Raw genomic sequence first — 106803 nt, 5'->3', positions numbered from 1 at the left:
CCAACCCACCCTTGTTGATTGTGGATAAACTTTCTGGCTTTGGGAAAAAGCCTCCTTCTTTTGTGAGGCCCTTTTAACCTGCAGGATTTCCATTTAGCTTAATTGTTATATTTATGTATTGAGATGGTGCCTAGAGGGCTCGGGCCATAGCATCTTTTGTATAAATCGAAAAAAATGAAATGAGCTGTTCTCACAGTTGTGTGCCCTTCAGTCATGGAGTGCAGTAAGAGGCTCATCGTTTACAGGCTGCAAAAGCTAAGGAAGATCAATAAACATAATTCAACCCGGAGTCATTTAGAAAAGCAAAACATGGATTTTCAAAGCCCAATTATTTCAGGATCTTGGCCATTGCTAATTCCCTGTGAAACCCTTCCTGGGCCTTCATTTCCTCTCTGTGTTAAGGAATGGCCTTCTCCACTTCTGATGAATCACACTCCTAAGGTTAAGCCCGGGAGCCTTCTCCTGAAGGTCGGACAAATTGTAAACTCTGAGGCGCTGTCCCTGGCCAGCCCTCTCTGATCACAAGCCCAGCTGCAGACTGTCACTTTTAGGTCACTTCTGAAGCCTAGCATGCTTTGAAGTCAAGTGTGGAGATTGATTCTTATTGGTTTTATATAGCTATGGTTAATGGCTTATAGATTTTTCTATAGTCTGGTCCTGCTAGGCATGTCTGTTACGTCTCTATTAAGGTTGACAAAGGAGCAAGAAGGTCAAAGGGCCTGGGCCAAATGCATGGTTTTCCTCCAAGTCAGACTGTGAAATGTCTCCTTAACAAGCATTCTTATGATGTCCTGAAGAACTGAGAGAGAAAGAGGGACCTTTTGGTGGATACTGGAGGAATTTAGCCTCTGAGCTGAAGAATCCATTTTTCTCGGGAGGGGCAGGTGATAGCAGAGTCGCACCAATGCCTGCTGGGATGAGCTGATGAGCACAGGTACCGGGGAACCAGCTGCCCTGGGAGTTTTTAGCTCCTGTCAGGGTAGCTGTAGTGGATTGAATGGTGGTCCCACAGAAGATATGTTTATCCAGAAACTGTGAATGTGACCTTATTTGGCAAAAGGATCTTTGGAGATGTCATTAAGTTAAGGATCTCTAGATGAGATCTTCCTGGATTATTTGAGTAGGCCCTAAATCCAATAAATATGAAAGGTATCCAAACCTACTACTAATAAAATGAATGTAAACTAAAGCAGTGAAATATTGTTTTAGTCCAAAATTGGGAAAGATGTAAAGCAACTACAGTTGATTCATCTGGGATGTCTATTTAATGAGTGTTTACATAGAAATACCATCGGAAAAGTTATGAGCTTTGTCATTGACACAGGTTTTGGAGTAATACCTGAAACTGGGGCTTGATAGACAACTGGGAAGAGCGAGCATGAGCACACTTGGTACCTAGAAGGATGAGGCCACACATGGCCAAGGACGGGCAGGGAGGTAGGCACACTCATCGATGGCTGCTCACAGTTCTCTGGAGAACAATTTTAAACCGAGAATCTAGATCCCTTTGACCTACTAGTAATCCAGAGATTGATAAGAGATATGGGCAACAATTTGTGACATCCTTTGACTTGCAGCCCCACTGTGTTAGGAGAAATTTCCTTCACCTCCTCTCCTCTCTTCTTGCCCTCAAAGCAAAGCCTCTCCCTCCTCTCATTCTGGGACTTACAGTGACATCATTCAGGCTTTGCTAAACTACAGGGAGAGTGGTTGCCTTCTGGGAGCCATGTTGGATGTTGAATTACCAACCTTGAGGATACACACTCCGTGACCCAGGGTGGTAAGGCATAAAGAAAGAAGATGCCTGCATTCCTGGAGGTGGTGAGTTGCCATACCAGCCTTGTACTGCCTATATTTGGAATATATATATATATATATATTCTCCTTCATTAGTTTAAGCCACTCAGATCAGGTCTCTGATTACCAGCAGTCAAATGTGATTTAAAGATAAAGGCTGTGAGCTTCGTTAGCTCTATTCACTAGCACACTTGCCATAAATTTCTCCTTGGTTGCAAGCATTTGGGTGAGACTGACATCCACTTCCTGAAACACTATGCAACTTTCATTAATCATTGAGTAGTTTATTTTCTCGTTAAATTTTTCAAACCTAGTTGTTCTGCGGCAGCTTTGGAGCAGGTGGTTGATGATGCATGGAGAGCTCTTGTTCAAGTCATTCACAAGAGTGAGCAGATGTGAAAGGGCTTTAATGCTAAAATGGAAAGCACATCTGTAAAATGTATTTTACAGATACATGAGGCCAAACATTCCAAGGAGGGAGAACGGGTTGGGAGAGAGAAGGAGGTGGTGGGACCGACAGAGGCTGGCACGGTATGGTAAGGGCGAAGGCAGGGTGGCACCTAGCATTCTGCTGCTTTATATCCTCTTGTTTAAAATTACATGAAGTTTAAAGTTAGTGTGAATGATTCATTGGGGTCATTTGTAAATGAGATGTTAAAACATTTAGGAGTGCTCAGCTCTAGTCTCTTTCCCACTCTATTAAATTATGTAGCAAAATTATGTTTTACTGAAAAAAAGTAAAAGACAAGGTAATTCTTTTATAATTCAAATCTGAGCCTAAGAGAAAGTAAGTGTTACATAAGCAGTATGTTGTTATGAAATCTATTTGGATGAAAAGATTTCCTAGGAGCAAACAGTGGAGGGAGGGAGGAAGGAAAGAAATGACACTCAATAGATTCAGTGCAAAGCAAAGGACAAAGATTAGCCAGGATATTCTTGAAGAAGATGGGAGAGCTTGCTCTATATATTATGGTGCTTGGACATTAAGACAGTGAGGTAGTGGTACAAGGATGACAAGTAGATAAGGGTACAAAATAGAAAACCCAGATACAGATTCATACATAAATGATCACTTAATTTACAACTAAAGAACCACTGCAAAGTCAAAGGGGAAGGATGTCTTTTTAATAAATAGTGCTAACAATTGAATATCTTTAAGTGAAGAAGGAGAAAAGGCAGAGAAGGAAGGAGGGAGGGGGGAAAGGAGAGAGGGAGAGAAGGAGGGAGGAAGGGAGGAAGGAAAGAGGGAAGGAAGGGTCTTGATTCCTACTTCAAGCCATGCACAAAAATCAGCTCTAGAGGATTGAAGATCTAAATGTGAAGGGCAAAACACTAAATCTTTTAGAAGGCAATGTAGAATATCTTCATAATTTGAGAGTATAAAAATATTAAACAGAACACAGAGAGCACTATTGACAGAACATATTAATTAATTGGACTATATTAAAATAAAAACTATTTTTATCAAAGGATACCATCAAAGAATGAAAATGCAAACCATAGAATGAAAAAAGATATTTGCAACACATATAACTAACAAAGGGAGTTTATCCCGAATATATGAAGAGTTCCTACATAAAATAAGAAAGCAACAACTCAGTAGAAAACATGAGTGAAAGACATAGGCACTGAACAAATGCAGGAATCCCAGTAAAAACGTGCTCCCCTTCATTAATACAGAGGGGAATAAAAACCAAAGCCACAGTGAGCTGTCACTGCACAGGCTCTAGATCAGCGGTTCTCAACCTGTGGGTCACGACCCCTTTGGGGGTGGAACGACCCTTTCACAGGGGTTGCCTAAGACCATCGGAAAAAACATATATAATTACATATTGGTTTTGTGATTAATCACTATGCTTTAATTATGTTCAGTTTGTAACAATGAAACTACATCCTGCATATCAGATATTTATGTTACGATTCATAACAGTAGCGAACTTACAGTTATGAAGTAGCAACGGAAATCATTGTATGGTTGGGGGTGACCACACCATGAGGAGCTGTATTAAAGGGCCGCGGCATTAGGAAGGTTGAGAACCACTGCTCTGGATGAACTAAATTTAAAAAGTCTACCAATGTCAAATGTTGGGAAGAATGTGGAGCAGCGCCGTCGCCCATGCACTGTTGGTGGGGATATAAATGTGAGGATTTACGTCGGAGGGTAGTTTGGCACTCTCTAGTAAAGCTTTAAATATGTGTTCCTCTTGATCAGCAAACTTCCTCCCAGATATATACCCTGAGAAATGTCTACATGGGCACATCAGGAGACGTGAAACGAGTATCCAGAGTAACATTATTCATAGTAGCAAAAGAGGAGAAAAAGTGGCCATGAAAGTAAAGCCTGTAAATAAACTGTGAAATTCCCATGCAAAGGCATTTCATACAGCAACAGAAACCAATGAAGAACAGCTACAAACAACAATATGCATAAATCTTTTTTAAGAAATATATTTTATTGATTTTTTTTACAAAGAGGAAAGGAGAGGGACAGAGAGTTAGAAACATCCAGGAGAGAAATAGGGATCAGCTGCCTCCTGCATGCCCCCTACTGGGGATAGAGCCCGCAATCAAGGTCCATGCCCTAGACTGGAATAGAACCTGGGACCTTCCCGTCCTTGGCTCAACGCTCTGAGCCAAATCTCTCTTTTTTTTTAATGTTGGGCAAGGGACGGTAGACACAAAATGAGTTTTGTCTTTGTCTATTTGGGCTGCTCTAACAAAATATCGCAGACGAGGTGGCTTATCAACAACAGACATTTATTCCTTCCAGTTCTGGAGGCTGGAAGCCCAAGGGGGCCAGCAGTCAGCTTCTGCTGAGACAGAGCCTTCTTCTGGGTTACTTCCCATATCCTCACGTGGTGGTGGACAGAGCAGAGATGAGACCGCTCTCTCCTGCCTCTTCCAAGGCACTAATCCCATTCATGAGGGCGCCACACTTATGGCCTCATCTAATCACCTCCCGAAGGCCCCACCTCCTTCTACCATAACATTGCAAAGTAGGGTTTCAACATATGAACTTTTAGTCTATTATAGTTCCCTATGACTTCATTTTTATAAAGGTCCAAAATGGCAAAAACTAGGGTAAAATGTTGAAGGATGCACACTTATGTGGTTGACATGAAGAAAAACAAGGAAGCGATTAAGAAGAAAGGGGTGGGGAAGGGCATGTGATCAGGAATTTTAGGGTGCTGGACATGATATATTTCTTGACACAAATGGTAGTTACCCAGATGGTCTACACTAATTCATTAAGCTGCACATTTATGCTTTGTATGTCTTTGTATATGTGTAATTTTTTTTCCAAATGAAGTTTAAAAGACAAAACTGAAGAGACTTAATTCAGGCAGATAGTTGAGTCAGGGCAGAAAATTGGCAAATTGATAAATGACCTTTTCATACAATGTACATGGTACTTTGGGATGTTTGTTTCCTGGTTTGTAAATACGTTGTAAGTCTTGTCATCATGCGTCCCTCCTGGGCAATAATGATTGAGTCAGTGATTGTGCATGGACAGAATGTTTGATTTTCACAAGAGTTGTATTTCATAGAAAATATTCAGCTTACATCAATTTTTCTCTGCATGAGGGAACATGAATAAGAATGTTCAGAATATGACTATTCAAAATAGAAAAAAAAGGAAAAGGTGTCTATCAAAGTGAAATAGGTAAATTGTGCTATATTCAGGCGATATTCAGCCACAAAAGAAAAGCTACAGATAATTCTCTCTCTATCTTTCTCTCCCTCCCTCTCTCATCTTTAATGTTAAGCAAATGAGGACCAATTTTAAAAGGCATGTTTTCTATGAAATTGTTTTCATTAAGTCTAAAGACATGTGAAATCCAAATTATAGTGTTTAGAGGTAGATACTTACATGGTCAAAGACTGAAGAAAAGCCAGGAAATGATGAGTGTACAGGGACAGGCCAAGCAGGGGCGGGAAAGGAGCTGACATGCGCTAACACCGTTCTAGACTCACTGGGGAAATAAGTCTAACAGAGTCTCGTTGTCTGAGGATGCTGAGTAATTCCTTTCTAGAATCATATAGCATCCCAGGATTGGAAGGAACCTTAAAGATCATGAAGATAAGTAGATATTTAATGTATTTATATAGATAAAGTCCTCAGCATCCTTATTGCTCTCTTACAGTCATTCTCCAATTTGTCCATATCTACTTTTAAAAATGTGCTACTCCAAACTGAGTACATCTTTCCAAGTGGTCTGTGTCGCCTAGTGGAGAGTAGAACCATCATCTCTTATTCTAAACATTATACTTCTTCGCTCATTGCAGCCCCAAATTGCCCAGATCAGCGCTCTGGTTCTTATTAACCCGTGTGATGACGACAAGTTCATATTCCGGTGTGACTCTAGAAATCGGTTGGTCATAGAGAGAGAGGGTAGCATAGTTTACAATTCGATAACATATGAAAGTGGCCAATTATTTATTTTTTAAATGCTCCAAGTTCACCTAATTTGTGGTGAGTCCACATATCTCCACATGACAAAAAATATACCACCAGCAAGGTCCCCAGAGGTATTTCGGAGGAGTCTTGGCATGCCAGTCCAGGGAAGAAAATGAAGTTACTAGGCACCATTTGTCCTTGGTGACTGCTCTCTGGCTCCACCTACTGGCATCAGGGTCTCTTACCGCTTCTCCAGTTCTCTGGAACTGAGACACACAGCTCCCCAATATGCGGTTTGCAGAAATCGTTTTCTCTTTCCTTAGAAAATTTAAATGATGTGAATTTCCTGGCTTACAGTTTTCCGTCACCCATGTTATCCATGAGGTCACAAAAGTCCCTCCAGCCGTGGTTCGATGTATCGGTAAACAATACCTTGATTTGTCTGGGCTAAGGTGCACAAACAAAATGATTAAATATCCTTACCCATCTTGTGCATAATGAGAAAGTGAATCAATTTACAAAGAAATTAAATTATTAATAATAAAAGTATCAACGTTAATTTGTACTATTAAAAGATAGTGTGTGTGTATAATTTATCCCAGCCTCTAGTATTTAGCAACATATTGCTAAATACATCCTTATTATATATATTTTACATTATTGAATACATTTATCCTATTTCATGTTTAATAGTCCCTAATGACCCATAACAAGCATTTTGCAGAAAGATAGTATAAAATACAGTGGAGTTTCTTTTTATATAATTTAAAAAGAGAAAATAAAATATTTGTTTTCATTAAGTATTCTCTAGTGTATATGAAAAGTCTAAAGTGTATTTGCATTACATAAAATTAATATATTTATTCATATTAAATTATTTATAATCACCAAAACCAAACCTTATTCTCTATTTACTCTTCCATCTCTTAAGAAGTCTTCTTCTCTCCTTCACTTCCTACTCCATGGAACTCACTCACGGTGTTTTTATATTTGTAGAGTCAATCAAATACCGTGGTTTGTTTTTAAAAAAAAAAAAAAAAAAAAGACGGAAATGTTTGTCATTGAAGAATTATCTGCATTTCCATTCCAGTCTGGTCCATTCCTGTATCTTCCACACACCCAGCCTGTTCCAGGCACTAGGGAGGTTGAGGTGAAAAGACAAGTCATCCTGCCCTCATGTATGGTAGCATTTCAGCTGGGAAACAGACAGTCACAGAGCCAATACATAAATAAATCATTTCAGAAAAGGATGGAAACTATGAAGAAAATAAAGCAGGGTAGGGGATAGAGAGTGATGGGCGGGGAGGAGGGAAGGAGGCATTGTATGTAAAATGATGTCAAGGTTCAAAAGCCGCCCTATTTTCTGTTACTCTAATACTGGACTTTGCTGGCTTCCATCCATTACTACATCCTCCCTCTTCCTCCTCCACCTCTGGAGGCAGAAGAAAGGGAAGGAAGAGCAAAGGACAAATGACTGAGTGGTGTTTGGGACTGAGTGAGACTCATCGTATGACTTCAGATAAAGAAAGAGGAGGAGCAAAGAGGTGCCAGGAACTTGCTTTGGCTTCAGCTCCCAAAGAAGAGAGCAGAGACTCCAGGAAGAGGAGGAGGAGCAGAAACCTTAGTGCTTCAGGGGAGGACAGAGAGGAGGACTAGGGGAGGGAGAGCTGTGGGCCAGGGGGAGGATAACGCCAGGGAAGGCTGGGAAGGGAAAGGGAATGCAAGATCTTCTTTAATATGAGCTTGACTAGTTTGGCTGAGGATTTGCTTCCTTCAGTTGGCAAAATGCACAATAGACTGATTAAAGAGGCACGAACCAAGGATTATTCATCTGGGGTCTTTCAGTCTATAAGAGATTGTCTTTTTTTGTTGTTGTTGTTGTTGTTAATTGTCATCCAAGGATATTTTTTCCATTGATTTTTTTAGAGAGGGGTGGTGGGGGGAGAGAGAGAGAGAAAGAGAGAGAGAGAGAGTAGAAAGGAGAGAGAGAAACATTGATGTGAGAGAGATACACTGATTGGTCGCTTCCTGCACATGCCCCAATCGGGGCTGGGAATTGAACTTGCAACCGAGGTACATGCCCTTAACTAGGAATTGAACCCGAGACCCTTTGGTGCACAGGCTGACGCTCTAACCACTTAGCCATACCAGCCATGGGTAAGAGATCATCTTTGAACAGAATTTAAGAGGTCAAAGAACTTAAATGTTTTTTTTGTTTTTTTTTAAAAAGTGAAGAGGAGGAGAAAGAAAAATAGGCAGGGAGGGAAGAAAAGATATCTATAAAATAGTGAGAACATAAAATACATCTTTATTTTGACTAACTTCTAACTAAAATTAAGCAAAATCAAATATGATTGCAGGCCACATGACAACTGTTGTAGATACCAGATATCTTGAAATATCATTTTGCTCATTACTAGTTCAAATTTATAATGGGTAGGAGGCCTACCTCTGCTTTTCATTTACTGCATTAAAAAGAAACACATCTATTACTATGTCTCACATTTTCTCAAATATTCTAATGACTACATTGCAATGTAATTGGCTCACTTTGTTATCCAATGCATTAGGTTCTATGCATCTAAATATATAATGCTGAGAAGGAGTTCAGAAGCCGACGCAGACTGCTGAGGTGGCTAAGAACCCCTGTGTGAAACTCTGCCGAGAGCTTGATGGGGAGACCAGAATCCTTCCAATCATTGGTGCTGGGGAGCCTGCGAAACTGCCTCGCAACAGACAGGACCACATTCCGCCCTTGCCTCGGGGGCTCCAGGCACTCAACTTAGGGGCGATTAATAATAATAACGATTCTCCTCTCCAGCTGGCTTGGGAGTGTTTCATCCTGTGGGTTTGGGTACTGTCAGGCATTTCAGGGGAAATAGTGCCATCTGGTGGCACGTGCTCCTCCTCTGCTGCGCACGGGTATTTGTCTCGCGGTTAAGCACATTCACAGCAAAAAACACATTGGCGTTTAGACTGGTGAGTGCCTAGCTCGGCCCCGCTTTGTTCCACCGCACGTGTCCAGCCTTGCCAATTCCCCATCTCACAGAGTGGACGCATGATGATACTCAAGCAGGATTCTGCACAGCCACGCCTAGCGCCTCCTTCACAGAAATGCTCAGCGGGGCAGTGACTGGCAGAGTGGGAATTTCAGTCCTCGCAAGGCTTCAAGCATGGCGAAGGTCTCTCTCCCTCAGAAACAAATTTCACTTGTGAGAGTGCTTGGAGCGTTTCAGATGCGAGGTGCACACGGAGATGGGAGGGCTGTGGGCAGAATAGCGGCCATTCCCATCTGTCTGGGGGCTGCAGGTGGCATTGGTCTCAGTGGACTCTCTGGGTTTCTGACACACTGATCCTGGATTTGCTTTCGAGTTTTGGTCAACTTGCCCTGGAAGCACCAGCTGTGATACTGGCAGCTCACGGGGCTCTGAGCCGTCTCCTCCCCTCCCTGACCACTTCTCATGTCTTCCGCTGCTCCCTCCCTGGCCCTTCCTCTAAGATTATAGCAACAGCCTCCTAACTGGTCTCCTGTCTCCACCTTTGTCCCTACGGGTTCATTCACCACCTGCAGAAAGAGTGATCCTGTAATGACACCAGTCAAATCATAGCACTCCTCTGCTCAACATCTTTCTCACTCAGAGTAAAAATAAGTCTCTACAATACCCTATAAGGCCCTGTAATAGGGCCTGTGGGTAACTCTGGTCTCCTTTCCTACTGCCTTTATCCTCACTGACAATCCAGGCATCTTCGCTCCTCAAACAAACTAGGCATGACTCTGCCTCAGAACATTTGCATTTGCTGTTAATCTGCCTAAAACACTGTTCCTTCAGGCACCAACATGGCTCATCATCTCACGTTCACAGAACCAGAGACCTGTACCCGACCCCCACCTTATTTTTTTCCACAGTACTTATCACCATCTCACATTTTATGTACTGTATGGACTGTTTGTCTCCCTCCTCCTGCTAGAATATGATCTCCATGAAAATAGTGATTGTCATCTCTCCAGTTATAGTATCCTTAACGTCTAAAAACGTGCCAGTCACAGAGCAAAAGTCCAGTGTATGGTGTGTGGAACACTGGTATTTCCTGCCATTGGGAGATGACATCCTACCAGCGCATGGACCTTCTTTCTCTACCTGCAGGAGATCTGGCCCCCACCCTCACCACAGACTCCCCTGGCCCCTGAGCTCACTAGTTGACCCTCTCATGTTCTAAACTACGGCAGGTTTCTCTGCTGCTTGTAGCATTAAAGCATGACCCCAGAAAGCAGGGTGACCCCAAATCTACTGTTCATTTGAACCAACCTTGGGACACAGGATCACTGAATTAAATGTGTTGACTGTGATTACTTTGGGGAAGTCATTGCATCCAGATTGACAATGGCAGTGGTTCTCAACCTGTGGGTCGCGACCCCTTTGGGGGTCGAATGACCCTTTCACAGGGGTCGCCTAAGACCACCGGAAAACACATATATAATTACATATTGTTTTTGTGACTAATCACTATGCTTTAATTATGTTCAATTTGTAACAGTGAAATTGGGGGTCACCACAACATGAGGCACTGTATTAAAGGGTCGTGGCATTAGGAAGGTTGAGAACCACTGTTAGGATGGCTCTGCTTTAGTTTCGCCTCTGGAGCTTTTAAAAAATACCATGCTAAGACCTTTCCACTAAGGGCTTCTGGCCCACGTAGTCTGAGCTGGAGGGTCAGGCATCAGTATTTTTTTTAAGCTACCACGTGATCCTAATGTACTTAATGACAGACAAAGCACTTTCATGCACTGTTGCATGTGCTTCTCACAGTACACCCATGTGATAGTTGGGATGGTTGATGTTTTTGTCCCCATTTTTTAGGAGATATCCAAGAGGATAATTTACTTGGCAGCCAGGGAGTCTAAGAGCCAAGATTCAAATCCAGTTCTGGCTCCAAACCCGGGTTTTTTTCCCACCAGAGGATAGCAGAAGTCATCCCTAAATGAGGCTGTGTATCCACACAAAGCAACCTCTACTTTTCCTTAATAACATATTTCTAACTGCACTTTATTGTCTGTTTTCTCCATTAGACAAACTCGAGAACAGAGATCAGGCTGCCTTATTCACTCAGAGGCTAGCGTATTCTAGGCCCTCCACAAACTATTTGTTCAGTGAGTTAGTGGTTGTTGGAGTGAGTGAATGAATGAATGAATGAATAAACAAATGAACGAACAAATGAATGGAGCCATTGTACCCATGATTCATTGCCCTATTTTTCTTGCAAATTCATCGTCAATTTGGTTGCTCCTGTCCTGCCTCAGTGGCTACACTGCCCAGAGAGTTACACTCATATGCTGACTTTACTCCAGGGACATCGGAGCTCATGTTTCACTCAGTTCAGGGGAGCGTCAGGAACCTTCTTTTCTTTCCTTTTCCTCAGAACATTTGTGCAGCTGAAAGATTGACTGGGCTATTGGCATGAAGAAATTAAATGTATCTCTGTTCAGAAACCCCAAACCAGCAGGCTTGTCATAAGTAGGTCTCAGTGGACTAATTCTCTCTCCCAGCAAGTCAAAGGGAAGGGAAGAATGATCTTCATTAAGATGTTTCACCAATCAATTTCTTTCCAGATGAATCGAATGGCTCCCTGCACACTGGAAAAGTCTCATCACCTCCAGTCAAGGATGTTATAGTCACATTACCAAGTCTGTGACTGGAGCCTGTGAACTGGCATTTCCCAACCTTGGCACTATTGACTTTGAGGGCTGGATAATTCTTTGTTAGAGGCCTGTTTTCTGTGCACTGCAGGACTGTAGCAGCAGCCTCTACCGTAGATGCCAGTCTCACACACACACACACACAAACACACACACACACACACACACACACACACACACACAACCCCTCCCACCACAATGATTAATTTTGTGTCCTCTTGTCTGGGCCACAGTGCCCAGCTATGTTGTCAACATTATTCTGGATGTTTCTGTAAGGGTGCTTTTGGATGCAATTGACACTTAAATTGGTGGACTTTGAGTAAAGCAGATTGTCCCTTACAATGTGGGTGAGCCTCGTCTAATCAGTTAAACTCTAAGCAGAACAAAAGACTGACCTCCCGGAGCAAGAGGGAATGCGGCTAGCAGACAGCCTTCGGACTTGCACCTCATCCTCGGCTCTTCCCTAGGTCTCAGCCGATGGCCTTTCAGTCTGAACTACAAATATTGGACTTGCCCGCCTCCACAATCATGTGACTCAGTTCTTTAAAATACATCTCTGTGTATATACAAAGATCTTATTGATTCTGTTTCCCTGGAGAACTGTGACTGATACCACCCCCACTCCCCGTATTAATTACCCAACTTTTGGAATTAATTACCCCCCAAAATGTCCACAAGCATGGCCAAAAGACCCCTGGGAAGCAAAACAGTCTGTTGAGAACCACTGCTGTGGACCGATGAGGCTAGACTTGCCTCAGGACACAGTTCCTAGAGAAGCTGACTGGGTGGGAATGATTTGGAACCCACAGGAAACTAAACTATCTCCTGGGAGGTGTTTTCTCTATGTGATTTGGCTGCAGATTGTGCCAAGCCTGACCTGACAGCAGAGGTCTCAGGAATCACTGGAACAGCTTAAGCTACAAAGGATCAGCCCTTGCCTTCAGCCATAAAACCCTCTTCTAAAAGAGCCATAGTATATGCTTGAATTTTACTTCAAATAAAAATAAAGCTTACCGAGCTCTTTCATTTATAGGGCTCTCTCAATTTATGTTGAAACATAAAGTATTGTTTGGAGAAGATGAGCCATAAAGCAGCTCAATCAATGCAGATTTTGGATGCTTATATAGGGTACAGGAGAGACTCAGTTACAAAAAAAAGAGGCAAAGGAAAATATAGTTATTATTCCTGAGTTGTAAGCTTTAATGTTCTAAGTCCTTCCTTAAAACAATATGGGGTGACTCCAAAAATGCCTGTACTGATGACAAAGATACTTCAATCAGAAATGAAGAAACCCTTTAATAAAGGGTTTATTAAATGAAATGTGAGAGTAAGAACCAGCAATATTTCTAAATTGCATATTATTTTCAATGTAGCTTTAAATATGTGCATGTCATTAAATAAATACGACAAGGAGACATTTGGCTAGTTTACCTGTATCTGTGAAAATTTAAGTAACCAAGTTGGCCCAAAGACACTTTGAGGAATACTCTCTCTGGCAGAGGAAGGAGCGCCTATATTCAAGCATATACGGTGTTTCTTCAGGCAAAAGGATCAGGAGTGCAACAACCCTCTCTTCTCCTCTGCTTTGCTACTTTTAACCTTTTCTTCTCCACTTCCCTTTCCCATTCTTCTCATCCTCTTCTGCTTCATTCTCTCCCTTTGTCTTCTTGTTCTCCTGGCTTTGCTCGCTCTCCTTCCTTCCTTCATATTCCTTTCAAGTATGTGCCTTTCCAACATCTCCATCCCTTTGGTCATCAGCTCCCATTCTTGTTCACATACCAAATTCCGATGGAAGGAAGCGAAGAAATGTGGAGGAAGAGGTAGAAAAAAACAATTCTTGTTTTGTCACTGAACATGTAAGTGTGTAGGAGCCTACAGGATAGACAAGGTGTGGGAAAAGTTGGGCAGAGGATGGTTCTCAGCATGAAGTTGGCAAATATTATTCATTGCCTGCCATGTGAATCTCAAAACGGGGCTCCCCAGCACAACTCCAAAAAAGCAAACAGAAATACAAAAGTGAAGGTTATATCTTAGTTATTCCTTCTATTGCAGGTATGAATGTGCTGCAAGAATCAACCTTTTTTTTTTCTTTTTAAATCAGATCAATTTGGCTAAGCGCCCACCCACCAGAGGTAGTGAATAATTTCTGGAAACGTTGGGTTTCTGGAAACCACTTCCTCACTCGTGGATCATAAAAAGTTCTACAGAACTTTAGCTGCCCGTAAAGCTGAGGGGCGCAGAGACCTTTAAGCTTTAGTTCATATGGTTGCCAAGAAAATGGCCATTCCCTAAGCCCTGTGACCTCCTGAGGCAGGTGCTTCTGGCTCACCTCATGTTCCCCCACATTTCAGGAGTCCGGCCTCCCCACCCCCACCTCCACTCTACTTTGCATCACCACCTCATTTTGCCCTTTTAACACCTACAATGTTTTCCCTCTTGGAGATCCCAGCTCCCTTCTCCCAAGAGCCCAGCTGCTGCCTTCCTCTTCCTCTTCCCCCTACCCCCACCCCCTCCCCCTCTTGAGGGGCAGGGGTTTGAGGAAAGGGGAAATGCCTCTCATTCTTTTAGTCACAGCTGTGAGAATGAGACTAAATTAATGCCTCAGTAAATTATTCTCCCATGCTTCTATTTTCTGATTTTCAGACTTTGGTGAGTTTTCTCAAAAGCTCCTGCTTGAAATACTTGAACAAACTGTTAGGTTATTTTTACTTTTTAAAAAAATCTTGGTTATTCCTAAGTATTGTTTCAAGATTTGCATTATTTCTTTATTATTTTTTTCTTTTGTTCCCATGAAAAAGACAGGATGGCTAACAGAGGCACGTCTGAATGTGGGTGTATGTTGCACTACTCTCCCAGGGGTGTGTTTAAAAGCTTTCCCTACCTTTCCTAGGTCCTTCCCTAATGTGTGTAATTCATGGGTATTTTAAAAGATAAGTCTTATGAATACTTATTTTTCCTAATGTATTTAAAAAGAATGCATGTGGGGCCAGGCCAACTCTTTTCTGAAGTTAACTCCAAAGTAATTAAATGGCCAGAGTCATTTGTTGCCTTATAAGGCAAGAGTCTGTAAGACCAATCCTTGCAATTTTTTCTTTATAAAACTCTTAAAATCTGTTCCTTCTTTTCACTCCCTGCTGTCAGCACATTGGACTCATGTGACTCTCTGTCTAGGGGACTGAAATAATCCAGTTATTCCTGCCTGCGGCAGATCCTGCCAGTAGCCTGTCCATATTCCTCACCCTTCCTTCTTCATTCCACACTGCCCGGCCCTTCTTCCCCCAGGTGCATCTTTGTCTGAGGGTTTCTCTGATGCCACCAAATGCCTTCTTGATGCCCACTTGGTAGGCTGGAAGTTCTGGGGAACCACAAGCCCCCACCCCCAGGAGCAGCCCTCAACTCTTGACTGGTGAGAGTTCATGTATAAACACCCCAGCTTCTGGACCCTATGGGTGGGATCCCTCTGAGGTGTGTGTTCTGCACGGACTCCCAGAGCCCCCCAACAAGATTCCTCTCCAGTTACCCACCATGAAAAACAGCTTGACGATGAACACACTGTTGGCTGCCTTCTGTTCCCTGTCTCTCTCCCTCAGTCCCATACTAGTCTTTCCTGGCCTTACCCCAAAGAATCAGTTCCTTGCACGCAAATCTTTGTTTTAGGGTTGACGTCTGGTGGAACTCATTCTAAGATACTGCCTCTCATGTTTACCCCCACAAAACATTGAGGCACAGTCTTGTTAAACTTTTTTTAAAAGTTCAAAGAGATTTTTTAAAAACTTTGCAAACACTGCCACCTCCACTTAGAAATTGTTGGCAACTTCCAGTGGATAAAGTACAAATGGTCTTGGTCTATGGCCTGAGACTCTGTACAAGTAGCCTTTTTCTCCATGCTGTAATCCTATTGTCTGCAACCCCAACTCAAAATGGAGGTTTCAACCACCTGAAACTATTCACCCACTCCCAAGGGACACAGTGCTTATCTTAACCCCCAACCATCTGCTGGCACTGTTCCCCTCACATGAGTGCCCCCACATACACACACTTCAGTGTATCTAAAGCTACCAACCAGCATCCACTCTCTGACCCCTTTTGCTGAACACACCATGACGTTGGCACTTTGCCCCTTCTTCTTTATTCTGATATTTACCATATCTTGTTTGTTCCTATCCTGGCCTTCCCATTTGGACCGTAAAATGCTCCTTGGGTAGTTGAATCACTTTCTAGAACACCTAGAATGCAGCTCTATAAACAGTAGATGATAAGGCAAAATTTGAACTCTGGCCCTGGACAGGCCAATAACTAGGATAAAACCCAGCCAAGGGCATGCGGGTCCTACTGAGTGAGAACAGAGACGATACCCCAAAGAAGCTGTAAGAATCGGCCTGGATATATGCCATCCAGAGCAGGAGCGTCCCAAGGTGCTGGAGTATGAGGGTGCCTGACCAAGGGGTGAAAGGTAAAAGTAAATTAACAGGAAAACACTGATGTGGGGGTCAATGTTTTAGAACTGTGCATTTAACGCCATGGGGGAGCCCTAGGAGAAGGGACGAATACATTGCCATGTGGCTTTCCCAAGCCTGGAGAGCAAAGGTGAAATGCCTAAGTTGTCATTGCAGATGGTAAAATAGGATGAAAAAATAGACAGAAAGTAGGATCGGAAACAGTTCATATTCCTTGGAATGAACAGTGATATTCATTTACAGTTCTGTACCAGGGCTATGTTAGCTCACCCACCTTCTTTCTTAATATAATTCAGAGAGATCTGGACCATCTGGAACATTGATCAATTACATCAATAAAATAAAGAATGGCTCCTAGGCTGGAGACCTTGGTAAGAAACGTGTTGAAGAAGGTGGGAGACAAACTCTACAGAAATTTAGGGACAGACCATTTCAGTAAAGCTTTCAGGAAGCACAAAAGCTGGGACTTAAAAAAGGGGGGCACACGTTTTGAGAGTCAGGGGCATGTCACGGCATCCCCTCTGAAGCAAAGACACATTGCCTCATCTGGCGGTCTCTAATACAGAGGAGGAGGCACAGTGCCTGGCGGGCCTCTTCGGGTTCGGGAGGCCGCATAGTCCACATGTGGGAATTCTTGCTTCGGTCAATACCTCAAAGGACATGGCCGGCCGCCGGCTGTAAGTGGGGCCTGGATCAGGAAGGCGCTGCACTGCAGGGCAGGCTGTGGTGAAAGCAGCCTGCTCACTTGGACCAGAACATCGGGCAGGCCCTGCGGAGTTGGAGGTGCCAGTGGTGGGAAGAGGTGCAGGTAAGCCCAACTAGGAGGATCACACCCAGGGCCTTGGGGTTCTGGAGCGAGGTCATACCATCTGAACCGAAGAATTACCCAGGTGCCCTCAAAAAAATGTATGCACACTTTAACAGCTGATAGCTCAATTTTGAAAATGAAATGTATTTTAATAAACTCTCCCTTTCTAATAATTCAAAGTATGTGTACACATCTTGGGGGGACACCCTAGACACATCCCAAGAAACAGCTCCTGGCATGTCGCTGAGCCCTGATGGAGAATGCTTGACTGGAAAGTGCCCAGGACCATCCTCTGTAACTGCCTATATGAGCTGAGTTATGTTCCACCTCCACCTGTTCCTTCACAAAGCCAGTGGACCCAGCACCAATACATTGTAAGATGGAAATGGTTTATCAGGGACTGAGCCCATGGAAGACCAAAGGGCATGCGTTCGCTGCATGAGAAGCGGCACAGACCTCCATACCACCCACAGGACTGCACCGTCCCCCTTTCTCAGCTCTCCCCTTGGCCATGAAGCAAGGTGCCACTCAAACAGCTGCAGGAGGAAGAAAAAGCCCAGGCCTAGTGGACAGGTGAGTTGGCTCAGTTTGTGGGTGCACGCTGAGACTAGACAGCATCATTCCGGCCTCACTCAGGCTGAAACAGGGAAGAGAGGAGATCTCCCCAGCAGGCAAGCAGTGTGCGTGAGCATCCACTTCATGTGGAAGGAGAAGTGGTGCTGTATGGTCGCATGACCTCCTTTGCTGTGAAGTGTCCCCTGTTCAGATGCTGTGTTATACAGGATCCATGCCTATGCATCAGGCACTTCATGAACTTCCAGGTGGCGGTGCTGGCTGAGGCCCTGTGGGCCGGAAAGGCAAGCCCATACTTGGAATAGGACTCTGTCCCAGTGAGGAGAAACCGATGGTTATTCCTGAATGAAAGGCCCAGTGTCCTCCACTTACCCGCAGGCGGCCTGTTCTCTGGGAATAACGCCATATCAGGGGCTCAGCAATGGTTTCTGTTGCTGGCAGCTTCTACTTCAGAGGAAGGCACGAAAGTTCATGCCGTTGGGCCCATGTGAAGCCTCCATCTCTGCCATTCCGTTCAGGCACCCGTCATGCTGGTTTTAGATGCTGAAATGGCCTAATGCTGAAAAGCTGACTAATGTCAACTGACTGAGTCATTTTGTCTACTTGGTGGTTTAGTGTTCACAGTGAATGCCTTTCGCTGAGTATTAACATGTAGAAAATGTCTACAGTTTGTGTCCACTTTCATATGTCCACCCACATGCCTTTACCCTGGACCTCCTTATCTCCCATCATCCTTTTCCTTCCAGGCCTCTGACCAGCTGTTCGAGCCGCTGGCCAATGATTCGGGGAATGGTTCCAGGGCACCCCATGGATACCGAAAGCCATGGATGCTCAAGTCCCGTATTTAAAATGGTGCAGAACCGTGCAGACACACCTCTGATGAAGCCTAAAATAAAAATTTAAACAAAAACTTAAACCCAGAAAACATAATTGACATAATTGTTCCCATTCTAGCTAAAACCAGAGCTGGTACATGTCGCTTGAGGAGTTTCGTTTTTACAAAATCATAGTACAATTTAAGTGCTCTTTTTTTTTTTTTTTTTTTTTTTTTCTTATGTAGGTTTTTATATCCCATACACAATGGTTTTGCACATAGAAGACATTCAATAAATATTTTCTGAATAAATGAATAGATTAATAAATACATTTAGGTTCTTTTTTTTTTTTTTTTTTTTTTTTTTAGAGAGATGGAGTTACATTTATTATTACACGTGGGCCCAAAGAAAAATGACTCTAGAATTCTGGGCGAAGTCACTCAGAAAGTTTCCTGTATTTGTATCTTTTTACCCTCTTTGTCTCCCAAATATGGAGTTTTCTGGTCCCCTTTGTGAGTTTTTTTTTTTTTTTTTTTTTTTTTTTTTTAATTGCTTAAAGTATTACAAAGGGTATTACATATGTGTCCATTTTATCCCCCCGCCCTAGACAGTCCCCTAGCCTCCCCTATCCCCCAATGTCTTATGTCCACTGGTTATACTTATATGCATGCATACAAGTCCTTTAGTTGATCTCTTACCCCCCTACCTCCTGCTCCGCAACCCTCCCCGGCCTTCCTGCTGCAGTTTGACAATCTGTTTGAGGCAGCTCTGCCTCTGTATCTATTATTGTTCAAAAGTTTATAATGGTCTCTATTATCCATGAATGAGTGAGATCATGTGGTATTTTTCCTTCATTGACTGGCTTATTTCACTTAGCATAATGCTCTCCAGTTCCATCCATGATGTTGCAAATGGTAAGAGTTCCTTCCTTTTTAGAGCAGCATAGTATTCCATCGTGTAGATGTACCACAGTTTTCTGATCCATTCATCTACTGATGGGCACTTAGGCTGTTTCCAGATCTTAGCTATGGTGAATTGTGCTGCTATGAACATAGGGGTGCATATATCCTTTCTGATTGGTGTTTCTGGTTTCTTGGGATATATTCCTAGAAGTGGGATCACAGGGTCAAATGGGAGTTCCATTTTCAGTTTTTTAAGGAAACTCCATACTGTCTTCCATAGTGGCTGCACCAGTCTGCATTCCCACCAGCAGTGCACAAGTGTTCCTTTTTCTCCACATCCTCTCCAGCACTTGTCGTTTGTTGATTTGTTGATGATAGCCAGTCTGACAGGTGTGAGATGGTACGTCATTGTTGTTTTGATTTGCATCTCTCGGATGATTAGTGACTTTGAGCATGTTTTCATATGTCTCTAGGCTTTCTGAATGTCCTCTTTTGAAAGGTGTCTATTTAGGTCCTTTGCCCATTTTTTGATTGGATTGTTTATCTTCCTTTTGTTAAGTTGTATGAGTTCCCTATAAATTTTGGAGATTAGGCCCTTATCAGATATGACATTGGCAAATATGTTTTCCCACACAGTGGGTTTTCTCGTTGTTTTGTTGATGGTTTCTTTTGCTGTGCAGAAGCTTTTTATTTTGATGTAGTCCCATTTGTTCATTTTCTCTTTCGTTTCAAGTGCCCTAGGAGCTGTATCAATGAAGAAATTGCTTCGGCATATGTCTGAGATTTTGTTGCCTTTGGATTCTTCTAGAATTTTTATGGTTTCCTGTCGTACATTTAAGTCCTTTATCCATTTTGAGTTTATTTTTGTGTATGGTGTAAGTTGGTGGTCTAGTTTCATTTTCTTGCATATATCTGTCCAATTTTCCCAGCACCATTTATTGAAGAGACTATCTTGGCTCCATTGTATGTTCTTGCCTCCTTTGTCAAATATTAATTGAGCATATTGGTTCGGGCCGATTTCTGGGTTCTCTATTCTATTCCATTGATCTATATGCCTATTCTTGTGCCAGTACCAGGCAGTTTTGAGAACAGTGGCTTTGTAATACATCTTGATATCTGGTATTGAGATCCCACCTACTTTGGTCTTTTTCAGGATTGCTACAGCTATTCGGGGTCTTTTTTTATTCCAGATGAATTTTTGGAGAGTTCGTTCTAGATCTCTGAAGTATGCCGTTGGTATTTTAATGGGAAGTGCGTTGAATTTATAGATTGCTTTGGGTAGTATGGACATTTTAATGATGTTGATTCTACCAATCCATGAACACGGTATGTTCTTCCATCTGTTTATGTCTTCCTCTATATCTTTTTTCAACGTCCTGTAGTTTTCTGAGTAGAGGTCTTTTACCTCTTTAGTTAAGTTTATTCCTAGGTAGCTTAATTTTTTTGGTGCGATGGTAAACGGGATTGTTTTTATAATCTCTCTTTCTGAAAGTTCACTATTGGTGTATAGAAATGCCTCGGATTTCTTGGGGTTAATTTTGTATCCTGCTACATTGCCAAATTCATGTATTAAGTCCAGTAGCTTTTGGATGGAGTCTCTAGGGTTTTGTATGTATAATATCATGTCGTCTGCAAATAAGGACAGTTTTACTTCCTCTTTTCCAATTTGGATGCCTTTTATTTCTTCTTCTTGCCGAATTGCAATGGCTAGCACTTCCAGTACTATGTTGAACAGGAGTGGTGAGAGGGGGCATCCCTGTCTTGTTCCTGTTCTTAGGGGAAATGGTGTTAGTTTTTGTCCATTGAGTATGATGTTGGCTGTGGGCCTGTCATATATGGCTTTTATTATGTTGAGGTATGATCCTTCTACTCCCACCTTGCTGAGAGCTTTTATCAAAAATGGGTGTTGAATTTTGTCAAATGCTTTTTCTGCATCAATTGATATGACCATGTGGTTTTTTTCTTTCAATTTGTTTATGTGATGTATCACGTTTATTGATTTGCGGATATTGTACCATCCTTGCATCCCTGGGATAAATCCTACTTGGTCATGGTGTATGATCTTTCTGATGTACTGCTGGATCCGATTTGCTAAGATTTTGTTGAGGATTTTGGCATCTATGTTCATGAGGGATATTGGCCTGTAATTCTCTTTCATTGTGTTGTCTTTACCTGGTTTTGGTATTAGGGTGATGCTGGCTTCATAGAATGAGCTTGGAAGTGTTCCTTCCTCTTGAATTTTTTGTAGTAGTCTGAGGAGGATAGGTTTTAGTTCTTCCTTGAATGTTTGGTAAAACTCCCCTGTGAAGCCGTCTGGTCCTGGGCTTTTGTTTGCTGGAAGCTTTTTGATGACTGCTTCAATTTCTTCCATAGTTATTGGCCTGTTGAGATTTTTAGATTCTTCCTGATTGAGTTTTGGAATGTTGTATTTTTCTAGGAATTTGTCCATTTCCTCCAGGTTGTCTAGTTTGTTGGAGTAGAGCTGTCCATAGTATTTTTTAACAATCATTTGTATTTCTGTGGGGTCTGTTGTTATTTCGCCTCTATCGTTTCTGATTTTGTTTATTTGGGTCCTCTCTCTTTGCTTCTTGGTGAGTCTGGCTAGAGGTTTGTCAATCTTGTTTATCCTTTCAAAGAACCAGCTCTTGGTTTCATTGATTTTCTGTATTGTTTTTTTGGTCTCTATGTCATTTATTTCTGCTCTAATCTTTATTATCTCCTTCCTTCTGCTCACTCTGGGGTTTTCTTGTTGCTCTCTTTCTAATTCTTTGAGTTGTAGAGTTAGATGATTTACTACCATTTTTTCTTGTTTGTTGAGATAGGCCTGTAGAGCTATAAACTTCCCTCTCAGGACTGCTTTCATTGTGTCCCATAGGTTTTGGATTGTTGTGTTTTCATTGTCATTAGTTTCCAGGATATTTCGAATTTCTTCTTTGATTTCATTGGTAACCCAATCAATATTTAATAGCATGCTATTCAGCTTCCAGGTGTTTGAGTATTTTGGGTTGTTTTTATTGTAGTTTATTTCTAATATTATGCCATCGTGGTCTGCGAAGACGCTTTTTATGATTTCAATTTTCTTGAATTTGGGGATACTTTGCTTGTGACCCAATATATGGTCTATTTTTGAATATGTCCTATGAGCATTTGAGTAGAATGTATATTCCCTGGCTTTCGGGTGAAGTGTTCTGAAGATGTCTATTAAGTCCATCTGATCTAGTGAGTCATTTAGGATTGCTGTATCTTTGCTGATTATTTGTCTAGAGGACTTATCCAGTGCAGTCAGTGGTGTATTAAAGTCCCCTACTATGATTGTATTGTTGTCGATCTCTCCTTTGATATCTTCCAGGAGTTTTTTTATGAATTTGGGTGCTCCTGCATTGGGTGCATATATGTTTACCAGGGTTATATCTTCTTGTTGTATTGATCCCTTTAGTATTATGAAGTGGCCTTCCTTATCTCTTGTTATGGCCTTCACTTTGAGGTCTATTTTGTCCGATATAAGTATTGCTACCCCAGCTTTCTTTTCCTTTCCATTTGCCTGAAAGATATTTTTCCATCCTTTCACTTTCAGTCTGTGTGAGTCTCTTCTAATGAGGTGGGTTTCTTGTAGACAGCAGATGTATGGGTCATGTTTTTTTATCCATTCAGCCACTCGATGTCTTTTGTTTGGAGCATTTAGTCCGTTTACGTTTAAAGTTATTATTGAAAGGTACTTGTTTGTAGGCATTTCTGTTTTTGTGTGGCTGTTTTCTTTCTGAGCTTTTTATTTCTTCTTTTTATACCAGTCCCTTTAGCATTCCTTGCATTGCTGGCTTGGTGGTGATAAACTCCCTTAGCCTTTTTTTGTCTGTGAAGCTTCTTATTTCCCCTTCAAGTTTGAATGATAGCCTTGCTGGATAGAGTATTCTTGGATTCAGTCCTTTGCTTTGCATCACTTTGTAAATTTCCGTCCATTCTTTTCTGGCCTGATGTGTTTCTGTTGAGAAATCATTTGACAATCTAATGGGAGATCCCTTGTATGTAACTTTCCGTCTCTCTCTTGCAGCCTGTAAGATTCTCTCTTTGTCCTGAACATTTGCCATGGTAATTATGATGTGTCTTGGTGTGGGTCTTTTTGGGTTCACCTTGTTTGGGACTCTCTGGGCTTGTGTGACTTTTTTCTTCCCCACCTCAGGGAAGTTTTCTGATATTATTTCTTCTAATAGGATTTCTAATCCTTGTTCATCCTTCTGTTGTTCTGGTACCCCTATTATTCGTATGTTGTTTCGTTTCATGTTGTCCCAAAGCTCCCTTAGGCTCTCCTCCTGTCTTTTCATTTTTTTCTCCAATTGCAGTACGTTTTGGGTGTGTTTTGCTTCCTTGTCTTCTAAATCACTAATTCGGTCCTCCGCTTCTCCTAGTCTACTGTTGATACTTTCAATGGAGTTTTTCATTGCAGCTATATCACTCTTCATTTCTTCTTGGGTCTTACTTAAGTTGTTGATTTTTTCATCTGTTTCTTCTAGCTTCTTGGAGAGGTTGTCGATTTTTTCCTCCATCCGGTTTATGCACTCTAGGACCCTTATTCTGAATTCTTTTTCTGTCATGTCGCATGCCTCTGTATTACTTAGCTGCTTTTCTGGAGAGTCCTCCTTCTCTTTCCTTTGGGGGTTTCTTTGTCTACCCATGTTTGATCTCGCTGACATATCTAGACGTTGAGTCGTTCAGTGGCTGCTCCCTTGGTGGCAGTGACTCCTTGGTCTGTGGTTGCTCTTCGGGCGGTTGCGGTAGCAGCTGCTCTTCAGTTGGCAGCAGCTCCTCTGGTGGGTGCTGTTCACAGCTGTGGTGGCTCTTCTGGCTGGTGGGGCAAGGTTTCACGTACAGCTGCTGTTCCTCAGCAGAGGGTGTGGTGCTCAGGAGGTTGCTGTTGCTTGGGTCTGCTGCGTTGTTTTAAAGGCACAAAATACAACACAACAAGGCACCACGTACCAGGCACTATACACAAATATATTCACGATATTAACAACCCCAAATAAAGGTGACCACCTGAATTAAGAGAATTAGGGGATAAGGAAGAAGGAAGAGAAAAAGAGAAAAGAGAAAAAAGAAAATAAAATTAGGGACCAAAAAAAGGAGTGCAAAAATGAAATTGGGAAAAAGGAGGGGGGAAAATAAAAGCGAGAAAAGAAAAAAAAAGAAAAAAAAAGAGCGAAAAGAGAGAATGAAGTGGAAGAGGGGAAGAGACTTTTTTTTATGAGGAGAATACTCCTATAGAACATCCATTAATCCCAACAAGTTCCAGCAACAGCTCCCTGGAGATGAATGCAAACTAGAAACAACCAATAATATAACGATGAAAATAGAATGGAGAACACTAATCCCAAAATAAAATAAAGAGAAAATAAAATGGCACTTTAAAAAAAAAATGATAAAATGGTAGCAGTAATAATGCTGGTTAAAAATAAGAAGGTAGTAATTAAAAGGGTAAAATCAGGTGATGGAAAAAAGAAGAGGAAAAAAAAAAAAGAAGAAGAAGAGAAAAAAAAGAAAAGAAAAAAAAAAGAAAAAAAATTGGTTTCTTAGTTAAAAGGTGAAAAAAGAAAAAAAAAAATATTGCAGTAGTGAAGGTCCTTTGGTTCTTCTATTCTTCAGTGTGGCTCGCCTTAGACCTGCCAGGTATTCAGGAGAGTGTTGAGTTTCCCTGCGATACCCTGTTCCTCTGTGTTGTAAACCACAGTCCTTATTTTAAAGCAAGCCGCATTTGTTTCCCAGACTGCCTTATTTTGTGTTTAGCAAAGAGTCAGTTTGTGGGTCAGCCTCTGGGTGGCAGTGTTCTGGGGTTGGCCTCTGAGGCTATAGGGCCTCTCTGTCCAGTAGAAGTTCACTGCCCAGAGCTGGCTGCGTAAGAGTTACCAGTGCTGTGTTGTTGCTGGGATTGAAATTCCCTCTATAGGCCAGACCCTGTTAACTCCCAGGGACTGATCAGGTTATTTTAATCCTTGATCTCCTACAGGGTGGAATCTGGGTGTGGCTGTGCTCCTTGCCTGGGGGCTGGGGGGAGGAGTCTCACTCTCCGGAGAGAATGGCTGCCTCAGTCCTGGGCTCAGGGGTGACTCAGCACTCAATTCGCTGCCACCTCTCCTGGCCCCCCTTCTCTCCTCAGTCTCTCCCCAGATTCCACTCCTCCGCACACTCTCCCTCTCTTCAGCACAGGTGAGTGTCTGTATCTGAAATGTCCCACGAACAGGATTCAGTGAGAACAAACAAACAAACGCCGGCCACGGAAACGGGGAAGGCTTGGTTTCTGTAAGCTTCTTCTCTTACCGGGACTGCATGGTCTGGTCAGCTCTTCAGGCTGCTCCCTTTAGGCTCAGTCCTCCGTGATCACAGAACCCAGCTCTCAATTCCCCCGGCAGCGCCAGGAATCCCGCAGTTCTCCTTTCCCCTGTTAGGGGCTGTGCCTGTCCCAAGGGACGCGGCTGTCTGCCACGCGGTCTCCCTCCGACTCTCTGGGCTCAGAGGTCTGGCAAACTTTCCTGCCCAAATCCCTGGTTTTTTTACCTTTCCAGGGGAGTTCTGCTCTTCCCGGCTGCAAACCGTCTCGCCAGCTGAGGAATTTCGCCAATTCGGGGTGGATGTTACTAGTTTCAGCTGCTCACTCCATTTGCTCAGGGACACGACCTGGGACGCGTCTGCCTATACCGCCGCCATCTTTCTTCTCCTAAGTGCTCTTTATATACGTGACAGTGTGTGGGCTGTGAGTGATATTAACTGATCATTATTTTTACTTTTCCATCGCACGCTGACGTGATCTTTCATTAAAGGTGGCACTCTGCGTTACAATCAGATACATTTTTATTTTGCTCGTATGATTTTTCTGCTGCTCCTAAACAATTCACCAAAGAAAGTAAATCAGGACAAGGTCAATTTTGTGTTTACTAGACAGCAACCAGAACTTTCTGAATATGTAGTTAATGTTTAGACTATATTAGCACACTTTTTAGCAAATGTACAGTATTGAAAAGCATAGCCCTCCCTCCGCCAAAGCAGTTCTTTTTTACTAAAGGAAAATGTGTTGGCAACTGCTCTGTTTCCAGGGACTTATGATTCTAATAGGTCCTGAAAATAAAATCCAATCTTTGCCAAAATCTCACTTATGCTTTATATCAATAACATGCTCTTTACCCCTGCTTATGCATTCTGGAATCAGAGAAACAACTCCAATTAGTTAAACACCCATTAATTAGAACTCTAAAGAACTGATTTTGGGGGAGGGAGATGTGTGGGAGCTGACACCTAACACACTTTATTTCTATGAAAAAGAGAAAAATTGCACAAAATCATGTGGAATTGAAAAAAAAAGGCAAATATTTTTCAGAATATATTTGAAAGTGTGTAGTTCAAATTTAAACCATTTTCAGTGTCTAATGATATTAAGTCACTCCAGTAGACCCCAAAGAACAAGACATTCTATTTACAGAACAAGTGTATTATACATTTAATTATGAATTCTGGTGCCTTGCAAAAGAGGGGTCAGAAGGTTACAGGGTTTAATCCTCAGTTAACTAGAAAAATCAAATCAACAACGTGAACTCCATTCCTTAAACAAGTAGCTCTTAATTTTAGCTGCACGTTAGCATGGTCTGGGGAACTTTCCAAATTTTTAATGCCCAGGCTCCACTCAGACTAATTAAATTAGAATTATTGGGTTTGGTTTTTGCTTTTTAAACGCCCTGGGTGATTTTCATGTGTGGCCAAGATTGAGATTCACTACCAAGGATACTACAATTATTTTAAGTTTTAGCTTACTGCTATTAAAATTTAAGTTTTAAAACAGATTAGTTTAAATCACAAATTAAATGTCTACCACTAGGTGGAGGCATATCTGCCAAGTGACCTTTCATTTTACTGGAGTACTGGAAAAAGAGTGAACTCTAAATGCCTGGTTAACATGTCTGATGGACTTCCAATCTGGGGGTGCCCATGTGACCCAGTTTTAGGCAATGAACTAGAAGAGGAACCTTGCTAGGTCTTTTCCTTCTGGAATAAAAGGATAGCACCCTACAGTGGAGAAAAAAGTAAATTTCATTCTCTTTTTCCATTCTTCTGGCCCTGAACTCTGATATAAATTCTGAAACTAAGAAGTATATTTTGCAAACAGTGAAATAAGTCAGACAAAGATAAATACTGTATAATCCCACTTATATGTGGAATCTAAACAACCAGAACTCATTGAGACAAATCAGGTTGGTGGTTGTGAGAGGTGAAGTGAAGGGAGACGGGCGGGGGATAAATGAAGGTGGTCAAAAGGTACAAATGGGGGAAAAAATAAATGAAAGCAGCAACTGTGAAAATGAAGTTAACAAGCTGAGCATGGTGGAGCACAGAACCTGTGCAAGAACATAAGTCTTCGATGACATTATGGAATCATTAAACAAGAGCAGTGATTTTCAATTGGTGTGCAGCGGGAGGCACACTGGTGTGCCACAAAAAAATTTAAAACCTGCAATACCTGACTATTTAGTCAGGGGCACTGACCACTTTTCCCTTAGATTGTTAAATAAAAAATGACAACAGCCAACACACAATACCCGTTGGTGTGAATGAATCAAAATTATACCTATTTTTTTTATCAGATCAGCAAAAAAATATATGTATTTTTTGGTGTGCTGCAGAATTCTAGTAATTAGTTTAGGTGTGCCATGAGATGAAAAAGGTTGAAAATCATTGAACTAGAGCAACCAACTACCTTCAGAATTGTGTTGTGTGACGAAAATTATTGCTTAAGTCACTATTAACTGAACTATTACTTGCAGGCAAAAGCATCTCTAATGGACACAACTTGGTTCTATCACTGTCTCTCAAACTATGAAACACTCAACGTTTACTATTGGCTAATAACTTTTCAGTTATTATCACTTTGAGTCACAGAGAAACCCCAAAAGGTAAGTGTTGTTATTCCCATTTTACATATGCAGAAATTGAGGCCCATACAAATTAACTATCTTGTCCATAGACATACAGACCTTGGATTCAGGGTTCCTTTGACCCAAATGCCAATCCCCTTCATTACATTGCTGTAAACCTCTTGGATATGTACAAGTCTAGCTGCTCTGATTAAATTGCATTCTGTGTTATTTAGGAAGAGCATTTTGTGCTTCTAGGAATACACATAATTCTCGACATTAAGATTATTAGGTATTTGAAAAATTGTTGGGCTTTACTTGGTTAACTGCAAAATTGCAGGATAAGCTTTGTTGCTATTCTGCAAAACCAAAAGAGACTTTCAACTCACTACAAACAAAAACACTCAAGTGAATCTATTTTTGACAGCATAAAAGACTGGATAAATAACATTACTGATATTAATCTAGGACTTTGGTATGTAATCATCTTTTTGATGTACATGTTTAAGACAGCCAGCCACATGGATGTGTCTGAGAGCATATAAGGTGCTGCTATCTGTGGTCTTTACAAATGCAACCCCTCCCAGGTATTGTGTGGTAGGGTGTATTTGTGAAGAATTTTTTATTTTATTTTTTTTGCTAGCATATGCCATGCTATTTGCCTAATAGGCACTACTGATAGACCTGCAATTCCTGTTCTTGAGCATTTACTGGAGAATTAATGGATTAAAGAAAGCAGTACAGAGGCAGTCATGCTGAATTTGGAGTTAGGCTCACCAGATCAAAACTACTTTGTTTCCCCCTTTTCCTTAAAAAAAGGGGGGGGGGAGAGACCTACTTGAAATGTTCTTATGAGACTTAAATGAGCTGAAATGAAAATATAATGGTGGAGGCAAAAAAAAAAAAAAATAGGTACTTATCAAATACCTATGAGTTGAGTTAGTGGCTTAGGTGCCTGGAAAGTAACCAGGGCCCCACCCTCAAGAAGTCTAGTGAATTCCTGTACCAGGCTCAAGCCTAAAGCCTTGAGGGGCAGTACACTGCGATTCAGAAAACAGTAAAATATGAACTTGACACACCTGGTATCAAGTTCCAATTCTTTAACTTCCAGGTGGCCCTGGAAAAGAGATGCCGGTGCTCGAACCCCCATACTTGTGAAAGTAACCTTTCTTGGGAAAAGGGTCTGTGCAGATGCAATTGAGGACCCCCAGATGAGATCATCCGGGATGGTTACAATGGGCCCTAAAGCCAGTGGCAGGTGCCCTTATAACATAGACAGGACACAGAAGAGAAGGCCGAGCGACAACAGGCGGACCTCGGACTCATGCAGCCCCAAGCCGCGGGGCACCGCGAACTACCAGAAGCTGGAGGGGGCGCTACCGTGCCTGCCGCTTGACGTGGGGCTTCGAGCCTACAGAACTGTTAGAGAATAAGCGGTGTTGCTTGACCCGAGTGTGTGGTGTCCGTTTTCTCACCTGTGAAATGGGGATACTATCCGAACTAGTCTCACTTTCTGATGTGGAAAAATGGGATCGACGCAGTCTGGAAGAATGGACAGGCCTTAAAAATGGCAAACATTTATTGAGAGCTTATCATGACGATTGGCTGTTCTAAGAGCTTTGATTTAGCTACCTCTGTTGTATTGATCAGATCGTCAGGACTCAGAGAAACGGAATAATCTGCCCAAAGCCCCAGGGCTAGCAAGCGGAAAAAAACACCAGGATTACAACTCAAACCGGCTCCCGAGGTTTCCCTTTGATCCTTCGCGCTAGACTGTCAGAGAAGATGCATATTAACGCGCTCTAAAAACGTGAACTATTTAGTATTAGTTCAGGCTAGAGAAGGAGCCATGCCTACCAAGGCGGCTTTAAAAATCAGCCCGGCCCTCGAGAAACGCCGCCGTCTTCCTGGCGCGGAAGCGACAGGGTTAATGGCGTCACTTCCGGGAGCCGCTGACACGCCCTCGACGACGGATCGTTTCAAGGGCCAAACCCGCGTGTGTCACTGCCCCGGTTCTTCTCGGTGAGGTAATAGGGGTGGACCAATAGAAATGCCAAACTTCCCGGCTAGCCCCGCCCTTTAACCCAAGCTCCCCAGCGGAAGAAGAAATCCGTGGACCTGGGGGCGGGGCAAGTCCAGGAAGCGGAAGCGGCGGCGGGAGCCGGGAGCTGCCGGGTGGCGGCCACACGTGTGCGGTGAGTGTGGCGGGCCCGGCGACTGCTCCGGGGAGGGATTCGCCCCACGCCGGGCGCTGGAATCGGGGGGGGGGGCCCCCTCGGGGCTGCCAGAGAGGATAGAGGTGTTCGCACCTGTCGCTCGCTGGGCAGCCTTCAGTGACCGTGTCTGCTGTGGGAGTTTGGAGACCCTTTCACCCGAATGTCCTGAGACTGCAGGGTCAGCCTGACTCCTTTCACCCTCCGACACCCGGCCCGTGCTAGTTGCGTTCAGCCTTCCTGTCGTACGTTTGACACGCGTCCGCTCTGCGCCCAGTCGGTGCTACGCGCCGGGTTTGCACCCTGAATGCACAGGTGCCAGGCTCTGAGCGCCGAAGGGAAACTTGTTGGGAACGGAGGTGGAGGGCGGGGGAGTCTGACGAAGTGATCCTTAAGCCTTAAGCCAGTGGTTCTCAACCTTCTGGCCCTTTAAATACAGTTCCTCATGTTGTGACCCAACCATAAAGTTATTTTCGTTGCTACTTCATAACTGTAATGTTGCTATTGTTAAGAATCGTAATGTAAATATCTGATATGCAGGATGGTCTTAGGCGACCCCTGTGAAAGGGTCGTTGGACCGCCAAAGGGGTCGCATCCCACAGGTTGAGAACCGCTGCAAGCCGACCTAAAGCGTGACGAGAGGCAGCCCTGAAACCCCGAAGCCGCGCGAAAGTGCTTTTAGTGGAAGCGGTAACTTGGGCTGAGTCCCTGAGCTGGGAGCTGTAGGAAAAGGACCCATGTGTTGAGCTCGGAGTGCAGCGATACCAGATAGAATGAGAAAGAGGGAGGGTGGTGGGACGAGCTTCTGCCGGGCTTTGAAGGCCATGGTGGGGGAGTTTAGGTCTTCTCTCCCTGGGAATACAGTGCCATTTCTGTTCCATGTGTAGAAAACAGCGAAGATTTATTTATAAGCAAGGGAGAAACATGGTAGGCCCCGGTTGTCTTTAGAAAAGGCCTGTAATTTGTATTATTGTTGATTATGTAATTGGAGATGATTGATAATGGTTTGGGTTGAAGTGGTGGCAGTGGAGATCAAAGGTGGAGGGTTAGAGGTGTTTTTAAAGGGTGTTGAACAAGACTTACTGCAGGCCTGAACGTAGCAGATAAGTGAGAAGATAAATCTTAGGTGTTTTTTGTTGTTTTTTTCCTTGAGTGGCTGATGTGCCATTGACTGAGATGGAGAAGAAGAGGGTGGGAAAAATGAGGATTGTTTGGGTGTTGTTTGCAGTGGCGGTAAAGTTAAAGAGTTCTGTTTTGGACTTGGTAAGTGTAAGGAACATAAATGGAGGTGTCAGGTAGGCAGTGAGATACACAAGTCAGGATGGCAAGAGAAGTCCCTAATGGAGCGGTAATTTGGGAGTCTCCAGCGTAGAGAGCCCTGGGATTGGATGAGGTCACCTAGGGAGAAGTCTGGAGAGAGAGGGCAAGATTTGAGGAATGCCTACATTCAGAAGTTGGGTATTCCATGTTCACTGCTTTCAGAGCGTAATGCTAAGTCTGCTGAAGGAGTGAAAGAAAGATCAGTCCCATGTCCCCCTGTCTGTGGGACATCTCTGCTATTACCCTTCACAAGGTATAAGCTGGCTCTCAGCTCTGCGGCTCCCTGAACACTTTGCGTACTTCCGTTATAATGCTCATAAACGCTGCACTGTCGATGGTAGGTTTGTATCTCACGGGGATACAGGTTAGCAATCTGTACCCCCTACATGTGTGCTAGGGTTAAACAATACACAAATTGTGGCTACGGAGAGGCAAGTTTCTCATTGTCAGAGAAGGAAGTTACAGATAAGCAGTAGAGGAAGGGTAGAGAACCCTGTGGCACTTGGTTCGAACTGGGAGACATTAGTAGGAGCTTATTTAGTAGGTACAGAAACAGGTTGTGTGTTCATACGGGCTAGTGTACACACACATGTTACTAGCCCTGTTTGGTGAAAACACCCAGAAGCAGTGACACCCCAGCGGCAGCAAGCACACCCAGCACTCATCTCCTGGTTTTGAAATACCATTCTCAGTACAAGGACCCTGGTTCCTTGGAGAAATGACTTACTTCACAGCTATCACAAGGAAAATATAAGGTGAACTTCAAACGTGTATTATGAACATGATTTTTTGAAAAAGATGGGGCTTGTCAAAAGGACACAGCAGACTGAAAGATTTCCCACTGACCAAGGTTGGAACAATTCGAGCAACAAAAGGAATAGGTAATAAAAATATCTATGAGACCATACTGATGTAAATAAATGATTAAATAAATGAACAGAGGAGAAGAAACAAATGTTCTCTGCAGAAGAATTTGAAATAACGAAGGTAGAAGTAATGAAGGAAATAGAAAGTCACCATTAAAACACCACAGTTATGGATGCAGGGAAGATACATTGGATAATGCTAAAATTAGTGGGAGAAATAGAAAATATTGCATAATCTCCAAATATATCACCCAAAATATTTCTTAGTTGCTATGCTGATTTTAACATACATATTTTAACAAATTGTTTCATACTCCTCCTCTAGGAAGTAGAGTTTAATTCCCCTCCCCTTAATTTATGTGAACATAGTGATTTGATTCTAATAAATAGAGTGTAGAAAGGGAAGCATAGTGGAGAAACCTGGCAAACGGTACCTTAACCAAGTGAACAAGGTTAATATTGCCAGTCATGTTGATATCATGTTCCTCATAATATTATGTAATGTCAGGGGCACTTCGCCTCTATGATGTTCTTCCCCGAAAATCCTTAAAGCCAGTCTTAATAGTGAGAAAACAATCAGACAAACCCCAAATGAAGGATATTCTACAAAGTGCCTGACCAGTAGTTTTCAAAAGTGTCTCAGTCATGAGAAACAATTAGAGACTGACAAACTGTCACAGAAATATGGTATTGTCTAGGGATCCTAACATCTACCCTAGGGCATCAACTTTAGAAATTTAGGAATGAATTGAATATACAGTTTTGGAAGGTGGAGAAATAGCCAAATAACTTTTGCTTTTGACATATTCTGCTGCTTTCAGGATCCTTGGGTAAGTGAGGGGTTATCTCTTGTCTGCCCTGTGTACCATGGGGTTTCTGTACCCAGAAGTGACCTGTTAGGCAGATTTCTCAAAATATTAAATGTTTCAACATAGTAGTATTTTGAGGGTTATTAGAAAACACTTAAAAGAGTAACAAGTTAAACATTTGAAGTTAGTCTTTGTTTTAGTTACATTGTGTTAGGAAACTTTTAGATAATTTTTTATTTTTGTTCATTAAATTTGAATATATGGTAAATGCAACCTATTGTTTCTGGCTTTTTAGGATAGAGACCCAAGAAAACAAATGGTAATATTTTCAGTTTCTCATCTCAAAATCTTCCCCCGTTATAAGAAATACAAATACTGACAAGTATATCATATTTAATGTAAATAATGTTCTGCTTTTAGCCAGTACTCTTACTGAAGTGTTGCCTCCGAATAATTAACACATTAGCCAGGGTGCACTTGTGCAAGTTTGTCTGTGTGTGTGTGTTCTTATTTTTTATGTTGGTATTTATTTCCCATTGTAAAATCTTAGAAGCAGTGATTGTTTACTTCCTGGACATGTGTGGGTTGCCCTGTATGTAAGAACTCAGACTAAATGTTGCAGTGACTTAGATGACAGCAATTCAGTGATCCTTTTGGGTTTTGTTTTTGTTTTCCAGAGTTGCCATGATGGAAGTCAAAGCAAAACAAAAATTCACAGGAAAAGGTACAAAGACGTCACAAGAAAAAAACAGATTTTGTAAGAACAATGGTAAGATAGCCTTACCAAAATATGCTTCTGGTGTGGTTATTTATTTGGCCTTTATAATTGGAGGGAGTGGCGTCAGCTAGTGATACGGTTGCCTCATGCTAGCTACACCAGTTCACCACATTTTATTTTAATGTTTGATAAATTGTGGTTGGTTACTGTATAATACTGGTAAACCATATACTTTTATCTTCAAGATTTCTAATTGTGATGTCTTCATATTCCATCAGGTGTCAGTATTGCAGAATAGAAAAGTCAGTCTGTGTAAATGATTAAATGTTTCCTAAGCAATCTTTCCTTGTTTTTTCTTACAGCAGTCTTAGCTGTTGCAGTTTTCATTTCATTTGTTTGGTATTTAATTTGCAAACTTTGTTAACCAAAGAAGATTTTTTTGTCAAATAACTTTATTATAGGGTTTGAAAATTATTTTTGAAAATTAGAATTTTTGAAAAATTAACATCTTTAATTTGCCTATATGGTATACCTCTTAAATTTCAAGTGTTTATTCTATTTTTAGATTCCTAAGATGTTATTGAACTTTTAGAAGTTAAATGTAAAGACTAATGATATGGAGTCATTAAATTAGAATACAAAGGTGTATAAATAATTCCTCACTTCTACTCTATGCTTAAAATAGAGAAATATACCAAACTGGTTATTTCTAGAATTATGTATCGTTTTTATTATGCATGCCTCTACTTTATAGGTTTTCTGTAATGAACCTGTAATATTACAGTTTTGTAATCAGAGGAAGTTTTTAAATTTTGGTTTGGTATTTTAAATCCTTTGCTCCATATTTGAGAGTAGGACAAAGTATTTTCACTAAAGAGGGTATAATTTTCTGTAACAAATACAACCCAGTGGATACAAGAGATCTAGGCTCAGGATTATTGAACTAATGATCATTTTGTATCCTCACTAGATTCTGGCTCTTCAAAGACATTCCCAAGAAAAGTTGTTAAGGAAGGTGGACCTAAAATCACATCTAAGAACTTTCAGAAAAGTGCCACAAAACCAGGGAAAAAAGGTGTGAAACATTTCAGGAATAAACAACAAGGGGATAAAATACCAAAGAACAAATCCCAGCAGGCAAATAAATTCAACAAGAAGAGAAAATTCCAGCCGGACAGTAAAAGTGATGGTAAGCACTGGTTCCTTCGGCATGGTTTTTGTGGAAGGCTTGCCCTACCTGCGCTATTGCCAGGACCACTGTGCACAGGGACTCTAGAACTATTAGTGGCCTCCCATTGTTCCTTGACAGGCAGCATTTGGGGTGGGGGTGAAAAGTAGTTGGGATTGCCTTAGCCGGTTTGGTTCAGTGGATAGAGCGTCGGCCTGCGGACTGAAGGGTCCCGGGTTCGATTCCGGTCAAGGGCACATACCTGGGTTGTGTTCTCAATCCCCAGTGGGGGGGCATGCCAGAGGCAGCCGATCGGTGATTCTCTCTCATCATGGATGTTTCTATCTCTTCTTCTCCCTTTCTGATATCAATAAAAAGATATTTAAAAGTAGATATATGTATATCTGCATTGGCTACGGATGGATGCCTTCGTGATCAAGAGACATAAACCGTCCTTTCACAGAGCTTAGGTCAACCCATCAGATGGCTCAGGCCCAGCAGGCAGTTCCAAGGAGGGTGTAGAGTACACCTGGCATATTTGACTTTCATTGGTTCAGGACAAGTTGCTCACTGATGGGATGTACTGGCAGGGCTCCCATGTGTCTGTTGAAACACACTGCTCATCTCTTCATTAGGTTGTTCCAGGGGTCATTTCTAAACCAGAGCCTTGCCATTTCTTGTACAGTGTGCCCCTCTTGTGTATTATCTTGCATTGGCCTCCGCTTTACATGTGCTGTTCTACATATACCTTCTCTGCAGCATCATGGGACTTTCTCTGGTGTCTTTCATTCTCTTTTTCTCCAAGATGGCATCTCATAACACTGCTCCTCTGCTGCCAACTGAGACCACTGCCATACAGCCTTCTCACTTGTTCCCTAACCCAGGTCCCTGCTCTCTGCTCTGCCTGGGCTGTTCACTAGTGGGACAGCAGCCTTTACACAGGGAGGCTGGAGAGGGGAAGGAAGGAACAGTTTTCATTGTTTCTCCTAGGTCTGCAGGGTTCTTGCATGCTCCAGCTTCAATGTTTTCTCTTGATCCTTTTTTCTTCCTCTTCCCCCCATCACACACCCACACCCCATAGTTTCTCATTCCTGCTTCGTCTAATAGCTCCTAAATCTTCCTTTTCCTACTAGGATTTGAGCACCTGATTTTTAAACACACACATTCTCACATGATCCTGTCATGCTATAGTCTGGGTTCTTTCTGCTTTGGGAGACATGTTCCTGACATCTCGAAATGGAACTCTGATTTTATTTTCTCATATTTTTATTCTAGCAACTGAGGGGGATTAGATACTAGACATTCCCCAAATTGGTATGTCTACTGCAACCTAGCATGGCATATGTCAAGGGTGCCCAAATGTTTATGGAATTAAATGAGCTCTGAGTCAGTAACTGTCCTCGGCTGTATAGTGCATGATAGTCTAATATCGAAGGTAAAAATGCCCTCTGCTACCTATAACCCTCTATTACCAGACCAGGAATAAATAACCAGTAAGGGGAATACATATGTTGTATGTTGTATAGCCATTAAAAATTACAGTTTCAAGGAATAGTTATTTTCATGAAAAAACGCTTACAATATAGTTATTAAGTTTAAGTGAAGACAGATTCTGAATTTTTAGGAAGAGTAATATAAAACATGCATAGATAAAAAGACAAGAAGGAAATAAAATGTCAATGGTTATATCTAAGTTTTGGGATTATAGAAGAATTTTGTTTTTGCATTTTCTAAGTTTCTTATAATGAGTGTATTTTCTAATCAGAGAAAAGGAGACATTTAGAAAAAACTAATTCTCCAAAGAGAATACTCATGTTAGCAATACACATTAAGTTATTCTTTGGCCTCTTTAGGCTTTTTGATTCAATTGGTTTTGAGGACAAAAAATACTAAGAAAGACCCTTGACTTTTATAGAATTGCTCTGTTTGTAGAGAACTTTGAACTTTTGATTGTGCATTGTCATGAGTAAAAGGAAGCAGAGCATAAAGTTTCAGAGTTGTCTCTGGATATGAATCCCGACACTGCCACTTACCAGTTGTATGACCTTGAACCTGGGAGCTTAACTACTTTATGCCTTTGTTTCCCCAATGTGAAAGGGAGGGCAATAATAGTACCTACTTCTTAGCAAATGTGTAGCATTAAGGATAGTCATCATGCTATACATTATCTCTAGACTTACTCATCCTGTTAGCTACAATTGGTACCCGTTGACCAGTATCTTTCCATTTTCCCCGCCTCCCTGCCCTGGTAACCGCTATTCTACTCTCTGCTTTTGTCTTTGACATTTTTAGATTCCACATGTACATAAGATTTTACAGTCTTTTTTCGTTTGTGTCTAACCCCAGAACTCATCTTTAAAAAAAAAATGAAAGTATTCACCTTAAAATAGAGTTGTTCTGAGAATTAAATGACTTAATACATAACAGCACTCAGAATGGTGAATTTTTTATTACATTGTTTTTCCTGTTTTAATTTGGACTAATTAACCTAATTATTTGGACTAATTAATTTGAACTTATTTTTGTTGTCCTTAAGAACTGATTATACCTGAAGTCCAATGAACTTGATGTTCTAAAGTAGAATTTTATTTTACAATTGAAAAAGATGATTAAAAGTTCTGAATTGCTTTTTACAATCCTTTTGCTTTCCTTTTTTTTTTTTTTAATTGGTATCCTCTTAAGAATCAATAAATAGCTTCTGAATAAATGGATGGCTATTTTGAACCAAATTTAAAATGTGTAAACTGCTCAAAGAATGAAATAAAGTATAAGTGTATAGAGAAAGATATTTTCCCCCTTCTAGCTTCCCCATATAGTATATGTAGATCCTGATCAATGATTGCCCTATGTACTTGACTTATACTTGTCTGTGGCACTCAGAATGTTAAATATAATTGGAAATAATTTCTATAATAATTAGAATCAGCAGCCAAGAAACCCAAATGGGATGATTTCAAAAAGAAGAAGAAAGAACTGAAGCAAAGCAGACAACTCAGCGATAGAACCAACTATGACATTGTTGTTCGGGCAAAGCAGATTTGGGAGATCGTGAGAAGGTAATGCTACCTAGTGGCATCTTTATGGGCCTCTTTGAGATGATGGAGGAGTAAGAGTATGCCTGGTAGATAATGAGATGTCATAAGCAAATGACACAGCACTTGGGTTATTTAGGGAGCATTTATAACACTCCAGTGGAGGTATCAGTATTTGGATATCTTCTTGTTTTAGAAATGTGGGGATCACTAGGATGGTGTCAGATATGTTTGTAAAAATGCATTCGAGTTAAATTGGGTTTGACATCCTTCCTGAAAGATTTCTGAGAAAATGAAGGACAATTTCTCATCAGCTAGGTTTTGAGATACTTAAATCTTTGGTGTCTTGCACTTGTTTTATTATTTTCTTCACTTTTGAAGTTCTGGCTGTGAAGGTTTAGATTGATGCATGAAATTATACCTTGTGAGATGAATTTCTGCCTTTGAGAAAATTACTTCTCTCTGGCTGCTCTGGAATAGTAATGTTAATGTCAAAAGGTTTGCTGCCTTCAAAGAGAAAATCACACTTAACGGGGTGAACATACACTGAAGCAGTTTTTAGTTTCGGGTGTATAAAATGTCTTCGCTTAAGCTATATGTTTCCACCCTCTTTTATTCTCTTTTATAGAAAAGACTGTGACAAAGAAAAAAGAGTGAAGTTGATGAGTGATTTGCAGAAGTTGATTCAAGGAAAAATTAAAACTGTAAGTAGGGCATACTTACAGTTGCAATTTTAACTCTTGAAATTGACTTACTCTGTAAAGGGTAGCTGGCCATTTATGACAAGTGAAATTGTTGTTATTTTAAATGCATTTAGCCAAAAATTTCAAATAGTGACTAAATGAAAAGTTTAATAATTAGAGAATATATTGCTGGGAAATTGTAAAAAAAACAAAAACAAGTATTTGGCTGTGTCATTTTAAAATAATTTACTTAAGATAAATCAGTGTTCTTGAAAGTTATCTTGAAGAATTTATTTAAGTAGTATGTGGTAAAATGTCTTGCTCTGGACTCTATTCTTTTGTATGTTCTAAATTACTGGCTTTTTAGGCATGTGATGCAAACTATTCTTTCTTTCATGCTTTTACAAACATGCAAAGATCTTTCAAATGTTACAAGTTTGGGAGTTCTAATGTAATTTTCATTGTTGATGTTTAATCCTGTTTATAGTAAACGGTTGACTCGTGTATTTGGATAAATACTTAGCGACTGTTCACCTGTGAGACAGCAGACTCAGTAGCTTTGGGGACTCTGGAGGAGCAGCATGTGCCAAACCATGTACAGAGGTCTGACAGGCTACATTGCAGTTAGAAGGAAAGTTCCTCGCTGCTGCTTCCGTATACATCTGGCAGGATCTTTTTAGAAAGAACTGTTTCTCTGCTCCAGCAGTCTGTTATCCTCTATATATAAACATTTTACACTCAGGATCCTTCCCCAGTTACTCTTAGGTTATTAGTACATGCCCATGGACGTGGGTGTTTAAATCTGGTGTTCAATTCACTCTGCTGCTTAGCATCTGTACCTTTGGACAATTACAACATATTTATTATGTACTGTGTGCTAGGAGTTGTGCTAACCAATGCATATGTTGCCTCCTTTACTTAACGTTATTATCCCTATTAGACATTTCATACATCTGGGACTCAGACAAGTTAACTTTCATCTCCAGGATCACAGGGATTGCAGGTTCCTTAATGTCTCATACATTTATTTTTCTCATCTGTAAAGTGGGAATAGCAACAGCCCACTCTTAAGGTGGCTTTGAGGTCTACATGAGAAAAATATATTTAAACCATGTATATTGGGTATGTAGTAAGTAGTCAATATATGTACAAAAGCGGCCTTATTTTTTAAAAATTGTTTTGGTTTTAATCATTAATGTCTATATAAATACCCCTTAAGGAAATTCTAATGAAATCTGTGGCTTTGATGGGTGTGTACCTCACCTTCTGATTTTTGGAATTAAAACATTTTAGAGACAGATTGAGCAACTAATAAGCACTATTAAAGTAGACAGATACTATATCATAGTAAAAAATAATTTTGCATAACTGATAGTTGTTGCTATAGAAAATTGATCAGCAAGTCCTCCCTTCATTGAGGACCTAATCTATCCAGTAGTTTTGATGAGGGAGTGGGTTGGGGAATTAGATTTGAAATACAACAAATTTCTAGGAATATAATTTGATATGTTTAGGAAATCATAATAAAAATGTAAGAAATGGAGGGATTAACTTATGATTACCAATGTGTATTGACTTGTGTAGCAAGACTTTTTTTAGATCTATATCTTTGGTTGCCAAAGCCAAACTTTCTTAGATTTAAAAAGATCATAAAAGAATAGAATTTTTGAATAAAAAACTTCCCTTTTAGGGAAAGTAACTTTCAGAGAATGAGAAATATGGTATGTATAATCATTAGACAGGTTTGCTTTGATTTTTGGTTTTAAATAATAATGATCGGAATCTTGCAAAATAGTTAAATCTGTTCCTGTCTCAGTGCTGTATTTTAGGCAGCAAAACCAAAGAATGCCATTTTGTACCATTAAAACGGGTATTTTTACTCCCCAGTAGCTTAGATTTAATTTTATCCATGGAGACCCTACCTTTTATCTAGCAAGGAATTCTGAAAGTGATAGTAATAAAACATAAATAATACGAGAGGCCTGGTGCATGAAATTCGTGCACTTGGGGGTGGGGGCGTCCCTCAGCCCAGCCTGTGCCCTCTCACAGTTTGGGAGCCCTCAGGGGATGTCTGACTGATGGCTTAAGCCTGCAGTCAGACATCCTTAGTGCTGCCGTGGAGGCAGGAGAGGCTCCCGCTACCACCGCTGTGCTCGCCAGCTGTGAGCCCGGCTTCTGGCTGAGCATTGCTCCCCCTGTGAGAGCACACTGACCACCAGGGGCCAGCTTCTGTGTTGAACGTCTGTCCCCTGGTGGTCAGTGCGCGTCATAGTGACCGGTCGTTCTGCTGTTCAGTCCATTTGTATATTAGCCTTTTATTATATAGGATAAGATAGGATGATAGAAACATAAATCTCAGAGAGAATTAGTCTAAAGGCCCAAACTGTCTTTCCTACAGATTGCATTTGCTCATGATTCAACTCGTGTGATCCAGTGTTACATTCAGTTTGGCAATGAAGAACAGAGAAAACAGGCTTTTGAAGAACTACGAGGTATTTCTTATATTTTGAAGATTAATTTTGATCATGTGTAATGAGTCACTTGTTTTCTCTTGAAATACCCAAGACTGTCCTGCAAAAGAATTCTGTTGTGGGAAAGCAGTGTGTCCTCTGTAGGACTGTTTAAATTTTTATTTGTTCTTTGCCTGGGATAGACAGGGCTAGTTGTTTATATTCCCAGGATTATGCATTTATTTAGTTCTTTCCTTTGTTTCTAAGGAGTCATTGTAATATATTTTGTTTTCCAGATGATTTGGTTGAATTAAGTAAAGCTAAATATTCCAGAAATATTGTTAAGAAATTTCTGATGTATGGGTGAGTTGTTTTATTTATAAAATCTATTTATATTAGTTTTTTAAAGATGTGGGTGCCAGTTGTGTGCAAATGTTTCTTGAATGTCTGTGACCATAAGAATGACCCTCAACAGTTGCTTGTAATGTTTCCAGGGAGTGTGATCTTAAGAACAAATACTGAAATTTTTTTTTTTTTTTTTTTTTTTTTTTTTTTTTTTTTTATTGCTTAAAGTATTACAAAGGGTATTACATATGTGTCCATTTTATCCCCCCGCCCTAGACAGTCCCCTAGCCTCCCCTATCCCCCAATGTCTTATGTCCACTGGTTATGCTTCTATGCATGCATACAAGTCCTTTAGTTGATCTCTTACCCCCCTACCTCCTGTCCCGCAACCCTCCCCGGCCTTCCTGCTGCAGTTTGACAATCTGTTTGAGGCAGCTCTGCCTCTGCAAATACTGAAATTGATGTAAATTGATGGCACTGCCTTCACCATTCTTAGTATATATTTTGAAACCCTAGAAGAAGAGAAGTAGGATAATTAACTTGTAATTTGTTACCAGTATTTAGAGGGGAGAGGGTTGGGAGGTGCAGGTGAGTACACACAGAGGCAGAGGCAGAGCCAGTGGGTCAAGAAATGTCAAGATGGGCCCTAGCTGGTTTGGCTGAGGATAGAGCATCAGCCTGTGGACAAAAAGGTCCTGGGTTTGATTCCGGTCAAGGACAGGTATCTCGATTGCAGGCTCCTCTCCAGCCCTTGCCTTGGCCAGGGCACATGCAGGGGGCAACTAATCGATGTGTTTCTCTCATGTCGACATTTCTCTCTGTCTTTCCCTCTCTCTCCCATTCTCTCTAAAAATCAATGGAAAAATATCTTGGAGTAAGAATTAAAAAAATAATAAGATGAAGAAATGTCAAGATGGGAGGATTTCTTGAATTAGGTGGAATTGATATTTGTCTTGATTTCTCTTTCTGAGTGTAATAATGTGCCAAAATATGTTAATCAACAACAAAAAAGTACTGTTGACAAAATTTTCATCAACAGCTATTCCTGACTATAATTATCAGCTGCTTGATTTTAGGATGTAATATAAATACTTGTGATTAAGTTCTGTTTTAAAAGAGCATCCTTAGAATATGTTTTATTCCTATTTCTATGCATCTTTGACTTTTACCTTCCCCTTTCTCTTTCCCTACTTTTCTCAAGCTGAATAATTTAATGGGAACTGACATTTATTGAGCACTTATTACGAGCTGGTCATAGTTCTCAGTACCTCTTAGCTCATTTAATCCTCACATGAACATTTTTCTTTCTATTTTATGAATGAAGGAGCTGTGGCACAGAGAGGTTAAATAACTTGCTCAGGGTCTTGCAGCTGATAAGCAGAGCCAGGTTTCGGCCGCCGAGTAACTTAGAAGCTTGAGGTAGAAATCAAGGCAGTTTGATTTTCTTTCCCATCAGCATTTCTCTGTGGTAGACACCCCTCAACCCTCATGATGAGTTGGTCTCAGGAGTTATGCTGGTGTCAAGTCATGTTTTGTTGTTACCAGCCTTCTCCTGTATCACTTACCTTTTCCCATTATCTCATCGGGTTTAGGGGTAAACCTCAGATTGCAGAGATAATCAGAAGTTTTAAAGGCCACGTGAGGAAGATGCTCCGACACGCGGAAGCCTCGGCCATCGTGGAGTACGCATACAACGACAAAGCCATTTTAGAGCAGAGAAACATGTTGACAGAGGAGCTCTATGGGAACACATTTCAGCTTTATAAGGTAGCACTTCAAAGCATTTTTCTAGTGTTTTTGCTTTTCCTGTGAGCTGTTACTTACCTTCTGATGCCCTGTTTTCAAACTGTATTTTTACTTTGGCTGGTCCTTCAAGAGACCATCTTAAAAGACCCCCTTTTTTTTATGTATTATTTTGTCTCCAGTATAGTGAGCAAGTGTTTATACTTTCTCTTTCAACCGGAGCACTATTTTTAAATCCCCTTTAAATTGAACTACTGTCGTTACTCCCTCCCAAATGCCGTGTGTAATGCTTCAGTACTTCCGTTTCTGCAGTCAGATAGACTGAGGTAGAAGACTCTTGAGTCTGCAGGCCAATGCTCTATCCACTGAGCCAAACCAGTTAGGGCTAGGTAGAAGACTCTTAACAGAAGTGAAGCTTCTGGCCAAAGTGCATTGGGCTCCCTGTTGCTGCCTTTTCCTGTGTTTCTTCATGTGTGTGGATTACTCTTCTCCAGGTTGTATCTAGAGAGGAATGGGAGTAGAGAGGCCCAACGTTGGATATAGTCACAGGGATTGAATCTGGAAAAGGCCAGGAATGCAAATAGGACATTTAAAGGATCTATTCCAGACTTGGGACATAAATGCCCACACTCACCTCCAGGGGTATGGATTAATTCCTGGGTTGCCTCTACCAGTCAGGTTCAAGTCCTGGATTGAATTTAGTGCTTTATTTCTTTTGTAACTGTCACTGTAGGTGAGTACAAAACACATGTTGGCAAGGATTTTCAGCTGACTACTTGATTTTGTGATTAGGCATGTGCTAGGCCGTGGGCAAACTACGGCCCGTGGGCCGGATCCGGCTCATTTGAAATGAATAAAACTAAAAAAAAAAAAGACCGTACCCTTTTATGTAATGATGTTTACTTTGAATTTATATTAGTTCACACAAACACTCCATCCATGCTTTTGTTCCGGCCCTCCAGTCCAGTTTAAGATCCCATTGTGGCCCTCGAGTCAAAAAGTTTGCCCACCCCTGTTAGGTGCTTGACAAGTACCTATTGGCTGTTGAGTTGGTTGGTTAGCATGGCTCTTTTAAGTACATTGGTGGGTGTACACACTGAGAATGAGATAATCAAGAATTACTCTACAATTGTATCTATAGCAGGGCTTTTGTTATATGAATATGGGATGTCTGAAACTTTAAGTTTATTTAAGTAAGTGTTGGTTTTCTTTGCTATGAAGCTGAAGAAACGTCATTAAGTTTAGAGGGCTTTAATGTTTTTTCTGTTGCAGTCAGCAGATCACCCAACTCTGGACAAAGTGTTAAAGGTACAGCCAGAAAAACTGGAGCTTATCATGGATGAAATGAAACAGATTCTAACTCCAATGGCCCAAAAGTAAGAAAGCTGTTGCTGTTGTTTTCTTAACAAATAGCATTTGAAGGAGGAAAGTTTTGTATAGCCCTTGCATAGGATGATGGATAGTTTTCCAAATATAATGTTATTTCAGTTGGATTCTAAGACTTAGAAATTGGGCATTTGGACCATGGTGGAGGGATTAAGATGTAGCCTCAGACCAGACGGCCTGGGTGTGAATCCTGGTGCCCCCTCAGTCACTAACTATGTGACCTTGGGCAACTTATCCTTTCTGTGCCTCAGTTTCCATATCTATAAAATTGGGATAATAATAGTACATATTTTATAGAGCAGAGGTCCTCAAACTTTTTAAACGGGGGGCCAGTTCACTGTCCCTCAGACATTCCACACATGCACACTGCGGGCCCGGGACAAGTCGGCTGCTAAGCAGGACAGGCAGTGGCGGCAAAAACTCCCGGGATAAATGTTTTCGGCGGGCCACATATGGCCCATGGGCCGTAGTTTGAGGACCCCTGTTACAGAGTTTCATGAATATGGGTTGATATTTCCAGAATATTCAGAACAGTGCTTTGCCCCTAAAAGCAATATGTTTCTGCTGTCTATTTAAACACTCAATGTGAACTTGAAGTTGTTGGTGCCTGACCATCAGCCTCCACTGTAACACCTGAATTCACCAAGTGTCACACTAGGAAGTCTGGGTCAGTTAGGTGTTGGCAGTTGCTGGTAATGTTTTGATCTACTTGGGTTTTAACTTTGCTAAAATTATTTTATGAAACTGATGCATTGTGAAGGTTGCTTGACAGAAAGAAAATAGGTTTATAATCATGTGCCCATTGTTGGGTAAAGAATATAGATGTTCTTATTTAAGAGAGTGTATTTTCAATGATTTCATCTGCTGGTTAAATACTAGCGATCTGTATCCTGGTTTTGATCATAGATGGTAAGCACTAAAATATTTCTATAATCTAAAAGGTTTTTTTAAAAAATATATTTTTATTGATTTCAGAGAGGAAAGGAGAAGGAGAGAGAGAGAGAAACATCAGTGATGAGAGAGAATCATTGATGGACTGCCTTTTGCATGCCCCATGCTGGGGATTAAGCCCGCAACCTGGGCATGTGCCCTGACTGGGAATCGAACCAGGGACCCTCCAGTTCGCAGCCTGACACTCTAACCACTGAGCAAAACCGGCTAAGGCTAAACGTTATTTTTTTACTCTTAATATTGCTGAAAGATATAATCTGTCTTTTGATGAATTAAATTCCCTGAAACCATTTCACTTGCTTTGATTATTTTAGGACAAGTGAGGTTACTATGTCTATATTAGTGTAGTGGCAGATCTGATGTATTCTCTTTTCCCTTTTTTCTATTTCCAGGGAAGCTGTGATTAAGCACTCATTGGTGCATAAAGTATTCTTGGACTTTTTTACCTATGCGCCCCCAAAGCTAAGATCAGTAAGTTCTTGGTTTTAGTTTTTAGACCAAAATGTTAATATGTAAAATACTGCTTTGATATACATTGTCTTTTGGGAATTTTGAAAAGCTACTTATTTAAAGAAGATAATGCAGTAAACTTCCTTTAAGCAACTCTGCTAATTTCCTTTAGATTTTTACCGGAAGGCAGTAGAATTGATCATAGTTTTATCAACTCCATTTAATTTTTATATTTTACTTATAATCCAGAGTATCCTCTAGCTAACCTAATTTAAAAATTAACTAACAAATAGAGGGATATTCAAGTAGTTTGAAATTCACCTGTACCGATACCAAAAAAATTATGTTGGTGTTAACAGATTAGAGAGGGGGAAAGGTTAGAGGAGGACAATTATGTAAAACTAAATGAACCATAAAAAATTGGACCTCATGTGATAGAAAAGAAACAGAGACTAAAGGTAAATTGCACTGCCCTTCAAGTCAGTGATGGGAATACCAATGAGAATTCATCATCTAGTCCCCTGAACTTTGCTTGCCTCACCATACAGTGAGCTCATTGTCCTCATCCTAATAATAAGGGATCACTAAAGTAGTAACACTGACTTCCTAACACATATGCCAGACTAAACATTCATAGGAATTTTGACCTGCCGGAAATTGACATACAAAATAATTTCCCAAGAATAACCACCCACCTGAGCTTGTGGCTCGGTGACCATAGCAGCTGCTGCTTCTCTTTGGAGGAATTCTCTCCTGCCCCTGCATAGCACAGTATCTCACAGTTCTAGATGTACTGAGGCAGGACTATTTTCAGAACTGGAAAGTGATCATTTCAATACATTCAATGGTGGAAAATCTTTGTTTTTAGTGTTAAATGTGTTTTAGTAATAGCAAAATCAATCATTGAGAACCCAGTGTCAATATAAAGTGATGAGGCAACTCTTTTCTGGCCCTGGGGCATTTTCAAAAGAGAGACAAAAAAACCTTTTGGGGATAGTGGAAGCATAATTGGAATATATATATAGCTCTCCAGCTGGAGAGCTTTGAAGAGATTCATAAGTTTAGGTACATAAGTTGAAAGCTGTGCTGTTGAGATTTATCCTGGGTAAGGATTGTAAGATAATTAAGGATGGAATTGCTTGTTCCTTATGAAGAAAATAGGCACCTACCTTCCTCTCTCCTGGCAGGAGACTTTGTACTTATTTATTTAATATAAATTTTTTCACTGGGAATGGGCTAAAATGGGACCCTGCAGTTGTTAACTGCCAGAACTCATTTACATCTATAATTCCAAAATATAATTTAAGCCAGACTACCTTATAAGAAAGTAACAATTGGTTTTTTACTAAAGAGTCATTGATAGTGTTGGCCTAGTCTAATATAGAGATTAATTTTATTAGGGAAATGTTGTTTAGTGTTTTTATGGTGAATTATTAATGTGATTTCTTAGAAGTAATCCAGTGATAAACTAAAAAAGAGAAACTTTTTAGGCCAAACTAGTGTTTTGGTTCTCTTCCCTTTTAGGAAACAGCATTTTATTTATTTATTTTATCTGGCTTTTCTTTTTACCATAGCCACTTCCTAGCCTTCTTTTTCTTAAAAAATCATTTAGAATATATTGTATATATGCATTCTTATTTAAATAGACACTGCATTTTAATATAGACATATTTGATAAAATAGAAGTGTATTTTAATAGAAATTGCTTGTCAGCAATATTTGTCACTCCTGATGGAAAAGAATATTCCTAGAAAGATGATATATATGCGTGTGCTTGTCTACAAAATGAAAAATTAAATTGTTTGCTACCTATAATCTTTTTCATTCTCTGCGCTTAACTGCTCCCTAGCAGACAGATTAGTTTTAAAGGCAGAAAGAAAGCATAAACTAAAGCCTTGATGGCATTTGTTCCCCAGGAAATGATCGAAGCCATCCGTGAAGCGGTGGTGTACCTGGCACACACACACGATGGTGCCAGAGTGGCCATGCACTGCCTGTGGCATGGCACGCCCAAGGTAAGTGTCAGGGCTTGGCCTGCTTTCCTCAGACTTTCTGTCTCCTTAGGTCTTACGTTGTGCATAAACTGCTTATCTTTGCAAAGTTGTGCCTCAGGGCCTCACAGGAATTGGCCTTCTTTGGGCCTAGTTCTAAAAGGTAGTAGTAGTAAAAGACATTTTTAAGTAGTAAAGTCAGATTATTTTAACTTTATACTTTATAACAACAATTTTTTTCACTGCTGGAGTTTTCAGTAAAGTGTGAAAATCTTGAGTTGTCATTATTTGGAAAGGGATGTGTTAATCAAATCAATACAATATTTATTTTTCTTAATGGGAGAGGAAGCACAGGGGGAGGAGATAATGAACAGTTACACATTTGCTCATACAGATGTTAAGTATTTTGAGGGAAAAGTCCATATGAACTACAGAAGTTTAACAACTGATTCTCATTTCTTTGATCAGTATAATTCTGCTTTTAAAAGACAGTTGTACAGTGGGGCCTTGACTTAACGAGTGTCCCGACTAACGAGTTTTTTGGGATACCAGCTGTCTCTCGGCCGATTTTTTGCATTGAGTTGACAGAGTAATTTGAGTTAACGAGCTCGGTCTCGGAACGAATTAAACTCGTAAGTCAAGGCTCCACTGTACTTTGTCCACATTTTACATTAATACAAATTTAATTTCAACAAATATGTATTGAATGCCATAGACTATATATTTGAAGACTGTTCAGACATTGGAAGAGGGATCTCTCATTTCTCACTGTAAAAGAAGGTCATTTCTCTAGGTTAGTCTTGCAACTGATAATTTTATGACTCATATTTATGTCTGAATGGATTTCACATACAAATGTAAGATCCTAATAGCTCTGAAAGGGCTAATATATTGCAATTTTTTTTGTTCTGGCTGTATAACTATTTTCACTAATGGAAATAGTTCGAGACCAGAGGATAGTATAAAGCCACTCCAATGACAACTTAATATTAAATCAAAATTTTATCTATGAAATACCTTAAATCTCTAATTAAAAGTTGAGATTTTTTTTTTTTTTTTTAAGGACAGGAAAGTGATTGTGAAAACAATGAAGACTTATGTTGAAAAGGTGGCTAATGTAAGTATAATAATATTTCTTTTAATTGTTAATAAAATGAAACCATGTTTATTACAGAAAATTTGAAAATTTAAGAAAACGACCAATAAATTTATTCTTTATTTTATTACAATCTTATTCTATGCATATGCATGCATTTTTATATATTAAACTTACACAAAATGAAATTTCACCTTTATTTAACATTGCATAGTGACTCATTTTCCACTTTTATTAGATACTTTTCGAAGACTTGATATTTGCTACATTAGTTAGTGAATTTGTTCAATCATATTAATTACGCATGGAAATTGCTGCCTAGAATAAATTCTAGTTAAATTTTCAGTTCTTTGGAATCCTTTGGAGGTGTAACAGCTTTCCTGGTAAATTAGAGGATGTATAAAGTTTTTGTGAGGCACTAATGACCTCATTAATGTTTTGCATACTTACAACTATAAACTTACTTTTGCCCACCCTGTATTTGTAGTAGCAAATACTATAACATTTTTTGAGTTATTATATTATGTTTTATAACCTCTTATTTATTGGAGAACTAAAATTTGTATTATCAACAACTTTTTCCTATGAAAAAATCTAATGAGAACTACTAGCATCTTAATGTAGTAAATACTAATTCAAGCACATTTGCTGCTGTGTGAATGAATACATACCTGTTGTCTTCTGTAGGATTGGAGACCAGGAGGAGAGTATAAAACCACTTAAAAGGCAGCTAACTTTTCTGTAACAAAATGAAATAAGATTCTCTAGTGGGTTGTATCAGAGTATGAGAATATTTTATGATTTATTATTCATCATCAAGTAAGTCTTTTTGTATAACATTTTAGTTTGAATATTTTAAATTAGAAATAAATATAAACAAGATGTTAGTAGAAAGTTCTAAAAAGTATTAGTTGTAAAAGATATTTTTAAGTAATAAAATTAGATTATTTTAACTTCATAGTTTATTTTTAACAACAAATTTTTTCAAGAAACTAATCCCCGCAAGGCATTGTAATGGTAACAAGAAATTAACGATGCAATGTATTTTTTATCTCAAGAAGTTCCTTTAAGGGGGGAGTTAAATTAATACAATCCATGGATTTGACTTACGGATTGTTTATAAGTGTGTCATTTCCAAATATTGGGGGTTTCCTGACATACTCTATTATTTTAATTCTTTTCTAAATACTTATTTTATGGCCTAACATGGTCTATCTTGGTATCTTGAAAGGAAAGTGTTTTGTGGAGTTATAGAGTGTAGTACTCTATAAATGTCAATTAGATCAAAGTGGTTGATAGTGTTCAGATAATCAAAGTCTTTACTAATTTATTTATCATTTTTCTCTGAGTTACTGAAAGAAGCCTTAAAATCTCCAACTGTAATTGTGAATTGTCTGTTTCTCACTTAAATTCTGTACCAGCTATTTTTGTATTCACTCAGATGTTTTGTGCTTGGGCATGTTCCTGTGTGTCAGACTTAAAAAATCAGAAACCAAAGCTTGTGTACTATATGCACATTATTCTCTACTTTGTTTCCTTCACTTAATTTGTCTCAGGGGTCATTTTATTTCAACATACATATATGTACATCTATCTACCTCACCTTTTTGATGACGTCATAATATTTCATTATATGAGTTTCATAATTTATCTAACCAGTCCCTACTATTGGACGCTTAGGTAGTTCCTAGTTTTTTGTTATTTTAAATAGTACTCCAGTGCATGTCCACTGTGCATATGTGGAAGCATGGCTATAAGATAATTCTAGAACTAGAATTGATGAGTCAGAAAGTACATGCATTTTAAGTTTTTAGATGTTGTCAGTTGCCCTTCAAAATAGTTGAACTACTTTGCATTCTCACCAACAACATAAAAGTGTGCTTGCTTTTCTCCAGACCTTTGCCAAGTTAGTATATTATCAAGGATTTTCACTTCTGCCTATAGAATAGGTAGAAAATGATATTTTATTGTTTTAATTATTGCCTTTAATTAATGAGCATTATTTCATATGCTTAGAGCCATTTGTATTTCTTTTTCAGTGAACTGACTCTTCAGTTTCTTTGCCCATTTTTAGTAGATTGTTGGTCTTTATATTGTAAAGATGTTAGACCTTTGTTATTTGTCTAACTGAAATGTTATTATTTGCCATACTCATCAGACCTGGCTCTGAAGAGGGTTATCAAAGTCAAATGCCCTCTCAAAGTAAAAAAGGTTCATACTATCTAGAATACAAGAAGAATAGGCCTCAAACTCTGAATGCACTTTCTTCTTCTTTTTTATAAAGTAGTTCTTTAACTCTTTGGAACTATATCAGCATCCTGGATAATTCTGTCAGTTCAAGAGGTGGACATTGTGAAATTCACAGTGTGTATTTGTATGATCTCTTGCTGTTATACTTTTTAAACATAATTGTTTTTATTTCTCATTCAGTATATAAGTATATTCTTCTAGTTTATTTTTAGTATTTCTAGTCTAATTATATAGAATTATTTTAAAGAAATTGGACAGTATATAAAGGAAAATGAAAAGTTTTTATCCTTCAACCCAGAGGTGACTATTACATTATAATGTTCTAAGATTTTCTGTATACATGTATTTTGTATACTTTGTATATGTATAATTATATTTGGATTTATATAATAGTGTTATGTTTTATAGTCTTGGGTTTTTTTTAAACTATTGCATTTCTTTTTTAGTTTAATTTTTTTTTTAAATATATTTTATTGATTTTTTACAGAGAGGAAGGGAGAGAGATAGAGAGTTAGAAACATCGATGAGAGAGAAACATCGATCAGCTGCCTCCTGCACATCTCCCACTGGGGATGTGCCCGCAACCCAGGTACATGCCCTTGACCGGAATCGAACCTGGGACCTTTCAGTCTGCAGGCTGATGCTCTATCCACTGAGCCAAACCGGTTTCGGCTAGTTTAATCTTTTTTAGTAGCTATTCATTAACAGAGTACCTATTTTTGAAAGATGTAATGAGTCCAGGCTATTTGATATTGAAGAATGTGCTTTTCTGTTTTTCTTTTTAAAAAATCAACCTAGAATATTATTAACTAGGTCCTGATAAGAATTCCTTTGAATGGCTTTTATCCCTCTTATTTGTATTATGTTGTGCAGGTTACCAGGTTGGTAACCTTTATAAAGTGACTCCAGGGGTGGAAAAGGGAGAAGCTATGCATTTTTTTTAACCTTTCCTGACTTTCGATTCTTACAGGGCCAATACTCCCATTTGGTTTTACTGGCGGCGTTTGATTGTATTGATGATACTAAGCTTGTGAAGCAGATAATCATATCTGTAAGTAATTATCATGGTCTTGAATTTAAGTTACATTGATATATCATTTGTGGATTTGTAAGTGTTATTTCACATATATATGTGTAAAGACTTTGAATTATTTGCTCCTTGATGGTATTTCGTTATTTATTAGTTGACATTAAATCTCTTTGGGGGATTTGCTTTATTCCTGTATAAACCATAATCTAGTAACTTGATATTAATAATTATTGTTTTAAATATGTAAAAGAATGGTTAAATTAGGATAACATGACTTTTTAGACCATATGATATATTAAATGAAAATTTAGCAAAGCAGTGCTTAGATTTGATTAGAAATTTGTTGACATAGTAATTCTTCAATTATTCAGGAGCTCATATCCAGGCAGAGGACACCTGTGACCTTTCTCCCTCTCCCTGTGGAGAAACTACCACTGCACAGTTACCCAGCCTGTCAGTACATCTGTCCTGATTGAGCTGGAGAGGCAAATCTGATAAAACTCAATTGTGATCCTTCCTAGAGCTTTCATGAAAGTTTTTGTAGAGTCAGATTAAAAATTATTACTAAAATGAAAATACTAGCTTCCTTTTTACATTTCAGCAATTCCTTTTAGCCTAGTATAATGACAATAAAGTGGTAATAATTGAATGCAATTTATTTAACCCTAAATTTTCCTTCAGAAAAACTGAGCTGTCCTCTTGAAAGTATTACTCCAAAGTAAAAACTGCATTCCGAAATCATTTCCTTCATTCTGCAATGATTGACTTCTGAATCTGTGCTCGCCTCTTCCCTTCCTTATTTCTAGTGTGCAGGTAGTGTTGGATATGTAATAGAGGTTGCAGGGCTGGGGTTAAGAAATTGCAGCATTGGTTGCAGGGACAAAACTTGGATACATTGTAAAAACCACATAATCTGTATAGAAATATTCATCTGAAAATTACACAAACGTTTCTCTTTGATGCCATGGATGGGGCCTTTGGAGAAATCTCAGTGACAAAAACTTTCATGCCAGCTGCAGAGAGAAGCAGATGGGGTTCAGAAAGAGACTTTACCTGTTGGCATGTGGCAGTGCTGTGGCCTCTCTCTGTAGCCTGTCTAGACCAGTAGAGCTGGGTGTAGGGGAAAATGTATCAGCTAGCAGAGGGGAAGGAGATTTTTCTTAGATGCCAGCTGTACGTCCCAGTGTATGTGAGTTTCTCATGCCCTGGCTGTCATTTTCCAACTTTCCCCTTGACTATGTTAAGATTGTGATGACTTTCTTTGGGATAAGATTGTGGGAAGAAACCATTTGGCAAGACTTTCATGTCACAAACTGAGTTTTTTGACATGTTCCTTGTATCTTTATTACCCTTTTGACTCCAGTCAGTAATGATTGTTTTTCATTCCAGTGACAGTGATGTGAGGCTATAGATTTTTTAATGAATAAAGTTGTTTCATGAAAATGGAAACAGGCTGGGCTATTCAAAGTTTGCTTTTGTTTAATAAATTCAGGACAAGTAAAATTTGCATAATTGTTCCAGATAGATTTCAAGAGAAACTATACTTCCTTCAGAATTTGCCACAATTTGTCTGCTGGATATTTTCCCAAGATTTAGCCCACTTAAAGTTGCTATTGAAACAGTTTTAATTCCTTGTGCTTATCAGATTGATTCCCACCACTACTTAACCCGCATTCCTAATGACTTTCTCATACTCAGGGCAGCTTTCCGAGAATGGCCTGATTTACTGATCTCTTGCCTCTAGCTGACAAATGCTCAACAGCTTGTGTGTGTCATTACACTATGTAGCTGGTGATAAAATCCTGGAATGCTAATTGCACTTGCATTTTCCCCACCCATCTACCAGAAAACCTGTTGCAGTATGCAGTTCTTTTTCAGAATACACAAGAAAGCTTAGTGTTGCTAAGAATTCTCTTCAGGGTAGCCAGTCTTCCTGAAATACAATGTTGATATAACAGCCTGGTCAGCTGAGCCCTCACTTTTCTAACTGGATACACACACTGCCCTGGCCGATGTGGTACAGTTGGTTTAGTGTCATCCAATGCATCAAAAGGTTGCCGGTTCATTTCCCCATCGGGGCACATGCCCAGGTTTTGGGTTCCGTGGGTCAGTGTGCATAAGGGAGGCAGCCAATCAATGTTTCTCTCTCACATTGATGCTTCTCTCCCTCTCCCTTAAAAATGTCAATAAAAAAACATTCTAAAAAAATAGATACACACTGTTTTCCACCTACTTTACTTTCCAATTTTGTACATACCTATACAATTTTACCCATTTTACCCTGAAATTGTTGGTATGATGCAGCTGCTTTGACAGCAGTGTTTCTCAGAAAAGGAAATATATTATCATTAAAACATACAGAAAGGTATAAGGAATTATACAGTGGATATTCAGCCACCTACTGTCTGATAAAGAAGTGAAACTTGACAAATACAGTAAAAGTTCAAGCCCTTTGTGTACCTGTCCATGATTGCATATCCACCCTCACCCTCACCCATGGTGATGGATTTTGTGTTTATTATTCACATGCATTTCCTTATCCTTTTGCTATATGTAGATATATATAGTACTATTTTGCATGTTTACAGATTCCATGTCAGTAATATTGTGTATATTTTCTTATGTAACTTGCTTTTTTCTTTTGATATTATGTTTGTGGAATTCATCATCAGGAGTTGGCAAGCCCTTTTTAAAAGGGCCAGATAGTATTTTAGTCTTTGTGGGATATATATGATCTCTGCTGCCCGTTTATTTTGTTTTATTCTGTAACAACCCTTTAAAATGTAAAGACCATTCTTAACTTGTAGGATGTACAAAAATAGGCTGCAGGTTGACTCATGTGCCTTTGTTTGCCCACCCCTGTTCTAAATCATTTCTGTTTCAATGCCAAATTGTATTTTACTATGAATATACTGCAGTTTATTCTTCCATTTTCTGTACATGGACATTTAGATTGTTTACAATTTTTAAAACTTTAAAAACTCAATATTTTTTTGCTATTCCAAATAATTCTATGAGCATTCTTGTATGTCTCCTTGTGTCTCTAAGTCATTTACTTAGCAAAATTGCTGGGTTGCCAAAAATGCTGCATATGGCCGGGGTGGGCAAACTTTTTGACTCGAGGGCCACAATGGGTTCTTAAACTGGACCGGAGGGCCGGAACAAAAGCATGGATGGAGTGTTTGTGTGAACTAAAATAAATTCAAAGTAAACATCATTACATAAAAGGGTACGGTCTTTTTTTTTTTTTTTTAGTTTTATTCATTTCAAACAGGCTGGATCCGGCCCGGGGGCCGTAGTTTGCCCACGGCTGGTATAGAGTCACGTGTCCATCCCACTGGACCACTGCAGAGCCTGTTGCATTGTGTAATAAAAAAAAAAATATATGTCACTTCATAGCCGTTTTCAGTTTGCAGTGTGAATTTTCAGCTTTGCTCCTGGTAATGGCCCACAAGTCAGGCAGATACATCATTTCCTTTTACAGATAAGGGAATTGATGTGTGGGGAGGTTAAAAGATTTGCCAAAGGCTACTCTCCTTGAACTTAAAGACTGAGTTCAGCAAAAAGTCAACGATACCAGTAGTTGCAATAGTTGACTGGTTCTCCTTACTTATTTCTACATGTACTATACTCATTAGTGTTCTCCTCACTAGAAATTTCTCTCCTCTTTCTAACTAGGTTAAAGAGAAATGAATTAGTGCTCTAATATGACAGCACTCATACCGTTTCCTTTTAGATATGTTTTTTTGGTAGGAAAGCTGGAATGAGGGTGAGATCGAGGAGAATTAAGTGGTTTCACACTCAAGCAAAAATAACTTCAGATTCTCAATTCCTAAATTACAAACTGAAAGGCAATGAGTTTGGGCACTAGTCCTTGAATAGTGTTTGTACATGGAATTAAGCTTCTCTTGTTAAAGTGAAAGCTTTTCTCCCCATGTCTATGTATATTACCCTAGTCCTTAAGTGTGAAACCCATAGAGAAAGTAAGTACATTGAGGAATAATAGCAGCCATTTATATTTCTTCACTGAATACTTCACCCATTTTGAGTTTTTGTTGTATGTGTTTTGTTTTGTTTTTTTTTGTTTTTTTAAGCAACTGTTTTAAAGGGATTATAGCCAATAGTATTTTAGGACAGAAAGGTTGTGGGGTTTTTACAGAAATTGGCCTAAGCTGTGTATCCTCACCTTCTTCTTTCAGCAAGTTAAAGCATCTTTGCTCTCATGAGTTGATTGGTTAAACTTTAAATAGGAAAATCCATACTAATGATAGCCCATTATTTGTGGCACTAAATGCTTCATTATCAAAAATGTGTATGTTGACCCCTGATCTGTGTGGCTCAATTGGTTGGAGTGTCTTCCCGGGCAACGAAGGATCAAAGGTTTCATTCCTGGTCAGAACACATACCCAGCTTATGAGTTTGAACCCCAGTCAGAGTGTGTGGGAGACAACCAATCGATGTTTCCCTCTCTCTCTCTCCCTTCCTCTCTCTAAAATCAATAAAAGCGTGTCCTTAGGTGAGGATTTTTTTTTTTTAATGCATATGTTGAATCCACTTTGTGTCATGTTTACCTTGAAATTACAAAAGAGCTCCTTCTTCTGTGAAGTGCACAATTTTGTTTTGTCTTGCCCTTTTTACTGAGATTTTTGTTCATTTTCCTTGAATGGTTGAAATTTCTATTCTTTTTGAGGTGGTTAGGTCTATTGCACCTGTTCTCTGGAAACCTTTATGTTGTAGAGGGAAATCTTTTAACATGACTTTAAACTTCTTCAAAGGTAGAAGAGCAGAGTGGGGTTTAGAGTCAGGGAAAGAGACGATCATGTCCTGGATGTGTGACCTTTACTTCTCTACTTTAAGTCACCTTACTTGTTTAAACCTTGGGCTTCTTACATGTAAAATGAAAGTAAGCTACAGTACCTTTGTCATTCATCATGCTGTGAAGAGTGTTTAAGATGATGGACATTGCACTCTCAGATAGGGTCTGGTTCTTAGTGAGTACCTTAAGTGTTTAGCTGCTCTTACTAATTACAGGAAGCACAGTATACTTTTGTGCAGGAAACGAGAGATGTTTGAGAATTTAAAGAGAAAATGTGTCTGGAATCTGGGTTTGTGTCATCAACCTCGGGGTCATGGACTTTGCTGTATCATGATCCCATAGTTGATGACTAACTTAATTTTTTTCTTTTTAAGATTATTTTTAATTAAATTTATTGGTGTGACATGGACTAATAAAATTACATAGGTTTCAAGTGTACAATTCTGTAATACATCTTCTGTATAGTGCATTGTATATTCACCCCCAAAGTCAAATCTCCTTTTGTCACCATATGTTTGACCCCTTTTACTCTTTTTCCATCCCCTCACCCCCTTTCCCTCTGTTAACCACCATATTAATGTCTGTGTCTATGAATTTTTACTCATTTGTTCATTTGTCACTTTCAGTTTTATGTCCACATATGAGTGAAATCATATGATTTTTTTTTTTTACTTTTTCCATCTGACCTACTTCGCTAGCATGATATTCTCACAATCCATCCATAGTGTCACAAATGGCAGTATTTCATCTTTTCTTATGGCTGAGTAGTATTTCATTATATATACTATGTACCACATCTTTATCCAGTCATCTATTGAAGGACACCTTGATTGTTTCCATATCTTGGCCACCGTGAATAATGTTACAATGACCATAGGGCATATATCTTTATGAATAAATATTTTCAAATTTTTCAGGTAGGTACCCAGAAGAGGGATTGCTGGGTCATATGGTAACTATAGTCTTAATTTTTTAATGAACCGCCATACTGTTTTCCATAGTGGCTGTTCCATTTTACATTCCCATTAGCAGTGAATGAGGGTTCCCTTTTTCTCCACAACCTCTCCAACACATGTTACTTATTTGTTGATAGTAGCCATTTTGATAGGTATAAGGTGGTATCTCATTGTTTTGATTTGCATTTCCCTAATAACTAGTGAAGTTGAGCATCTTTTCATATATCTATTGGCCATTTTTATGTCTTCTTGGGAGAGGTGATGGCTGACTTAATTTTTAGTTTGGTTCCTTGCACTAAAATTACTGATCTCATTGTAATAAATAGGCACTTAAGAGAATAGCAAATATGAGTATATCATCTCATAGAGAATTCATTTCCTTAATAGAGAGCTTATGTTTTCTTTGAAAGAGGCTAGAGTTAGAATCAGGGACCAGAACTTGTCAGAGTCCTGCCACTGATACTGTATGTCCTGTGGCTGAGTTACCTCTCCTCCTTCTGGGTTCCTCATCTGTAAACCTGCCTGATTGGACCTGATTCTTTCTATGGCCCCAACCAGTCGAGAATATCTGGTGCTAAAACCTACATGGCTTTGAGTATCTGTTAGGCTTGTGGCATGAAATAGGAATGTTAGAGGGGGAAATAGCTGATGATTTTTCTGTTGTGTATTCTCTATTAAGTGTAAAGGGATTTTTAAACAGTGAATTTTCTGTCTTTGAAAACAGCAAATTTGCACAGCTTAGTTGAGATAGGGATACCATTGCCATTGTTCCTTAAGTTCATACAACTAGAAAAGGTTACTGTCCATAGAGTGTAGTTACTTGTAACTGCTCTGTGGAGTCTTTCTGCACGTTTCCCTCCCCTTTCTTTCTCGTGCGATACTTAAGTAGCCTTCATTTGCCATGAACGAGCAACCTAACTTTAAAAGCCTTTATCCACTTGTCCTGTTTAAGAGAGTTTCTTTATCTCCCTCCACATACATTTCAGTGGGAAATTCTGATAAGAATGTTCTTCATCAATGCTGATGCTACACTTAAGTGTAGCTGCAAATTAACCGATCTGCTCTGGTAATGGTGGCCTAAGTAATATCGGTTATATAGTGACTGAAGATAACTGCTTTAAGTATTTTTAAGTCTCCTTGGATTTTTCAGTAATGCCAGTCACAGCAGAGAATCTGTTCTGTGTTCTGAGTGTAAATCTCTGGTGCTTTAATGAGACGATTTTACAGCTAGCTGCACATTTTCCATTAAGTAAGTTGGGGGAAATAGTTAAGTATGTATCCTCCTTTGCCATTCAGATTCCAAGCATCCTTTGAGCATACAGATTCACTTTTTTTGTTTCTGTAATTTTACAGGAAATTATTAGTTCCTTGTCTAACATATTAAGTGACAAATATGGAAGGAAGGTCCTGTTGTACCTACTAAGCCCCCGAGATCCTGCACATACAGTACGAGAAATCATTGAAGTTCTGCAGAAAGGAGATGGAAACGCACACAGGTAAGAACGGTAGACGGGTTTCGCCCTTTGTCCTCTGATTTATTAATTTCAGTAGTGCCTGCTTCCAGAAATCTACTCCTGCATGCAGGCCCCTTCTCATGCTCCTTTTCTCTCCCAAACTCAACAAGTGTATTCCATTTTTAAACCTTTACTCATTTTTATCCTGAAAATAAAAGTGTTGTGCCAGAAGAATGCCTGTGAGCCCCTTGTACATAGTAGGTACTTAGGTGTGTGATTTGTATTGGTTTTGCTTTTATTTTTTAAAGCTACTGGTACCATATCTTATAAGATACTTTGTTGTCATTTGGTTTTTGGATTGGTTTAGGTTGTTGTTTTTTTTAATTATTATTATACTAGAGGCCGGGTGCACAAAAATTTGTGCACTGGGGGGGGGGGGTGTCCCTCAGGCCGGCCTGTGCCCTCTCGCAGTCTGGGACCCCTCGGGAGATAACGACCTGCTGGCTTAGGCCTGCTCCCGGGTGGCAGAGGGCAGGCCCAATCCCTAGGTGCAGCCCCTGTTTGGGCTCAGAGCAGGGCCGATCAGGGGGTTGAGGAGATCCCCCCTGTCACTCACAGAGTAGAGCCTATAGGGGAGTTGGGGCACCGCCCCCTGTCACACACAGAGCAGGGCCGATGGGGAGGTTATGGCTCTACCCCGTCACACACAGAGCAGGGCCCGTTGCGGGGAGGGCGGTGGGGGGGTTGGGGCACCGCACCCTGTCACACACAGAGCCGCAGGGCAATCAGGGGGTTGGGGAGCTCCCCCCTATCAGGCACAGAGCAGGACTGATCAGGGTGTTGGGGCGCCTTCCCCTGTCAAAAACAGGGCAGAGCGGATAGGGAGGTTGTGGCCCCGCCCCCTGTCACACAAAGAGCCGCAGGGCGATCAGGAGGTTTGGGCGCTTCCTCCTGTCATGCTGATCCCGGTGCCGGGAGGCATATTACCCTTTTACTATATAGGATAGAGGCCTGGTGCACGGGTGGGGGCTGGCTGGTTTGCCCTGAAGGGTGTCCTGGATCAGGGTGGGGGTCCCCACTGAGGTGCCTGCCCAGTCTGGGTGAGGGGCTGAGGGCTGTTTTTAGGCTGGCGGGTGACTGAAGCTCCCAACCGCTCCTTTTTTTCTCTTTTCTTTTTTTATTCTGGGCCAGCTTTAGCTCTGAGGCTTGGCTCCAGCTTTTAGGCCTCCGCTGCTGAAAGCAGGTATCTGGTTTATTTGGGTTCTATAATCGAAACACTGTATCAACTCCAGCTATGAGATCCTGGCTGGCTGAAAGCAGGTTTCTGGGGTTTTGTTTAGCTTCTATATTTGTAACAATGTTTCAAACTGCAAGCTCAGAGGCCGGCAGCGGCAGGCGGGGAACGTTGGAGACCTCCGTCACTAAAGCAAGCAAGCCTCATGTTCTCTTCAAGCTGCCTGGCTGCCGGATGCCATCTTGGCTGGCAGTTAATTTGCATATCGCCCTGATTAGCCAATGGGAAGGGTAGCGGAGGTATGGCTAATTACCATGTTTCTCTTTTATTAGATAGGATAAGGCAAGCTTCACTTGTTGAGTGCTTGTTCTGTGCCAGGTGCTAGTCACATACTATGACACAAGCATGAAAAACACATCCCACCCTCAAATCACTTAAGCACATGCATAACAGAAAGATATAGTAGCATATGCCACAGATTGTTTAGAGGTTTTTGTGAAAATACAGTCACCATGTTTCCTTTGTCATTTATTTCACCTTACTACTCATTCAACCTATTCCAACAGTAAAAAAGATACAGAGATCCGGCGCCGAGAGCTCTTAGAATCCATCTCCCCAGCTTTGTTAAGCTACCTGCAAGGTCACGCCCAAGAAATGGTGCTAGATAAGTCTGCCTGTGTGTTGGTGCCTTGCATTCTGGGAGCTGCCATTGGAGACACTCAACCTGCCATGAATGCCGTCGCCAGCTTGGCAGCAGCAGAACTGCATCCTGGCGGCAAGGATGGAGAGGTAATGTGCTCTTAGACAGGCAGGAAAGCTGCAAGGAGGATTTCAGTCATAACTGCCTCACTCACTGCATATCAGCAGTGCATTTGAAAACTGAATTCAAAACAGTGCTGTTGTAACACTGCCTTGCAGTGACTCCCTGAGCAAAAATAAGTCTCTGTTATCCATGATTGGCCCCAAGCTGTCTTCCCAGTGTATTCTATGCTCTTAATTCTATTTTGAATTTTTTTCTGGACTTTTGAACCACTTTTCATTTGTCTATGCTTCTTCCCTCAGTCTCGAGTCTTGCCCATATCTCTGTGGTCCTATGCTTTCCATGTAGAAAGCCTTCTCATCCTTCAGGGTCCCTAGAATCCTCTGTGACATCTCCCCTCATCCCCTCTTTGTAAAAAGTCTTTGCTGTTTCTGATAGGCTCTGTCTATATTTATTTGGGTCAACGCTGCCCCTCTTCCCCAGAAGCTTACCATTTTGATGAACATGAATATAATATTTAAATAAATAATCATTTCAAAAAAATCATTTCACATTGAAATAAGCGCTGTGAAAGAAAACTACAGGTTCTATGGTATTGTAAGTGGGAGCCATCCTATCCCCAAAAAGGCTTCCGTGGGGCAGTGAAAGCTAAACCCAAAGGATTAGTAGCTCAGTGAAGAATGGTAGAAAGAAGATTCTCGGCAGAGGAAAGAGCATGTGCAGCAGCCTGAAGGAAGGAAGGAGCGCAACTTGTGTAAGAACAGACGGTTGGAGGGGTTGGAAGTCGCTTAGCAAAGAGGAGAGGAAGGCAGAAGCCAGATCATGCGGACCCTTGCCCTGCACTAGGTGATAAGTTCCTGATGAACAGATAGACGTATACGGGAGCCTGTGGATCTTAGAGAAGCCCGGGCCCCTGCCCTCATAAGGCTGATCATGTTAGCAAATAGGGATGATGCGTGCATAGTGAAAGTTTCTTTTAAAGAAATTGGGCCCCTTGTTTCCCGTGCTTCAAAAGGAGAGATCCTAAGTACTGTGGGAACAATGATATGGCCTTGAGAAAGGAGTAAGATTGAGCTAAAAAGATGCTTTCTTGGCCGGAATCAGATAATGCCTGTATGTCAACATTCAGCATTAGTGTTTAATGTTTCTTCTAAAGGGTTCTGTCCCATAGGTGTATTTGTACCTCATAACTGCATATCGCAGTCTGAAAAGTGGTGAGTTTGATCTCAAGATGAACTTTTGGGGGTGCTTTTTAAACCGGGACTCGTGAAGCCCAGCCTAAACTAGTTAACAGTGGCTGTGTTGTCTTGAACAACTGTCCTCATTTTAGTCTGGGGATTAGGATAGACCTCCAGGTATAATGGTCATTCTAGATAAAGATCTCTTAAGCCTTATGGAACTTTCAACATGGCTGAGTCCTTATCTGTATATGGTGATGTAGAATAGATTGTAGGCCAAGGCATGTATGAAATAAATTAATGTGTTCTTGATGCCTCCTAGCTTCACATTGCAGAACATCCTGCAGGACACCTTGTTCTGAAGTGGTTAATAGAACAAGATAAAAAGATGAAAGAAAACGGAAGAGAAGGTAGGTTGTTAAACTTAACTTTTGGGTTGCAGCCTAAGTGAGATTTCAGTAATTCTTTGCATCCCTGAACTTGATGTGAGCCATGCAAGTTCACATGAGTTTGTTGAGTGTTCAGAAATAGTGTCCTATAAGTAAGAACTGATTTAGCGGTTGCAAGTATTGCTTTAGTAAATGCTAGAAATTTGTGTCCTAGAATCCTTTAATTTTTTTCCTCTTTCCCCTCTCCCTCCTCTTACTCCTCTTTTCTCTGCTACTTCAGAATTCTGACTGGGCTTGGCCAGCTTTCTAAAACACCATTCTATTTCTTGAGGATGGTGAGAGCAGTACAGTGGGGGTAAGGAGGGGATTTGTGAGTATCATTACCCCAATTGAAAGGCATGGTATTTATCTCTAGTTTTGAGGAAGGGATATGCAGAAGAAAATTATCCTTATCAGAGCATTTTGAACTGGTGCCTATTTGGCATTGAAGTACATGTGACCAAAGAGCAAGCCAGTGGTTGGTATTTATTGGTTTTTCATAAACCTCATGGCTGTTCTGTAAACTCTCCAGGAGGACAGCATCTCTTATCTAATCGAAAAGTTGCATACCATTCCCCTCTCAGTCCTGTCTTTGACCAGACCTTCTCTTAGTAAATTCAACTCCCTCTGGTATTTTAGCCACTAAAGAGACTTTCCTCACTTAAGTAGTTTGGGCTCTTTATGACTGTATTTGAAAAAAACTGACAGATTATGAATGTATGTCTTTAGGCAAGTTGCAGTTCTAATGGTTAGTAAGGCAGTCAATATAGCAGAGCTGTCACTTCTCACTCCACCTTGGAGAATAGAGACTTGGAGCTATTTTTCACTACATTTTTATAGAAGAGAAAAGCTTCTTATATTTTGAAGAAAAAACAATATACTGAATCATCTTTTTCAAAGTCCAGGAATTTCCTAGTAATTTTATTCCTCGTAATCAAAATGCACTGAGAGCCCTATCACATGCCTGAAGTGTTTGTCATTTTCACGGAGCACCACATGAGTGTGGCTAGCTGTCTTGGTTATCTCTTGTTGTGTAATAAGTTACCTCAAAACAGTAGTTTTCAAAAAAGTAATCATTTGATCGGGAGCTGGTTTTTCCTCTGTGCAGAGTGCTGCTCAGCTAGGGGCTGGAATCTGCCAACGGCTGGGGCCAACAGCCCCAGTTCCTCTCCCTAGGCTGCTGCTTGGGCTTCCTTAGAGCATGGAGGGTTGGTTTTAAAAGAACAAAGTAGGTGGGTGATTTTTTCATGAGTTAGCCTCAGAATTGTTTAGCATCACTTTTATTGTACTCCCTTGGTTAAGTGAGACATAAAGGCCCGCCAAGATTCAAAAGTAGAACACGTTGATTCCATGTGTTGCGTAGGTGCTGCTGCCAAACATTTACTTCCTGGATACCTTTCAGGTCAGGGTTAAGTCGTTCACTAGAACAAAGAAGCACAAACATGACCAAGTGAGCATTTCTTATGAGTTATTACTGCTAACATAGCTTAGGATTTGAATCAGATTTGAAAGAAATGGCTTTACAAAAAATGCATTATATAAACCTGAACAGGAATTTTTCATCTTAGGGGAATTTGGGAGAGAACTCTCTTTACATACTTTTTTATTAAAACATACAGATTTAAGGGCAGAAGAGAGGGAGATTGGGGGTTTAAATCTTGGTATATGATGTCCACTAAGTTTCAGTATATTTTACAGGTTGTTTTGCAAAGACACTTGTAGAACATGTCGGTATGAAGAGCCTGAAGTCGTGGGCTGGTATAAATCGAGGCGCCATCATTCTTTCTGGGTATGTGTAATGTGTGTCCTTCTCTGCGCAGGCTCCCCATCCTGAATGCTTGTTCGTGCAAAAGACTTCTCACATTTATTTCTCCGTTCCACCATTTGCTCGCCATAGTCCAGCATTACTTTCAGTCACTCATGATCTATACAAGTATAGCAAATAGTAGAAAGCACATATAACTCTTTCAATCAGTCCTTGCAGTTTTTTTCATCTGCCCTCTTTTGGATGTCAAGGATCATAGAATTATAACATTCAGAGGAATCATTTAATTATCACATCACATTTATGGTTTTGACCAAAATGTATTTGTGTTCTTTTTTTAAAAAGAAACATGTTTTTATTAATATTTTTAGAAAGAGAGGAAGGGAAATCGAGAGTGTCAGCTGCCTTCTGTATTTCAGTTGCCTTCTGTATGCCCCCTACTGGGGATTGAGCCCGCAACCCAGCCACATGCCCTAACTTGGAATTGAATGGGTGCCCCCTCGGTGCAGGGGTTGATGCTCAACCAACTGAGCCACACCAGCCAGGACTGTATATATTTTTTAATGGATTAGTCTTGTCCTTAGGAAAATGTTGACAAGTTATTTTTTAAATTGTGACTGAATTTACATGTAATTTTCATTCGTTGTTCTCAACTATTCTAAAAGGATTTAAAAGCATTTGCTTCTGAAGTCTGCACAAGTATTGTTTATTTCTAATTAAAATGGATAGGAAACTGATGATTTGTGCATATTACTTGCATATTGTTCTCTAGACACCTTATGTTAAGTTTATAATTTACAGGTCATCGAAAATTTGTGTATTCTATTCCCAGATGAAACCATCTATTAAGAACATTCATTTAAAAGTAGGTTTGTTTGTAGATTGTTTTAAAGCAATCACTGTTGATTTTCCTTGCTGTATTACCGAGGTTTGGAACACATACCAATCTTAGTTTGAATTTCCCTCAGTATTTCACATGCAAATGCTATGCAATTTCATCTGTAATGTCGGTAAATGTTATGTTTGTACAATATATAATTATATAATATACTTACAAACATACACATTCCATATGAACATTTCTTTTTTTTAGGTATATCAATATCTACAAACATGGGCGACACATCATTTTGTTCATTTCCCATTAAAATTAATTTTTCAGTTGATGTTTAACACCCAGAATCTATGAGCTGAAACATGCACTTTTTTTATATAAATTTCTTTATCAGACATTTGAAAGGTTACCATCTACTGACACATTCTTTCATTACACTTAATTAACTAGAAATTTCAACAGTGCCATAAAATTAATTTATAGAGATCGTTCATCAATCTGAGCTGCCCTTGGGTGGATTGCAAACATATGGGGGATGTTATAGGTTCTTATGGAACACTGCTTAGAATTGGAGCAGGAGCACATGAAGTATTTGGGGTTCGGAAGGGAAGATGAACCATAGATAACCTAATAATTTATTAATACAGTAATCAATTTTGTTTGATTCTTAGAATATTGTCATGTGCTTGACTTGTTTGGTAAAATGATCTGCCTGCTTATAGTTTACTTCAAACTCTTGCAATTTTCTTTTTTTTTTCTAAATATTTTTTGCATTAAGTGAAAAAGCATTCTGGGTAAAAAAGAAAATCGGCCTTGTGTGAAGTCTGAATACTAACCCAGGGAAGCAGAATTGTCTAACAGGCATGAGCTCCAGACAAACAGACTGGGTTCCAGTCCCAGCTCACTGTGTGGCCTTCGGTACTTTATTCAGCTTCTGAGTCTTAATTCTCTGGGTTTTAAAATGAAATAAATAATAGTTCTGTGTTGTTATAAAAAAATTAAATGAGATGATACGTATAAAATACTTAGCATTATGTCCAATACACATGCTCAATAAGTATCAACTTTTATCACTGTGCATTATGTGACTATGTGCTTAGCCACGGTATTTAAAATAAAGTTGCGTAGTGAGTCACAGATCTATTAAAAGGGCACTTTTCAGTTTCATAGGTGGCAAGCAATATTTGTTGCTTGTATCCCATGAGTGAGATAATGCTGCTTGGGGCTGCTAGCTTATCCTTCTCTTTCTCAACATGATGAAAGTTATAGGGACCAGGCACTTTAAAAAATGCCAAGCGTATGTTTAAGAAGTTCACATGTACATGTCCTTCAGAAGTGGGGGGGAAACAGGAAATTCAGCCCTGGTGTGCTGCCTGAGTCCCAACCCCTATGTAAAGAGAAGGGCCTGCATGTAGCCTGCCGGGGTCCAGCCCCGGCGGGCCAGGGGTTCCCAAAGGTGTGGACGGAGTCGGCAAAGAATGATTTACACGGAGACAGCGTTCATAGCTCTCTAGCTCTCTTTAGTCTCCGTGGATCTTCCTGTGCCTGGCTGAGGCCACAGAGAAAGATTCGAGGCAAAATGAGCCTTTATTTTATAGTCAGAGGTAAACAAGGTAGTGGTTACCAAAGTTACACTGTTCTTGTGAGTTTCACTTGTTTTTGTTCTTGTTCTTGCTGCACTTCCCTCAGCCCATTAGCTTCCCAGATAAGATCTAGGGAGCGTCATAAGGTCAAGCCTAATTATGCTAAGAGGACTGTGTCCTCTAAGCTGGGACTTGTTTGTGACTTTGCCAACAGGTCAGTCCGTCCGAGGCTTAACCCTATATGGGCTCCCCACAGTAGCCCGCCTCTGGGGCCCCGTTCCCTGGTGATGGATCACTCCAGCAAGGTCTCCGGAAGCAGAGCTGATGTTATTTTGTTTAATGACTCACACTGATTGAATGCTTCCTGAGTGTCAGGGTCTGGTTAGGTGGTGCTTTACATACAAGATCATTTGAGCCCCGAAAACAACCCTGTGAGGAAAAAGGTGATTCTGTTGCTGATCCCACTTTATAGGTCAAGAGTGTTAGAGAATTTAAATAGCATTGCTCTTGGCTATTCAGTTACTGAGTGGCAGAGGCAGGTTTCAGATGTAGGCAGTGAAGCTCTTCACCCCTTCACTAAATGTTCTAGCTGCAGAGTTCAGTAAGGAGGCCGTTAACTGCTTCCCTTTCACGGCCCCACCTTTCTCTGTGCACCTGTTCATTCATGTGAATTCAGAGGCTCAGTGAACATTCTTGGCCATCTGTTCTGTACACGTGGTGCCATGGAGAAAAACACCAGGTTTCTGCTTTTGAGTTCAGGTGGAGAAGGGGAGATAGAATACACGTGGTAAAATAATTTTAAGGCAGGGTGTTAGCCCTAAGATAGTCAAAGTGAAAGGACCAATTCTGTATGAAACAGAGTTGCTCCTACTTTCCTTGAGTGACTCCACCAACAAGACTATGAAATGGTTTTTATTTATGTGGTTTTAGAACATAGGCTACTAGCCCTATCATTTATCTGATGGAAAAATGCGTTTATAGTTATAAGACTTGTCTCACAAGTCAATAAATTTTGTTTACTGTGGCTGCAGGTAGCACTGGCAGACAATCTAGGGATTTCTATGGAATTTAGTTTTCGTCTTCTCTCTTCAGCCTTCTCCAGAGTTCTGATCCAGAAGTTGCAAGCAAAGTCAAAGCTGGACTGAAAAGCCTGATCCCCACATTGCAGAAAAACAAAAGCACCAGCAAAGGAGTAGAAATGCTGCTTGAAAAACTGTCTGTGTAGATGGACACAATTACCAAGATGGAACCATTGTTTCTCGTCCGATCTGTTTTCCCAGAGTGGAGAGAAGGGCTAGGGGCCCACCACACTGGTGATTTGTGTACTCGGTGTATGTGCTGCTGCTTTGTACATGAATTTATTTATAAAATGCTTTCTAAAAATGCCCTTTGAAAAAAATTCTAGCCATCTTCTTTATCGTCTTGAGTAGTAAGTAAATCGCAGTGTGAGGAGTGATGTAAAGGGTTTAATGGTCAGATGCAGTGGGACCGACCAAATACATATAAAGTGGTTGCATGAGTTGCTTCAGGGGGAGACATCCTTTGTGAGCAGCAGTCTGAGAAGGCTCCATGAAGGGGGCAGGACTTGATAGAGTACTCCTAAGGCTTAGGAAGAGCCGCACTCAAGGGGCCAAAGAGCCGCATGTGGCTCGTGAGCCGCAGTTTGCCGACCACGGTGCTAGGTGAGTAAGGGGATCATGATGGGTCGGGTTGGTAAGGTCCCGGTCACTGGGGAAATCTGCCTATCTTTGGGTCTGGGCTGTCCCTATAAATAGTTTCCTTTGATGATATTTTCTTCTTTGGGACTATCCCTAAAGTAGTGGAAACCTATAGGGTTTGAGTTAGGAAGTAGATGCTAATTTGTTAACAGTGCAGAAGTTTGAATTACATTCAGTTAGGATGTTTAAATTATGTAACTGCACTTGGCTTTTAGCAGCAGAGCTTGGAAGGTTTGGTAGACCATTCATGCTCAAGTAGCCTGCTGTAACATGATGCCCCCTGGGGTCTGTCACTGTAGCTACACTTGCTGGAGAATGCTGGGCCTTTCCTGACCAGACAACAGGGTCCCAGGACTACTCCCAGGACGTCACCTGCCACCTTCTCCTGCCTGGAACTTTGAACTCCACCCAATGCAAAAAAACTGACCTATTCATACTTCTCCTTGGCATGAAGCCCCTTAACACCCACTACCCAGACCCCCACTACCCAGACCCCACCAGTGTAAGGGTGGGGGTGGGACAGCTGGGGGAATGGGATGGGGGGAAAGGCAACATCAGAACTTGCTTTTGTTTGAGTAATACATTGTGAGTTTGTGTTTTCCATATAAAGGGCCCATTCAGAAAGTGGGGGAACCTCACTCTTTTCTATCTATGAGACTAAAAAAATAAAGTGACATACAGAATTTTAAAAGTTAGAGTACTGTAAAGTGTATAATAAAAGCTGCAATCCTGCCTGGCCCTCCCCAGAAGCAGCTACTTCCAACTCGTTTAGCTTTGCTAAATTTTTAAATATATAGTTTTTGATGGGATTTTTTTTGAAGATGGAGGGATTTGTGTAGCAGTTAAGGCACTTTCTTTTGACTTCCTGTTATGGGACAATATAGATTAAGACTTAACTACCACTCCTGCCCCACTTTTTTTCTCTCCATGTTCCCAGTATAATTGCATCATTTTTGATAAATCAGTTATACTGACATAAATTGTGAAATATTCAAATAACTAGTAAACTGTCATTTCCTAAACCATTTTTATTTACCCTGGAATTAATAACTGTCTCATTTATTTTCATTTGCTTACTTTCCTACGTTCCTCTTATTTACCAAACTTTTATTAAATATATATTTTATTGGTTTTTTACAGAGAGGAAGGGAGAGAGATAGAGAGTTAGAAACATTGATGAGAGAGAAACATTGATCAGCTGACTCTTGCACACCCCGCACTGGGGATGTGCCCGCAACCAAGATACATGCCCTTGACCGGAATCGAACCCTGGACCCTTGAGTCCGCAGGCCGACACCCTATCCACTGAGCTAAACCGGTCAGGGCTATTTACCAAACTTTTAATGAGAATCGCTTAAACTCTTCTGCAGCAGGTACCATTTTCCTCTTTTTTTTTTTATTCAGCCCACTAGCCTCCCATGTTATTCTGATGTTCACAGTCTTTACCCTGTGGCTCTGATATCCTGACTGGTCTAATTCAACATTTCACACCCAGTGTGATGAGTGGGTGCCAGATGTGCTGAGATTTTCACAGCTTCATTTATTATTCCACCGGGCTATACAGATACTTCCCTTGTGTGTCTAGTGCAATAGAGCACTGCTGTGAACTAACCCTGGGCACATCCCTTCAGTCAGTGGTGGATTGGAAGGAGCCTGGCCCAGGAGCCCTAGAAGAGAAGTGTTTCTGGGGAAGGTTTCCTAATAGACCCACAAGGAAGAGAGTCCCTTTCCCACGGCTGGCTTTGGTGTGTGCAGATCAGAGGCTTAGAGTGTGGCATGCAGCATCTTGCAGCTGAGAAGGTTAAAAGCATGCAGAGGATAGATGAGCAGCAACAGGTAGGAAGAATCTGGAACGATGGTGATGTTGAACTGCTGAACAAATCAGCCACTGAAGTGGCCTCCTCCTGTGCCTCTGGTTATGTGAGAGAATAAACTCCCGTTTATCATTTAGACCATTCTGAATTGGATCTTTAGAAACTTGCAGCCAAACGTGTGCTAAACTGACTGTCTTTGAATACTAATTTCCACACTATTCAACACAACTCAACTAGCGTTTCTACTCTCTTCATACTCCCTTCCTGGAGTCAGCTGGCTTTCTGGATGTCCTGAAGGATAGTTGCACAACCAGCACCATCATCTGTGCCTTCCCTCATTTCTGCTATGGAAAGCCCATTCCAGGATCCCATGCATTTCTTTTCCTTGCTGAACACCTTTGCTTGTTGCTATTGTTGTTTAATGGATCAGTTAATTGATTAATTAGGTTAAAACTTCTTGAATCTTTAGTAGCTTCCTGAGAAAGAATGCATATGTGGCAAAATGTTAAAGACTTTGCATGTCAGAATGTCTTTATTCTGCCCTTTCATATTTGATTACTTAATTTAGCTGGATATAGGATTCTAGTTTGAAATTAATTTTGCCTTGGAACTTTGATGGCACTGGTCAATATTTTCTTTGACTTGCAGAATTGCTATGAAAGTCCAGTGCCACCCTAGTCCTCAGTCTATTGTATGTGGCCTTTGGGATGGGAGTCGGAGGGCAGGTTCTGAAAAGTCACAGGACTTCTTTAAATCCCCAGCTGCTTTATATGTCAGGGTCATGTGAACTGGTATGTGTTGTGTATGTCTGTTTATCATTCTTCATGCTGACACTTACTGAACTATTTTAGTTAGAAAAACAGAGCCTTTTTTTATTTCATTCTGGGAGCTGTATTTGCATTGTTTCGCTGACCCCCCGCCTTGTTTTCCCTCTCCTCTTTCTCTTTGGCACTCTCCTTGTTGAGATTTTGGATGCTGGTTTGGTCCTCTGGTTTTCCTTTTCAGGTCTTTGGCTTTTTGTTTTGCTTTTCTGGGTGAGCTCTTTCCTCCACACACTCTGCCAGTCCTTTCTTTGTAATACTCTTTTGTTGTTTTGTTGTTTCTTGGATAAAATGGCTCTGTGTCTCTGGGGATGTTGTATTTTGTGTTTATTTGTGTTGTTTTGAGTTGCTTTATCTCTTCTGCTATCTGCTTTTTATTTGGTTTATTTTGGTCTTTTATGTTCAAGGCTTTCTTGGAGATCTTTATCTTTATATTCTAAAAACTGATCAGAAAGGGGGCAGGCTCCACCTTTCCATTGACTGTTCTTTGCCCAGGTGACTGGGTGTGGATTCTGCTGTTTCACTGGCGTCCTTCAGATGTCAGGATCTCTAAGCCTTTTGTCCTGGGCCATTCATTGCCTCTAGACAGAAATCTACCTGACAGCCAGTATTCTGTTTGCTCAATACTTGGTACAGATTTTAATTAACCCACCTGTTCTCAGTTCAGTGCCTCTCTTTCATGCTCTCTTTAATCTAAAGTCCCCTGGTCTGGAGAAACTAAACCAACATGAGTCCATAAAATAAACTGTCAGCCTTCTGCCAAGGTGTGGCGTGGTAATCAGTTTTAGCCACTACCCCTGTTTTCCATTCCAGGCTCCACCTGAGTTTTCCCCAGCATCTGGCGTCTCTCATTGCCGGGACTTGCTGTATATTCCTGTGAGAATGAACCACCCTTCTGCACGTACTCGGTCCTCAGCTTTCTCAGCCCTGCTACTTTCTGCACAGCTTCCTTCGTTGCTATTGCTCTCCATCTGATGGTCTCTCCGGTTGACTTTGTTCCTGTGAGTTTATACATTCTAAGCAGAAATCTACAAATAGTCTCAACCAAACTCAAAACAACGCACCTGGAGGGTTTATTTTCCATGTAAGATCTTGCTGGGTTTGAAATGTCTTTAATTTTTAAATTGAGCTTTTTGTAGTTTCCAGGTTTTCCCAGGGATCAGACACTGCCTGGAAGGAAGAACCCTGTTTTCCCTTTAATCGGGGTGATGTGTGTTTGCGGAACAGAAATAAGGGCCTCTGGAAGGAAATGGCTTCCTGCGTGCCAAACTCAAAGCTCTTTAACATATGAGATGGCACTTCTGTTTTTGTTTTCAATGAAAATTTGAAAAGGTCACATCTTAATTATAGCAGATTAATCAGTCTGTAGAGACATGTGTATTTCAGTGGTTCTCAGCCTTTTGGCCCTTTAAATACAGTTCCTCATGTGACCCAACCATAAAATTATTTTTGTTGCTACTGCATAACTGTAATGTTGTGAATCGTAATGTAAATATCTGATATGCAGGATGGTCTTAGGCGACCCCTGTGAAAGGGTCATTCGACCGCCAAAGGGGTCGTGATCCACAGGTTGAGAACCACTGATTTAGAATAATGGTTAGAGCACACAATCTCAAAAAGAGCAGCGGTTAATACTGAGTCACTAATCATAAACTATTTCTATACCAAAACTGAAGAAGTAAACAAACACAGAAGTCCTCCTCTTGCACTCTTTTCCTCACCTCTGGATTGCTTAACCCGAGGGAACTAAGTTTCTAATCACCTCCATCAGTTTGTGCCCCCCTCACATTTGTGTGTAGAAATCCTGATCCTCCAGAACTGCAGAATGCGACTGTCTTTGGAAATAGGGCCTTCACAGAGGTGGCTGGTGGAGTGAAGTCATGGGTTGGCCCTCACCCAACATGACTGGTGCCCTTGGGAGAAGAGAGTCAGACACACATAAAGGAAAGACCATGTGAAGGCAGAAGACCATTGACAAGCCAAAGGGTGAGGCCTGTGCGTGCCACCCACCCTGCTAGCTCCTTCATCTGGGATTTCAGATAAATTTCTATTGGTTAAGCCCACCAGTCTGGTGTTTGGTACAGCAAACTACATCATCTTTCCTTTTCTAAATCTAAAGGCACCACCAAAGTGTCCCGAATTCCCTAACCTTTTCCCAGATGAATAATCTTTTTTTTTTTTTAAATCAAGATGAATAGTTTTAAACAGGAGATACAGTTTGCTGTTTGCATTGCATGTCTGATGATTAGTAACGAAATGTCTGCCCTGCATTCCCAAGTGTTCCAGCAGACAGTGGCTGCTGTGTACATGTATGTACAACAAAGGGTTGCCTTGGAAGATAGGGCCCATATTCCCACTCCCATCCCCTATAAAGTGATGGTGTTTGGAATCCTTCATCAAAATGTTTTATCCAATTTTAAACATGGAGTCATGCCAATTGTTGAATGTAAGTGGACAAAGTGAACTGCGATAATGTGCTAATGTGAAATATTGGTCCATGCTGTCTTGTTCTTAGGGGAATTGATTATGCCTTGGGGGAAATGATTAGCTCTTGGCTGTACTTGATATGTGACAACTACTTGAGTGGAAGGCTGGGAATCTGGTAGGGTTATGAGAATCATTTTGCCTTGTGTTCTTGGTGACTATAATTAAAAATAATGAACAATTTAGATGTTTTAAATGACTTCCAGATGCTTAAAAACAGACTTTCCTTTTAGATAGAAATTCTCTTGCATTTAAAACTCATTGGTATACGTACCAGTAAAGACATTGGCTTGCTGCTTGCTATTCCACCCAACAGTGGGCAGTGATAGAAAGAACAAACATGATTCTTAAAGACCTGTGTAACAGCACGAAAGTGCTTCTGAGGAAATGGACAAGTCTTGAGTTTTCTTTTTCTTGCCAAGTCAACTATTCTGCCCTGTGTTGCTTAATATTTAAGTCTAGTTCTAAACATAGACCCGTTGGAATCCGCTGTGTCTGCTTGTAATAGCTTGGTGGACGTTTGTTTTGGTCTGTCTCCCACATTTTGCAGTCATCCTGTTTGGGTGGGGTGAAGTCATCATGACCTGCTTCCGCTGGCGGCACATGACCCAGGTCTCCCAAGTCAACACCATTCCCCTGACCACAAGGATTAGTTCATAGGGTGAAGTGTACTCATTAGTAAGCAGCATCAAATCAGAATTTGGCAGAGGCCCAAACCCCAGGCATTTGGAGTTCTGGGGCTTATAAATCATGAAAGATACTCTCCCTTCCCCTAGGATCTCGGCTCCTTAGCCTGTTGCCGCCTGCCTGGATGTATGTCACCAGTTGTACAAATGAACTATTTTTGTCTTATTTTAACCTCTGAAAGGATGCATCTTACAGTTGATGGCATCTTGGCGTGATCCTTTTTAATAGGCAACTTTTTTTCTCTCTTATTTTTTTACTAAGTTTTTTTATTGACTTCAGAGGAGGAAGGGAGAAAGAGAGACATCAGTGATGAGAGAATCGTCTTTCAGCTGCCTCCTGCACGCCCCCTGGGAATCAAGCTTGCAACCCTAGCACATGCCCTGACTGGGATCAAACTGTGACCTCCTGCTTCTTGGGTTGACGCTCTACCCCTGAGCTACACCAACAGGGCTAGGCAGCTTTTTTTCTTAGTGACACAAAATAATGGTGGGTTTTTACAGTCAGGGCATGTTACAATTGGTAAAATACAGTATTCCGTCTTTTCCTCTATCTAGCCTGCTTGCTTTTCTGTACATTTTTACTCCTCTCAAAACTTTTCTTCGTTGCTAGATTCTTATGTGTCTCCTGCTATGTATTTGCATGCTTCACCCTTTGGAAATTGAAAATCAAGTAAAATTAGAGACGTGTAGGATAGTGACTGGGAGCTCTGGCTCAACCACTTTGTAATTTTTGAGCAAGATACAGAGCCTCTCTGATTCTATTTCCTCATTTATGAAAGATGATGCACATTTCACTGGGTCACTGTGTGAAGTGAGCTTATGTACATACAGGACCTAGAACTGGGCCTGACACACAAACATGGGGCTCACTTTTGGGGCCAGGCTTACATTTGGGCAGGTAGAATCATGGGAAATTTGGTGGTTGCTGAAAAGGCCTCTGTGACAACTGTGAAACCATGACATGGAAATCAAAGTTCCCATCGTTGAGATTTTTAATATCAAACATTACAGCAACCCTTGCCCCAAAATGCAAAATTACATGTGTACTCCTGAGTATATATTGACTAAGAAGTCATATAGAAGCCCATGAATTCACCATGTATAGATGCTTATTTTACAATCTGAAACAGCTGTATGCATTTGAATAGTAGTTAAATGTGTGAGCCACTGTCATTCCATTTGTAGCTGGGAGCTGGGTTAAGGTGGGGTTTGCAGGCTCCTTGCATTATTTCTGCCCACAGGTTAGCAAGCGGAGGGTGAAGGCAGGTGAGACCAAATTGACTATTTTAAAAAATGCAAACAATCCTTGTAGGAATAACACCTTTAGCTGTTAGTTAACATCTGTAGTTAACATCTTCCTTCAAAGTCTATCAACTTATTCAAGTAGAATGCTGAGGGCTAGACAGGTTGGAAAGGGAGTTGGTGTCCTTGGAGAAAGCATAAGGGGTACTTTGGGATCACTTTCCTGGGCCAGTAGGCCTAGGTACAGAAGAGAAGTGGGGGCTTCACCTTAGATAGTGGTCTTGGCATCCAGAGATGGCGTATGGGTCGCACCAGGAGACAGGGTGTGCTAACTCCAGGCAATGGTTCTAGAGAGGAAACAGCCTTAGACTTGCTTGGAAATCTTGGACCCTGTGTGAGTTCTGCCACTTGCTAAGCAGGTGATGTTGGTTATCAGTTCTTTCATCTATAAAACAAGGCACCTGCCTCATGTTCCCTCAGTTTACAAAGACTTTTTAAACAGTAACATTCTCTACAGCTGTGGAGAGCCGTACCTCGCGAAAAGTGCTGGGAGTTTGTTTTCAGAGGATCCTGGCTCTGACCAAGAATGTGGGTAAGTCACAATCTTTAGGAACTTCTGTTTTGTGTTATTTTTAATCTGTAAAAATAGAGATAATACCTGAAAATCTCAGAGGGTTGGGGTCAGAATCAATAAGATTGTGCTTGAGAAGGTGCCTTGTAAAATTGGCCGGTGTTTATACGATTCCTCAGGTAGAATAGAAGATAATCCGTGCTCTGTTTGATTCCCAAGTCACAGGATTGCAGTGTACAGATGCAACTTTTAAAAAAATCAGATGTTAAGTAAAATTATCCAAAGCCTAGAACTAAGACGAAAAGATTTGCTCCATTTAGAGACATCCTAGAGCACCGTTTACAAAACTACAGGCTATTTGACTTTTCAGGGGGGCGGGAGGGGGGGGGGGCTTTGTTTGACATATTAGTTTATTAATTAGGGCCTAGACTCTGGAAAGGTAAGTTATATAGAATATCAATAAGTTGCAAGCAATTTCTGTCTAAAGTAGGGATGACTCCAAAGATAAGTTTTATTGCCTTGTAGAAAGAACATGAACTAGTATTGATATAACTGCAATCTTATTTTAGTAATCTTTTGTTGAATATGTAAATATATATATATATATTTTAGAGGAAGAAAAAAATAACTTTCCCTCTACCCTTCTAAGATGGAGAAGAAAATATCTATGGTGCCTACATGTGGCATATCTTTAAATCTCTGTGTCTTTTTCATACTATTAATATAACTTCTATCTATGCTCAGTTTATAAATATATTTTATGTCCCCATAAACCCCGGGGCTCCCACTCTTTCCCTCTGGGTGGTACAAACACTGTCTATCTGTTCCATTCCCTTTCACTCATCTTTCCTAGGGACTTGCTCAGAGATAGAAATAACTTCCAGTTAATTATGTGGAAGGGGTACCCAGTCCTTCCACCAGGGCTGTGGTGGGCGATGTTCTGACTCGCCATAGAAGCAGGTAATGGCTGTGCTTTGATTCTACAGTATAACAAACACTGCATTGGGGATTGAGAGATCACTTGGCAATAGGCATTTAAGGGCTCGTCTGGGAATTGAAGGATGACTATGGTAGAGTGAAAAGATCTGTGTGCCCCAACAACCAATGTGTGCGGTAGGCTGAGCTAGTCAACCTGTCTGGGTCTTCTGTCCTCTATAAGAAAAGGGGCTTGGAATAGACCCGGCGATTTTTCAGATGAGATCCTGGAAGACCCAGGGTGCCTGGATGCCTTGGGAGCTGTGGGGTGGGGGGAGGCAGGGGCAGAGTAGATGGGGCTCCTGACCAACTACCTGGACTCCTATGGGAGCAGCCCCACTTACATCTGTTTAACATGATCTGACTTTGAGTAAGATTTCTCTTTGTAACAGGGGTTCTGCTGCTAAAAAACAAACAAAAAGTTAGAAAACTACTCATCAGCATCATCTCCCCCATCTGGACGAAACAGTCTGAGTGCCTGATTGCAGTCACCTGCACGCGTGCTCAAGGCCAGGTACTCTGTGCCCCGTGCAAAAGCAGTGCCGGGAAGGGAAGTGTTGGCAGCAGATTTCCTGGGAAGCCCAAGGTGCTTAAGTATCAGGGCCCCTTTCCAAAGCCTGCTACCTAATATTTTATTCACAGTTTAATGTTTTCCTTAAAGGGAGATCCTAAATTGTACCAGCTTCAGGCCCCACAAACCCTGGGTCCTCCCTTGCATTAGGCCCGAGCTTCTCTGGTGCAGACACCACTGCAGTCCTGTCTTGTGAGCTGGAAATGCAGTCTTAAGACAAGCCAGCCACCGGGAGTGCGTGGGGCTGCTTTGCACTCACCCTTATTAAGTGACGGCAAAACCAATGCTACATTTTTCCTGTTAATGAGGAACGGATGTAAAATATCGTTAGTATTCATCGTTCGTCTGAGAAGCATAGCTAAACTGCCTCGGTGGAAATTCTGCTCCACCACTTTCTAGTTATGTGACATCCGCACATTAACCAACCTCTGCAAGCCCAAGGTTTTTGTTGTTCTTCTCCATCTACAAAAAGTGACAATTCCCCATAGAATTGTGAAGCTTAAACAAGATACTGTTGTGTTGTGTTTAACCCAGTTCCTGGACACCCAGAAAACACGCATAAGTTTTAGTTTTCCTCATTGCTGTCATTAAGTCACTAGTTCAGGCAGAAACAACTAGTTGTCTATCTTAGTACCTCTAAAACAACTTCAGTTTTTAGCTGGGAGCCTGTGCCCAACTCAGACATTTCTAGCCTTCACAGAAAAGATTTTTGTCAGTGAAGTGTAAGAGGAAGTGTTGTATTCGGGTAGGAAATCACGTTAAAGGAGACAGAGCCCTTCTCTGGTCTTTTCTCCATCCTGCTCTTTTGAACTTAGATGTGATGGCTGGAACTCTAGCAGCCACATTGGATCACAGAGACAGGTTTTTGCCCTAGGGATGGAGTAGTGAGCAGAAAGGAACATGGGTCTCTGACAACTTCATGGAGATGCTGTGCTAGCCGCAGAATGCAGCTCTGAAGGTCTTTTATAAAGGCAGTTCTCAAATCACCTGCAGGCCTTATTAAAACAGAGTTTTGAGTTCCACCTCCAAAGTTTCTGATTCAGTAGACACAGATAGTTTAAAGCCTGGGTCTGCATTTTTATTTTTTTATATATTGTTTTGATTTCAAAGAGGAAGAGAGAGGGAAAGAGAGAAACATCAATGATGGGAGGGAATCATTGATCTGCTGCCTCCTGCACACCCCACACTGGGGATCGAGCCCAAAACCCAAGCATATATCCTGACCGGAAATGGAACTGTGACCTCCTGGTTCATCGATCGAGGCTCAGCCACTGAGCCATGCCATCTAGGCTGGGTCTGCATTTTTAACCAGTTCCTAGGTGATGTGGATGGTGTGCTGGTCCCAGGACCATGTTCTGAAAACCAAGATGTTATGTGTTAGGGAAATGAACATTTATCTTGTTTAAGCCACTATTAGTTTGGGGCTATTTTGTTACTTAAAATGAGTTCTATACATTATTTAACTTCAGTAACTACTTATTCTGCTAAGTAATAAAAAGCAAAATTATTAAAATGCCACTCAACGTGAAACCGAGATGAGGTGAATTGCAAATTGAATTTTTGGCCTCTGCACCATTCTTTTGTCAAATGAGTACTGAGCTCCTGGTATGTGCTAGGCATATACAGAATACTATGTGAACAGCAGTTACCTCCTCACTGCCACGCATGTGGATTTCAGCTGAGACAGACTCACTGTAACCAATGTCTGCAGGAGAGTGATGCACTAAGCCAGCGACTTCCCTTCACCCAATTAGTCTGGAATTGGGAAGGACACAGGCGCGGAGGGGTCCTTGGAGACCACCCAGTGCAGTGGTGATCACCTCACCTGCACACTGGAATCGCCTAAGGAGCTTTAAAGTACTAACGCCTGTGCCTGTCTCCAGGATTTTCATTGCTCTGGGCGCGCTGGGTCTCTGGATTGTTGGAAGTTGCCTTGGTGATTCTAGTGTGCATCCTCGGTTGAGACCCACTGATCTAAACCAAGCCAGAGAGAGGAGGTGACTGCCCCAAGGTGGTATAGTGGGTCAGAGGCAGGTCTGCCATCCTGCCAAATGCCCTTCAGATGCCTGGCTGGCTCTGGGAACCTGGCCGAGGCTGGGTACCCCACCAGGCCAATCCTCCTTCGCCCGTCATCGTCAGTGACATAGGATGCCTGGTGCTCCAGGCGCGCTTCTGCTCCCAGCCTGGTGACAAAGCTCGCTGCAGCTCATCCGTTTCCCTAACAAGATTTTCCTTAGTGACAGGGAAACAGATCATTTTAATTAGCATTAGATAATGAATTTAAACAGCACTGAAGTAATTTCCAGAGTCTCCCTTAACTGCCCTAAATAACATCATGCGGGAGGTATTGAGGGGGATTTATTGCTGAGAGATGTCTGGCAAGGGCCCAGCTGAAAGTCTCCTTACCTGGGGTTGTGTTCCCTGGTTCTACTGGGAACATGCAGTTGGGTTGGAACCAGGAGCTGTGAGGGCTGCGGACTCGGATGTCATCTGGTGTCCTCACCCCTTACCAGGTATGCACATCTTCCTGTCTGCTCGCCCCCAGTGACCTCAGCTCAGACCCTGCTGGCGACAGGGAGTTCATTCTCAATCTCCCGGGAACCTCTCTCCACTCAGGAAGTCATTCTATTCAGCTGAGAGGGTCCCCTGTAACTTCCCGCCTTGATCCCACTTCTGCTCTGGGAATTGGTTCCTACCCTCCACTCTCAGGGGAGCTGGGCAGCGTCTGAGGGCACCCTGGGCGGTTGAGTGGGTGTGTGTTTGGGAGGAATAGTGCTGCTGTTCGCCTCTGGCTGCAGGGACTGGGACAGTCACATTATCCTCGTGGCCCTGGAAGAGTCTTTAAGCGGATTTCCGCTTCACCTAAATTTCTGTGAAATTGGCAGTAGATATTTTTGATTCATATTTCTCTGAAAGGAAAAGGAAAAAGAAAAATCTTGCCAACCTTTAAGGCATTAGGCTCTGGACATGCTCATCTTGTCATTATGGTGTTAGGGTCTCCCAGGTCCTATTCTGACATAGAAAGAGGGGTTCTGCCCTCTCCCCAGCCTCACAAGTTGTTGCGTCACTGGACCTGAGCTGCTTTATGGTAACATGAGTTGGTAACTTGAAATCACAGGAGCTAAAGACTCTTAGGTTCCAGTTTTCTTGCGTCTTTTGAACATAATTTTCATAAAGTGAGATCGTAAGAGATAATTACCTAATAATGGCTTCTGTGTTGGGGGGGGGGGGCGCATAGATAAAGTGTTCATTTTGCTTGGTCTTTGCTTTAAGAAAGAATTTTTGAAGTTTTAATACTCATTTGAGGTACTGTACAACCACATCCCTGTCTCTAAGTTACAGTTGCTATGACATCAACTGGTGTCCTGCTGTGCAATTTTGACACTAAAAGCCTAGTTAGCATTGGACTCTGTAGGTTAAGGGCTTGGTTCCCAGCAGGACTACCTTTTCCTTAATTGCCAGCCTCCTGCACTTCTGACCACTGACTACAGATTCACAGTTTCCCACAATAGCCTCAGGTTTGATCCTTCACTAGAATGACTCACAGAGCTCAGGCAAGCACTGCGCTTATAACGACAGCTTTCTTACAGAGGGTGCCAGATGGAAAAATGCATAAGCCGAGGCATGGAGGGTCTGGAGTGCAGAGTTCGGTGGAGTCGGGGCCCATCACCCTCTGTACATATTTGTGATCACCAATCAGGAAGCTCCATTTAGCTCAATGTCTAGAGTTTGTGCTGGGGTTTTATTTTGGGGGCATGAGTGATGGAATCATTAGCCTTGTGATTGAACTTAATGTCCAGCCTCTCTCTCCTCCCTGGAGGTGGGGCTGGCTCAAAGTTTCAACCCTCTGATCACATCAGTCTCCTGGTGACCAGCCCCCATCCTGAACCATGTCATCTCTCAACATAAACTCCCGTGTGATCCAAGAATCCTATATAATAAAGATGTAATATACAAATGGCCATTACGCCATGAAGCATATCGACCGACCAATGGCATAACGACCGGATCACGGATCAGCAGGAGGGTGGGGCAGCGACCTACAAGTGGGCAGCGGAGAGCTACAGGAGGGGCCAGGGCAGCAAGCTATGAAGGGGGAGATGGGAGGGGAGGGGGAGCTACAGGAGGGCAGCAGCAAGCTACTGGCTACAAGTGGGCATCAGAGAGCTACAGGAGGGGCCAGGGCAGCAAGCTATGGGGGAGGGGCGGAGGGAGCTACTGGAGGGTGGCAGCGAGCTACTGGCGCATGGATTCGTGTGCAGGGCTACTAGTTCATGAATAACAAAAACACTCTACAAGGATTGAGCTTCTCCTTCCTGGGAACCAGGGGCAAAGCCAGTCAAATTTATTGTACAACAGAATGATTCAACTAAACATGCTTGCAGAGTAGTGGGAGGGACAAGTAAAGTTCTGTCTACAGTGCACCGACTATTACACTCTGTCAGTACGTGCCCCATAGTGTGTGAAATAGACTTGAATCAGTAGTTGCTTTATTTGGTCCCCACATATTTCTCATAGGGTTGTATGACACCTGTGTTTAAAAAATTGCCCTCTTTATTATACAGTGAATTATTAAATGTATTACACATTTATGTCACATGCACAAACTCATGATCTATCATTACCATACTTTATAGGTAGTAGTTTTCAAGGTGACTTTGGCTATATCTGATTTTCCTTACTGACTTTAGAGCCCAGCCTCCATGTAAAATGTTACTCTATTATGCAATATCCCAAGAAAACTCTCCCATCGCTTTCCAGAAGTTTGCTCATCTAAATTCGACCATTTCTGGTGACACAGAGTCAATCCATTCCATTGCTGGGCAGCGCTCATGGTTCCAGAGAAGTTTCTTACGTTGAACCAAATCTGTCCCCTGGCCTGTGGCGTCTCACATTGGACACCTTCTGTTAGAAGAGGACTTTCAGTATTTGAAAACAGAGATCCTGAGTCTCTAAGTGTTCTCTCCAAAGCAAACATTCCCTGGTTCAACCAGTTTTTCATACATTCTTCCGCATACATAGTTTTAGGACAACCTCATTAGCCTTCTCATGAAATTTTAATGTCCCTTTGTATAGCACAGGGCCAAGAACTGAATACAGTACTTCAAGAGTGGTTAAGCAATTACAGCACAGTTCTTACACTTCCTGATTTGACATAATATGCCTGTTAATTCAGTCATTCTATTATTACACTTCTTTAGATGAACTATAATTCCTCCACCATTTTACAGATTAAGCAAATGCACGTGGTGGTCACATGTTCCTCAGATACCTAGCATCCGTCTCCCTTTCTCCTGGTAACTTTATGAAAAAGCAGCATGGTTTTCCCTGGGCCAGCCACTTCCTCATGGTCAGTCTCTGCACACAGATATGGGAGTATAACCCAGGACTAACAATCAGCATTCTATTCATCTCATCAAAGCAATGGGATGCTTGGCTTAAACTACTGGGAAAGAGGGGCTCTCTTTCCACATTGTTGCAATGCTGATATGATCAAAAACAAAACAAGACAAAAAACCCCAAAACCTTGAGCTACTACTGAGCAAAGCCAACATGGAAGAAGATGGAATAGAGGGAGAGAGACGAGCCTTTCTGACATCACTCGAGCTCAGGTTCCAACTCTGCCTGTAGGTAGGTTTAACGTGGACTTGTCAGTTACTTGAAATTGCTGGGTTTTGTTTGTTGGCTTAAACCAGTTTTAGCTTTAGTCAAAAGAGTCCTGACTGACATATCTACTTTCTCTTCACTGGTGTGGTGGTACATGTTTACCATCCTCTTGTGGCCTGGTTTGCAGTGCTTATTATTTCTGTGGTCTAAACACCCCTCCATGACCAATTACAGTCTAACGACATGATGTCTGCCTGCTCACATGGTTTCTGAAAATGTAATGATCTCTCACAAACCAGCTTCAGCACACCGAAGCGTCTGAGTTCTTACTCAAGTTACTAATAAAATTTTGATCGAGCCAAGGATCAAGTTCAGAAGCCAATTAGAGAATTTTCTTTTGCTGCCCAAGTTGTCATGGACACACCAATCGACACACACACTTTGGACAAGCCCAACAAGCCACAACTTGAATATTTTACTAACATCCAGCTCATGTTTCTACTTTGTCCCACCTCATGAAAGAATGTCAGAAATTTTGCTAATGGCCAATCCTCTATATCCTTCTATACTTTGCTCTGTCAATCCAGTCACCACGATAAATGAAGTCACCTTGTCATAGCTTGGTTTAATGACTCTGCCCCCCTGAAGACCACTGCTTTCCATTTTAAAGGGCAAACTATGCTAAATACTCCGGGCTTGGATTTTTATTACTTGCCATTGGTCTATTGTTTCTGGAATCTGTCCTACTCCCCACTTGGAAAATTTGAACATTGCCTGTGTCCAGTCTTTCCTCACTTTCACAGATAATTTGGGGTATGTGTCATGGGAGAAATCAGAAATGATTGGACTTGGAATTTTGTTGTTTTTATTTTTGTAATTTTGCCAACATCTATTTTCCCTCTGACAGATCTGCAAGTTCTTATGGGTCTAGAAGCCTGCCTCAGAAAAGAAACTGGAGTTCTTTTTTAATCTGTTCAGTCTTGAAATGTGTGACTTTCTTAATGTTTGCTGTAGCCTTTTAGATAAGAACATACTCCCACGGGTAGAATTTCTCTCCTTTTGCTTCACTTAAACGTTCTTCTCTGTGTCTATTTCAGATCTATGGATTTCCAATTAAGACTCTACCCTCCTTATATTTTGTGACTCTCCTTTTCCTACTACTAGATATTTCTTTTGAATGATTCAACTTTCCATTGGGCCGTACCATAGGTGAGATCCTCAACCCACAAGGTTTTCTTGACATCAGTAGGACTATAGTTCCCTTGGGTTAAAATTCCAAGTTTACTGCGATCATTCCTAATCTTTTGTGCATCAGTATAAAGATGTCTGAGGTCATAAGCACTACATCTAAATGCATTTTCCATGATTTCCTCATGGGAATTACTGCCGTTTTATCTAGTCATCTTCTTTACTTATGCAGTTCCCAAATTCCTTATACCAGCTCTCCTTGGGGAAAAGAACGTGAAAGTAAGACCTCTATGACCAAGTTCCTCACTTGCCAAACCAGGAAGCAGTAGGTCATAGTGGCTATAGCATTCAAAAGGGAGTCTTTATTCTTGGCTTCTAGTCCTACCCTGGCAACTTGCTAACTGGGACCTTGGACAAGTGACTTTGATTCTCTGAACTTTGCTTTTCTCACTTGACAGGTGAAAATGGTAATATCTTCCCTGCTCATATCACAGAGTTATGTTCAGAATGAAATGAGATGGTGTACGTAGAAGTATTTGTGAACTGAGCATTACACATAGGTGAGCTACTGTTAATAGTTCTTATGAAATGTGAAATTAAGGTAGATTTGTGGAATTTCAATATAGCATTATCCACTCGATCAGAAGTTCTTATTTCACTGATACAGCATCACAATGGGAGGAGAAACATGACTAATCAATTTGCTGAGCTCACTCATCTTCATTTGGTCTCTTTTTTAATTTATTTTAGAGAGGAAGGGAGAGGGAGAGATAGAAACATCAATGATGAGAGAGAATCATTGATCAGCTGCCTCCTACAAGCCCCTCACTGGGGATCAAGTCCACAACCCTGGCATGTGCCAAATTTGGACCTGGTCAATGCAATAATTCCTTACCAATTTGAAATAAATACTATGGGAAATGGGCTTTTTATAAGGGATTTACAAGTTAAAGCAAAGTAATTTAAAAGTCATTGGTTATATGTGAATAGTTTGTGGATCATGTTAGTCTGGAAGACAAATGATTATAAAAACTCATAGGGCATGGAATGAGGAATGTTAAAGCAAACCTGAGCGGGAAGACCCATCTGCAGTCACACCAAGTTAACAGAGCCTCCCAGCTCTTGTTCACGTGCACAGAGGTGGAAATAAAGCCGAGAAGCTCTGTAAGAAATTCTTTCCTGAGCAAATTAAACCTGTCCTAAGAGTAGCTAAGAAGTCCATTGTCAGTCATTATTAGGATCTTGTGGCCTCCAACCCATGCGTTCACATAAGAATCCTTGACAAACCTGGCACCGGACTGTGGGAAGAGCCTCGTCCTAGGTCCTGGTGTCACCATTGTTGCCAGTGGTGCTGTAGAGCTGGTCCTCCGACCTCTGGTGGGCACTGCTCTCCCCACAGGGCCCCTTCAAGCCGTCTTCCACTCTGTCCTTGAATGCCGCTTCCAAGCTGCAGTGCTTCAAGTCCATGTGCCATAGTGACCCACCGACGCCCTCCCCGGGGGACTCTGAGTGCAGGTAGTGACTTTCGGAAACAGGATTCTTACTCTCTTCCTGGGCTCAGGAAGTTATCACCCCAGCAGACTCGGCCAGTTCCACCTCTTTAACTCAAAGCACCAGCTCCCAGCCCCTGCCTCTTTGGTTCTCAACATAATCCCATCCCCTCAACTTCAAAATAAAAAACTACATATGGACTCTTTTTTTATTATTATATACTTTCATTGATTTCAGAGAAGGGAGATAGAAACACCAATAATGATTAGCTGCCTTCTGCACGCCCCACACTGGGGATCAAGCCTACAACCCGGGCCTGTGCCCTGACTAGGAATCGAACCATAACCTCCTGGTTCATAGGTTGATGCTCAACCACTGAGCCATACCAGCTGGGCTATAGTGGAGTCTTTTGATAATTCTTGATTGTGATTGTAAAGTACCTAAATCATAACCCACTGAGTCAAGAGAATCAAAAATCAAAACTACCAAAACCAAAGAGCAGCAACAAGAAAAACAAATATTTTGGTATCTATCCTACTATGGAGGAGGGAAGGAATGGTACAAATTACCTTTTCATTCTAAGAGTCCCCTACATTAGCAAAAAAGTTTTAGGAAAAAAATATATACACATATATAAATCTGTCACATATAAATAAGGGTAGAAATGTAGACGTAGATTTGGTACCCTGCCTAACTAGCAGTTTGAGAAATGAGGCAAGATAGAAGAGCTGTACAGGGAGGACAGCGTGTAGCCAAGTCTGGGCCCTTGGGAGTCGTGACCTAGGTGATGTCATGAAAATTCACTGGTTGTCAGCTGTGTAAACTCTAAATCATAATTATCATCCAGAGGATGGTGGATCTCTCTCATCTCTCTCAGCCCAGTGCATAACCCAGGAGGTCAGTTTACTGACTTGTAGCATGAGTGTGTAACTGTCAAGCAGGTCAAAGCTTGTGTTCAGTCGCTTAATGAAGATTCATCAAGTGTGTGCTATGCACAGGTATTTTGAATCCAGTAGGGAACAAGACAGAGAGGTTAGTTTCTGCCGGTCTGTTCATTCCCTCTCTAGGAAAACCACACAGAAAGCCAGTTTGTGATCACAAAGCTGCTTTGTGTGTCTGAAATCAGCCCACAGGTGGTCATGTATGAGACCTTCCTTAAATGGCTAGTGTCCTACCCTGACAGTCCAAGAGTGCACACCTGTCCACATGGGGGCCGCATAAAGAGCAATGAACTCGACCTGCTGTGGGAGCTTCAGAGTCAGCTGGGGAAATGAATGGCAGCTTGGAGAGGCAGACCTCATCTGGAAGTGTGAATAGCAAAACCCCAATAGGTGAACAAAAAATCCAGGCCTTTCCATTTTGGCAGCCTGTCCTGGAATCCTAGAACCGCAGGGGCCTACTTCAATTTTATGCAGATAAAAACAACCAGGCGCCTGGAGAGAGAAAGTGTAGCCCCAAGGTATTCCAACGCGTCCTGGTTGAATGTGAGCGTTTTAACCAGGTTTCCTGTCTCCAGGACCAGTTCTCATTTTCCCACCAGAATTTTAGAGCAGAGATAAGGAAAGTGAAAGAACAAAAGTAGCTTATTTTCATGGTAGAGGGAATATAATTTTAAACTTAAAGGAAAGTTGCAAGAATTATACTCTTCACCCAGACTCACCAATTGTATTTGCCTCCTATTTCATTATTTTGTTCTCTAAATATATGTGTGTCTGCACACTTTTAAACCTTTTGAGGGTAACTTGGAGATATGTCCCTTTATCCCTACTCATGTGCATCTTCTTAGACAAGGACTTTTTTTCCCACATAATCGTAGAATAATTCTTAAAATCAGGAAACTTAACATGGATGTAATATTTTCTAATCTATAGTCCACATTCCAATTTTGCAAGTTGTCTCCATAATGTCCCTTATGGCTCCCCCCACCCCCCCTTTTTTTGACCTGGTCCAGAATCATATATTACGTTTAGTTGTTATGCCTCTTTAGTCTCCTGTATTTTGAAATGGTTCTTCAGTTGATCTTTCCCATTCTTGACCTTAACATTTTTGAAGAGCACAGAAGAGTTATTCTAGCATGGCCCTGAACTTGGATTTGCCTGTTTAAATCCAGAGTTTGCATTTTGGGCAGAAAAAGCACAGAAATGACATGTGTTCCAGGTGCGTCAGGAGGCACCTGCCTTCAGTTTGTCCTATTACCAGTGATGTTAACTTTGATCACGTTAAAGCCACTCAACTTTAAAGCCACTTCTTTTTCTTTATAAATTAAGTAACTTACGGTGCTGTATGCCAAGACTATATAAGTAATTGTGTCTCATCAGACCTTTGCCCACTAGTTTTAGCACTCATTGATGATTTTCTAACTCTACCATTCAAAAGGATTGCTTTCTAAGCATAGCTGGAGATATACTTGATATGGTCCCTGATGTGTGTTTCCTTCTCCACAATTCCACTCTATTCTATAGTCTTTCCACTGCCGGGACTAAGGCCAAGTCTCGCTACCCCCAGGGTGGGGGTTGGATGCTGGAGAGCTTAAAGAGCAGAGTAAAATTCCTAATGTGATATTCCGACCTAATGTGATATTCCAAAATAAGATATTGAAGCCACAGCTACCAATTTTAAGAAACTGGCACTTTTACAGGAAGAGAGACTTGTTGCTTCTTCCTTTTTCACGCCCCACCCCTTTTTTTTAATGTTAAAAGCTTGGCTTTCGTGACTAATAACAAAGCCTAACCCCTGTGTAATAATTAATTCAGGGAAGAATTATCAGTGGGTGCGAAAACCTGTTGGAGAATGAACTGTTTGCTTGATACCAAAAGGATCGCAACTCAGATTTTTTACCAACTTTGAAAGGAAGATGGTGCCTTGGAGGAGAGATCTTGCAGTTGCCATCCAAGTACAGTAATCAAACTTAATATCACCAGTAGCAAGAAAAACTGACATTAAGTGAGCTCTCATTGTATTTAAAATAAATAGCACTGCATAGGTATTGTTGCCAAAATGATTTAAGTTGAATCTGATCTAGTCTCCAGACTCAATTTCCAATTTGTCAGGAATATATGGGAAAGAGGAGCAGGTTAACTTATATCACAAGAAAGCTCTTAGACAAATTTAGAATATGGGATTTTTCCCTCACTGGGAAAAAATGGAGAAGGTTCTGTGTTAGACAAAAAGTAAAGAGACAACCAAATGGAATGATTAACCTTGATAGGATTATATTTTGTTGTGTTTTGTTTTTTTTAAGCCATGAAATAGTTTATTGGGAAAATAGGAATTTTAATATGGACCGGGCATTAATGAATTATTGAAGTTGTGATATTATGAAATCATTGTCAAATTTGTTACTTGTGATAATGATATGGTAATAATGCATGAGAACGCCTTTATTTTTAGAGTACACATGCTGAAGTAGTTAGAGGTGCTGTTATCTTTGTGGGAGACAATCTTTATGCTTTTCTTGTATTTCTGCACATCTTGTGAGCAGAGCACTGGTAGCTTTTGTTCCAAACACTCTTTTCAATGATGTTTGCATAACACACAGTCTTAATGGATAGAGTGTCTCTCTGTAAGTCAAAGGGAGAATACATTTAGATTCTTTAGGTTATGAGGTAAGTGAAGAACAGAGGATGAGTTGCTTTAGCAGATAATGCCAGCAGAGAACAACCATGGCCAGATGCCCACCCTGCCCCATCCACCATGTTACACTGTTAACAAACTTCCTGTGATCCCATGGGCCACTTTTAGGATGAGAGAAAAGAAGGGGAATCATCCAAATTAATATTTTCCCACTTAAAACAGTTTAGATCAGAAGTTGTCTCAAATTAGCTCCCCAATAGAATGATTAAGGGAAAGGTACATTTAGTTACTTATTAGCTAACATGAATCTGGGCAGGAAAAAAAAGTAAGTTTGCTATAAAACCCTGGGCCAGCCTGTGGATTCTCATTGGTCTACTTTTCTGTGGCTCTTTAGTTAGCAAAATTCCTAAAATAAAACAAAACTTCTAAAATTTTAAATGGTAAGTGGATAAAATAAAATACTCCCATGGGTCTCTTAGCAGCTATGAACTGAATGTTTGTGTCCCCTTGTTCATATGCTGAAGCCCTAACCCCCAGCGTGGCTATATGTGGAGTAAGGAAGTACAGTGGGGCCTTGACTTATGAGTTTAATTCGTTGCGTGACGGAGCTCGTAACTCAAATTACTCGTACGTCAAATCATTAAAGTGAACGAGTGAGACACGTGATGCTGGGCTGATGTTGTGGCATTCACTGTGATGTTCGCTGCACCAAGTAGCGATGGGGTATCTGAAGCTGGCTTGTGTAACCCGAATTTTAGCTCGCAACTCAAAGCAAAAAATCGACCGAGAGGCGGCTCGTATCTTGAAAAACTCGTTAGTCGGGACACTCGTAAGTCAAGGCCCCACTGTAGTTATGTTTAAATGAGATCATAACGGTGGGGCCCTGAGCTGATAGGATTAGTTTCCTTATAAGAAGAGACACTGTCCAGAAGGGATATTTTGTTACAACAGTTTAAGAAAACTAATACAATAACTAAAAGCAATCACTAACCTGATTCTGAAAACCTTGGAAAAAAATATACTTCCTGTAGATTTTCTTGAGGGAACAGCAAAGGGAAGATAGCATAGCAGAACAAGGAAACAAAATTCTTTTCCATGATTCTTCCCTCTTCTCAAAGTTCCACATCTCCCAGCAGCTCCCCAAATCTCTCTTCTCTGCTTTTTAAACTGCACTCAATACAGTCACAACTAGCCACGCACTGGGAGTGTGGCAAGGCTGACTGAAAAACTGATTTTAAAATTTTTATTTGAATTAATTTAAATTTACAAGCCAAAGCAGTATAAAGCGTTTTGCCATTGAACACAAATGTATTTTTGTAGTAGGGCTACATTTCACTTTAATTCAGTGGTTCTCAACCTTCCTAATGCCGCGACCCTTTAGTACAGTTCCACATGTTGTGGTGACCCTCAATTTCATTGTTACAAATTGAACATAATTAAAGCATAGTGATTAATCACAAAAACAATATGTAATTATATATGTGTTTTCCGATGGTCTTAGGCGACCCCTGTGAAAGGGTCGTTTGACTCCCAAAGGGGTCGCGACCCACAGGTTGAAAACCGCTGATTTAATTGCATCACTTAATACATCAATCGGGGCATTGTAGTGTGCAGGCTGGGCACTTCTGATAGTGCCAACGGATTGTTCCAGTTCCACTGAATTTTTTTCTATATATTGCTAGAGTATTGTAAATTTCTTTGAACATTTTAAATACAGTATGAGCTACCATCATATAAGTTGTTATTGATAATTAAACTGGAGTACTTATTATTTTAGTTATAATTAAATCAGTGTTTTAGTTAAACAAATACAAGTGGACAAATCTTTACGTTTAAAATTTCGGCATGATATTGATGCGGCAGTGAGTGGAGACCAAGACACGAGTGCTATAAAGCCTCAGTCCATTTGGCTGCAATAACAGTGCCACAGACTGGGTGTCTTGAACAACTTCTTCCTCACAGTCTGGATGCTGTGAAGTCCAAGCTCAAGGCACTGGTAGATTTGGTGTCAGACAAGAGCCAACTTCCTGGTTCATGACAGCTGTGTTCTCACAGGTGGGGGCCAGGGAGCTCTCTGAGGTCACTTATAAGGGCACTAATCTCACTCATGAGGGCTCTACCCTCATGACCCAAGTACCTTCCAGGGGCCTGACCCCCCAATACTGTCACTTTGGGGACAAGGGTTCAGCATATGAATTTTGAGAGGGCACAGACGTTCTATAAGATACAACTAGACAGTTTTATCTTATAAAACTAGAAGGAGGTGTATTGCAAATTTCATAAAGAATGGCAATTGCAATTTGCTACAGAATGTTAAAGGTGTTTGTCTTGTAAAAGCATTTTAAGCCAATAATACTGAAATTCTGCTTACCAATCAAAACACAATTGACAGTCACCTGAAATCAGAATTAAATGTTAAGCAGAAATAAATTTAAAAGATTTTCAACAGGATTTGAACTCATAACTTTGCTTGATTCTTATACACACACACACACACACACACATACCACCTCTAATTTTAGATGAAGAGATGGTAAAAAAAATTTTTTTTCAGTTATGGAAACTTTGTTAGATAATTAAGAGAAGCCTAAACATATTTTACAAAAGGGGAAAGATCATGAATTAAGTAAACAAAGAATTTCCCATAGAATACAATACTTTTTAAAAAATATCACATATCAGTTGATTCTAAATGTGCAAAATTGCAAGTACTTCTCTTTACCTTTATGTGAGCCATGAGTTATATGCAATATTAAAGATAGAGCTCAATTGCTGAAGCCGGTTTGGCTCAGTGGATAGATCGTCGGCCTGTGGACTGAAAGGTCCCAGGTTCGATTCCGGTCAAGGGCATGCACCTGGGTTGCGGGCACATCCCCAGTGGGAGATGTGCAGGAGGCAGCTGATCGATGTTTCTCTCTCATCGATGTTTCTAACTTTCTATCTCTCTCCCTTCCTCTCTGTGAAAAATCAATAAAATATATTAAAAAAAAAAAGATACAGCTCAATTAATACATTGGGTACATTTTATAGCAAAGGATGTACAAGTTTATGGAGAAATGTTTTCAATTTGTGACTTAAACATTTAAATTCACAGTACAGATATTTTTTAATCTATTACATCTGTCTAAGAACTTCCCCCAGACAAAGGTCAGTTTTTATCAGTTTTAACAGTGTTCCAGCTGTAGATCAAAAGTATGGATTCAGGGTAATTTAATTCAAAAGGCAGATGTTTCCCTGATTGCTTCATTCTGCTCATGATATTGACAGTGTTCAACTGGATCTGAGCCCTGTGGACCTGGAAAAGTTTTTTGCAAAGGACCACCCAGTTCTCACACTTTCTGAGATCAGACTCTCTTCCACCCTTCCCTCAATGACTAGACTCTCTTGTTCACCTGGCTGTATATTCCCAGGTCCCCTTCCTTCTCTTTGGAAGAAAATCCTCCTATATGATAAAAGGCCAATATGCAAATTGACCAAAAGGAGGAATGACTGGTCGCTATGACGTGCACTGACCACCAGGGGCAGACTCTCAACATAGGAGCTGCCCCCTGGTGGTCAGTGCGCTCCCACAGGAGGAGCACTGCTCAGCCAGAAGCCGGGCTCCCGGCTGGCGAGTGCAGTGGTGGTGGCAGGAGCCTCTCCCACCTTTGCTGCAGCTCTAAGGACTCCTTGGGGGATGTCCAACTGCCTGCTGAGATCCACTAGCTGGCAGTCAGACATCCTGGACTGCGAGAGGGCTCAGGCCAGACTGAGGGATCTCTCCCCCAATGCACGAATGTTGTGCACTGGGCCTCTAGTAAATAAATAAATGGATTGGTTTATTTTCCTTCAAAGAAAAGGAAGGGGGCTTGTCCCCTACCCCCTGCATAGAATAAAATGTTCCAAAAATTTGATAAAAGATACAAAACTGTGTACAATCCATAGGGTAATATTCCATTGCATCTTCATCTAACAAAATTTTACATTTCTATTAACATTTGCAGCCTATTAGACTTGTAGAAGTTAACTTCTCTCTCTACAGAATTTCAAAATAGACAATAAAAGGTACAGACCTCTTCAGAATCAGGTAACCCTGGAGACTTTCTCCAAATACTTAGCATTCTTTTGAAATGATACTCAGTAATCTTTTTGTCCATTACAAAATTTTTATAATTTTTCTTGGCAGCATTGTGTACACCAAGACCTTGGTAAAGAATATAGCTTTCAACCGCCAACTGTCCATTTGTTATAAATGAGAGAATTGTTTACCTATCTGTATCTGTAGTCTACCTATGTTTATATGTATGTATATATGCATATACTTTACATCCATACACACATATATATACATACACAGTATATACACACATCTATACACACATACATACACACATACATATATACACTCATACATACATAGGGTTACTAAGACAAGGTACAGCCCATTCATTTCTCGCAAAGACAGGTAGCCTAGATTTGAGCGTTGAAGCTTAACGGGCACAACACCCAGAGAGCTGTGTGTCCGGAATAGTGTTTCGGCTCCTGTGGAAATGTGTTTGCTAACTTGTATCCTCAGCTCACACCTAGGGACACCAGGAGATGCAAACATACAAAACTGAAAGTATGTGAGTCGTAGGGATGTCTTGTGCTAAAACGCTGCCACTGCTCTCAGCCTGCCATCCCATCTTTGAAAGACTCTACGTGCAGACAGGAGACTCCCATCCGTTTCCAGGTAAGCTCCCACCACAAGGAAGGGCATGTTCGCCCAGGTCCCTTCTATCCTTTCTTGGAGTTTCTGAGAATCCAAATCTCTGAGGATGGGGCTCCAGCATCTGTATTTTTAAAGATTTCAGATTATTCCAATTTGCTTTAAAAAATGAACGACACTCCATTGAGGTTGCAACCCTTCTCCGAGGACAAAGCTTTCTTTTGAACTTGCTACCGTCAAGAAGAACACATGTCCCATAAAGTTAAGAAATGTAACTTGATTTGGGGGAGAGTTATAAAATACTGGAGTTAAAGGGAATTTGTGGTCTAAAAGGGACAAGGGACTTTTCCAAAGTTACTCAGTGGCAGAGGCAAGACTAGAACCTGTGTGGTCGGTAAATTATTGAGATGGTGCCTTTGCTCCCTGGCGTTACTTCTGTGATTATGTTATGTGACATGACACATGGGAGATTGTCCAGGTGGGTGTAATGCAATCCCATGAGCCTTATAAAGGCAGAGAGCTTTCTCCATCTAGTGGTGAAGTCAGAAAAAGTCAAAGCATGAGGTGGACTGTGCTGTTCAGTTCTCAGTTCTCTGTTGCTGAGATAGAGGGGGCAATGTGGAAGGATCATGTGACATTGTGGTACAATAAGAAGTATATGTCTAGTCTTCATGCCTGGTTCTTGGCACAAAGCTCCTAAAACCCTTGTTATTTCCAGATTGACAGGAACGAGAAGAGTGTCTTTTGTTAACCAAAATAAGCCCCTCTCAACCATGCCTTAAGTGATGCTATTGAGATGACTCTTGGCAGGCTGCTAGACAGCATCTAGGGCAGTGGTTCTCAACCTTCCTAATGCCATGACCCTTTAATACAGTTCCTCATGTTGTGGTGACCCCCAATTTCATTATTACAAATTGAACATAATTAAAGCATAGTGATTAATCACAAAAACAATATGTAATTATATATATTAATCACAAAAACAATATGTAATTATATAGGCGACCCCTATAAAGGGTTGTTCGACCCCCGAAAGGGTCGTGACCCACAGGTTGAGAACCGCTGTATAGTTGGAGACTGAAATCGGTACCCAGGCCCCAGGCAGAGGGTAAAAGGAACCTTTGTGCTCCCTTTCCTGCCCTTTTAGTCTTCCCATTCCTTATCACTCCATTTCAGGCCTTCAGGCATCTCCGCCTCCTCAGATCCAGCAGAGGAAGCTGTTAACCCCTCCTGGCTGGCTGCCCCCTGCTTCTGATCCAGATCCTGCTATTCTCAGCAGCGCTGCGGAGAAGGGCCAGTTCTGGCCAGTTCCTGCTGGCTGTGTCCAGTGGAGGAGGGATGGGGCAGGTGGGGGTGTTTCAGGACATTGCTGGGGCTTCCTGGGACAACTGGTGGCAGGCCCAGGTCAGAGAACACCTGCTGCCATCACTTCACTTGCTGCTTTCTCCTGTTACCAGGCGAGAGCCTAGCACTACCCTTTGTTAACGTTAGACTGCAAGCCAGGCCCTGTTCGAGGGCCTTAATGTGTAAGGTCTCACTTTATTCTCATTCTCATACTCAGTGCTTTATATCTGCAAAGCACCTTTACTGCATCTTGGGTTGCATTTTCACTGGGTGGGTGGGCAAGTAAGGACCTTGACCTGACGTAGGGAGGGCTGAAACCTAGTTCACAGAAGCAGTCGGACTTTTCCAGGGGAGCTGCCGAAGGTCCTAATCTAGAGAAGCTGTTTTATTTCCACCTGTTGTTAGGCACCTTTTAGAATTTGCCTCCTTTTAAGGCCCAGGTAGGAAACAGCCATGCCTGCGATCCCGGCCCCATCCTGACATTCCTGCGCACCTTTGTCTCTCACGTACATCCTTCAGGCACACACGTGAGCCTGTGATCTCACTCTGGGAAGAAAGCGTGCATTTACTTTGATAAGCTCTGTGCACCTCCTCCCATTAGTGTGTGCCATGATCTGCTCCCGAGGGACACTTCAAGGGAAGCCTCAGCCCAATACAGTCTTAATTCCTAGCTTTCTTGACTCTTTGCTACCTAGTCTCCTTTAACATATATATGTTTAATTGATTTGAGGGGGTGGGGTGAGGTAGAGAAAGAGAGAGAAACATTGAGAGAGAAACATCAAGCCTCTTGCAAGCCCCGTACTGGAGATTGAGCCCGCAACCTGGGTATGTGCCCTGCCCGGGAACTGAACCAGCAGCTTCTGGATACATGGGACATTGCTCAACCAACTAAGACACACTGGCCGGGGGACCACCTATTTTTCTTTAGGAAGCACAGGGCTGACACACAGTAGGTGATCTATGAAGAATGATGATGGTCTGTGTTTACGTATCAGCAATCTTTTCCTGCTTGACAAATTATCCCAAATCTAGAAGCGTGAAGCAGCACATGTTTCTGTGGGGGCAGGACTGGAGGCAAGATTGAACTTGGTGGTTCTGGTTTAGGGTCTCTCAGGAGGTGGCTGTCAAGTTGTCACCTGGGCCTGTAGGCATCTAGGGTTGGTGGGCCTGCTTCCAAGCTCACTCCCAGGGCTGAGGTTCCTCTCTGGCTGTTGGCTGGATACCTCACCCCATGGGCCTCTCCACTGGCTTCCTGAAGGTCCTCCTGTCATGGCAGCTGGCTTCCACTAGAGCGATGACTTGAGAGGGAGGCCAAGACAGAAGCAGCAGTCTTTTCTTGTCCCACCTGAGACGTGACATCCATGACTTCTGCCACATTCTATAGGTCACACTGATGTCAGTTCCGGGACAGTGTGGGAGGGGTGCATACCAGGGCATGGGGTCACTGAGGGCCAGCTTGCAGGCCAGCTCTCATAATTTGTCTATACAGATATTTCACATTTTTTTCAGAGAACTTACACACTATCTCATTTTTAAAAAATGTTTCTCCATGGACTTATCTTGTTTTTCCAATAAAAAAAGCTTTTCAAGGGAAAAGAATGTCACATTTCCAGATCACTTGTCTCCCCACCCTCCGCCCCCCCCCCCTCCCCAAACGTCCCAAGCAACACCAGTGAGCAAAACAAAATAGAAATGAACCAAGCTTCTGCATCTTTGGCAATAGTATTTACTGATGAGGTAGGTGGCTGCTTTACATTCTCGGCCGCAGGTTTGCCTCTATATAAAGGGGTGTAGAGGAGAAGGGGTTGGACCAGATATTCGCAAAGGACACTTCTAGCTGCAAGGGTTTTTCCTAAAGTGAGTGGGACTATTCCTATTTGACAGAAACAGAGGCAGAGGGCTGGGGAGTTCACCCAGCTTTACCAGGGCAGTCAAAGCCAGGAGCAGAACGGCGTTCTCAGGACTCTTGGGGCTGATGAACTCAGGACCGGCCAGCAGTTTATGTTAGTAGTAGTATTATTACTACTAGATCTTCTAACCATCACCACCTCTGCCATTCATTGAACATCTACTAACTGCCATGCCCACTTCAAGGGTTTATAGTGTCCATACGAGTCACAATAATCTTATGCCATGGGGATTACTCCCGCTTTACAGGGGGAAAAACTAACTCCCAGTGAGTTTTACCTGATTGATTGGCCCTAAATCACCAAGAAAGGAGTGGAAAGCAGGAGGTTGACACTGGGAGGCTGGGTCGAGAGTAACTGGATGCCAGGTGACTTCCTCCCAGGCACCCGCAATTTCTGGCAAGGCAACTGCACTGCAAGCAGCTGCCACCAGCCCACGCGGAGAGGGTGAAGTGACCTCCAGGGCTACCTGTGCAGAGGATGACCTTGACTCCATAGCTATCTGACTGCATCTCCAACAGGTGGACTGTGACCTCTGAGCCAAGTACAGGATGGGGAAAAATGCCACATGTTTGCTGTGCACACAGCGTGTGCCCTTGACTTCCAGGATGCAGGAACAGCCGCAGCGAGGCAGGGCTGGAGAGGAGCGAGACTGAGTGCCTCCCAGGGGCAGGCCTGCCCACCCCGGTGTGTGCCTTAGGCTGCCGTCCAAGCCCCTGCCATCTCCTTGTGAACTTGGGCTCCTCTCTCCCCATCTCCGGGAATTCCCCTCTCTTCTCTTGGGGTTGGGCTACTCACAGCCCAATGTCAACTCCAAGCTCTAGTCTGTGCTGCCCTCCAGTTCAGCATGACCCCGCCTTACTCCTTAATGTGCTCCGACCTCCCAAACAAAGCCCTTTTTAAAGAAGTTCCTAATTCCCCCTGGGCCCAGGGAGCCCAGCACACACAGGCCTGCTGACTCACTTTAGAAGTCATTAAGGGTAGGGAGGGAAAACTTCTCTTTTTGCTTTGGAGTTGTGTTTTGTTTTTGTTTTTTAGCAAAGACAAATTAGCAGAGCATTACATTAGCCTTTCATTTTTTCCTTCCATTTGTTCCTTATAAGAGTTCTATGTACCTGGTATTATTCTCCCAATCTTAAAAACAAGAGACTGAGGCTCAGAAATGTTACATGGCTAGCCCCAGGCCATAGTAGTGAGAGTCAGAGTTAGGATCTGAACTCAGATATGTGTAACCTGAGCTGCAGGCTGTGGGCCTGTTAGCGGTGAGCACCGATCACAGGCCAGGCTGTATCTTCTAGATGTTTCTGGACATCGTCTAATTTCTACTCTTGAAGCAACCCTGAGAGATAGGTATTTTGGTGCCACTTTATGGATTACGAAACTGGATCAGCAAGATTAGGTAACTCGCCCAAGAACACACAGAGCTTAGACGTGGTGGGAGTTGAGAAGTTCAAAGTGCCCTTGTAGGGCCTCCCTTCCTCCAGTCTCCAGGGCCAAGAGGGCTTTCTGAGCTCTGGGTGCTCCAGATCAGATCACTCCTCGCCAAGACTCCACGCTTTCATCAGTAGGAGTGCAGGGCGGATCCAGAACTGGGTGTCCCTCCCACCTTCCAGTCACAGTGTCACCACCACCACCACCTGCCCTGAGACCAGCAGGGCCATCTCACTGCCCCTTCTTCTGTGCTTATGACAGTCACCAGGAGAAGCCTGGGGCTCCTGGCTCATCACCCAGCGGCCCAGACTTTGATTCTGACACCCCCTTTTCTGACTCTAACTCTTACCCTTCCCAAATTCTACAAGCCTTCCTCTAGTGCAGCGATGGCGAACCTTTTGAGCTTGGCATGTCAGCATTTTGAAAAACCCTAATTTAACTCTGGTGCCGTGTCACATATAGAAATTTTTTGATCTTTGCAACCATAGTAAAACAAAGACTTATATTTTTGATATTTATTTTATATTTTTAAATGCCATTTAACAAAGAAAAATCAACCAAAAAAATGAGTTCGCGCCGTAACCGGTTTGGCTCAGTGGAGAGCATCAGCCTGCAGACTGAAGGGTCCCAGGTTCAATTCTGATCAAGGGCATGTACCTTGGTTGCGGGCACATCCCTAGTAGGGGGTGTCAGGAGGCAGCTGATCGATGTTTCTCTCTCATCGATGTTTCTAACTCTATCCCTCTTCCTTCCTCCCTGTAAAAAAAAAAATAAATAAATAAAATATATACTTTAAAAAAAATGAGTTCGCGTGTCACCTCTGACACGCGTGTCATAAGTTCGCTATCATTGCTCTAGTGTCAATCACCAATACTCTTAACCTTTCCCTTGAAAGTTGAATGCTCTCACTTCCTAACTATTGTGTGTTTTGCAGTGGGGACACTCTTGGATGGGACAAATTTTTATTTTATGGGACTGTGTTTTGCATGATATTTAACATCCTTGATCCACCTGCACACTGAATACCAATTTTATGATAATGAATCTCACTGATACCTGACTCTCCCCTGAGGACCCTGTGGCCCTGAAACTCTCTCAAGTGGTGGTGGTTTTCTATCCAACAGTCCTTATTTGCTGGGCCTGGAGTAAGATAGGTGTTCTCCTTGGTCCTTATTGTTGCTTCCAGATCATTCTGCCTCTCTCCCCCTAACGGCTCCCAACTAAGTTTGAATTGCAAGTCTCAGACCCTTTCCTCCTCTTATCACAATCACCTCCAATCTCCAGGCCCTCCTTCCAATTCCTTGATGAGTAGAACCTGGCTCACTGTCACCCTCTCCAACACCACTCCTCTCTAATTCTTGGTGAATTTAATACATCCACAGATGAAACTTTCAGTACCCTTGTCTCTGAGGTCCTTCGCTTCCTCTCCTTTAATGCTATTATCTTTTACCCACTTCCAACACTTATTCCCATTTTCCCATTTTCTTACTCTGGAACTTGTCATCAAGGGAACTACAGCCATTCCTTAAAGGCAACTCCAAATCTCCTTTTCTTCACCTTTTATTTTTCCAGTTCACGCTAGTGTCTAAACTTCAAAGATCCTACCGCACCAGGACCCACAACCCATTGGTCTTTCCACCTTTTCTCTGTTGCTCATGCCCTCACGAAGTATAGTCTCGCTCCAGGGCATTTGCACTTGAGGTGTGCTCTTCCCCAAATACTAGTACCTGCAGGGTTAACTCCTCACCTCATTCAAGGTGTGCTCCAGTATCGTCTTTCACAATGAGGCTTTCCTGATCATTTTATTTAAAAGTTCTCCTCACCCAATATTGTTGCTCCTTATGAATTGTCCTTTCACTAAGATACTATGTGTGTATGTGTATGTATATATATACTGGAGATACCCCTAGAGATACTGAAGACATTTGAAAGAAAAGGAAGGGAGATACCCCTTTGGATAGTGGATCTTAAAGCTGATAGAAAAACACAATCCTCTTCCTGAATGCCAAGTTTTTTTGTTTTTTAAATATTTTTATTGATTTCAGAGAGGAAGGGAGAGGGAGAGAAAGAGAGAAATATCAACGATGAGAGAGACTCATTGATCGGCTGCTTCCTGTAGCGTGTGCCCTTGACCAGAACCGAACCCGGGACCTTTCAATCCTCAGGCTGACGCTCCATCCATTGAGTCAAACCGGCTAGGGCCTGAATGCCAAGTTTTCATTTCCATGGATGAGTGGGCCTGAGGGAGGCCAGTTTCTCTTCCCCCTCAAGGAGTTAGGTGACAGAAGCTGCATGTGGTAGAACCGTGGGGACAGATGTGATGTGGGGCACTGGCCTCAAAAGTAGGAAGCGGAGGTGCCAGGAGAGTGCTCCACGCTGAACTTGGCAGTCTTCACTGGCAGTGTATGGGGCAGCGTGGAAAGAACAAGGACTTGGGTCTCAGGCAGAACGAGAGCTCAAATCCATGTGGATTAGTTTATGCCTCGGAAACTTTGTCTTACTGCTTAACTGCTTTGTGCCTTCGTTTCCTTTTTTGTCAAATGGAGATGATAGCAGTCCCTCCCTCGTGGGGTTGTCATAGGACTGGAACTAACGCGTAGTAATAAGGATGACGATAATCAGCATGACTTTGGATACCTACATGCCCGGCATTGTGCTAAGTGTGCACATTAGGTCACATGAAGTGCCCAGAACAATGCTCGGCTCATATGGGCATCTGACACATTTTAAGAAACTTTGTTATCCAGCGCTGTGTAGGGCACATGACTTTGGGGACACGAACATTTAAGATATGTGAATATTTCAAGTCACTTTCCTGTCGTGAGATGGCGAAGCTTCAGCTGCTCTGGAACCTTGATACCCAAAGAAATATTCAGCCCGGCCGGTGTGGCTCAGTGGTTGAGCATCGAACTATGACCAAGGAGATCACGGTTCGATTCCGGTCAGGGCACATGCCTGGGTTGAGGAATCAGTCCCCCGTAGGGGGTGTGCAGGAGGCAGCCGATCAACGATTCTCTCTCACCATTGATGTTTCTCTCTCTTCCTCTCTGAAATATATATATATACTAGAGGCCCGATACACGAAATTCATGAAAGAGTAAGCCTTCCTTCCCCCAGCTGCTGGCACTGGCTTCCCTCATAGCCCTGGCTTTTTCTGGAAGGTTGTCCGGAAGGATGTCCAGTCTAATTAGCATATTATGCTTTTATTATTTTATATATATATTCATCAAGATGGGTCTGTTTATGGCTATACCAACAAAAGTGTATTTCTCACTTAGACCACACACCCAAGAGGGGTCAACCTGGGGTTCTGCTCATCAGTGTTACTTAGAGCCCCTGATGGTTGGATGCTCCATGCTGACATCTGTTTCCACAATTACCAGGAGAGACAGAAGGAGGACTGATAAAGAGAAGCAGCAATTCAATGCTTCTGCCGAAAGTAATACACATCTCTTTTGTTCACATTTGCTTGGCCAAGGCAAGCCGAACTTGGCCCCATAGGATTTGAATATGGTGGAGAAATGCAATCTACTCCCAGGAGAACTAACATATTTGTGAACAGACCAATAATCATGAACCCTAATGAGCACTGCAGAGGGGCCTTCTATGGATGGTGGACACCACTGACATTCTGATGATGAAGAATGAATAATAAGTACCATGAACTGAACATTTACTATATGATAGGTATTGTATCAAGTACTTTACATTCATATACCCGTTAACTTTCCTGAGGAGGTCTTAATTATCTCTATATTATAATGTAGAAACTGAGGCTCAGGGAAGTTTGATCACAAAGGCTTAATAGTATTAAGGATAGCGTAAGTATCGTCTGCACAGGTTTTCTGGATTCACAGGAAAATCCTTCAAAAGGAACTGTAGCTCTGGCCTGTGTGGCTCAGTTGGTTGAGTGTCATCCATGCACCAAAAGGTCACTGGTTTGATTCCTGGTCAGGGCACATGCCCACGTTGAGGGTTCAGTCCCCAGTTGGAGTGCATACGGGACACAGTTGATCAATGTTTCTCTCTCACATTGATGTTTCACTCTTTCCCTTCCTTTTCTCTAAAATCAATAAAAGCCTGTATTTTTAAAAAAGAACAGTGTAATTCCCCGTAAGTTCTGAGCATGTGCAAGGATAGCAGACAGGTGTTGAATGTCAACTCTGACAGCTTTGCATTGGCTGCTAGGGAAAGGCGATGAGAAGGCTCACCAATGGGAGAGAGTAATGTGGTTGATTAAGAATGTCCGCTGTGGACATAGGAAGCGGGTGGCAGCATGGAAAACAGATGTTTGTCATCTCTGGGCACATTTCTTAACTTCTTTGGGTATCAGTTATATCACTTACAAAACAAGGTTAATAAAGCCTTACCTGAGTGAAGGTAGAAGGCTGGCCAAGATGGTTCTTTTTTTAATGTTCTCTGAGGGCACTTTCTGTCCCTAGGTGCATATATTCCAGCTCATTTTATGCATATTGTTCCATCATGTAGTCATGAAAATTCATTAGTATGTGTAGGATGGGCTGCGGAAGGGAACTCAACAGATTGAGTCATTGAAAACTGCTCCTAAAAAGAGCAGAGACTTTGACAGGAAGAATGAATCATTTATTGGCACTTAAGGGTGCCAATCATTGCTGCCCTACCAACCATCTGTGAGCTGAATATGCCTCCTGGTCTGTAAATCCAAGGCCTGTATTTCTCAGTTTGGGGTGATGTGTAGGGGAGGCATGAGCCTTCAGATACCTGTGCCTCATCTTTTCAGTGGCGATGTGGGGAATACGAGCAATGTCTTTTTCATAAGGTAGACAAGATGTACTAATCAGGATCCCAGTGGGAAATAGGTGGTATACTCAAAGGGGTTATTTGAAGAGATTTGAATAGAGATCCTATTTCCAGAGCTATGGTCCGGATTAAGGGAACCAACAAGGGGCAGTGAGATCATCGGTGACTAGCAATGCAGGAGACCGTTACCACACACAGCCTGAAGGAATGACAGGAGGGGGAGGTGTTACTGGGACCTGTGAGTGCTGTGGCTGATCTAGAAGGCTGCTCAACCGAGCCCTGGCTATGGGAACTTAGCAGCTACCCAGACTCCTGCCACACAGAGAGAGGTGGGGAGTTAATAACCAGAATGGTCTCTCCTCCCATCTGCTGACAGCCAGAGGGTGAGGGACACATGGAAGGCAGACCTCTTGGACCATGCAGCAGGGCAGAGCGGGGTGAATATCTAGATAGACACATGGAGAAGGCCCAGCACACATGAACAGACGTGTACAGTGGGATACATATGGAGAATCACGTAAGCTTTAAAGATGCCACATCAGAGTTGAGCAGGGAGGAAAGAGGGAGCAGTGAGGTGTGGGGAGCCACATTCATCTTGAGTTGGGGGCCAGCCATCAGCCTGGGAGGAGGAATTTGGAGCTTTTGTGAATATTTTCTTGAGTGGTAACTAATGTTTTTCTTGAATTTTACCCCCCACCCCCACCCCCTCCCCCGGACCTCAGAGCAGATGCCTCCATGAAGGCAGATAAAGGCCTATACCTGCATTGCCCAACATGGCAGCCTGGAGCCACATGTGGCCATTTAAATTTTAATGAAATGAATTAACATGAAATACAGTAAAAAATTTAGTTCCTGAATCACACCAGCCACATTCCAAGTGCTCAATAGTCACACACGGCTATGCTGTATTAGATATGGCATCACGTTTCCATCACCACAGGGAGTTCTCTTGGGCAGACTGGCCAGGATCCTTGTCACAGCCCTGGAGGGCTAGGGGGCTGGCCACAGGACTCAAAAGCTGTCTTCATCCGCCGAATCCTCTCCTTGATGACAAAAGACTCTGCGCAGCCAGCAAAACAGTCATGATGATAATTGCAGCCCACAATGATTTAGTTCTTTAACATGAGCTGAACAGTATGCTAAGGATTTTATCTCCATTTTAAGGATGCAGAAACAGGCCTAAAGAAATGAAGGGACCACGCAATATTAAGTTGCACTGCATGACATTGCCAATACTCAGGGTTGTTTTTATGAAAATGGCAGTTTCACATGCTTCAACATCACAATACATAGCAGAGCCAGGTTTCAAATCCAGAGCCAAAAGTCATGTCAAGTTCAATGTGGCTAAGCCTCTGTAAGTGATCATCTTGAAACCCACTTCATTGGGCTGTTGAAGGATTAAGTGATGCTGATTCTGTGCCTGGCGCACAGTGGGGCTCATGGAATGTTGGTTTTTTGTTTTGTTTTGTTTTCATTCCCTTCTGTCTGTCAGTCTCATTCTCTTGGGAGGCAGAGCACAGCTGTTTCAACAGATGTGGCTAGTGAGGTTGGGAGGTGGGGGCTGCTGTCATTTACCAGATCCCCTCCCAGGGACCTGCAAAAGTTCATCTTCCTCACCAAGACCTCCTGCACCCCCACCCCTCTCTCTCTCAGGGAGCTGCCTCTGTGGGGCTCCTTGGGGTCATTCTCTCAGGGCCTCCAGCAGGGGTTGGGGTGATGAACACCAGTCCTTCCTGTTCCCTGTCTCCTTAAGGGGCAGCTGCTGCCCTGAGCATGGCAGGTGGTTGCATAAACTGTGTTCCGACCTCCTGCCTGTTGTAACTCTGTTTCCATGGTTCCTTCTGGCAAGGAGCCTCATTCAAATTCCTCCCTCTTACTTGGCAAGAGGGAGAGAAGTCCCTTTGGTGGAGGATCCTGCTGTTTAGATGGGGTTTTAGGATTGTGGGGGTGTGTGTAATTTCCATCCATATGAGGAAGCTTTGTCTCCCAGAAGCAAATGGAAACAGAGGGTGCCCACTTAAATTTGAATTGCAGATAAGCGGGAGTTAATTTTTTTAGTGGAAGTATATA

At 41.5% G+C, this 106803-nt stretch overlaps 1 protein-coding gene across 7 annotated transcripts; it reads left to right on the top strand.

Moving 5' to 3' along the window:
* The first annotated feature begins 31696 nt into the window (after positions 1-31696).
* On the top strand, positions 31697-69243 carry PUM3 (pumilio RNA binding family member 3). Of its 7 annotated transcripts, none has more exons than XM_036330968.1 (18): positions 31701-32748; positions 34220-34266; positions 35231-35449; positions 38349-38484; positions 39089-39164; positions 41542-41635; positions 41890-41956; positions 43531-43705; positions 44954-45057; positions 46411-46489; positions 48385-48483; positions 49523-49576; positions 52776-52856; positions 59961-60103; positions 61862-62084; positions 63556-63643; positions 65360-65450; positions 68937-69243. In XM_036330968.1, exons 1-18 carry the CDS (start codon positions 32666-32668, stop codon positions 69067-69069), a joined length of 1992 nt encoding a protein of 663 aa, XP_036186861.1. In that variant the 5' UTR covers positions 31701-32665; the 3' UTR covers positions 69070-69243. The 7 variants fall into 7 exon arrangements, 6 of the variants coding, with proteins under 6 accessions (XP_036186863.1, XP_036186861.1, XP_036186865.1 ...); XM_036330969.1 differs by having other exon boundaries at positions 31702-32622; positions 34220-34311; XM_036330967.1 differs by having other exon boundaries at positions 31702-32748; positions 34220-34311.
* The last annotated feature ends 37560 nt before the right edge of the window (positions 69244-106803 follow it).

This window comes from Myotis myotis, unplaced genomic scaffold (assembly GCF_014108235.1).
Source record: "Myotis myotis isolate mMyoMyo1 unplaced genomic scaffold, mMyoMyo1.p scaffold_m19_p_12, whole genome shotgun sequence".
NCBI classification, from domain to species: domain Eukaryota; kingdom Metazoa; phylum Chordata; class Mammalia; order Chiroptera; family Vespertilionidae; genus Myotis; species Myotis myotis.
The sequence above is the reverse complement of the archived record's forward strand: the minus strand, read 5'-3'. Positions and strand labels throughout refer to the sequence as shown.

Coding starts and splice junctions, on each gene's coding strand:
- PUM3 (XM_036330967.1), top strand. CDS start 32,666: ATGGGGCTTGTCAAAAGGACACAGCAGACTGAAAGATTTCCCACTGAC. Junction 48,484..49,522: donor TGTGGCATGGCACGCCCAAG/GTAAGTGTCAGG, acceptor TTTTTTTTTAAG/GACAGGAAAGTGATTGTGAA. Junction 63,644..65,359: donor GAAAGAAAACGGAAGAGAAG/GTAGGTTGTTAA, acceptor TATATTTTACAG/GTTGTTTTGCAAAGACACTT.